This window comes from Bidens hawaiensis, unplaced genomic scaffold, assembly GCF_021521415.1.
Source record: "Bidens hawaiensis isolate Kalapana, Puna unplaced genomic scaffold, B.hawaiensis_p1.1 tig00002553_1, whole genome shotgun sequence".
Lineage (NCBI taxonomy): Eukaryota > Viridiplantae > Streptophyta > Magnoliopsida > Asterales > Asteraceae > Bidens > Bidens hawaiensis.
In genome coordinates this window covers 1,648,469-1,790,443 of record NW_027491139.1, presented here as the reverse complement: position 1 = coordinate 1,790,443, position 141,975 = coordinate 1,648,469, and the positions used below count along the sequence as shown (strand labels likewise).

At 33.8% G+C, this 141,975-nt stretch overlaps 12 protein-coding genes, 2 non-coding genes and 1 pseudogene across 17 annotated transcripts; 9 read left to right on the top strand and 6 right to left on the bottom strand.

The window, feature by feature from the left end:
* The first annotated feature begins 7,632 nt into the window (after window positions 1-7,632).
* On the top strand, window positions 7,633-22,720 carry LOC143620361 (protein NO VEIN-like; annotated as a pseudogene). Its single transcript, XR_013151324.1, has 14 exons — window positions 7,633-7,956; window positions 8,345-8,673; window positions 8,892-9,357; window positions 9,956-10,069; window positions 10,226-10,431; window positions 10,590-12,008; window positions 12,088-12,299; window positions 12,658-14,010; window positions 18,751-19,579; window positions 19,676-19,788; window positions 19,859-20,210; window positions 20,843-21,160; window positions 21,380-21,637; window positions 21,719-22,720. The product of XR_013151324.1 is annotated as a protein NO VEIN-like (transcript).
* A 5,601-nt stretch (window positions 22,721-28,321) lies between these two features.
* On the top strand, window positions 28,322-31,295 carry LOC143620190 (vacuolar protein sorting 38-like). Its single transcript, XM_077091929.1, has 6 exons — window positions 28,322-28,586; window positions 29,161-29,367; window positions 29,469-29,649; window positions 29,776-29,924; window positions 30,744-30,971; window positions 31,069-31,295. Exons 1-6 carry the CDS (start codon window positions 28,386-28,388, stop codon window positions 31,183-31,185), a joined length of 1,083 nt encoding a protein of 360 aa, XP_076948044.1. The 5' UTR covers window positions 28,322-28,385; the 3' UTR covers window positions 31,186-31,295.
* Window positions 31,296-32,213: 918 nt separating this feature from the next.
* Window positions 32,214-32,286, bottom strand: TRNAV-UAC (transfer RNA valine (anticodon UAC)). The gene has a single exon. It is a non-coding gene; the product is annotated as a tRNA-Val (tRNA).
* Window positions 32,287-35,668: 3,382 nt separating this feature from the next.
* Window positions 35,669-39,151, top strand: LOC143620264 (uncharacterized). The gene is made up of 4 exons (XM_077091979.1): window positions 35,669-35,684; window positions 36,038-36,187; window positions 37,443-37,873; window positions 38,539-39,151. The coding sequence occupies exons 1-4, from the start codon at window positions 35,669-35,671 to the stop codon at window positions 39,148-39,150; spliced, it is 1,209 nt and encodes a 402-aa protein (XP_076948094.1). The 3' UTR covers window position 39,151.
* Window positions 39,152-40,116: 965 nt separating this feature from the next.
* Window positions 40,117-40,189, bottom strand: TRNAV-UAC (transfer RNA valine (anticodon UAC)). The gene has a single exon. It is a non-coding gene; the product is annotated as a tRNA-Val (tRNA).
* A 14,017-nt stretch (window positions 40,190-54,206) lies between these two features.
* Window positions 54,207-56,033, top strand: LOC143620189 (uncharacterized). Its single transcript, XM_077091928.1, has 2 exons — window positions 54,207-54,837; window positions 55,848-56,033. Exons 1-2 carry the CDS (start codon window positions 54,318-54,320, stop codon window positions 55,997-55,999), a joined length of 672 nt encoding a protein of 223 aa, XP_076948043.1. The 5' UTR covers window positions 54,207-54,317; the 3' UTR covers window positions 56,000-56,033.
* A 6,191-nt stretch (window positions 56,034-62,224) lies between these two features.
* LOC143620263 (uncharacterized) lies at window positions 62,225-63,534 on the top strand. Its single transcript, XM_077091978.1, has 2 exons — window positions 62,225-62,578; window positions 62,868-63,534. Exons 1-2 carry the CDS (start codon window positions 62,225-62,227, stop codon window positions 63,318-63,320), a joined length of 807 nt encoding a protein of 268 aa, XP_076948093.1. The 3' UTR covers window positions 63,321-63,534.
* Window positions 63,535-64,919: 1,385 nt separating this feature from the next.
* LOC143620188 (putative serine/threonine-protein kinase PBL5) lies at window positions 64,920-68,747 on the top strand. Of its 3 annotated transcripts, none has more exons than XM_077091924.1 (4): window positions 64,920-65,600; window positions 67,022-67,338; window positions 67,420-67,609; window positions 68,489-68,747. In XM_077091924.1, the coding sequence occupies exons 3-4, from the start codon at window positions 67,486-67,488 to the stop codon at window positions 68,734-68,736; spliced, it is 372 nt and encodes a 123-aa protein (XP_076948039.1). In that variant the 5' UTR covers window positions 64,920-65,600; window positions 67,022-67,338; window positions 67,420-67,485; the 3' UTR covers window positions 68,737-68,747. The 3 variants fall into 3 exon arrangements, with proteins under 3 accessions (XP_076948039.1, XP_076948042.1, XP_076948040.1); XM_077091927.1 differs by having other exon boundaries at window positions 67,414-67,609; XM_077091925.1 differs by having other exon boundaries at window positions 67,022-67,609.
* Window positions 68,748-71,315: 2,568 nt separating this feature from the next.
* On the top strand, window positions 71,316-71,837 carry LOC143620262 (uncharacterized). The gene has a single exon (XM_077091977.1). The coding sequence runs from the start codon at window positions 71,316-71,318 to the stop codon at window positions 71,835-71,837; it is 522 nt and encodes a 173-aa protein (XP_076948092.1).
* A 2,414-nt stretch (window positions 71,838-74,251) lies between these two features.
* LOC143620187 (uncharacterized) lies at window positions 74,252-76,489 on the top strand. Its single transcript, XM_077091923.1, has 2 exons — window positions 74,252-74,645; window positions 75,735-76,489. Exons 1-2 carry the CDS (start codon window positions 74,598-74,600, stop codon window positions 76,071-76,073), a joined length of 387 nt encoding a protein of 128 aa, XP_076948038.1. The 5' UTR covers window positions 74,252-74,597; the 3' UTR covers window positions 76,074-76,489.
* LOC143620261 (uncharacterized) lies at window positions 76,144-92,307 on the top strand. Its single transcript, XM_077091976.1, has 3 exons — window positions 76,144-76,278; window positions 90,085-90,194; window positions 91,907-92,307. The coding sequence occupies exons 1-3, from the start codon at window positions 76,144-76,146 to the stop codon at window positions 92,004-92,006; spliced, it is 345 nt and encodes a 114-aa protein (XP_076948091.1). The 3' UTR covers window positions 92,007-92,307.
* Window positions 92,308-108,877: 16,570 nt separating this feature from the next.
* On the bottom strand, window positions 108,878-111,295 carry LOC143620185 (putative calcium-binding protein CML22). Its single transcript, XM_077091922.1, has 5 exons — window positions 111,170-111,295; window positions 110,677-110,919; window positions 110,367-110,566; window positions 109,152-109,326; window positions 108,878-109,060 (listed from the first exon to the last, which is right to left on the bottom strand). The coding sequence occupies exons 1-5, from the start codon at window positions 111,171-111,173 to the stop codon at window positions 108,969-108,971; spliced, it is 714 nt and encodes a 237-aa protein (XP_076948037.1). The 5' UTR covers window positions 111,174-111,295; the 3' UTR covers window positions 108,878-108,968.
* Window positions 111,296-111,536: 241 nt separating this feature from the next.
* Window positions 111,537-119,070, bottom strand: LOC143620184 (protein PHR1-LIKE 2-like). Its single transcript, XM_077091921.1, has 6 exons — window positions 118,822-119,070; window positions 117,151-117,227; window positions 116,995-117,049; window positions 116,813-116,891; window positions 116,639-116,708; window positions 111,537-112,061 (listed from the first exon to the last, which is right to left on the bottom strand). The coding sequence occupies exons 1-6, from the start codon at window positions 119,006-119,008 to the stop codon at window positions 111,675-111,677; spliced, it is 855 nt and encodes a 284-aa protein (XP_076948036.1). The 5' UTR covers window positions 119,009-119,070; the 3' UTR covers window positions 111,537-111,674.
* Window positions 119,071-127,324: 8,254 nt separating this feature from the next.
* On the bottom strand, window positions 127,325-130,519 carry LOC143620259 (putative pectinesterase 29). The gene is made up of 5 exons (XM_077091975.1): window positions 130,239-130,519; window positions 128,537-128,696; window positions 128,263-128,475; window positions 127,815-128,062; window positions 127,325-127,569 (listed from the first exon to the last, which is right to left on the bottom strand). The coding sequence occupies exons 1-5, from the start codon at window positions 130,490-130,492 to the stop codon at window positions 127,398-127,400; spliced, it is 1,047 nt and encodes a 348-aa protein (XP_076948090.1). The 5' UTR covers window positions 130,493-130,519; the 3' UTR covers window positions 127,325-127,397.
* Window positions 130,520-132,246: 1,727 nt separating this feature from the next.
* On the bottom strand, window positions 132,247-139,770 carry LOC143620360 (26S proteasome non-ATPase regulatory subunit 1 homolog B-like). Its single transcript, XM_077092067.1, has 13 exons — window positions 139,558-139,770; window positions 138,838-138,901; window positions 138,582-138,687; window positions 138,282-138,408; window positions 137,528-137,696; window positions 136,960-137,408; window positions 136,523-136,658; window positions 136,179-136,424; window positions 135,215-135,435; window positions 134,880-135,138; window positions 134,493-134,725; window positions 133,337-133,838; window positions 132,247-132,723 (listed from the first exon to the last, which is right to left on the bottom strand). Exons 1-13 carry the CDS (start codon window positions 139,707-139,709, stop codon window positions 132,397-132,399), a joined length of 2,991 nt encoding a protein of 996 aa, XP_076948182.1. The 5' UTR covers window positions 139,710-139,770; the 3' UTR covers window positions 132,247-132,396.
* Window positions 139,771-141,975: the final 2,205 nt, after the last annotated feature.

Genomic DNA, 141,975 nt, shown 5'->3' with positions numbered 1-141,975 from the left:
TAATTCACTAATTACCCAATACCTATACTAACACTTAAGCAATATAGATTTAACACTCACCATAACCATACCATACCATACCATACCATACCACCTATATCCCTACTCACTTGTTGCTTCTATAAATTTCATTTTGCTACTCAAAACACTCTCCAAGATCTGATCACAAGTGTTATAAGGACATTTTTGCTTGTTTTTAAAGTATTATAATAGCAAACAAGTATTCATATGATCCATTGTGATGAACACTCGTCATATGGTAGTGTATATCTTGTTTTCTTTAAGTTTTAGATCAAAAGGTGTTGTTAAAATGAAAGAAGATAATCTAGATAAACATCGCTAGCTTAGATCAAGTAGTGATCTTAGATGATAAACTTGAAGATCAAACCACCTAAAAACTCATTCATAAGTTGATAAAAAACTTATATAAGTACACATGTAAAGGTATGTTAAAGTGGTGACGAAAATGGTGTTTTAAGGGACCATGATTATAAACATGTTATGATCATAATATTTCAGATTTCATGTGGTTTACGAAACAAAAGTTTTATAAAAATGAAAGCTTCTTCAAAGTACAACTTTTTAAAGCTTGTTTTTATAAAAATTTAAACTTCTTCAAACATTGTGACACAGGATCCATGGCCAAACAAGAACTAGTAATTTACACGTTGGTTCTTCACCTAGTCTTTAACATAAACCATGTGACGCGATGATGTTGCAATATCAGTTTATCTTTTTTTTAGGAACCCCACCGGGGCGAACTTTATTACCTCCTTAGAGGTGGTACGCGTCGTATACTCGTATTACTAAGCCGCACATTGTTTTGCAAGTGACACGTCGATGTCACAACTTTGAATTTTAATCACCTTGCCAAGCCATGACTAATTATGACATTTGTTCTTGCATACTTCTATAGTTTTATCGGCAAGTGACTAGCATGACATGGATATACATATGCTTTTGACTTTGGTCAACTTGCTTAGGTAGCGTTTGTATGAATGAATGGAATGCGAAATGTAATAAGACATTCCAAAGGAATGAATAAATGCATGTTTGTTAGTTTGCATGAATGAAATGGACTCCTTTTATTTTTAGGATTTTCATTCTTTTGAATATGTGTGTTTTCTTTTAATTCTTTCAAGAAATGAAAAAGTCTCAAGAGTCAACAATTATTATTATTTTTACTATTATAATTATTATATTTTTTATTATTATATTATAATTATAATTATAATTATATTATTATTATTTTATAATTATAATTATTATATTATTATCATTATTGATTTGTAAATTATAATATAACTATTCTTATACTAGAACTATTACTACATTATCAATATTATTTTAATCTTGACGAGTTACATTTTACAACGCGCATATGTGATTCAACGTTGTTACCATTATTTATTTGCAGCGTGATGGTCCTAAAAATTAGTTATTATGAATATTCATATTATTATTAATATTATTTATTTTTATTATCATTGTTATTACTAATAAAAAATATTGATAATAATAATAATAAAGTGATTAATCATTAGATTCATACATGATAACCGAACATGACAATGAAATGGTAATGGTCGATTTCATTCAATCATTCCTTTGTCCATTCCAATACTATGTTCATCCCATTTCTACATTTATTCCATTACCTTATACCAAACATGCCCTATGCTTCAATGATTCAACCGACTTATTAGGTCTAAAAAATATTGTCATTTAATGACTCTCAAGGCTAAATAATGTGAATTTTATGTCAAAACATGTATGTTGATATCGACACACAATCATGAAACTTAAACACGACTATCTATCGTAACCATGTCCTTTCTTTCTTTTTTTTAAACAACAATTTCCAGATTTTATTTTATGATTGAGATTTTTATATATATCCCCTTACTAAGAGTCTTTATTATATATATCTCCAATCATTAAAATCAAATTACATATTTCCCCTTTTCTTATAAAATTACTCATTTACCCTTTTTAAATGTTTGACTTTGAATTCAACCATCTTCCCAAATTCATCTTAAAATTTCTACAAAACACAATACCCAATTAAATACTAATAATATACATAGAATTACATGATATGATACATCGTCTTTTTATTTTATCTATACAAACATATACCTCCAGTCCACCATTGTTACTCACCAACCAACCACCAATGTCATCTCTTAAAACCACCAGAAACACACCGCTTCCGTCACTATGAAGTTTGAACCCACCGGAAACCAATTTTCGCCGCCGCCCTTTTCTTTTTCCGGCTAGGTTTGTGTGTGCAATTTAAGGTCGAAATCAAGGGTTTGAGGCCGGTTTACGGTAAAGAGATGAGTGAGAGTTTTGAGTGTGCCTCCATGTTGGGTTTGAATGTATGAGTGAAGGACCTCTTAAATTTTAAGAGGTACAATCACTAATGCATAATAAACAATCACTAATGGATACAAATTTGAAATTTTAGGGGTAGTATAGTATTTTGAACATGTTGATGGTTAAAAATATTTGTTTTAGAAAATAGTTACAAATATAATCCTTCAACTTCAACAAAACTTTGTTAATTTATAAGGTACTTACACATAAAACCCTAATCTTTACCAATTTATTTGACAAATTAATTTAAAATTTTTATTTCTTCTATATCTTTTTGTATATTATGTTTAAAAAAAACCGGACTTACCATTGCAAAGTGTTTATTTTTCTTGACGTTTCAATGTAAATTTTATTTTATTTTGAGGCTTTTATCATAATGTACAAGTTAATTAAGCAAAAGAGTACAACTCAAATATGCAATTATAAACCTAAAATACATTTACAAATTTAACCCTTTAACTATGCTCAACTTTTGTAAATTTAATTAATAATTAATCTTTCATCCCCTTATGTTTACCCATATATTCAATTATGTTCTTTTTTCTTTGTTTTTCTTTTATATCTTTGAATATAATAACTTTTAATAAATTTCAAACATACAATCACGACGTGTTTATTTTTGTCGACATCTCGGTGTATAATTTACCGAATATTGATGTGCATATTATAAGCAAAATGATTTCGTGACATTTCAAAAAAGGTATCAATTTTGGTGAGTTTCGAACTTTTGATCATTTTTTAAAAATATTTTGTGTTGTTTTCGGGTCAACGATTGAGGACTTTGACAGGTCAAAAACGTGTTCGAGTTATAACGGGTTGTAGGCCAAATAGGTTTAGGTCATTATAAAAAAGTTTAAAATTTTGTTTAGGTCAAAATTGTCAATTTTGGTTATGGTTAAAACATGTTATGAGCATATCGAATTCGAGTCATCTTTAAAAATACTTTTGGTTAAAGTTTGCGTCAAAAGAATTATATGCGAAATGAATTTTGATCATTTAAAAAAAATATCAAATTTTGGCTCGTGGTGCACATTAAATCTTTGGTCATTTATGAAGGTTTCAAAAGGCTTTCCAAATAATTGTGACTACCATAGTAGTTTGTTGTTCATAGTGTCATTGTGTATTTGATATGGACATTAAATCTTCATAAACAACCAAAGATCATTGGTGCACAGGTACGTGTATTGTATGTTATAGATACTATGTTTTTTTAGGGTGTGTTTGGGATTCCTTATTTAAGTGAAAAAGGATTTCTTGTTAAAAGTCCTTATTAACTTAAGAATTTTTTAAAAGAAGTTTAAAAAAAAATGTTTGGATTAGCTTATGTGTTGGAGAAAAACAAAATGACTAAAAAGGACACTCTTTTTTAAAAGAAGTTTAATGGGTTTTGAGTGTTAGAAGGTTGTAATGGGTAAATCAAACTCATTAAGTTAATAAGTTAAAGATTTCTAACTTTTCAAAACCCATTTATTTTGCCTTGTCCATAAGTTAAAACCCATAAGGCCTTATAGTTTACCAAACACCTTATACACATTATTAACTTTTCAAAAAGTTTATAAGTTATAAGTTGATGAAAATAAGGAATCCCAAACACCCCCTTAATGTATACTTTTTATACTAATTAGTAGGTAACATGCAACTTTTATCAATCTCTGCGGCTATGATTCACACACTAGACAAACTTTTCGCAAACACGAGTCTTAGTAATGTTGATTTCAGGGGTTGACCTGGATCTACGGTGTAAGAAAGGGGGGGGGGGGGTGTCACGGGAACTCCCCCGAATAGTGAACTCCATGAAAAAAAATTTGGATCCGTCACTTGTTAATGTTTCATTTACACACACAACGAGTATAAACAATTTTTCTGAGTTTTGTTGTCTACTGTGTTCTTATGAGAGGTATATATTTTTTAACCATATAGTATTATTGTATTTTATGCATCTCATTTAAAAAGTTTTTGAGAGTTTAATTTATTTTTATATTTATTGCCAGATGTCGACACGATTAAAGCCTCACTTAATTGGTATAGAAAAAAAGTTTATACACATTATTTACTTTTCAAAAAGTTTATAAGTTATAAGTTGATGAAAATAAGGAATCCCAAACACCCCCTTAATGTATACTTTTTATACTAATTAGTAGGTAACATGCAACTTTTATCAATCTCTGCGGCTATGATTCACACACTAGACAAACTTTTCGCAAACACGAGTCTTAGTAAAGTTGATTTCAGGGGTTGACCTGGATCTACGGTGTAAGAAAGGGGGGGGGGGTGTCACGGGAACTCCCCCGAATAGTGAACTCCATGAAAAAAAATTTGGATCCGTCACTTGTTAATGTTTCATTTACACACACAACGAGTATAAACAATTTTTCTGAGTTTTGTTGTCTACTGTGTTCTTATGAGAGGTATATATTTTTTAACCATATAGTATTATTGTATTTTATGCATCTCATTTAAAAAGTTTTTGAGAGTTTAATTTATTTTTATATTTATTGCCAGATGTCGACACGATTAAAGCCTCACTTAATTGGTATAGAAAAAAAAGTACATTTGATTATTTGTTGAAAAAAAACATGTTTTTTAAAATCATTTTTAAATATTGGTTTGCTATTTGTTATCTTTAAGATCTAACATGGCATGGTTTTGGAGTGAAATGACAAATTTATTAAACCAATCGTGTAATGTTTGTTATCAACAAGAAATTTATAGTTAAAAAGGTAGATTTGTCGTTATGACGTTAAACTACCAGACCAAGGGTATAAAACTAAGTTTTTAGGATTCATATAATAATTGTAACGTACAAATAGCAACATTCACTTTTTTTGAAGAATCTATATCTCATCATATGTTTAAAAGGTTGTAAATACTAAAAATATTTTTAATCATATTGTCGTTTCCGCAGCATAGCGCGGGTTTACTACTAGTATGTATGTATATATATTCAATTAGTCATGTGTGTGCAGATACGTGTTCTGTATAACTGTATATATTTGATTTCAAGAAAAAAAAAAAATAAGAAATCATTAACATAAACTTGAAAATTTCATTAAGGATAGAATAGTAATTCTATACAAGAGGAAATATGTAATTTACATGAGGAAATATGTAATTTACATAGTTTAGAAAGGGTATATATGTAATTGCATTTTAAAGGTTGGGTAAATATGTAATAAATGATCTTAAGAAGGTGATATATATAAATGTCTCTTATTTTATACGATAAGCATATGGCATAATTTATACCCTGCAGGATCCGAACCCCCAACGTTTTGTTTGCTGGAGGTAAAACACTTAAATATTTATCTAAACTAGTCAAACTAAGTTAATATGTTATAATAAGTGGATTAAATGTGTCGTAACAGATTGACATCAACTATGAGAGACAAATTAAGTAATGCAATTGAAATTAGCATTTTACATGACAAACTAAAGTTAACGTTTAATTTATTAATTATAACATATAGATATTAAGATATTTAAACATCATGGATGTCCTAAACATTAATTTCTATAGAAGTTAGAATCTTAAAGTATTTAGTAGCATTATTAACGAAGAAAGTAGGTAAGTATTAATGTCAATCCTTCAGCTTGACCATGATTATAACCAATTAACTATTATTAACATGTTGGTACATGCACCCAAAGAGTGAGAAAAATAAAGATAAACGTTTAGGGTGGTTATGGGGAGCTAAATAAAGCAATAGGTTCACGCTTTTCACTTCTGTAAGACCCTCAAGTTCTTAAAAATATTTTGACTAGAAATAAATGTTATATATAATTAATACAATTAATACGGTTATAAAATTAATGTTATAGTTAATAAATTCAACATTACATGCTTAATTTTATTTTATTTTTAGATAATATTTTCAACGCTACTAATTTTATTTTAATTCAATATTTGAATACAACTATCAAACATGTCTATTGGTATTAAATAATAATGAGAAATTGATTTTTTTTAATATTATACGAATTGTATTACGTGAATACATAAATACATGTTCAATTATCATAAATACACATTTACACACACATGTACTATATGCATCGTGTATATATATGTATTTGTATCTATGCATATGCTTGTTCTTTAGAAATGTATTTCACAATGAGAAATCTTTATGTCTTGATTTCTGTATATGTGTTGTTGAATCTTGTTAATTATTCTACGGTTGATGGTTGTTTTGTAGTAAAGGGTTATAATGTACACATGTTAACCGGAATCCAATACGACAATGTGATGGTTCATTGTAGATCGAGAGAAGACGATCTCGGAGTTCATGTACTTAATTTTTCAAACCTGGAATATACTTTTTCATTTTGTGAGAATTTTTTAGAAAGCACCATGTTTCACTATGACTTTTGACGTAGAGAATCCATTGATCATCAATCATTTCAGGTGTTCAACCGCACCATGTTTAGGGCATGCAATCAAGGTTATCATGATGGAAATACGTGCCATTGGGGGATCAAGGCTGAGGGCTTTTATTTCTTTGATAATCACGCTCGAGTATGGATTAAACAATATGATTGGATACATTCTAAATCGCCTAAACAACTTGTAGATGAGCATTAGCCTACACTCAGTTATTCTTGATGTTCTTTATAAATTTGACTATGTTATAAACATGTGTACTACACGAGGTTGGGTACAAAAAAAGTTGAATTTAAGAAAATTTAATTATAAATGATACATATTATATTTGAATACTTATATTTGCAATTTATGCATTAGTATTACATTTACAGCTTACAAACATATAGTATTCTAAACTATCCTGAATCTCTTCTGATTTCTATTGAAACATGCTACTTAAAGAAAGTCACGCTATCAATTGCGATATCATCCTTGAACGTGAAAATACTCTCGCATCTTGTAAAAATCCACTTACACTTTTTTGATTTTTACCTCATCTCCATATAAAATCGAAACGCAGAGCATGCTTACGACCTTCAATCCTTCAAATAACACAAATATAACAGTGACCACCATATTAGGTGCGAATGTCTGAGATGACAATACTAACACAAAGTTTTGTAGTTTGGGTTTAGTCTAAAGGGGCTGGGTCAAACCATAAACAAGTTTAGCTAAGATGGTTGTGGTTTAATAGTTTATAGTCAAATAATCATCGTAATACCGAATCATGCGAAGGACGTTATGGATTCATGATTAAACGAGTAAACAAAATCGTATCTTCTTTCGATCAAAAGCCATAAAACATCTTTTCCAATTTCTCTTTTATATTATTAAAATCCAATTCGCACCTTTTTTTAAAATACGTAGTCGCCTGCTAACAGACGACCACGTTCTCCGGCGAACTTAGTTACAGAATGTACGGACATAACCGCCGGCAACGCTACGGCGAAAGCAGCCGCAACGCCGCAGTAACTCCGGTCGAGCGTGGCGTAGTGAAAGCTCACACGGATCTTCTGGCCACCGGCCAAACCGTATCTGCGTGGACCGTCTCACAGTCAGCGTTGGCGATGCTTAACGCTGTTTCGTTTGAATCGTTAGGGTTTCATATGCAAAACATTCCATCACTTAATCGTCTTATGCTCACTGAAGCAAAGGTAAGTATACTTTATGATGATGACTTATTTATTTTATTTATTTATTTAATCAATTTTTAGTGTGTTGATTTTTTATCAGCGTTGACTGGAATTTGTTAGGGTGTTGACTTTGAGTTAGTTAGATATTTGTTTTTTTCTAACTAATACACTTGTGTTAGCTCATTGATTGTTGAAAGTTAATACCGAAACGAGTTAAAAGAAAGTTGAGTAGGATTATTATTGTTTGTTTTAGTATAAATAGATAGGTTAGGGGTTATTGTAAGTGTGTTAACAAGTTAATAAATGGAATTGGTCTTGGTTGTGATCAAATTCTGTGTTCGTGGGCCCGATTGTCAACAGATTAATACAACTTTTTTCTCTCTACTCTCTCACTGTTTTGATGTTGTAGGTAAACTCTTTTGTACATTGCTTTATTGGAGTTCAAAAGATCACATCATTACATGACTTGGAGATGGCAATATGTGAAAGTGAGGGAGTTAGGAGCTTTCAAGAACTTGGATTGGGACCTATTTTGAAGCATCCACCGGTTGTGCATTATTTTTCTCTAGGGCCTGAGGTCACAGAAGTCTGCAAAATTACTACCGAACAAATTGTTGCTTACCTCAGCAAACTCCCCCGCAAAAAAGGAAAGACCACACCAGATGAGTTATTGGATTTTATAGCAAAGAAGAGGAATATAAGCCGAGAAAATCTATGCGTACGAATTCAAAGTCTGGGGTACGGTTTCTTAAATTCGATTATTACATGCTTACTGGTTTAGTTAAAAGAGACTTACATAACCGGTGAATGACAAAGTGATTGTGTTTAGTGAAAACACCCTATTAACAAAGATTCCTCTTCTGCTTCCTCTTCTGCGTGCTTGTTTTTTTTATTAAAAATTCTTATTATAGACTATTATAGAAACCTTGATTTTTTTTGCTGATGTACATTTACAGAATGCACATTGGGCATATCATACATGGAAGGCAATCTGGAAGCACTATTCTTAAGAAGTGTCTTGATGGATTAGATGCAAGGTCGATTCTTGATGACAATCAGGATGATGATGATGATGATGGTAATTCGCCAAAAGATGATGAAAATGATAAAAGTAATGATGTACAAGAGTCTAAACCTTTTCCATCTCAAAATACTACACAAACATCAAAAGTTTGTCTGGATACTGAAATGGATTGTGTTGCTTCGCTTGAAGTGAAACAAGGATCTGAAATTAAATTTTTCACAAAATGCGTCAGTCATAGGAAACCTAAATTATCGACGGCTGGGATCAAGTTTAAAGCGGTGCCTCAAAGTTTGGATGTGAAAACCGGATTTATAGATGATAAAGCAATCGATGGGCACACGTGGAGGTTCATTAAGACATGGAAAGACTCGTGTGACAAAGAAGAGAATGTAGTTGAGGTATGTAGAAGCTCTTTACTATATTAGATATTACATTGTATGTGAGTTCATCAAGATTTGGAAATAGAGTATCAAAATCTTTAGATATTTATAATTTTTAAAGTGTATATTTATTTCACCAATTTCTTTCTATGAGCTAGTTAAACAGGGTAAGAGAATATTGTAATGTTACTGTATTGATATTGTATGTAATCTCATAGATACAAAGGATACACACACACACACACACTCATCCTATATATATATATATGAAATACTCTTACAGTCTAGTCCTTCTAATATACCAAACTACATATAAATATATATTGTTTAATTTTTTTTGTCAAGTAGATTACTTCAATTTTTGTTTACTGATCAGTAGTCTTCTACGTTTAGTTGCTAACTAGTCCGTATCTGGCATTCCTGATGTATGAAGAGTTATTTTAGCAATGTAATTTTAATTATCACTTATCATTTATCATTTTATTTTTGCTGTAGCAAATTCTTTGCATTGGCATCTTGTAAATGTGAATTAATCAAGTTTAGCTTATATTTTCTAATTATTTGCATGTTACACTTATACTATTATTCTGTGCTAACTGGCATGCTTTGCTTGTAGGTATATGGCAAGATGATTGATTTTTATAATCCTCAAATGAAGCCAAAGAGGAAAAATAAAGTTACAAATACAGTGATTTCTTCGTATCCACATGTTGGATTGCTAAATGTTGCTGTAAGTTTACTATGTTCATTAGTATTGTTATTGTGTTATCATCATTTCATTATGGTTATTATTATTATTATTATTATTATTATTATTATTATTACTATCATTTCATTATGCCTTTATTTGCATTTTGTGAATACAAGTGTCTTTTCTTTGTTACAGCTTGCATCTATAAAGTTTGGTTTGTGGGACTGCATAAGTTCTACTTCGCAAGTGAACAGCAAAGAGATAGCTGTAAATACATGTGCTGCTGATGTTAACACAGAAGTCCAGCCAGCTGAAAAGAACACTTTAGTTGCCAATAAACATGCTTTGGAGGGTAGTGTTGGTAATTTACATCCTTTGTGTGCTATATCTTTCTAATTATTGTTATTTGCTATTTGTTCTATCTCTCTCGTTTTCTTTCTCTGTTTCAAAAGGGGTGCTTGGATTTGAGTATAAACTGATTGTAATCAGTTCTGAGTCTTTCTTGATAAGGATTATGGGCTTTTATTCTAGGGGGCACAATATTTTTAACTTGTCCAAGAAAGCAAATGATCTTTATAAGGGAGATCTGCAAGTTAGAATGTTCTCTAACTCAATATTTTTCTGTTAATGACTTTGAAACCCTTGGTTTGGGAGATATTTTCACATTTTTAGCAGACCATATTTCCGTACTACCTACTGCATGGCAAAAGTTATTCACATTAAATGAAAAACTCGAGAAGCCTTTGGTTAAAGTTTGCATGAGCCAACATTATCTGCTTGAGTTATTATCACAAGCTGCTAATAGCTTAGGGGAAAATGAAACTTTAAGTAAGTTAATGGTTTCTGAGCTGTTAAGAATGCAGTTTCCTTCTGCTGGTCTTACATTACTAGAAGATGATGTTACAGAAGATCTTTTTAATACCAGGAGCAATAATGGTGATAATGTGAACTCGAATATTGTGTTATTTTCTTCAACTCTAACTGATTTTCGGGCAGAAAAGAATCTCTTGGATGCTCATATTTGTGCAAATGATGCAGTTGCGCTGTTACTCAGGGCTCCAATGTTGGTAGATCTTATCTCATGGTCATGTTGGGACTATAAATTTGCACCTTCTTTAGGTCTTCTTGTAGGGTGGTTATTAAGTTATGTAACCACCAAGGAGTTGCTTTGTTTAGTAACAAAAGATGGAAAAGCTTTACGGATTGATCAATTAGCAACAGCTGATTCCTTTTTGGAAGCTTTTCTTCACGGGTCTTCTTTTGACACAGCTTTAAAGCTCGTTTCTTTGATTTCTTTATATGGTGGTGTACGAAACGTACGCTATTGCTTTTAAAATGCCATGCAAAACATGGTTTTGAAATAATGTTCAAGACTTCCTCACAAATTGCTTCAAGATTTGTTCTTGATTGTCTCGGATACTTACCCAAGGAGTTCAGAAGTTTTGCAGGAGAGTTATTGGTTTCTGCGTTTCGTTTGATTACTATAGATGCTTACCTGGTGATTTTGAGTGACTGCAAAAGTACAAAGGATCATATGATGATTCGTGAACTTGGATTCTCACTGGGCATAGTGGAATGGTTTGATAATCATTCTTTAGTTCTGTCCGAGTCCAAAGAATCAGTTGAAAATAAAATGTCATTTTCAGATAAATATCATTGTTTACTTCTATCTGAGTCCGAAAATTCAGCTTTAGAAAATGAAGTTACTCGGTCTGCTGAACTCAACGAACCAAGTGTTATTTGTCACAAAGTGTATGGTTTTGGTGACGGTTGTGTTCAGCCAATTTTAGACTCTGAGAGAGAGAAAAATGCAGCCAGTATTATTGAGTCTATTAGAGTTCAGGAATTCGGTTTGGACTCTAATATTTCAACCAATGAAAATAGCATTTTGAAAAAGCAACATGCTCGTTTAGGAAGAGCACTTTTTTGTCTTTCACAAGAATTATATTCTCAAGACTCACATTTTCTTCTTGAGCTTGTAAGTTTCTAGTTTTATTCTTTCATATGATCCGCTTTCTTCTTGTAACAATAACAAGTTTTGTATCTTCATTTTGTAGGTTCAAAATGCTGATGATAATTCGTATTCGGAAAATGTGGAGCCCACTTTGGCATTCATTCTTCAAGAGAAAAGTATTGTTGTTTGAATAATGAAAACGGTTTTTCTGCTGATAACATTAGAGCGATTTGTGATGTTGGGAATTCTACCAACAAATCATCTAGTGCCGGATACATAGGCAAGAAAGGGATTGGATTCAAATCAGTATTTCGGGTATATCTGTTAAATTGTTGGTCCAACTTTTTATTTTAGATAACCAACATATTTTTTGTCAGCATGAAAAATCTATCAAAGATTTGTAAAATCTAATTTAAGGCCAACTTTTAAAATTTTGATTAAGTGTTATCTGACACCGCAATCGCTTGATGACATGAAAACTGGTATGTTGGAAGTTTTGTGTAATCTCGATTCAACTTTGTAACTGAGAGAAGCTTATGTTTTAGCTTGCATGACGATTGGAACCAAATCTTTGATATAATCAACTAAGTTTCTTATCTTGCTATCATGCTATGTAATTTTTGTGAGTATTTGCTTCATATCCGCTGAAAACATCTCTTTGATGTATATGCAGGTTACCGATGCTCCAGAAGTACATTCTAATGGATTTCACATCAAGTTTGACTTAACCGAGGGTCAAATTGGTTTTGTTTTGCCAACAATTGTGCCTCCTTGTGACATGAATTTGTTCACAAACTTGGTCTCATCAAACACCGCTAATCAAATGAATACACACTACATACATGCCTTGTGCTTCCCTTGAAGTCAATGCCAAAGTCAAAGCCAGCAGAAACTTCCACTGTAGACAACATCACCTCTATGTTTTCAGATCTTCATCCATCTTTATTACTTTTTCTTCATCGTCTTCAGTGTATCAAATTCCGAAATATGCTTACTGATTCATTCATCATCATGAGGAAAGAAACAATTGGAAATGGTTTAACCAATGTTTCTGTTGGGAATGAAACGTTGACTTGGTTTGTTGACTCCCGGAAGTTGCAGGCTAATGGTATTCAAAAAGATGTAAACTTCACTGAAATTTCAATTGCTATGGCTCTTGAAGTTTTGGAAAATGGCAGTTACAATCCAAAGTTAGATCAACAATATGTTTTTGCATTTCTTCCTCTTAGAACATATGGTTTGAAGTTTATAATCCAAGGGGATTTTATTCTTCCTTCTTCAAGAGAAGAAGTTGACGGTGATAGTCCTTGGAACCAATGGTTGTTATCTGAGTTTCCCAATTTGTTTGTTAGTGCTGAACTATCATTCTGTCGCCTTCCTGGTTTTAACAATTGTCTTGGAAGGGCAGTTTCCGTCTTTTTAAGCTACATTCCTCTTATAGGTGAAGTGCATGGATTTTTTGCTCCACTTCCCAGAATGATCATATCAAAACTGTGCACTTCAAATTGTTTGCTTCTAGAAGGAGAAAACGACAAGTGGGTCCCACCGTGTCGGGTTTTAAGAAACTGGAATGAGCCGGCTCGGACCCTATTGCCTGATAGCTTGATTCACAAGCATCTTGGTCTCGGGTACTTGAATAAGGAAATATCTTTATCGGATACACTCGCACGGGCTCTAGGTATCAAGAATTACGGGCCTAAAGTTATGGTTGATATGTTATCTTCTTTATGCCATACAAAAGAAGGTTTAGCATCAATGGGCCTTAACTGGCTATCTTCTTGGCTTAATGAGTTATATTTATTGTCTCATCAGAATCCTGTTGATTTTAAAGTTGGCTCTGATGTTTTGAACACTTTGGCAAAGACACCCTTCATTCCTCTTCTAGATGGTAGTTACGATTCAATCAATGAGGGTATGATTTGGATGAATGTAGATGGTTCATGTAACAGCCTAGAAGCTTCTACAAGATTGTTTGCTAATCTTAGAATTGTTAATCCCGCACTTTTTGACGGTTCAGTCGCTGGTAATTTAAAGTTAAAACACGTAATGTGATTTTGGTTATTGATTTCTTGACTAATGCATTACAATAGATCCCTATATATAGGGTAGAATATTACATTCAACTACCATCTAAAATCAAGATTGTAAATATAAGATCTAACATAATATATTGTCTAACATTCCCCCGCAAGTTGAGGGCGGGGAACGACCTGCAACTTGGACCTTAGAAGTAGAAATCTTTGTGACGGTAGCGGTTTTGTGAACACGTCAGCGATTTGATCATTTGTAGATATGAATTGAACTTTAAGTTTGCCTCGAGCCACCTTTTCTCTGACAAAATGGAAATCAACTTCAACATGTTTTGTGCGAGCATGAAACACGGGATTAGCAGATAGATAGGTGGCACCTAGATTGTCACACCATAGCATAGGTGAAGACTTGGTGACAATACCGAGTTCATTCAAGAGAGCCTCCAACCAAGTTATTTTAGCAACCGTGTCAGCAAGAGCTTTATACTTGGATTCAGTTGAAGAACGAGAAACCGTACGTTGTTTACGAGCATTCCATGAGACAAGATTGGACCCTAAATAGACAGCAAACCCCCCTGTGGATCGACGGTCATCTGGACATCCTGCCCAGTCAGAATCAGAGTATGCTTTGAGAGTGTTGTGCCAATGAGCATCGGTAAAAGCATGAAGAGTAGATCCAGAGTCATGTCAAATGAACAACCCAAAATGAGATGTACCCTTCAAATAGCGCAGAATCCGTTTAACAGCTAACCAATGGTTATCAGTTGGGGCATGCATAAACTGACAAACTTTATTCACAGCAAAAGTGATATCCGGACGCGAGAGGGAGGCATATTGAAGACCCCCAACAATTTGACGATATTTGGTAGGATCAGTAAGTTGAGGGCTGTCACCGCGAGATAAAATTTGAGAACTACTCATAGGCGAAGAAACCGATTTACAATCAGTAAGCCCAGCACGCGTAATTAGTTCACGGATATACTTTTGTTGAGACAAAATAAGACTTTTTCCATGAGGAATGATCTCAATACCCAAGAAATAGTGAAGATTGCCCAAATCTTTTATCGCGAACGAGTTGCTTAACCTGGTAATAACACCATCAATAGCTTTCGGATTGTTCCCTGTGACAATAATGTCATCAACATAAACAAGCACATACACAAGAGTACCCTGAGACTTCATAATAAAGAGTGACGGGTCAGTTTTGGAACCCGAGAAACCGAGTTGGTGTAGAGCAGCAGATAAGCGTTCAAACCAGGCTCGTGGAGCCTGCTTCAGGCCGTATAAAGACTTATGAAGAAGACACACGTGATTTGGATGAGTCTTGTCAACAAAACCAGGTGGTTGACGAAGGTAGACGGTTTCTTTCAAGTCACCATGGAGAAAAGCATTTTGGACATCTAATTGGCGAAGTGACCATTGATTGGTGACCGCAAGTGATAGTACGACCCGAATGGTAGTAGCCTTGATAACGGGACTAAAAGTTTCTTGAAAATCAACACCCGGTTGTTGGCGAAAACCTTTAGCTACAAGTCGCGCTTTGTAACGAGTGACATTACCGTGCTGATCCCGCTTTAACCTGTAAACCCACTTGGAATCAATAACATTAGTATTTTTAGCATAAGGGACAAGAGACCATGTGCCATTCTTAATAAGAGCACCAAACTCTTCAGCCATGGCTTGACGCCACTCGTGAAATTTTTTAGCGACGGTAAACGAGGATGGCTCAAGAGAAGGAGTTAGATCAGTGGATGTATGATAGGAAGATGGATTATAGCGAGTGGTGGGTTTCGGATTGGGCCGAAGATTAGCTGGACGAGTGTGAGATGGTATGGTAGGTGTTTGAATGGGAATGGGCTGAAGGTCAGGTTGTGGAGTCGTGGGTTTGTTAGAAGTAGGGACTAGTGCAGGTGGTGTAGTAGAGGCTGTTTCGGTAACAAGGGCTGGTTCGGTCACAAGGGCTGGTTCGGTAGCAGGAGCTGGTTCGGTAACAGGGGCTGTTTCGGTAATGGGGGCTGGTTCGGGCTGGTTAGGAGTGGGCAGTGTAGTGTTAACATGTGTTGGAAAGGTGGAGAAATAAGGGGCTGGATTGGTGGTGGGCTCGGTTAAAGGAACTGGTGTAAATGGAAAAAGATGCTCGTTAAATCGAACATGACGTGCAATATACACACGATCGGTAGTCAAGTCCAAACATCGATACCCATGATGAATAGGACTATATCCGAAAAATACACAAGGTGTAGATCGGAAATCTAATTTATGTCGATTATACGGACGGAGATAGGGAAAACATTGACATCCAAAAACACGAAGAAAAGAGTAATCTGGTGTTCGTTTGAAGAGATGCTCAAAAGGGGATTTGTTTGAGTAGGTTTGGGAGGGTAGTCGGTTGATTAAGTAAACGGCTGTTTCAAATGCAAAATTCCAAAAACGTAGTGGAGTGTTAGAATGAGCAAGGAGAGAGAGGCCCGTTTCAACAACGTGTCGATTTCGACGTTCAACGATACCATTTTGCTCACTCGTGTGAGGACAAGAATGACGATGAATAATACCTAGTGAGGAGAAAAAATGTGTGAGATTGCGGAACTCTCCCCCCAGTCAGTTTGCACATTTTTAAGTTTGGTATTAAAATGTCGTTCGGCCATTGTCACAAATGATTTAAAAGTGGAATAAACGTCAGATTTTTGTGCTAATGGATATACCACATATATCTTGAATGGTGGTTAACACATAACATAAAGTATCTATATCCATCAAAAGAAAGTGATGAAGCAGGGCCCCAAACATCACAATAAACCAAATCCAAAATATTATTACTACGAAAATTTGAATTATTCAAAGATAACTTAGAAGATTTTCCCATTTGACAAGCAGAACATAAAGCTGGAAATAGTTTTGTAGAAACAGGTAAAGAACAACTAGAAACAATAGTTTGGAAAACACGAGCATGAGGATGTCCGAGACGTTGGTGCCAAATGGTTGAAGAAGCTCTAGTGGCGGTGAAGGAAAGACGTGGAAGAGACTTCAATTGGGGAAGACGGATCGAGTACAAACCAACATTACTTGGACCCGTGAGTAGGATGGACCGTGTAGATTCGTCCTTCACAACAAAAAAAGATGAGTGAAATTCAAAGAAAACATCATTATCAGTACAAAATTGTTGAACAGATAAGAGGTTCTTTGTAACATCGTGTACGTGAAGAATATTAGAAAGATTAAAAATTTTGTTTAGGGAATATATTTTGGAAGAGCCAATATGAAGAATGGGTAAAGGTTTACCGTCGCCGACATGAAGTTTGTCGTTACCAGAATATGCCTCGTGAGTTATCCAAACTTGTGAAGTCCGGTGTGACGTGACTGTTGGACCCTGTGTTGGGAATCCATGTAGAACCAGATTGTGACCCAAGCTCAGAAAAATTTGCATAGTATGCTTGAGGTGATGCACGGACAGCAGAGGAATTGGACTGATTAGGGCATTGGGAAGGCAGATGCTGGATGCCACAACGATTACAGTGGCCATAAACTGTGTTCTGAGTTGAAGCCCATGCAAATTGCTGTTGTCGGTTTTGGTTGCTGCCGTGTCCACGAGAGTCATCATGAGTTCTGTTGGAATAATTACCACGTGTATTGCCACGTGAATTGCCACGCCTGTTGCCACGATAATTGTTTGCATAGAATGCTTGAGGTTGAGGGTTTTGAGAGACGGTAGGATGAAGTTGATACCCTAGTTGGGATGCTAGCTGATGCAAAGCATTTAATTGATTTTGCGGGAATGTGTTTGGTTGCAGCAGGGGATTGGTAGTGGAGGCCATGAAAGCTTGTGGAGAGGGTTTTATGGATTTGTTTACCAGAAAGTCATAATCAGAAATAAGGCCATGCAATTCGTTAAATTTTACCGGTGGGTATCGGCCTAGAAGATTTGCCTTGAGGCCATTGTATTCATCACGAAGACCGGAGATGGCAAGCATAACCAAGTCTTTGTCTTTGGTTGGTTCGCCAATGTTGGCTAGGGCACTAGCATATTCTTGGGCGCGGCTGAGATAGGAGATTGGAGTTTCATCTCCTTTCATCTCAATCTTTAAGAGTTGAGTTTTGAGAGTGTATTCCCGGGAAGAATTATGTGGTGCATATGCCCTCTCAAGCGAAAGCCAGAGATCTCTAGATGTTATTCCTTGAACATGTTGAAAAGAAGCTTCAGATATAGTAGAGATGACAATCATTCTTACATGTGCATCATTGGAGATCCAATGATGATAGCTAGGATTATCAACTGATGCAGTATCAGTTGTGGCAACTGTTTTAGGCAGGGGGCATGGGATTGTCCCATCTATGTAGCCAAATAAATTGTTGGTGACTAAGAAGGGATGGATCATGGCTTTCCAATACCCATAATTGGTGGGTGATAGTTTGAAAGCGAATTTATGGGAGTTGTGTGCTGTTTTCTCCACAGTTGTAAAGGTAGTAATCATGGCCATGATGAATTAGGGTAGAGTTGTTGATCGACAGAGAAGAGAAAAAAAAATATATGATGTAGGCTGCAATTGGTTGTTGACGGAAGCTAGGGTTTGAATACCTTGGCTGTGATACCAAGTTAAAACACGTAATGTGATTTTGGTTATTGATTTCTTGACTAATGCATTACAATAGATCCCTATATATAGGGTAGAATATTACATTCAACTACCATCTAAAATCAAGATTGTAAATATAAGATCTAACATAATATATTGTCTAACATTTAACTCAAATGCTTTCTAAAGTTGGTGTTCAACGGTTATCTGCACATCAAGTAGTCAAAGCACATGTCTTGCCAGCTATTTGTGACAAAAAGAATATAGTCAGTAAAGATCTTATGATAGAGTATTTATCGTTTATAATGGTCCATCTACAATGTGGCTGCTCAGATTGTTTTACCGAAAGGGAGCACATAATCTCTGAGGTTTATAGTAAAGCCTTTATCTTGACAAATCATGGCTTTGTTATACCTTCTGAGGTTGCAATCCATTTCAATATTGATTTTGGGAATCATATTGATATCAGTAGGCTGATCAGTGGTGTTGATGTAAAATGGTATGAGGTTGATAAAACCTATTTGAAGTATAGCTCTCTGCAACACTGGAGGGAGTTTTTGAAGGAAGTTGGAGTCACTGACTTTGTGCAAATCGTTAGAGTTGAGAAAACTGTTTCATCTCAGACTTTTGTCACAAATATGATGTGGGATAAAGTGATTGTGCCACCTGGATCAACTGTTATCAATTGGGAGTCTCGAGAGTTGTTTGATTTATTAGCAAAAGTGTCATTAAGTGGCGATCGTGAAAAATGCAAGTATTTGTTGGAGGTTATTGATGAAATATGGGATGATTACTTTAGTGATAAAGTTGATGCTTTTTGTATTATAGATGGAGAAAATAAGCCTTTCAAGTCTTCACTAGTAAGTGTTCTCGGTGATGTTAAGTGGGTGGTTTCTAGCTTGGATGATGGGCTTTATTGTCCTAAAGGTTTGTTTTATAATTGTGAGGAGTTGTGCTTGATTTTTGGTGATAACACTCCTTTGCTGTTCCAAAGGTCAGTTTGTGTATTTATTTTTTCCTTATTAAGTGTTTATTTTAGTTTGTAAAACTTCAATATTGTCACATTGTGCCTTTTTTGTATATGCAACAGATTCGAAATGTGAAGTTGGTGACTAGCATCGGTTTCAAGACTAGTGTTACCCTTCACGATGCTTTATCTGTACTAGAAATATGGAGAAGGCCTGCTAAATCTTTCAAAGCTAGGTATGTGTTTATTGAATATGTATTTTTCTATCACTAATCTTTTCTGACAGTTTATGGCTTTCTACACCAGCATATCACAGATGTCAAGATTCTACTCGTTCATACGGGAAGAATTGGTTTCCTCAGATCAGGAAAGCATGGCTAACTTAAGCAGTGGGCCGCTTATATTTGTTCCATTGTCTTCAGTTTCTTCAAGTGAAGTTGTATCTGGTGAACTTTTATCTCCACAGGAAGTGTATAGGCATGATAATATGATCAATACAGAATGTGAGGAGAGCAAAATGTTAAGCCTTTTGTATCCTAGTTTTCATGATTTTTTTGTTAATGAATGTGGAGTAAAGGAGAACCCACCACTTCTAGATTACCTTGCGCTTTTACGCCATTTATCAACTATAAATACTCCATTGGAGGCCGCCAAAAAGGTAAGAGCCATTCACGTTAATGTCACATAGAGGTGCTTATTTGGTCAATATGGTTCGGTTGACCATAAACGTTTTCTGGAATATTTTATAAAGGGTTTTGATGATGACATCCTTAAGGGCTGTTTATATGCTTAAGCAAACTGGCCAAGACTCTTAACCACATGAAAACATCTATTGGCTGGCGTTGTAAAACCCGTCAACAAGTTATAGATTGTTCCTATCGTTTGGTAGAAGTTATAAATTGGTCTGTGAGTTTTGTATAATACTTTGGACGTTTGAGAATTTTATTTATTACTTGTGACGTTTGAATTTTTCTATTTTTATACTTTGGACGTTCGAGACAAAGTTTTGAAAATAGGAACATCCAATGTAAAAAACGAAGTTTAGGTACTGAGTCTGTAAGTTTTGCCAAATTACTGGGACGGTTACAGTAGTTTACTTTAAATAATCAATCAATCATACCCAGCGCAATCCCATCAATAGCAAAGTTATAAGTGTGCCAAAGCTATAAGTAGTTTACTTTAAATGATAAGTGTGCCAAAGCTATAAGTAGTTTACTTTAAATGATTAGTGTGCCAAATATTATTGCAGAAGTTTTATCAACGGCATTGTTTCATTTCTGATATTGACAGGTTTTTGATGTTTTTGTAATGTGGAGTGATGGACTCAAATCTGGGGCTTTGAGTTATGTGGATGTTGAAATGTTAAAAAGAAATCTTGAAGAAAAGAACACGAAGGTGCTTCCGACCGCACAAGATAAATGGGTTTCATTACATTCATCATTCAGGCTCGTGTGTTGGTGCGATGATGCAAAGCTTGCTGATGAATTCGAGGAGTTGAATAATATTAATTTTTTCCGTTTATGTGATCTAACTGATGAAGAAAAGAAGATGCTTGAAGTGAATGTTTCTTTTCTTATGAAAAATCTTGGAATTCCCGCTCTTTCAGAGGTAGTCACTTTTCTCATGTCATCTCTAGTTTAGGTTATCAACGAATCAATAGCGTTTATGTTTTATCTCTGTAAAATGGGTCAAAAGTATCCCAAAGAAATAACATGGGTTTGTTTTAAACAACCATTAGTAACAAGAAAACACGTGCACTCACCAGAGTTGATTTTACGTGGATATTGTAGATATTATGAGGTTTAAACGACTTTTGATCTATTGCAGGTTGTTACTCGTAAAGCAATATATTATGGGGCAATAGACAATGACTATGAAACTTCATTGGTGAACTAGGTTCTTCCTTATGCTCAGCGTTACATCTCTAACACGTATCCCGAAATTTATCATCAACTCAAGATGGCTGGATTTGAAAAAATAAATCGACTGCAGATTGTTGTAGTTGAAATGCTGTATTATAAGAATGTTATAAAGGCATCAAACTTGGTATCAAATAAGAGACATGAAAGTATCTGCCTTCTTCAGGTATCGTACTTTTTACATATGCATTTCAAATGTAAATTTCAAGTAATTTGACCTGATCTGTTTCTGTATTGATGCTTACAGGATGAGATCTTGTATGCAACGTGTGACTCAGATCCTCATTCTATATTCATGGAGCTTTCTCGTTTTCTAATCAACGGTGATCCTGAACTTCACTTGGCAAATTTTCTTCACTTAATTACAACTATGACCGAGTCAGGTTCCACAGAGGAACGGATAGAAGCTTTTGTCTTAAATAACCAAAAGGTGCCAAAACTATCAGATGAAGAACCAGTATGGTCAATTCAATCTATGGATGTCATGTCATTGGATACGATGACATCAGCAACAAAATGTGGCACTAAAAGAATCTTTAGGCCCAGTTCATCATCTGAAAGTACTAGAAACTGGCCACCGGCTAGTTGGCAAACCACTCCTAATGCGGTTGACTTGGTCAACGTTGAACCAGGCTTGGTTGACCAAGATGGTTCCTTGGGTCATGTGGGAACCAACACGGTTGACATGGCTAGTGTTGACCAAGATGGTTCGTCAGGCTTTAGTCAGAAGGACCAGCTTTCGCATGGCCTGGTCAATGTGGAACAAGCGTTACATACAGGAAAACGGGGTGAGGAGTTGGCGTTTAACTACTATAAAAATAAGGGTATGAGAGATGTGAAATGGGTAAATGAGGCCAGTGAATCTGGGTTACCATATGATATTGAAGTTTGTGATGATGAAAACCGAAAGGAATATATTGAGGTCAAACCAACCGATTCTGAAAGAAAGGACTGGTTTGAGATATCGGTTAATGAGTGGCAGTTTGCAGTTGAGAAAGGTGAATCTTTCAGCATAGCTCGTGTAGTTTTGTTGGGTGATAAACAGGCTCGAGTCACTGTATTTAAGAATCCGGCTAGGCTTTGCCGTCTCGGTCAACTGAAACTGGCTGTTTTGATGTCGGAGAAGCCGAAGGATGAGTTTGATCTGTGTTGACTTTGTGTATCAAATGTGTTATCTATGATGCTTGGAAGTCTTGTTTTGTACATAAGGATGTTTAACTAGTAGAATTGGTTTGAGACAATTTCTATGGCTTGGTCACTTGCTGTCCGCTGAACTATGTTTAAATATTCTGTTTGTTTATATCAAAAGTATTGTTGCAGTGGGACCGGTTTGAGTTAGTTTGATTCGTTCACTTGTCAAGAGACTGTTGGTCGGTTGGACCGTGCACCGATTGTGGTCCTTCTAATAAAAAGACAGTTATCTAACATGGATAGTCGATGGCAAGGAGGGACCGTGCATATACCCTGTCATATATGGAAAAATTAACTAAGCAAGCATCGTTAATCGGTCAAAACGAGTTTGATTAAAGTAGGTCAACCATCATTCATAAATTTCGTTATGGTACTAGACACTATTATAGCATTACAACTTTATTTGGATAGAATCTACCTTAATATCCTGATTATCAATCGTTTGGATGTCTAAAAAGACTGCAATAGCCGGTTGGTTTTTACTAGAGGTGTCAAAATGGTTGGGCTGGCAGCTGGCTAACCTGTTCAAATTAGTTTGAATTAAAATAGAGCAATTATTAGTACTAGTTGAAACGGGCCAGTTTAAATTGGGTTACCCGCAACATTTGTTTTAAACAAATAGAATGGGGCGATATTTGATTGTAAACATTATTTGCATAACCTCATATCAACCCGGTCCAATGGTTTGTTGTTCAATCGCAAAATAAAAAAATCGACTGCTTTACACATTGACGGTTTTCGGTATGACCAGCTTGGTGGGTCTAGATTGGTATGTTTTAAATCTTAAATCAGTAAACTAATCAATTAGATTTGTAATTACCTTGCCTTGATTATGTATATTTTGATTTGCAAGTTTTGTTGTGAGTACGATAACCTGTTCATTTTTTATAAACTTTAAGCTTATGGTACATATAAATGATGTGTACCATGTCACCTCACTTTGCTTTCATTGCATGTGTTTCAATTTTGAGGTATTTCACTGTTCTTAAAACATGTTTTAATGCATGATATACTACTTGGTGATACAGGACTTCATTTTTCCAATCGTGTCCCCACTAAAAACATTTTTTTTGGTCCAGTCACACAAAATTTTTTTTTTTTTGGTTTCTTGGTTATAACATTTACAATATGATATTTCACAAAACATTAAATATAGCATTGCCAGATATTTATTTTTATCTACGTGTTTTAATGCAAGTTTCATTCAAAACGGAAATGTGGATAATGTATGAGACTATGAGTCATTGATGTGCGAAACGCGGTCTATTAAAAATATAACCTAGCCTATACACTCTAGTTTTAAATTTATAAACCTAGACTCTCTTAATGCTAGACCACTAGACAGACAAGTGTATCTATCAACTGTAGTACAGCCTAATGAAGTCCGGATATCGAACCCAAAAGACACTAGCGACACCTAAACTAGACTCTGACTTAATTAAACTTAATTAATTGATTTTATTTTTTTTATAATTAAATATAAACTAAATAATACTTACTCTAAAACTAGACACGGACAAATCGGTTTAGAACTCTAATAGGGGGGAACAACTACCTAGGTAAGGAATCATACTAGTCAACTCGTAAACTCTCGTAATTGGATTTATGATCGGTACCGTATTTTAAAAATATGAAACTTAAGGAATAACTAAAGTACGCTAGATCTCCTCCCGGTCTCACCAACAATACTTAAGAACCTTAAATATCATGTAAGCTCAACGGTTTAATGGTTCGGATCACCTCCCGGTCTCATCTTACCTAACTATGCTAAGGTACCCAAAGACTAAATCACCTCCCGGTCTCTCTAATCACAAAACACCCTAAGGCCTAAAGGGGTATTTTTATTAAATTTGGTTATAACTCGGATCTGTAAGAATCTAAAGGAATTTAGGGTAACTCACTCCCGTGCAATCACTACTGAAACCCGCAAAAGACCAAAACAGACGACACTTAATTACCTCCCGGTCTCTCAAGTGACAGAATAAAAGGTATCTCTAAACTCTCAATTATCGTTCCTATGGAAAACGCTAACAATAAACCATAAACTAGTTGTAAACACACAGTAAACAACCTAATAAGCATCCATACATGAAAGACGTTCACAAAGACGCATATGGAACAATAAATTGATAATAAATTAATACCAAATACGCATATGCATCACAACCAAATAAAATAAAAACTTTACCAAAGCATCACTAATCAATAAATAATCCAAAACCAAAAATAAAACGAGTCTAACAAGTATTCATCCAAACCCAGGCAGTATAATAGTTTAGCCAACCATAATAATATTCAATGAAACAAGAATAAAAAATAAAGTGCGGTTCATCGAAAAAGAAATATAAATAGTTGAGCTACTAGCCTGCTTAAATTAATTGAGCTGTGTCCTAGCTTAAATTAATTCACTTTTGGCCGTGGAATACTTGACGTGCGTGCTTGCTTTGACTTTTCCTTCTTGTTCTTATTCGCAGCCACACACAGGGGCGCCCCCTCAAAACCCTCTCTGACGTATGCCTTCTGTCTTCCTTCTATTTATTTCCGAACCTCAATTCTTTGGACTCATGTGGGCTTGCTCATATACTAGATGGCCCATTTAAAGATCAATAACTCTTTCTTTTCTTTTTCCTGATGTCAACGTCCACTACAAACAATTCCAATATATTCAAAAGTTGACATGTAAATTTCTTTTTATCCTTTTCAACTTTTATTAATTAAAAACCATTCTTATATTATATAATACTAATAAACTATATTTAAATATTCACTCGCCAATCTCAAGTTTATTCGAAGTACTGAATTTTAGCTCGTTTAATTTTGAAACCTTTAAAATCCAAAAATGAGCCAAATAGAAATATATTTAATAAAAGCATGGCTTAAAAGTACTTAAAAAGTGTAAGAAATATGTATATTATAATGTGTATTTTAGACTACATCAGTCATCTATATTGCACATGTCATTAAAACTTTGTTGTTTTTTTTCTTTTTTAAGTGGGTTTTACCAACAGGCCATATTAGTTAATTATCTAATATATATATATATGATAAGTTTGGTATTGCTAAGTCGTCATTGGGCCATTTGGTGGCACCTTACTTGTCCGTGACAATTTTTTTTGTTTTTTGTTTTAGTACCATAACGAACATAACGGAAGCCGATCAAACGGCAGTTTCTTTTAATTCCGATAACCGACCCAATTTTTTTTGTTTTTCGTTTTAGTACCGTAACAAACATAACGGAAGTCGATCGAACAACAGTTTCTTTTATTTGTTTTAATTCCGATAACCGACCGAATTCGCATAGACTTACTTCCTTAATGCCCGGTACCATCATCGCTCGGCTTTTACCAACGTCCGAGTTTACCGAATAACGCCACCCTTTGCTCCACTCAATTTTTATATTTTTCCCTTTTGTAGCTCTAGTAGCATAACAAACGTAACCAAAACCAACCGAATTCGTGTCTAGTTACCGTCTCAATGTCCGGGAGTGACAACACTTGGGTTTACCAACGCCCGGGTTTACTGACCAAACAAACGTCGTTTTAAATATTTATTTTTTGGGTCATTATATTCAAACACCACCCCCATGGTGTGTTAACAACTCTGTACGGTTCGTATAGAGGCTATATTAGTCGTATAGCCCTCATATGACTAATTAATGTACGTATGACAAATTTTCTAGTCTATACGGGTCGTATAGCCCCTATATGAGCCGTATAGGCTTTATACACCTTACACTCTCCAACACAAAAAGACAAATTTTTGCACATATATGACTCGTATAGCCCCTATACGAGTCGTATAGATGCATATGGTGTTCAAATAACCTATACGGTGTGGGAAGAACCTACGCCTTATTTTTTTATACGTTAATTTGACGAATATATATTTTGGGTTTAACACTAAAGTTTTATCAGTGGTATCTATACCATAACGCATGTAAACGATACCGACTGAATCCGCGTCGACTCATCGACGTAATGCTCGGGCTTTACCAACGTTCGGTTTTACCAACACCTGATTTCAATATTGGGGTTTTACCAACTGCCACGGCACATTGCGCTGAGTACAATACTAGTTTTAAAACAGAGAAAATTCCAATTTGCCTCCTTGAAATATATCGTCGGGAGATGGAATAGCAACTGAAAACGAATTTGCGCATTTTGCACGTCTGTGATATTTTGGCGGGTCATTCTGTGCCCTTCCCGTCAGTTGACCGGCGTTGACTAACCCAAAAAAGTTGAAATGACCATTTTACCCCTATATCTTCATCATCTAACCCATAATCTTCATCATCTAACCCCGAATCTTCTTCATCTTCATCATCTTGTTCATCTCAAGAACCCTATTTTTTAAATTTGGGGCCTTTTCAAAATCTTGTCCAAAACTTCATCCATGGCTTCCTGAATTCTTAAGTTTGGTATAATAATAATAATAATAATCATCATCATCATCATCTTCTTATGTCACGCACCACTCACCGGAAACCCAATGTCCTCCTCCACCACCACCACCGTGGTCGTTCTGGACAACGCGACCCCCGCCCGAAACATACAATTTCACCCTCACTGTTTATCGCGTAAACTCTCGGTATTCGATTGATCCGTACAGTTCGAAACAACTGAATTACGACTCAAATTATCAGTGTGTTGACCGGGTTGTGATCGATTATTGCAATACATAGCATACCCTTCCACAAGTGGATGACCGAAATCCATGGCGGCGGTGGCTGCCGTGGCGGCGGCGTGGTGCCGGAGGTTAGGGGTTTTGATCGGAATGATTTATGGGTGCGGTGGTTGAATTATTGAAGCGATTGGTGGTGGGATTTGAGAGATTTGAGGGTTTGAGTGATGAAATCTAGGGTTTGAGGATCAAGTATGTTTGAGGTTGATGATGATGAAGATGAGTTGATGATGATGATGATGATCATCTGCTGTTAATGAAGATGAGCTGCTGCTCCTTTATCAAATTAATAAGAGAAAATTGTCAATTATTATTATTATTATTATTATTATTATTATTATTATTATTATTATTATTATGCTCCTCCTTTCGTTGATATGCTGCTGCTCCTTTGTTGTTGTTGTTATTATTATTATTATAATACTATTATTATTATATTTATTATTTATTAAAAGTTACTAAAATACCCTTAATATTTTGGTATTATTACAATAATACCAACATTCAACTGACGGAATGGCACAGACTGACCCGCCAAAATATCACAAACGTGCAAAATGCACAAAATTCGTTTTCAGTGGCTATTCCATCTCCCGACGATATATTTCAGGGAGTCAAATTGGAATTTTCTCTTTAAAACAACATATGATATAATAATAATAATAATAATAATAATAATAATAATAATAAACAAAGTGGTGCCTGCAAGTACCCCCAATTTCCCAAATAGGTCTCGTTTGGTTGCCCTAAATCCCCAAATCAATCAATCGACGAAAGTAAACTGAATTGAATTGAATTGAATTCAACCACCTAAATCCCCAAATCAATTACAGATACAAGACGTGCAAATCAATTCAAACAAACAACTATAAATATATAATCTTACAGAGAAGAGAAATCCATCAGTTTCTTTCAATGTTGTGTAACTCTCCCTAATCACTTGTTGACGACGATGGTGACGTGGCTCCACGGCGATCTACTACTGTTGATCACGCGCCTTCAGATCTTATTATCATCATCAATTATTAGTTGTTCAGTTTGTGATGGAATCCAAGAAGAAATCAATAGAAGAAAAGAACAATAATAATAATAATAATAATCGGTTGGAGGATGAGAAAGTGAAGATTATTAAATGGGAAGATTTTCAGCATGAGCTTGCTCGTCTTTCCAGTCTTTCATCTGCGATCAATGAAGCTAATAATAGCAAGTCTTCCATTCAACACAAATTGAACTCTCGGTTACAGGTTAGCTTTTCACTCTAATTCTGTTTATTGGTTATTATTATTATTATTATTATGTGAAATTGATTGCCTAGGATGTCCATTAACATTAAAGGAGTGATTTTTTGGGGATATAATAGTTGACTTTTCCATGCTTCGTGGTATTAAGTATTAACTATCACATCTACTGTCCTTAAGGATTTGCATATAATATGTTATATGCAGTGTTGTAAAAATCAGTTTTAGGTGACGATTAGTCGGTAATCCCATGCTATTTCAGCTAATTGGGCCTAAAAATTGGACCTTGGTTATTTTTATGGGAAGGCAATGGGGCGTTGGTTTTAACCCGTTAACCCAAGTTATTGTTTTTTCTCATTGATTTGTTTATGTCTGAACTATACTATGTGAACTTTGAAGTATTTATGTGAATATTTATATGTAAATTTTCAAAATTATGAGTTTGTGTCTGCGCACGTGCCTAATCCAATTGATCTTGATTAATCTCTATTAATTACTAGTCGGTACCCCCACTGCCCGACTAGCGTCTAGTGAGCTCTACAACACTGATAATATGAGGATTCACTGATTTTTATGCCAGTTAGAAGCAGAATCTTTAAGTTGGTCAAATGAATTAGATGAGATGCGGGAAAAACTGGAAGCTCGGAAACTGGTAATGGGAAACATGTCAATGAATTTAAAAGTTGTACAAGAAAAGGCTAAAAAGCAGGAGGAACAACTTAACTCTGAGATTAGATCTCTGCTTATGGCTGGAACTTCGCTTTCTGTTGCCAGTAGGAACTTGCAGGTAGTTAAACCTTAATATGCTCACATTTGCTTATTCAAACTGATTAAGCCTTTTGAAATAATGAGTATCAGATTCAGATAATCAACTTGAATAATTTGTAGGAAGAAAATAATTCTTTGGCTGGAGAAAAGGGGTATGTTCGTCTAAAGAATGCACAGAAGTTGCTAAGGATGAGACAGCAGTACATGGTTTTTCAAATTTCATTGCTTTATCCTGTGAAAGTTGTGACCGGACATACATATGATCAAGAACTTGAATCATTGTCCACCAGCAGTAAATCAGGTAATAGACTTAGTCCTAAAACATTCATATCTATTTGTTCTATAACAGAAAACAATTGGAAGATCAAGTTAATATCATATATATATAAATGTTCACAGTTGATATAATTTATACATGCTTATGCAGGGAATCCTTCTGGACAGAAGCCTGTTGATGCAGGATCTTTAACTATTTCAGGTCTTCATCTCACTGTACTCCCCTTTAAGAAAATAAGTTTTTTCACTGATAAGAAGGAAGTCCAGACTTCAGCAACTGCTCTCGGTTATGTTGCACATGTATGCTTTTTAACCTCCACTTACCATAGTTTTGTTGTTAGTTCATATTTTCTAATCGGTTGATTACATCAAAATATACCTTTCATCCTTTTGTTATTGCATGTTAGAAAACTTGTCTTTTCCGGTGTACGTAAGTCGTAACCTACTTTCAAACTTTTACCATTGTATGTAACCTTTTACAGCAGGTAAAATGGTAATGTAACATCATATTTTGATGACATGGTGGTGTGCTAGTCAGTCACTATTTTTTACCTTCTATAAAAAGGGGAATGGTAAGAAAAAAAATGCTGTTTTTTGGTACTGTATATCTTAACATACTTCCAGTTTTGTACTGTTGTCTGCAAGTAATCCTTTAAAGCATGTAAAATGGTGAGATATCACCAGTTTGTGGATGACATGGCAGTGTGCCAATAATCATTTCAATCATTTTTCTTTCCATAAAAAGTTACATAAGATGGTAAAAAAAGTGTTCATTTTTTTTGTATGCTAACATACTTTTAATTTTGTATCGTTGTATGCAAGTAACCTTTTAAAGCATGTAAAATGCTGATGTGTCGCCACTTTTTGGATGCCATTGTGGTGTGCAAATCATCATTTTTTTTCTATAGAAGGTTACATACAATGATAAGAAAATAATGTTCTTTTCTTCATTGTATGTTAATGTACTTTCAATTTTCTACTGCTGTATGCAAGTAACCCTGTTATGGCAATTAAAGTGGTGACCTGACACCGTTTTTTTACGACATGGTGATGGCCCATTTTTACTTGAAATTGGATAACACTTTAATCTTAATGGACTTAAAATCATGTGTTTTGCAGGCGGTTTCATTAATCGCTTTCTATTTAGAAATTCCTTTGCGGTACCCGTTACGATTAGGAGGTTCTCGTACATATATATGTGATTATGCTCCCTCAGTGGAGCCCACGTCATCTGATTTTACATCAATCTCATTACCTTCCTCAACCTCAAAGCCAATGGAGTTTCCCCTGTTCTTGGAGGGACAAGACACAACAAGATCAGCTTATGCTGTTTTTTTACTAAACAAGGTTTGTTTGTCTACTTCTTGAGCATTAACATTGCCCCTCGTTCTTTTCGGTTTGGATTTATTCTGTGTGTTTATGAATCCATCTCGCATGGCCTTAGGATTTGGAGCAGCTCTTGAATTTTATTGGTGTTGAAAGTTTAGGGCCGCGACATGTGCTGGCTAATCTGAAAGAGTTGTTAAATAATATCCTCTCTCCAGAATACATCAATTTATAACCAAAGTTTTCGTTTCTGTACATGTTTTGTTACACGGTGCTTGTTTTTTTCCTCATTAACGGAGCACCTTCAGATTGATTTATATTATGTAATAGAAAATGTGGAAAGCTTGTGTATGTCTTCATGTAAACCTTTTCTTTTTCCTTTTTTCATTTGAAGAACCCGGAAAAATCACATTTGAATGAAAGTTCTTTAGATTCTTAACAGCAAATATATATTACTGGTGTCCTAAGATGTATAATGATCTGTATGCCACTTCAATTTTATTTTTTTACAAAATAGGATCACTCCTACATATATGTAAATATATTTTACATACGTATCTGTAAAATAGTTACATATGCAAAAATGATTACTTTTAAAAATGATTAGGTTTTAACAGTGTAATTTTCTTTGAAGCTTTTGAACAAAAAGGAAAATGAAATTTGTAGAATATTACATATATGCAAAAGTTCACTTACACATTTGCATATATTAAACGGTCAACTCACTCGTATATAGAACACTACATAAATGAGATACTTAAGGTACACTACACACATATACCAATATTTATTATGTAAAACGAAAAATCATTATATGTGTATAAATAAAATGCTCGATTAGGCCTGCGACCCTAGTCAAGCTTGGTATGTGAAACTTAGGTCGACATTGTTTAGAGCTTGTAGCAAGACGATATAGAGTAGATCACTAGGGATATGAATGGAGTTGTTTGCACAAAACTACAACAAAAGCACGTGGCCATTTTTATTTTAGTGACTAGCTACAACGCTTTACAAGCTTTAAACTTGTTGGCTAACAAGTTCATAGCAACATCAATGTGATCAACTCAGCGTAGCACTTTGCGGCCTTCCAAAACTAGCAAAGCCGGCTTGAGAACTTGCTTAAGAAGTTGTTACAAAAGCGGCACCCAGGGACATGAATGACTGCCAGAGCGGCGAAATGTAAAATCAGTCCTTGTTCTGTTGTAAAATAATAAAAATATTTTAAACAAGAGCAAAAAAGACAAAAATATTTTAAACATATTTTGCTGCTGCCCGGGTTCGAACCGGAGACCTTTTGCGTGTAAAGCAAACGTGATAACCACTACACCACAGCAGCTCTTGTTCTATTCTAAAGATTTGTTTTTATTAAATATAATAACATGCTAACTTCAACCAGAATTTTCTGTCTTTTAATAACAAGTATTTTTGGTTTATGTTTTCAGGGGATGGTTCATGTACATTTCGATCTTAACATGAGTACGTAGAAAATAATGTCAATTTATTTAAAAATGTGAACGTAAGAAATAATACCAACTACAATACCAATCTAAATAAACATTGACTTATAATAACAAAGAAAAGAACCTAAAAATTACAACAAAAGAATCAAAATCAACAACAAAATAATAACAACATATACCACCAAATATTTATAATTGCAAAAGAAAACATCTAATAGTAACAACAAAATATAAATAAGAAAATACTTATAACGTCTCATAATCGAAAATTAGCAAATACAAACAAAAAATAGCAGCAAACACCTATAAAAATAAACATAATCATAACAACAAATTGGTTCTCACCGTTTTCATGTTAAGAATAAAATGTATTTGATCATGTTTCTATGTTTTCATATGCTGAATGAATTATTATAGTTAACACTTTAAAAAAGTGCGGTATGTGATTTTTTTATTTTCTTAAATAATTGAAATTAGTAGGCTAGACTCTATCATTTTATTTATTGATACACAAAACTTAAAACTTTCTTATAGTCATACCGTATAAAGTTGTTAAACGAGTCTTATTCATATTTGACATTTGTGTTATGTGACATTCGTCATTTTTAAAACCCGACCCATTTAAAATTTTCGACACCTTTCCGATCTTTATTTATTAATAAAATGGTGAATTGTTTTTGTATTTATGTTCATGATGTTGCTTATGTTTTTTTTTATGTTGTTTTGTTATTTATGATGTTACAAATTTAATCATAAGTATTATATCAACTTTATTATATAAATTGAGTCAAAGAAATTTAATTGGTCATAAAAGACATTCAACTAGTCAAAACCATGTTTCAAGTCTTATGACTAGCCTCTTGACTAGCCATCAAATTAACTTATTTTGACCTTGTTATTAACGATTTTGGAGCCTATATAAAGCTCACTCATTCTCTACATTCTTTGCACAACCAATTTACACTCAAATCATCCAAACTTTTCATTTTCTCTCAACTCTCAAGTTTAAACTTCAAAAGTCAATCGTTCAAGAAATATTATTTTCTTTTCTTTTGTGATTTAATCCTCGGGTAATGTTTATTTCTTTCGTTACGCATAATGATTGTTTCCATGATGATAACGCAAACGACATTCATGGAGACCTATCATTCTTCGTAATCGGCTCGCTTATGTTCGGTTTATGAATTTATGTTTAAAAGTCAACTTTTATTTTTACAAACTAATAATTAAGAACAAACATTTTTTTAACATACTACTTCATCTTTTTCAAATTATGTTACTCACAAACCCGACTCAATACCGGGTTCGTGTCCGACCAAAAAACGAACCACTCGTTAAACTAGTTTTCTTAATTAATTGTTCGGTTAGAACAAACCGGACTCATCTAAATTAATTAATATTTATTATAACCCATTTATTTTTCTAAGACTAAAATAAATTTACCTAATAAATCAAATAACCAATAACCTTTTTAATAAACCAAAAATACTTTTTCTTTATAAATCATTTTGTCATAAACCGAACGTACTCGCCAAATTATTTTCTTTACGCAACTTATTTTTTAAGCCTAGCTATTTATTTATCTAGGGCCATTTGTTGAACCGAACCTTTTCAGTTCACTCGCTTAAAGGCATTTTTCTCTCTCGACTCGCTTACTTAACAAGTGAGTTTTTCATAACCCCTTTTTAACTTTTTTAATATTTTTGGGGTGTAGCATGTCACAAGTTTTTATTTCGTTAGTTATGCACTTATTTAGAAAACGATTCACATTTATCGTACATGTTAATATTATTCTTGCATATTGTGTATGATTATAAGTGCACTTGCTTGCAACGTGTTTACTGTTTTTATGGTGGAAGTTACGCAAACGCATACACATAGTGGGAGGGTCCGACGGGACGTACCTGCGCCGTCTAACGTTACGACTTCGGTTGTTTACGTAAGGTGGTTCTCATTTCCCCGACTTCTGCTGCTTCGGCTAAATGAACGGGAGGACGACACTATTTGATTTCATTTACATTATGTTTGAATATTTATTGCATGACGATCGTTGAATCACACATTATATATATATATATATACATACGCAAAAACTTATGAAAACTCACCAACATGTGTTGTTGACAAAATATATTATTTTAAACGTGCTGCAGGTTGATACGATGAAGTGACAGGACAAGCAAATTAGTTATACCTTAGGATTATTTCAATGAATAATATTTGCTTCATTTAGATGTGATATTCTTTTTGTCTCATTATCAAACTATTTGTGTATTTGTGAAATTATGAAATAAAATATATATATTGTCACTATTAATAGTGTTACGAGCTTATGAGTGATATGTACGTTGCACCCGGGCGTATTCCGCTTAAAGCTCGGGTGGGGGTGTTACATGTTACACGCGTCGCTTCTTACTTGTTAAACCTGTTAAGACACGAATTGCCAGCCCTAGTTATTTTCCACAAAACACATCGGTTGTTGAGAAATCCGCCTAAGAAAGTGACGAGCGCTAGAGTTTATAGTGTAAAAATCTGATGGGAGGGTGAAACAGTCGGACCCGATGGAAGCATTCTCTGTCGGAGCATTCTCTGTTCCACCGGATCTTCCGCTCTCCCATATGGAACATTTGAACACGTGGCGAATTATTATTGGTTCAGCTAATATGTCGAAGGGGGTTGTGCTTCTGTCGGATTAGAATGAATATTTTGGGTAATTTATTAAAACCATGGCTGAAGTTGAAAAAGACTGGGATAAAATGACTATTTTGGGAATTTTACCATTTTTGGTCATTATATATTCCGAGTTGACTTCAAAGTCATCAAATTGCATATCATCATTACAATTATGTCCAAATGAAAGTTAAGGTTGCATATTAGCCATACGAAAATGATCCGGTGGGTTTTGAATTTCATTTGATGTCCACACAAGCAAAATAATATTCTTGGCGACTATATAATATTCGGAGTCGGCTTAGAGTATAGTTTCTGGCATTCAGGTGACAAATTCCATCATCAATCAGCATGCCTAATAACGATCATTTCGTCAGCGATTTACAAAGCTGCATTACATGACGACTGTAAGTGAAATCTTCGAGCTGATGACGAAAGGGATAACATTCTGGTCGGAGACACATCGCCGGATCGTTCCCACCGGAGAAGTTGTTTATCATGAATTCTAATCAAAACACCCTAAATTATTAAGAAGGTGCTAATTCGTACACCGGAGTTGCGGGTGGTGATCTCATTAATCTTACAATCATGGCTGGATTTTACGGTGAGACCAAAAGGCAATATTATTAAGATTAATTAACAGCATTGGTTATTCCCACACCATATAGGTTATTTGGACACCTATACGGCTCGTATAGGGGCTATACGAGCAGTATAGGTGCAAAATTTTGTCCTTTGTGTCGGAGTGTCAGGTGTTTGAAGTCTATACGGCTCGTATAGGGGCTATACGACCCAGTACATTAGTTAGTCATGTGAGGGTTATACGACCCGTATAGCCCCTATACGAACCGTATAGATTTGTTAACACACCATGGGAGTGGTGTTTGAATATAACATGCAGTATTGTTCATGTTTAATTTATTTATGAATTGAATCAAATGTTGGTGATACGTGCAGATGTGGCTTTAGATATAATCGCTATGTACCCAGAGATCGTGTTGGAAAAAGATAGGAACGACCAAACCGCTTTGCAAATATTAGCTCAAAAGCCCCAAGTGTTTCCCAGTGGAAGCAGCCTTGGATTTTGGGGACGATTTATCTATTCATGTAAATATTCTTTTCTTTTAACACTACGTACTTTTGTTTTACAGAAATTCGTTTATGGTCTCTTTGGGTTATACCTTTTAAGCCTAGTAATTAAACTGGGTGGGTTGGAGTGGCGTAGATTGAAATAAGTCGTTTAAAAAAATTATATAAAATCAGGTTCACCTGCTATATTTATTTTTTTGATGTCCAATGCTGTTACAAGCCAAACAGAAGAACTCAACCCAAAAGACTAGTCTGATATGTGAGGGAACCCATTTAGCTTATAAACCCCACATCAGTTACCCATACACCAATGTGAGACACGTCCCATACCTTACAATGATTTCAGTCCGTAACAAGTGCCAGAGAGTGAAGGTGGTGTCCACGGTTGTGGAGGAGGTGACAAGGTGGTGTATGCGGTTATGAATGGGGCAACGAAGGTGGTCTAGATGGAGGCGACATGGTAGGGATGAAGGCGATATACATGGAGACAATGAGGCAGTTGACGGTGGTGGTCATTGCTAATCTAATCGTTTCCATTTAAAACTAACCAATTTTATAACATAGCATTATTTATTTATTTATTATTCAATTAACCAAAAAGACTATATAATGTTAGTTGGGGTTTGGATCAAAATACAAATTAAATTAACGTGCTAGCTGTGAGAATCAAGTAGTGTAATTATATATACAACATACTGTAATTATAGTGTAGTGTAATTACACTTTATTGTATATATAATTACACTACTTGATTCTCACAGTTAGCACACTAATTTAATTTTTATGTTAACTTTCCCATGAGTTGATCAAAAAATATATGCAATTTTATTGTTTGAATCAATCTCATTCTTGTGCTTGTTTGGTGCAAGTGATACCTATTACAAAGAGTGAAGGGGCTACTCAAGTCAAAATCTTGTCAAGGACTTTTAACAAGGTATAAATCTCTATTTTATTATTTTTTTTTCATTTAAAGTATTTATGATTGTCACCCCAAATTCATTTTGTAAAAGGCATATAATGCCCTCAACCATACATATGTGACACTACATAGAAAGCATGAGTTAAAATGTCCAGTCACGGTGTCGAGTCTGATATAAATGAAGCCAAGATCAACAGTAGCTACTTAATATTTTGAACACTTTTTCCTTGACAGTTTATTTCTGGATTTGGACTGCACTTAAATACGTGGGTATGTGACTATAACTACAACCGTGTGTATAATTATGTATGAGTACCATCTAAGTTTTGACATATATACGTTTTGTACATGTAGCTCCATCAATCAAGAATATCCATGATATCAAAGTAAATAATAATCTGAGCATGTCACTAGTAGACCGTATTTGCAAAACTGTTATAGGAAAGGTCAGCCATGACAAAGCTTGGAACATTTTAGGATCCGCGATACCTATAGCTGTCAGATATGGGATTCATGAGCTTATTGAAGAATGCATATTAACCTACCCAGGGGTAATCTGGTACAATGCTAGTGGCTTTTCTTTGTTACTTGCAGCAATCCTGCAACGCCAAGAACGAGTGTACAATCTTGTGTACCAAATGTCCCGCCACAAAATACATATGGCAGTAGCACATAGGAATCAAGAAAATGTATTACATATAGCTGGAAAGTTAGCTCCGCCTCATCGTCTTAATGTTGTCACAGGTGCAGCTTTGCAAATGCAACGCGAGTTACAATGGTTTCAGGTGATCATGTTTCTTTTTCTTTTTAAGGTGACCGAACTTTCGGTTTAGTTTCGTTTTTTTTATGTAACTAAAACACTACCGAACGAAATTAACGGATTTTCATTTTTAGTTATGATTTTTAAGTAATTTATAAGAAGAATTAATAAATAGAGTTGCCCATATTTCAGCTCAAATGTAAAACAATCAATAAATTATTATTTAACAAAAAGATTCAGCCCCAAATGGTACAACCAAACCCCAACCAAGAAACCGAAACGGAACGGCTTGGCTTTCACAAATTTAAGAAACAAAATTTTCATTTTCGGTTCGTTTTGGTCCAAAATGACCCATGCACATCTCTACCAAACACAAACCATGGTAAAAAGGTTGATTTAGCATAAAGCAAGCATTTTCAAGTTTAATGTAACATTTTCCCGGGATCGCGTTAGATTTATTTTGTTGTAGTGAAATCTAACTAGATCAGTGGAGTGTTCATAGTTTTCATCATTTCGCAGTTAAAGTTCCATTAATAACAAAGTTATTGGTAGTGTTTGAGAAAAGTAAGATGTAAGCAAACATTACATATATCTTAAGGGACAGAAAAATTGCTTTTAAGAGAGACCCCGGACTCCAAACCACATATGTAATACTTAGTTTATTTTTGTTCTTCGTGCATTTTTGTGCAGGAAGTCCAAAAATTTGTACACCCTTCCTATGAAGAAGCTTTAAATAAAGAGAAGCAAACACCAAGAATGGTTTTCACTGATGCCCACAAAGGTTTACTTAGAGATGGACGGGAATGGATGAAAGACACATCATCTTCATGTACCGTGGTAGCAGCTCTCATAGTAACAATGGCATTTGCAGCCGCATTCACTCTCCCAGGCGGAAATGAAGACAATGGCAGTCCATTGTTCCTAAATCACAACTCATTTATGCTATTTATCATGGCAGATGCGGTTGCATTGTTTTCTTCATCAACCTCAGTGTTGATGTTTTTAGGGATTTTGACTTCTCGATACGCAGAAGATGACTTCCTCTACTCCTTACCAAAAAGATTGACGATTGGACTTCTTTCTTTATTCATGTCGATAGCAGCAACTATGATTGCATTCAGTTCAGCTCTTGTACTTGTGCTTAAAGATAAGGTTACATGGGTTGCGGCTCCACTTATTATAGTGACGAGCATTCCTGTGTGTTTATTTGGCCTGTTGCAGATTCCTTTACTTGTGGAGCTAGTTAACTCCACATATGGAAGAAGCATTTTTCACCAGCAGAATGATAGACTTATTCATTAGCTCGTCCGAACATCTAAGTACAAAGAACTGAAACTGAAATCAGTGGGATTCCAACTCTTGTGGAATGCTTAATTTGATTATTTCAATGCATTGTATATTTGTATCCAAAATATTTCTTTCTACTTTTCCTTTGAAATATAGAACCAAAGTTGGAACAATTTAACCATTTGGGGTTTGGCAAACTTTGATTGAAACTAATCTGTCTTTGGTGTAAATAATGTTTTAGCTGGACCAATTATTCAACCAGCTGTCTTATTGGTTTACTGGTTGAACTTGATGACCTTATAAGTTATAACTAATTTTAGAAAATATTTGTCTGTTAAATAAAATGCAAATACTATTTATAGATTAAACCGATATATGCAGTTTGATTAAAACAAAAATAATCATATGTAGATACTTAAAATGCTCGTCTAGGCTCGTGATAGTCAAACTCAATATATGAAACTCAACTTTAGTTTGTTATAGTCCGGCTTGTTTCAAACTTCTACCGAGACATAGAGTAGCTACAATAATCTTGGGCATAAGTTTTGACAAAAGCTCTTGGCAACTAGTGACTATTTTTTTTTTGAGAAAGGTTGTGATATCCATTGTGTATTAAAGTTAATTTTGTGTTTAGTGTTTATAAATCAACTACAATATATAGAAACATAGATATTACATCAATATAGCAGGTAGGCGGGCAACAAGCTGCGCCGCCACCCCTTTCTGAATTGCAAACCCTAACCTGCTAAAGACATACCCCTGCCTCTTTGGAGTCGACACATTGCTATGCACTTAAAAGCTTTTAAAGTTGTTGGCTAACCCAATTCCAAGCAACATATATATTTCGTGGCCTTATTAGTTCTGAAACTAGCATATACTTGACTAACAAGGCGGGTAACCAACAAGGAGAAAATAACTTATTTTATCAAATTATAATAATAATAATATAAAAGTAAACATAAAATCAAATAAAAATTAATTTGCTGCTGCCAGGGTTCGAACCGGAGACCTTTTGCGTGTAAAGCAAACGTGATAACCACTACACCACAGCCGCTTTGACGATAAAGCATTTGTACATACAATATGTAATAAACGTCGCGATGTACACCTCGCAGTTTCAAATGTTTTATAACCAGCATACGTAGGTTATGCTTTAGTTTACACTTCAAATTACATAAATCAAATCGTTAAAAAAGTTTAGTCCAAACTTATTCTTAAATAACATTCTAACTCATATCATTTAATATATATGGACATCTTCATTACACTTTTTCAATAGAAAAACACTAGAACCAAATAATATAATTGTATGTAATGTTTAGCGTATATAATGTAAGTTAGAGAGTCAATTAAGCAACCACCTTATGTATAACTTTTGAGGCAACTATAAAACTGTGCATATGGTTTTTGAACCATATTCAATGGCCGGGTTGGTTCGATAATATGTTCATATAAAAAAATTTGTAAATAAAGTTGTACGCAAATCATTCCAAACTCTAATCTATTACAACATGTACTGCATAATAATGGGTAACCAAAATTAATTTTTACTCGTTATTTTACAAATTATTTTACATTCCAATGTTTTCACACGTACATAAATAATCTGTGTGAGTATTCAAGAGCTTGCACGTATATACCATCAATTATAAAAAAATTACATCTTACAAAGCATCAGGGTTAATTTAGTTTCTTTTTTTCTTTTTTTTTTTGTTTTCATTTTTCTAATTTTTGTGGTCCAAAACTTTGTTTGGAAAATTTATAATAACAAAAACGCCCGTATCTTAAATGAACTACTTTTACTTTACTTTTTATAAGTTTAGTACGTTAATATATATAATGATTTAGGTGGTATTTCAACAAAGCCACTATATCTAATGCCTTTTATGCTTTTTACGAATAGATACATGATCATAGAACTTTAAAATCATACGAGTCTGTAACATAATTTAAGACCCGATCGATGAAAATAAATATAGTTTATATTATATATTTTGATTTGATCTATTTTGACTATTCACCTGGAAGTAATTCTTTCATCTAAATTCAACAAGTTAATTATGATATATAATAATTCTTGATATGATATAAAAAACATCTCTTTTTATGTTCTCCGAGGAATATTTTAAGACAACTGGTTTTCTTGAAACAAAATCAATATTCAGGTAAACTGTACAATTATTATTATTTATTCATTTTTATGTATTTTAAGCTGACTTCAGTTAATCAAATTGCAGGTCTTAATTACAAGATCCAGAACAACATTGACATTATTCAGCTAAGGTGATCAAACTCAATCAGAATGACTAAGTACGATTACGTAATCAGCGATCTACCGATCTACAAAGCTGCATTGCTAGACGACTGGGACTCGGTTAGCGAACTGTTCGAACAAGAACCAGACTTAATGACGAAACAGATAACATACTGGTGGGAGACGCCTTTAATAATCGCGGTTGGGACAAACCGCTCCCACCGGTTTGTCAAGAAGCTTATCGAACGCATTGTTGCCGTTGGTGCACAGGATAAGATCTTTGTGACGAGTTATGGAGGAAACAACCCGCTCCATTATGCTGCTAAGGTTGGGAATACGACTGCTGCAAGGCTTTTGGTGGAGCAGAACTCGAATATGACGTGAGTTCCGAATCCGTACCATAATACGCCGTTGAAGTTGGCTGCATGGCATGGACATAAGGAGACGTTGGAATACTTGTTGACGGTGACTCGTGATTTGCTTCCTGGAGAAGATGGTGTTAGTCCGTACACCGGAGTTGCCGGTGGTGATCTCATTACTCTCACAATTATGGCTGGGTTCTATGGTAAGCACGATTTTGATTTTGAACCATCTATATACACACACTATATGACATCTAATCTCACGTATTAAAAGGTCATCCGGTTACATGTGGTTAGTTAACCGTTTTAACCAAAATACTTCAATGTTTGACCATATTTCCAAGTTTGACCGTCATGCTGAGAACTGATTTTGGCTAAACGACCATTCTGAGTTCTGACTAATAATTTCAAAGTTTGGCCGATGGTCTGGAGTGTTTTGTGGACTGTCGTTTCAAGGTTTGACTATGAACGATTGTTTGAATATTGGCAAAACAATCGTTCTGATCAATAATTTTCAAAGTTTGAACATAATGGACTAAATGGTAATACAAATATGGTTCAAATGGCTGTTTTAACCAATATTTTTTTGAAGTACTTTAATCTTTTTGGTCAAAGCGCTCGTATGAGTGTTTTGTGGACGGCCGTTTGATGACCTTGTTAAGTGTTGAGCTGGAAATTGGAGTGTAATAGTGTCATGTTATATGACTTAATATAGTTAGTCAATGAAAGTCAACTGTTGTTGAAGGTTAAAGAGGTTAATAATGTTTTGGGCTATTATTGACAAGTCTTCAATAGTTCAGGGGTCTTTTTGGTAATTCTTAAAGATTAATCAGTTAACCGTTGTTAACAGATTAGGGCATATATAATTGGGGATTTCTCAATTAGAGTTAGTTCAGTTCATTCTTCTTTTCATTTTTGTAATTCATTTCTTTTCAATTCATCTTGTAAACATTTTAATCAGTTCTTGATAATAGTCAATTGAGAGTTCTTATATTGTATCTGTTTATATTATTCCGCAAGATTGTAACAATTGGTATCAGAGCTTTGGCTCTCGATTCCGAACAGACGAACTCTACAATTCGTTTGAAGATTCAAGAATGGTGACCGGAGCGAAGTTTGATATTGAAAAGTTTGACGGGAAGAACGATTTTAGCCTGTGGCGAGTAAAGATGCGTGCACTTCTTGTACATCAGGGCATCTCCGTTGCTCTGTTGGGTGAACCAAATATGCCGGAAGTTTTGACGGATAAAGAAAAGAAGGATATCCTGGAGAAGGCTCATAGTGCAATAATCTTGAGTCTGGGAGATCGTGTTCTAAGAGAGGTTTCCAAGGAGCTTACTGCAGCCGGAGTCTGGGCAAAGTTGGAATTGTTGTATATGACAAAGTCTTTGGTAAATCGTCTATACTTAAAGAAACGGTTGTATATGTTTCAAATGGCATCTGGTAAGTCCCTTGAAGATCATATTGATGAGTTTAACAAGATCATTCTTGATCTTGAAAACATTGAAGTGGAGATTGATGATGAAGATGAGCAATCATCTTCTTGGCATCATTACCTGTGTCATATGAACATTTTGTAGATACTTTAATGTTTGGAAGGGATAGTTTGTCTATGGAAGATGTAGTTTCTGCCATGAACTCAAAAGAGTTACACAAGAGGGGTGAAACAAAAGATGAAGGTGCTGATGGTTTGTTTGTCAGAGGTAGATCTGAAAATAGGAATTTAAAGAATAAGAATCCTATTGTTAGATCTAAGTCAAAGGGAAAGAAAAGATGTTTTGTGTGTAATTCAGACAGTCATTTCAAAAGGGACTGCCCTGAATGGAGGAAAAAGAAGGCTGAATTCAAAAGTAATAAAAAGAATCCTGGAACATCAGAAGAGTTCCAAGATGGTTATGATAGTGCAGAAGTCTATGTGGTTACAAATCAAGGTTCTAAAGATGATTGGGTATTATACAGTGGTTGTTTATATCATATGACTCCTAACAAGGAATGTTTCAAAGATTTAGTTGTTGAAAAACAAGGGATTGTTCAATTAGGGGATAATAGATCTTGCCAAATTCAAGGTATTGGTTCTGTCTCATTTAAGTTGAATAATGAGTCTGTAATAAATCTTGATGAGGTAAGATATATTCCTGATTTGAAAAGGAATTTAATATCTTTGGTAACTTTTGAGAAGAATGGTTGTCATGTTAGTCTAAAAGATGGTAGAGCCAAGATTATTAGAGGTTCCATGGTTGTCTTGAATGGTACTAGAAAGGATAACATATATGTGTTAGATGGTCAGTTTGTGACAGGTTCTGTGTCTATTGTAGAGGATAAGTCAGTCAAGGATGCTATGATGTGGCATAAAAGGCTTGGTCACATGAGTGACCAAGAGTTGACTGAATTAAGAAAACATGGTGTATTAAAAGATCTAGTGGGCTGTGATTATGGTGAATGTGAAAATTGTATGTTGGGAAAGGCAAAGAGGGTTAGATTCACTAAAGGAATTCACAGAACTAAGGGAATACTAGATTATGTACGTGCAGACATGTGGGGTCCTACCAAACATGTCTCTTTGGGGGGAGCCACATACTTCTTGTCTATAATTGATGACTATTCAAGAAGAGTATGGGTCTATATTCTGAAAATAAGTCTGATGCCTTTAATAAGTTTAAGGATTGGAAGGTATTAGTAGAAAATCAGACTGAAAGAAAGATAAAGAAGCTAAGGACAGATAATGGATTGGAATTCTGTAGTGGTGAATTTAACCATTATTGTAGACAATTTGGGATTGATAGACATCATTCTATACCAGGAACTCCCCAACAAACTGGACTGGTAGAGAGAATGAATAGAACTCTTTTAGAAAAGGTTAGATGCATGCTCTTTACAGCTGGCATGCCTAGATGCTTGGGCAGAAGCTTTAAAGACTACCGCATATATAGTTAATAGGTCTCCTTCTTCAGCAATTGATATGAAGGTACCTATGGAGATGTGGTCTAGTATGAAGACTAGTCATGATAACTATGATAACCTTAAAGTGTTTGGATGTTTGGTCTATTCTCATATTAGTCATGGTAAGTTGAATCCTAGGGCTCAGAAATGTATTATGCTAGGATATCCTGATGGTGTAAAGGGATATAGGTTGTGGAGATTAGAAGAAGGTAGTCCTAAGGTTATTGTGAGTAGAAATGTGGTGTTTAAAGAAGATATTATGTATAAGGATGTGAAGGGTAAATCAGTAATTAGTCAGGATGAGACTAATAAAGTTCAAGTTGAGGTGGAGTTATCTCATAAAGAAGCTGCTGGTTCATCTGCTCCAGGAGGTAATACTGAAACATCACAAGATGCAAATGATGATCAAAGCATTGCAGTGAATAGGCCCAGAAGAAATATAGTCCAGCCTCTCAGATATAGAGATGAGGATCTGTCTGCAATAGCTTTTCATGTTGCTGCAGAAGAATGTACAAATGAACCTTTGACATATCATGAAGCGGTTAATTCCAATAACAAAGAAAAGTGGTTGGATGCTATGCAAGATGAAATGTTATCTTTGCATAAGAATCAAACTTGGATTTTGGTTGAAAAACCAGAAGATCAAAAACTGGTAGATTGTAAATGGATATACAAGGTAAAAGAGGGTATGCCAGAAGAGGATCCAAGGTTTAAAGCCACGTTAGTGGCTAAAGGATTCACTCAAAGGGAGGGAATAGATTATAATGAGGTGTTTTCACCAGTTGTAAAACATTCTTCCATAAGGGCAATATTGTCAATTACTGCAGTTTTTAACTTAGGGCTAGAGCATCTGGATGTTAAAACTGCATTTTGCATGGTGATTTTAATGAAAAGATATATATGAGACAACCTCCAGGTTTTGAGGAAAAGGTTCAAGGTGATAAGGTATGCTTGTTACAAAAGTCTTTATATGGACTAAAGCAATCACCAAGACAATGGTATTTGAAGTTTGATGGCATATAGTGTCACATGGTTTCAAAAGAAGTTGTTATGATACCTGTGTATACTATAAGGAATATAGTGATAAGAATTTCATTTACTTGTTACTATATGTTGATGATATGCTAATAGCGTGCAAGGATCAAGGTCATATTGATGACATAAAGAAAATTCTAATGTCTGCCTTTGAGATGAAAGAGTTAGGGGAAGCAAAGAAGATTTTAGGTATGGAGATTCATAGAGACAGGGCTGCTGGAACAATTAAGTTGTCTCAAGAATCATATCTGAAGAAAGTTCTAAGTAACTATCATATGGATGACTGTAAGTCAGTACTTACTCCTTTAGCTATGCATTTTAAGTTGTCTGAATTAGATTGTCCTAAGAATGACGAAGAAAAGGGTAAAATGGTAAATGTGCCTTATGCAAATGTTGTGGGGAGTTTGATGTATCTGATGGTCTGCACTAGGCCTGATATTGGACATGTTGTTAGTATAGTTAGTAGATATCTTAGTAATCCTGGGAAGTTACATTGGGAAGGTGTAAAGTGGTAAGGTACTTGAGTGGCACCAAACAAATAGGGTTGGTTTTTGGTAATTGTTCTAGTCAAGATCAGATTGTTAAAGGGTATGTAGATTCAGATTTTGCTAAAGATCTTGACAAAGGTAGATCAATAACAGGCTATGTGTTCACGGTGTTTGGTGGTGCTGTAAGCTGGAAGTCAACTTTACAAAAGGTAGTAGCTTTGTCTACTACAGAAGCTGAATTTGTTGCTTTGACAGAAGCAGTTAGAGAGTGCATATGGCTTAAGGGTTTTATGTCTGAGTTGGGTTTGTCTGTGGCTGATGGATTGGTTCGTTGTGATAATATAGGTGCAATTCAGTTATCTAAACACCAAGTTTTTCATGACAGGTCTAAACATATAAGTGTAAAGTTGCATTGGGTGAGAGAAGTCCTAAGTTCAAAGGAAGTAAGGGTGGAATATGTGGACACTAGGGATAATGCAGCAGATACGTTGACTAAATGTGTTCCTGGTAATAAGTTTTTGCATTGTTTGAATTTACTGCAGATTACTTAGCATCAGGGGCATTATTGGAAATTTTCATTTTTCACTCAAAGGTGGAGATTGTTAAGTGTTGAGCTGGAAATTGGAGTGTAATAGTGTCATGTTATATGACTTAATATAGTTAGTCAATGAAAGTCAACTGTTGTTGAAGGTTAAAGAGGTTAATAATGTTTTGGGCTATTATTGACAAGTCTTCAATAGTTCAGGGGTCTTTTTGGTAATTCTTAAAGATTAATCAGTTAACCGTTGTTAACAGACTAGGGCATATATAATTGGGGATTTCTCAATTAGAGTTAGTTCAGTTCATTCTTCTTTTCATTTTTGTAATTCATTTCTTTTCAATTCATCTTGTAAACATTTTAATCAGTTCTTGATAATAGTCAATTGAGAGTTCTTATATTGTATCTGTTCATATTATTCCGCAAGATTGTAACAGACATGGAATCAGACCGGGGTGGTGCAGGTATAGCATGACTGCAACTAGAAGATTCACAGTTTCATTGACTATATCGGGTTGAATTTGTTGATGCAGATGTGGCGCTAGAGATAATCGATTTGCACCCGAACATCGTGTTGGAAAGCGATCGGAACAGCAAAACGGCTTTGCAAATATTGGCTCAAAAACCTAAAATATTTCCAAGTGGAAGCAGGCTTGGATTTTGGGGACGTATTATATATTCACGTGAGTTTTTCTTCTAAAATATAACTATATTACAATTTTACAATTTACAATGTGCAAATATTATAAAAACGTAACATGAAATTGTTTTTTTAAGTTCTTTTAGTAAAAATAGATTTTTACGATTTTTTATGTGTCTTGACATGAAAGCATGTGTAAATCACTATATAGCCTAAAACCCGCAGAGTTGTCACTTGTTAATTACTCCATGTGTCGCGTCCAAACGTGACAAGAACTTGGTTGGTATCACTTTGGTTTGTTAGGTAGCAAATAACGCGCGTAATGTATCTAGTTTTTTTTTTTTAAATTTCAACAATCGTATATTTAAAGTATTGTATTTTAAAAATAATTTACTTAAACAATAAAATAACTAAATAAGTGTGGTTAGTTCGCTATAGTGACCGATGTCGTAAACAAATGAAAATGACTTGAATAGTTTTTTGTCGACACCGAAAAAAATTATTCTAGGAATGCCCCATTTTGTTAAAACTAGTCAGCCACCCCATCATCATACCATGCACCCTAATTAGATGAGAGCACGTATTTTGGTTAGAAAACTTGTTTATGTTATTTATTTAACTTACTTGTACTTTTGGTTATGGTTTTTTGGTTTTGTTTTTCTTTTGTGAAAGTGATACCTTTATTTAACTTACTTGTCCTTTTGGTTATGGTTTTTTGTTTTGTTTTTCTTTTGTGAAAGTGATACCTGTGAAGAAGAGTAAAGCAACTACTCAAGTCAAAATCTTGCCGAGGATTTTTAACAAGGTATAAATTAATCTATGAGTTTCTTAAACCAAATCTATAAATATATTACAAAATGACACCTAAATTATGCAAAAAGTAATATGGACACTCGAAGATTTCGAAGTTGGAGAACTAAGACCATTACAACGTGTATAATGCTATTTAGGACGGCATATCGTGTGGTTATAACTTTTAAACCTTTGGTCATTTTCTCTTATACAGTTCAGTGCTGGATTTTGGAGCGCCCTTCATTACGTGGGTACGCAATGCCATTATATTTTCAACTATAAACAACTTATGGTACTTACATGTAACAGATTCATCTCTAATTGCGACATATTGTGTTTGTAGCTCCAACAATCAAGAACATCCATGATATCAAAGTAAATAATAAACTGAGCAGCTCACTCGTGGAGCGTATATGTAAAATCGTTATAGAAAAGGTTTGATCACGACATAACTTGGAGTATTTTGGGATCTGCAATAACTACAGCTGTCAAATACGGGACTCATGAGCTTATTGAAGAATGCATATTAACCTATCCAGGCATAATATGGTACGATGTTGGTGGGTTTTATTTGTTCCTTGCAGCCATCAAACGACGCCAAGAAAGAGTGTACAATCTTGTGCACCAAATGTCTGGCCACAAGGTATTTGCAGCAACACAACTTGATGGTGAAGAAAATGAGAATGCATTACATATAGCTGCAAAATTAGCTCCACCTCATTGACTTAACGTTGTCACGGGTGCAGCTTTGCATATGCAGCGTGAGCTTCAATGGTTTCAGGTATATGTTCCTCATCAGTTGGGGACAACAATGATGACCTATTCGTAAACGAACTGATTGAATTAAGTCGGTTTTTTTTTGCTTGAGTATGGGTTCAGTTGGGTCAACTCAAGTTATATAACAAGCCAATTTGACTCTACTTAAATTATACATGTCAAAACAGGCCACTATTATAAGTTATTAAAACTTGTTTATTTAACATTGTTCCAGACCAACGACATATGTTTGTCTCCACCACCTACTCGTCGTTGTTGACGCCACACCTTCACCAGTCGTCATGAAAAAATATAGCAGATGAACCCATTTTGATACTTTTTATCTAACATGACTCATTTCAATCCGAGCCCATTTTGGATAGAACTTGTGTGTTTTGACCTGAACAAAATTGATATGTAAAAAAAATCATGTTTGACCTAAACCTATTTTGCTAAAATCCCGATTTAGCACGTGTATCCGAAAACATTCGAGTAACCCTTTTTGTCAATCTTACACAAATATATACATTATTTTCTTCACTTTTCTTTTTAACAAATTAAATAGCATGCATTTTGTGCAGGAAGTCGAAAAATTTATAGAGCCTTCCTATAAAGAAGATTTAAACAAAAAAGGGCAAACACCAAGAATGGTTTTCACTGATGCGCATAAAGATTTACTTGCAGAAGGGCAGCAATGGATGAAAGAGACATCATCTTCATGTACTGTGGTAGCAGCTCTCTTAGTAACAATGGCATTTGCGGCCACATTCACTCTCCCAGGCGGAAATCAAGACAATGGCAACCCGATGTTCCTAACCTACGACACATTTATGATTTTTATTGTATCAGATGCCGTTGCATTGTTTTCTTCATCAACTTCAGTGTTGATGTTTTTAGGAATTCTGACTTCGCGATATGCAGAAGATGACTTCCTTTACGCGTTACCAAAAAGACTGACGATTGGACTTCTTTCGTTATTCATGTCAATAGCATCAACTATGATTGCATTTAGTTCAGCTCTTGCATTGGTGCTAAAAGATAAGGTTACATGGATTGCAGCTCCACTTATTATAGCGACAAGTATTCCTGTGTGTTTATTTGGCTTGTTACAATTTCCTTTGCTTGTGGAGCTAGTTAACTCAACATATGGAAGAAGTGTTTTTCGCCAACAAAATGCTCGAAGGATTCATTAGCTCGCTATATATTTTCCAAAGATCAAACTAGCACGTGTCTTGTATTGTAATATTTGCATAAAGATAAATTCTTTAAAGTTTTTGTTTGAAATGTCACAGGGGATGTTGGAAACGATTTAATCATTTGGGATTTGGCCAACAAAAAATGTAACAAATTTGGCTTTGTTCTTTTTGTAATGAGTAGAAGAGTTTAGAAATATGCTTCTTCAAGAAAAAAATAACTAAAAAAATAGTAACTGTTTTTATTGGAGCAGTTGGAGTTTGGTAGGCTTATTTTAGATCATTTTTATTGCTAAGTTGATTACCACATAGTGATTTAACTGATTATTGCAAATTGAAGAATCAAAATCAGAAAACCAGCCACTATCATAGTAATTTTTTTTAAACGTACATGTACACACACCTCTAATGGGTTATTAGGGTCCAAATCAATTGTATGTTTTAGTTCACCATCTGGCGAAGATGTACACGGGCAAATGTCCGCCATATAAAGTTCCCAACTCAGAAACACCGAAACATGCCGAAGGCTGCGTAAAAGCCGACAGAGGCTCCCCATATTAATGTTGTTATTATGGTCATATGTGAGGTTGGTACCGCCGCTCATATTCATGAATGTAGTTGTTAAAAGAATATGGTTTTGCTATTCTAAAAGGGCTAGCATATATAGCGGGATTTTTTTTAGTGGGTTCAGTAATATTCAATATTCGAATGAATAACTGGACTATCAAATTTTTGGTTCGGATAGGGTCACATGTTGTACAAAGTAGGAGTGAGCAACAGATCATACATCGACTAAACCAGACCGGGGGAGTGTTCTACACCAAACAAAGGTCTGGGCAGCGATTTAGGCGGCAGGGTACAAGGGGCAAAGCCCTTGGCTGGGTTAAAAAAATGGTTTTCAGTATCAATTAAAGCAACGGTTACGGAAACTACCATCAAGACAATTATTTCTACCAACAAACACAATGTTTCGGGAAAGATTTTGCTTTCACCTGTTAAAACACCTATTATAAGGGATTATGTTGTTCTCTTATATACAATAAATTCGCAGATTCATTTCTCATAAATCGCGTCTCGTACTTAAGAAATACTCTGGTTCTTATCATTTAGAAGATTTCGTACGAGCGAAATATATACTTTAATTTTAATATGAAAGTGATTAGCATAATGTTGAAAACTATGTAGTCATTGCAAAATCATAAAAACCTTACAAGAATTAGGATTTGGATCAAGATTAGTAAGTAGATTAAGATTTGGATTAGGATTAGGATTAGGATTAGGATTAGGATTAGAGGTAATGCTAGAGGTAGGTGCAGAAACAAGTTCTCAAGCAATAGCGCTAGCGTTAAGATGAAGATTAGCTTTAGGATTCTGATTCTGGTTCTAATTCTGATTCCTATTTCAATTCTAATTCCCATTTCAATTCCTATTCCTATTCACATTCCTTTAAGAATATTATTATTATTATTTGTTTGGGTGGGGTCAGGGGTTGAGGGGTAATCAAACACTGAAACACACAGTTAAATTAGTTTATAGACTATATAGTATTAAAAATTTTAAATTTATTAAACTTCATAATATTTATTTAATAGTATATAATTTTTTTTTACCGTTAGTTTAAATTCCCCACCAAACCGCTATATTTTCAAATTTTAAATATCATGTTAACCCTCTAAATCCATCATAAAGACATCCCTCAACTCCACTTTAATGTCCTGTTTTTTAGTTTTTTAAAGAAGAGAAAGGAAAGGAAAACTAAGGATAGTTAAAAAATGGGTGTTCTTAAGTTTTTTAAAAATGAAAAGGAAAATAGTAGAAGGATTTAGGAGGGATTAAATTAATGTATTTTCCTAAAAATTATTCTCCAAAAAATGAGATGATTATTAAGGCTATATTCCTGAGTTAAAATAACGGAGGGAAAGGAAAGGAAAGAACAGTTAGAGGAAATAAGATAAACGGGTGTTCCAGAGTATTTTTAAGGATGGAAAGCAAGAGAAGGGTGGGAATCAGAAGGAAAATTAACCTTTTTTCTCATCTTTCCAAATTAGAAAGAATCAAAAAGAAAAGAAAGCTAGAGAGATTTAATCAAACTCAAATTCCAAACTTACCCTCCTCAGTTCATCTTCTCTGGAACCCTAAACCAAATTTCCGTCAATCAACAACCATACTCCGACGTAGCGACGCTCAAGAACACCGCCACCTGCAACTTTCTTCTCACCTTCGTTCCTATTATCAGGTAACTTCAGGTGATTATAGTTTTAGGCTTTGTTTCTTGCTTTAAAAAGTTGTGTGAAATTTTTATATCATACTGGTCAATTACACTGTGCATTTTCTTCTTTTGTTAATGACCTATTTGATTCATTTATTTGATTATTTTTTAAGGTTGTTAGTTATGTATAGATAATTTATGTATTACATTATTATAGTTCAGAAGCTGTAAATGACCCAATTTTTAACTGCCATTTTTTGGCTCAAGTAGCTCAAATTTGAAATTATTTTGCCTGCCTAGATCCTAATTCAAGTTTTGTTGTTTGTGTTAAAGTGATTTGATCGATTTGTCATTCATTTGACCAAATTTTGTTAACGAGAAGAGCCAACGAATGTTATCCCGTGTTACTAAAAGGGTATGATAGTAAAATTGCAATTTTCTTTTCTTCTCCTAACTCGGGAACACACAAAATGTATAAGTTTCTTTCCTTTCCATTAAACTCGGGAACACGAAAAAAAACTACATATTTTCCATTCCTTTCATTTATTTTCTCTCCAAATTCATTTCCTTTCTTTTCCCTTGTTAAATGAAACTCAGGAACAGAGCGTAAGGATAACTATTTTTTACATAGTTATCCTTTCCTTTCCCTCTAATTTCCTTCCAACTCAAGAACACACCTAATTAAAAAAAATTTCCTTCCCTTTCTTATCCTTCCCTCTCATTTCCTTTTCTTTCCTTGATTAAAAAACTCAAGAACAAGACATAAGAGCTACCAGTCGCATCACTAACATTAGCTCATTATTTTGTTATTGGTAGCTCCTGTAAATGCAAAACAACCCCTCATAAATGCAAAGCAAGTTTGTGATATCTAAGACGGGACATCCTTATAAACCAAAAGTCTTTTTATCCATGACCGTTGTTACAAACAACCCCTCATACGGAACAGTATGTCCACCTCAACTGGGTTTGCCAACATCACACGTAGAGATGTGAGATTAGCCTAAGAGCCTCCTCTAAACACCCCCGGGACTTATCGTCTTTGAGGAAGTCTGACCCACATAACATTAGTGGTATGAATTTTAATAATCAATTCATCTAGAGATGATTTTTTGAGTAAATTATAGCTAGCAAAGATTGAGTTTCATTTATGCCGATTTTACTGATAAATATTGCAAAGAATTCCCCGGGTTTAAATACAGACATGATTAATTTGGTCAGAGATGTCCTTTGTGATGTGTTAAAACGGGCGGGAATCTCGGCAAGAAAAGAGGCTCCTGTGAATTTCTTGTCGGATCCACGTGAAGGAAGGTCTACTCTCCGACCAGCGGACATTCTTGTGTTTGGGTGGGCGGGGGAAAGCATGCTTGTGTGGACCTTACTGGGGTGTCCCCTCTTGTCGGGCTTAGGGACACCGGGTTTGTTGCTAGGCATGCCGTGCTAAAGGCAGAAGCAGGAAAAATCAACACGTCTTCATTCCTTTTGTTTTTGACACATTTGGGTCTCTTTCCCCCGATGCTGCTACGTTTCTAAAAAGAGTTCAGCGGGTCGTGTACAGTAACTCATCGACGCCGAAGAACGATAACTTTGTTTTTAGTAGGATCGGTTTTGCCATTCAAAAGGGGGTGGCGGCGCAGCTTGTTGCCCGCTTACCTGCCTCTTTATTGTAATTAGATCCTTTTATTTTTAATATGAATCTAAGTAAGTTTTCTAAAAAAAAAAAGCAAAAAATATTGTATAATTTCAATGATTTTGTAACGTTCTCTTTAAAGTCATAAAAATACCCATATGTCAAATATACTTTTACATTTCTTTTAAGATATGATTCTTTTGATTAAATTTGAATGTGCACTTTCACATTTCTTTTAGAGATGCAAATTCTTAGGATTACTGTACAGCCACTTAACTTCATCCAATAAGTCAAGGACTTACAACTAGCATTGACTCACATTTAGCTGATCATACAAATTTGATCAGAATGACTAATTTGGATGATCATATACTCCACGAGCTGCCAATTTACAAAGCGGCTATACATGATGATTGGAAGTCCGCTAGTCCATACTTCCAACAAGACCCTGACCTAATGACGAAACAGATAACACTTGCGTTGGAGACGCCCTTAATGATAGCTGTTGGGACGAATCGCTCCCACCGCTTTGTCCAGAAGCTTGTGGAAAGTATAGATGCCACTGGTGCAACGGACAAGATGTCCGTGGTGAATGTTGATGGATACACCCCGCTCCATTATGCTGCTAAGGTCGGAAACACGATTGATGCAAGGCTTTTGGTGAAGCACAAACCTGATATGACGCAAGTTCTAAACCTTTCCCATAATACGCCTTTAAAGTTGGCCGCATGGAACGGAAATAAGGAGACGTTGGAATACTTGTTGACGGTGACTCGCGATTTACTTCCGGGAGAGGAAGGGATTAGTCCATACACCGGAGTTGCCGGCGGAGATCTCATTACTCTCACTATCATGGCTGGATTCTACAGTAAGTGTTATCACTGCTAGAAAACTAACTAAAAAATGTTGGTAAACTCTCATCACCCCCCCCTTTTTTTTAAATTCTCAAACTAGCCATTTATGACCAAGGTTTTCCAATTCTAGCCCAAGACCTAAACAAATTCCCAAACTAGCCATATTATCCCGTCGGTTCCAACCAAAACACTAACTGATCCGATTGAATTTGTGGCCAATCACGACGCGCCACGTTTCCTGATGTTCCGTCGGATCCGACGTTTTAAGATTCTGGCCGACCGATTAGCTGGAAGAACCGTCGGAGGAGAAGCCAATCGGCTCCGACGGAAACAATGTCTGAAGGCCGGATTTGGCTGTTTAATTTGTCCAACGAATCCTAGATTTTTCAATTCGAGGGGTTTTGATTTTGTGTTATAGAGTGAAATTGAACAATATGATTATGTTCTTCTCGAAAAACTATGCGATTTGCACTATGTATTTGTTTGATTTTGTGAAGAAATAAGAAAGATAGAGATGGATGTTGGTTATGAAGGTTTAGAGTTTGAGAGGTTAATTAAAGATTAAGAATTTAGTCGGACCCACTAAAATTCAGTCGGAACCGACGGAATTTTTAAGAAATTCGGTCGGATCCATTAAAACTTTGACACGTGGCGCGATTTTAAAGGTCCAAAAATTCAGTCGGATCAGAAATGGTTTTAGTCGGATTTGACTGGGTTTTTTTTTTTGGCTAATTTGAATATTTTGTTTGGTCTTGGAGTATTTTTGAAAAATCATGGTAAAAATGGTTATTTTGAAAAATTTCCTTTTTTTCTTCTTCCTGTTTTGTGTGTCTAGTTCCTTACAAAATTTAAATAAATAATCAAATAAACTTTATATTCCATCTCATACAATAATCTCCTAAAAACAAATTAAACTCATTTTATGTTTTTTATCTTCAAACTCTTTATTCAGTTCACTAACTATTTGTATTTCTCGGTCATCAATTCTCATAATTCAGATCAAGGGTTAAATTTGGTGATGCAGATGTGGCGTTAGATATAATCCACAAGCACCCGAACATCGTGTTCGAAAGGGACAGGAATGGTGACACGGCTTTGCAAATATTAGCTCAAAAACCCGATGCTTTTCCAAGTAAGCAGGCTTGGATTTTGGGGACGTTTTATATATTATTGTAAGTTTTTCTCCTTAAGCACACACTATATATGCTACCATAGTGTACAAACTTTATAGAAAAGTGACGTGAAGAGTAGAATTAAAAAATATTAAGCTTTAAACTCTTTTTATGAAAAACAAATATAACGGTTTATAACATCATCCATGTTAGAATTCATATCTCCATCTTCATTTTAAAATCTCTCTCTTCATTAAATGCATTATGATTAGATTTCCTATCTTAGTCTCCATCTTTAAAACTAGGTTAGGTACACGTGTATAACACATGTTGAAAAAATTTAATTATTTTAATCTTAAATGTATAAATAGAAAATTAATAATTAAGGATGATAAGCAAATGTATCTACAAATATGAAAACAATGTCTACAGGCTAGACATGTATAATAATCGATAGCGTGAGATAGAAATTAACTTTGTTATACTACAACATGTGATGTAAATTGAAAATTTAACCAATATAAATTACAAACAAAGTCAAAACACATGTTGCCCCCCTTTACAAAAGGTTAGGTTAGTTGTGTTACAATATGCAATGATCATATATATCAGCATACATACATCATGAAGATAATTAGAACCTAATGTAACTTTACAAGTCTGTTAACAATAGGGAAGAAATAATCATATGAAAAAATACTTAAGGCCTAGACTACCCTTACTATCATTTGGAATTGATTCACCTTGAAATTTGTTTCATTTAACTCCTTTCAAAATTCAGTTGTTTGTCTGTTTCAACATAAATAATTTAGTAAAATATAATCACACAACAAAGCAAACATGAATATACACAATTTAATTTTACAAAATTTAACTTATTTTAAAAGAAATGCTATAAATTTAAGAAAAACCACAATGAAAGTGGCATGCACCTTCTCAATGGGAATACCTCCAACTCCCGGTGAACCTAGGACATGAGGCTTGACCTCTTCACCTACAAATCATCTAAATTTTGATGTCCTCGTGTGCAGAAAACATTAGAACGAACTTAAAGATAGACTCAATGAATATTTTTATATATAAATTTATGTCCGACTAAGGAGATCAAATTCTTCACAATTGATTAACCTTTCTTAATAAGAAAAACTACACCAGCCTCTAATCGTATAAAAAGTGAAAACAAAAAACCTGATGGAAACTAATATTCTTATATATTGAAACAAACTAAAATATGGAGTAAAAAATATAAACTACTTTAAATGTATACAGTTCTTTGATATATCAACCTTTAGCATAAGCACTGCACATGTAACTTGAAGCATATTTGACGAATTATATTTCAAACTGTTAATCTTAATCAATGCACAAAGATGCTCAGCAATACTTCAATTAAATCAAAAGAAAAATATGATAATATAGAAAAGAAAATTCAAAAAAATGTATCATTAAGGCAAGACATAGTTTTCCATATGAAATTGAAAATACAACTCCTAATCCAATGGCTACATTGATCAGTAGTGATTGATATTCTATTCTTGTGTGATATTCATCCTTGATAAGGAATAAAAATCTTACATATGAAGTTACAATATAAAAAAATATTGATTGGCCTTATATTAGAACCCAAATTAAAAAAGTGATCATGTTAGTAAGCAAAAACTAAAAATCATGTGTAACAACATACCTATCGGGAAGTTAACTGAAAGCATGACTAACATGAATTAAAATCTCACTGAGGCAATTCATCGAGCAACTTGTGTGCAGATTAAGACAAACCTTTTTTAGAACAAATTAAGATGTCATATCTTAGCAATCACTTAATTATTCAAAGCTGCACATTTGTATTTAGTGCATATGTGCATAAATACGTTTAAACATAACTTATTAAAAAACGTACATCGTAATCTAATTAGGGTTCATAATGTCATCAATAAAAAAATAGAATTAAGTACAACATGAATCAAATCAGTGATTATAGCTAACATGAAATCAAACTCAAATATCTAGAGTTCATAATCATAATATCCTATCTGAATATATTAGTGTTTATACATAACACCTTGGTGAAATCAAATTTTTAGGGTTAATAGAGATAGAGCTTAGTGTTGTTCAAAAGAATCCGAATCCGAATTCGTATCCGAATTATCCGAAAATCCGTATCTGAACTATCCGAAATTTCGGATATCCGAAATTTCGGATATCTCCCGGATATCCGAAAATTCGGATTCGGATTCGGATAGTGATTTTAGGATTTTCGGATAGTTCGGATATCTGAACTATCCGAATATTAAATTTAATAATTTTCATATATTTTTTATTTATTAGTATAAAAGAAAGAAACCCTAATTTCCCTAAACACTTTACATAAGCTCCCTCAGCCTCCAGCTCTTTACATAAGAGACCAAACCCTCAAAACCAGTCCTCCACCGTCATCTCTGCCGGCCGGCAGCCATGTCTAGCATCTCCGGCCACTGATCTATCATCTCCGTGTCTAGCATTTACACGGCTGCAAATCGGATATCTGGATATTTTGGCTATTTGTATCCATGAATCTGCCATCTATACTTTGATTTTGTATTGAGATATTTGACTATTGTTAGATTTGAAGATGTCATGAATGGTTAATCTAAGATGTTGCTTCAAGAATCAATTTAATTGTGTAACCACAGATGTTGAGTACCACAGATGTGGTTTGAAGATTCATATTCTTCTTTTGGCATATTTCTCTTTGAAAAACACTTTATTGAATACATGGTTGGATTATGGTTGAATACAAGTTGGATTATTATCAGATCCCAATCTTTTGTTGCAAACTTTTATAAAAAAAAAATGCAATACAAATTCGGATATCCGTTTCACTATCCGAACGGATATCCGAAATTTCGGATACGGATTCGGATAGTGAAATTCACTATCCGAAATGTTCGGATATCCGAAACTCCGGATATTCGGTTTTGAACACCCCTAGAGCTTACCGCATAAATAGAGAACTCATGATTGGATGGACAGTGATTGGAATTGTTAATCGTCACTTATGATTATAGACGAAACTACTATTTGCGATGAATTGATTGAATGGAATTGGTATGATAGAATTATTGTACATGAACCCAAAATGTTAAAAACCCGTATGCAGAGATAGGAACAATTAATGATAGGTATTTTTTTTCTATAAAAACCCTAAATAAGTGATGAGCGGGAAAATAAAAATCTGGGTGATTGTGGAGGGGACAACTGTCCCATATTGGTTTCATTTATTATATAGGTTATATATATATATATATATAGGTTTTGGATCATTTCAGAAGTTATTTTACAGCGAGAAGTGCGAGAAGTGAAGGTGTAACTCCATTATTCCTTAATTTCACTCCATTTCTTATGTGTAGGTGCGTATGTACGTGTGTAGGTACGTATGTTTGTATATGTGTATGTATGTTTGTATGTGTGTAGGTACGTAGGTTTCAATGTGGCTCGGTACATTTGTATGTGTATAGGTAGGTTTGAATGTGTATTAAGACATAATTACAATCAACATACATACATGTAGGTAACATCATAAGCAAGGGAGTGAAAAATTAGGGATTAATGGAGTTACACATTCACTTCTCACACTTCTCGTTGTAATATCACTTCTCGCAAGATTCATCCCCTATATATATAGGGTTGTTATCAATTAAGAACTCTAACTTCTGTTAAGAAGTTAAGGAACTCATAGATTACTCTAGCGAGCAAATAAGCAAGTTAAGCCGTTACCTGTTTAACATGAGTGGGTTCACCAACGACCTTCTCAAGTTTGTGCAGCTAAAAACACAAATGAAAGCAGTTAGGAAGTTCGTGTAACACACAAACTCATATTTACAAGTTAGATCCTTACAATTAAGGATACAATAACACAAAAAAAATCAAAAAATAATGATAATAAAAAAAACCATTGACCTGTTGGTACTCTTTTGAGTTTTCGTAGAAACTTAGTATATACAAAGACACAATCATGGTATCAAATTTCATATATATTATATAATATCAAAAGAATAAAAGTTTAGTAACAACAAAAAAAAACACATTAGAAACTCAAATAACTCAAACAATCTTACCACCACATGTACCTCATAAAGCTTACTTTCTGTTTCGGTAACTTTGTTTTACAAGTGGGAAAATATCAATCGTTAGAGGATAAATTATAAGAAACTTAGAAACAAAAAACTGAATTAAAGTACCTCCTCGTCAGGCAAGGATGTGTGATGATTTAACTCTTTATTCATGACGGAATCACTTAGCAACACAATTAAAAATGAACCTCATAACTACATTTATAAGCAAACAAATTCCAATTATATACAGTGGTATGCACTACAATTTGGCAACTGCAACACCACATCCCAACTTTATAGGAACTGCAATATATACATTAACTGTTGTGAACGAAAATAAATGTATGTAACTACCCACTACTACACCTATTCCCTTCCAACACATTTGATCCACCACACAAAATAACTACCCAATACATACATAATGTGGACATGGGTAGTGGGAATTTAAAACTAAGTTTGTTTACATGCACTTTTTTAGGTGGTAGAATTTAGTTTAATTATACTAATAGTCAAGTGAGAATAACTATGTCTAGTAGTGGGTGGTTACCCATGTAAATGAGTTAATGAGGTAGTTACATGCGATGAAAAGTAACCGCAATCTAATCCATCCTTATCAAACGGCCCATATTCAATCTTGGATCTTATCGGGCGACCAGAATTAAATCTCACTCTTCTGTACCCTATTATTATAATTGACATAGTTGTGTGGTCTTAACAATGATAACACATATATGTTAATATGCTTTATTTTTTGTAACACATATAGGCACCGACACTAACGGACTTAAAAACTTAATTGAGAAGTCCTCACATGTTAGCCATTTTTTAGATTAAAAAAAATAACCTTTTAATCACATCATCGTATTCATGTAACTATGTGTGTGAACATTACAAGGTCCGTATATGTGTTTATATATATATATATATAATATTGGAAAAATATAATATACATGAACATAATTACGCATGAAAAAAAAGGAATCACGTTTGAAGTAGAATAATTACGCATGAACATAATTACACACATTATACACACAACTCATATGAGTTTTTAAAGAAGTCGAATTTTATAAAGTTTAACAATAGGATATACTTAAGTTAAAGATATATAATAAAATGATTAGTTTATTGGTGTAGTTTTTTTCTAAGTAATGGTGTAAGTTATCAACGTTTTAAAAGTATGAGAACTTGAAAAAAAATCAATAATTATGTTTCATAATTACAATTTCTACACTTTGTATGATTGATTATTGTATTACATCATTTCTATCTTTATGCATTAATTGAGTAATTATAATTTGTAAGCCTAATTAGATGAGAACAAATGTTGGGTTGGAAACATTGATGATAATTTCTAAATAATATTGTCCTTTTGTATTTGTTTGTCTTGTGCAAGTGATGATTAAAGGAGCTACTCTAGTGACTAGTCAAAATCTTTCCGAAGAGTACTTTTAACAAGGTATAAATCTCTAGCCTTCCTAAACCCAAATGTATCACTATGTTACAAAAGGAGACAATGATTATACATAAAGGTACTTGGACCTCCTAAGATTTCGAAGTTAGAAAACTAAGCCCGTTTTACAATAAATAAAATGCCTTTAAGTGTCTTCTTTTTTTTTTTTACAAAATGCATTTTAGTAGATAAGTCTAGCCTTCAGGGATGGCTCGTGGGACAGCGAAAACAAGTTAGGGTGTTAGGCCGCCACTCAGTTAAGGCCTCCAAATCTTAAAAAAAAACATTATATATAGATATATTATAATGGGTATAGTAATGTATTGGTGTGGTGGTAATTAAGTTTGGTTGCTACTAAAGTATATGATATTAGTTCAAAACTTGTAATAATCAATTATTTTTTCTTAACAATTGTTATGAAAAGGCCTCAATATCTTGTTTTGATTTTGGCATCCTCATTCGTTGAGCCGGCCCTGCTAACCTTCTAGTCATAACTTATAAACCTTTTGGACATTTTCTCTTATACAGTTCACTTCTGGATTTCGGAGTGCCCTTCATTACGTGGGTACGTGATGCGATTATAATTCCAATCGTATAACTATTTATGGTTACATGTAACAGTTTAATCTCAAATTATGACATACTTCCTGTCATTGTAGCTCCAACAATCAAGGATATCCATGATACTAAAGTAAATAATAAACTGAGCAGCTTACTCGTAAATCGTATTAACAAAATCGTGATGGACACGTACGATCATGGCATTGTTTGGAAGATTTTGGGATCTGCAGTAGCGACTGCTGTCAAATATGGAACTCGTGAGCTTATTGAAGAATGCATAATAGCCTACCCATACATAATCTGGTACAATGTTGATGGGTATTATCTGATCCTTGAAGCTATCATACAACGTCAAGAACGAGTGTATAATCTTGTGCACCAAATGTCTTTCTACAAAGTGTTTGTAGCAACACAACTTTATAAAAAAGGAAACGATAATGCATTACATTTGGCTGCAAAGTTAGCTCCACCTCATCGGCTAACTGTCGTGATGGGTGCAGCTTTGCAAATGCAGCGCGAGCTTCAATGGTTTGGGGTATTCACTATCCTATCTTAAACACATAACCTAGGAGCGACAATCATCGCCTATTCATTATATATTACACTCTAATTATAATTAAGAAAACAAATGTTTGAGAAACACCCTGCTCCTCAACTCATTTTTTAGTGCGTTATTAAACACGCAGAATAATTAATCGTAACAATAATGATCACTTGGATCGAATTTCTATTCAAATTAGCTAAAGATTAACCGTGGTCTAACATAATTACATTTATATATACCTAACCAATATTCCAAAATTTAAACATTCAATTTTGTGCAGGAAATCAACAAATTTGTAAAACCTTCCTATAGAGAAGCTTTAAACGGAATGGAGAAGACACCAAGAATGGTTTTCATTGATGAACATACGGAGTTACTTAAAGACAGGCAGCAATGGATGAAGGACACGGCATCTTCTTGTACCGTGGTATCAGCACTCACAATAACGATGGCATTTGCAGCTATGTTCACGGTCCCAGGCGGAACTCAAGTTAATGGCAAACCGTTGTTCATAAACTATAACACATTTATGCTTTTCATCGTATCTGATGCAATTGCACTATTCTCTTCATCAACTGCAACGTTGATGTTTTTAGGGATATTGACATCGCGATTTGCAGAAGATGACTTCCTTTACAACTTACCAAAAAGATTGACGATTGGACTTATTGCATTATTCATGTCGATAGCAGCAACTATGATTGCATTCAGTGCATCTCGTACTACTGCTTAGAGATAAAGTTACCTGGATTGCAGCTCCACTTGTTATTGCAACCGGTATACCAGTATGTTTATTTGCCTTGTTGCAGTTTCCTTTACTTGTGGAGCTAGTTAACTCCACTTATGGAAGAAGCATATTTTACCACCAGAATGCTCGAAGGCTTCATTAGCTCGTGCAAACATCAAACTACATATAACGGAAACCGTTGGGAATCCAAGTCCTTTAACTAAATTGCTGGTTTTGTACAAATAGATCAATGTTGCTATGCCTTGTGTTATTTACATTCCAAGTATTCTATCTGTTAAAAAGCATATCTTAAAGTTGTATCAGTTCCATGTTGCTAATATATTTGGTATAGAAATAAGTTTATGTTAATTCTCAGTTGTGGTTAATATTTATGAAATGGTTTTTTTCTTCTAATGGCCCACTATTTGTACTAACACTTAGTTGACTCACTCCTAATCAAACTCTAATTCATAAAAACTAGATAAGTATACCATCTTTATCTTGGCCAAACTAGATAAACGAAACTGAAACGCACTGAGCCCAAAGTATCTCAGAGGTTGGGTTAATTTACACATGCTATCATTTCATAAGCAGGGGAATCGTAAAATCTTTGTACCCGGAGGTACTATATCCATACAAATTTAACACAACTAAAAAAATAGAAACTTCATTAGTCTTGGATGCTAGTCTTTAGCCGGATAACTTGCCTCGATGTCAACCTGATCTTTATTCCAACCTGTCAACCTATACAAGTCTTCAATCTGATCAATCTGATGTGCATACTAAAAGTCAGTGTTGCTGATTGAGTTATATCTTTAACTTACCATACTCAAACATACTAGTTATTATAAAACAATATAATTTTATAGTGCACATAATAGTTCATATTTTGTAGCTTATTTTGTTGAAATTGTAGGATTAAGAAGCTGCTATCTATAAGGGCTGTTCGTGTATATTTTAAACATATTTGAATCATGACAAAGAAACAACTTTTTTTATAAGTTAAGGCTCGTTTCAAAAAGATCAACCAAGAGAGTAGCAAATATGAAATGATATATTAGCGACAAACATTTTTAAACATATTTTTTTTAACTTAATGGTGTATATGAGTTATTTTATTAATCAAGTGACCTGGGGTTTTATTCTTAACGTTAAAGACAAAGGTTAAGGAAGTAAGAGTTTGTCGGATTCAAAGAATGATGACGTTCAACTTTTGTACAACAATTGAAAACGTTATTATAATGTGGTATGGAGTTGTTAAACATTATAATACAATACGTATAACTCTTCATCTCCCTAGACGCCGTTGAATTAAATAACACCTCCACCGCCGGTGTGCCTTATACCTTAAATCCTTCTCTCCGGTGAACGTTACAGATTACTCCTTCAATTGCTATATAAACATCGTTGCTTCATTAATTCTTGTATTCGTTCCAGTATCACTGTTCAATTACGTCTTATTACACCATTAATTCGTCCATTAACACAAATGAAACCCACGATTCCATTCAATACCTAAGGACAGAATTGGCGACATTTGATTTGCACTTATGTATTATAAATTTGGTTCCTGATTGCATTCAAAAACTCTCTCTGGCGTCAATTTCAATTTTGTTTCTTTTTTGTTGTCTTTTTGTAAATTAGTCGTTCAATTGAGTTCTTAGGGTTCAGCCGATGACATAATGATTGTTCTTTACCTTACTTCGACCTTCTAATAGACTATTAGCCTTTAATTGGTGATTTCCATAATTTCATTGGTTAATTGCATTATTTTTAGGGCTAATTATTTTGGTTTTACATCCATTAACCATGTTTTTGTCTGTTATATGTCAGATCTTGAAACTGAGGTATCAATTCGTTGGAAGTTTGATGTAACGGTGAGCCATATTTTCGGTTTTTGAATACATGCCAAATTAGGTCCAATTTTGTTTGTGTTTTTGGTAATTAGGGTCAAATTTTCAGTTTTAGAGATACACTGATGTCACTGGATGTTGATGGCAACCCTAAGAAGGTGAACAAAAGTGGGGAAAATTATCAAAAGGATGATGAAGATGATGTGAGAAATTTTAAAAATACACCAATGCCACTTGATGCTGATAATAACTCTAAGATGGCGAAGAAAATTGGGGGGAAATCTCAGAAGGAAGATGAAAAAGACATGAAAAGTTTTCAAAATACACCGACGTCTATTCATAAACATGGTGGGCTGTTTCAATTGCATTGGTGGAGGTTCAAAATCATCCAAGAACAAGCAAATTGATGAGTCGGATACTGAAACTGTAATTGGTATGTGTAATGGCTTTCATTTCTTCATTTTTTGTACTCTGTATATGTTATAATACTATTAGCATGATTGTTAGTTTCTTGATGATGTGAAACATGCATGCTGTTTGATTCTTTAATTGTGTTCTTGTTAATTTGCATTGATTCTTGTTGAATTTTGTAGTTTGTATACGTTGTGATCAGTTACGTCATTAGATGATTACGGGTTTTGGGTCGGATTTGGGCTCAAACCGAATCAAAACTGAAAATTCGGTTTCAGGATTTTGAAAACTGTTAGGTTCCGTGTTTTTTCGGGTTGGGTCGAATTTGGGCTGAAACCATATAAAAAACCCAAAATTCGGTTTTTGCATTTTGAAAACAGTTCGGTTCCGGTTTTTTGGTTTCGGTCGGTTTTGGGCTATAACGGAATTAAAAAACCAAAAATTCAGTATTTGAATTTTTTATAACTGTTTGGTTTCGGGTTTTTGGTCTGGGTTCGGTTTTAGTTTTTCTTGGTTTAGTCATTTGATATTGAAAATTTTGGGCAAAAAATAGAATCGAAAACTGAAACTTTGGTTAATGATTTTTTGAATACCGTTCGGTTTTATTGGTTTCGAGTTTTTGGTTTGGGTTCGGTTTTGGTATTTTTTGGTTTTGTCATTTGAGTACGAAAATTTTGGCCCGAAATTTTTTTTGCCCAAAATGTAAATAAAATGATTATTCCACATTTGGGTTGAAATATTTGACTTACATATTTTAATGTTTAGTTATAAATAACTTAAAATAAAAACAAAATGAAAGTTCAAAAAATTCGGTTCGGTTTTTATCACATGTAAAACTAAAACCGAACCGTAAGTTCAATTTTACATAAACATAAAATCAAACTATAGGTTTTGGTTTCTTTTGGTTTTTCTGGTTTTGGATCGGTTTGTAGTTCATATATTTGATTATTTGTCATCACCAGTGACCTCATCAAATGATTATAGGTTTAGTAACTTTTGATCCTAATTCAATCAATGAATATTCTTTTGTCATCAATCACAACTTTAAAACAGTTATTAATCTAACTGAATCAAGAACTCATGCTTCAAAAAATTTATAAATTTATAATCAGTTTGCTCTTGAAATTACTAATAATATTATAAGTATAAATATCTTGGCTTTCTTATATTATAGTAGGATCAATTTCCACTTGAAAATTACTTATAATATTTAAAATATAAAGTTCTTGATTTTTTTTGGGTTAGAATAGGATCATTGGATAGCTAGGGATGTTTTGATGTGTTAGTTCACTAAATTGAGTGATTATTTATTTATTTAAACAAAGTTTAATAATTGGCATGTTCTTTTTTTTTTATAAGATCATTTAATTTTTAACCTTAAGTAGTTTTAAGTGTCTTTTTAAGTAATTTTGATAGATACAAATTTATTGTTGTTTTTTAAAGATTTAGATTCAATAAAAGTTGAATAAGGTAATGAAGTGAAGAAAGGAAAAGCACCAATTGTTGAGCAAGCATGAGTTTCAAAGTGGCCTGATGAGAAGAATAAACTCCATGAAGAACAAATTGTCGATAAAGCATCGGCTTCAAACGAGTCTGATGACAAGAATATACTTCATGAAGAACAAAGGCGTGTGAACCAAGCACGAACATTCACATATGAACAGTTAGTGAACGCAACTGAAAATTTCAGATCTAGATAACTTTTGGGTCAAGGTGGATTCGGCAGAGTTTAAAGAGGAAGATTTGAAGATTCTGGTCAGGTTTGTGAAAACAATATTTCTTACAGTTTTGATTTATTTTTGTCACTATATGTTACCGCGTTATATTTTTATTAGATACAGATTGTGGCTATTAAGAAGTTAGATCCAAACGGAGAACAAGTGGTTAGGGAATTCGTCGTGGAGGTTATGACGTTAAACATGGTGGATCACCCAAATCTCGTGAAACTAATCGGTTATTGTGCTGAGAAAGAACATAAATTGCTGGTGTATGAGTATATGGCTCTAGGCTCGGTAGAGGATCATCAACACGGTATTTATTCACCCTCTAAAATATATTTATTTGCTTAATATTAATTCTTTTCGAGTAAAAGACACAAATGGTTTATTTTAGCATCTATAATTAGAAATGTTTGTCACTAAGTTTTAAACATGTAAAGGATCACAGTCTCTAAATGTGAGTTTGTTAAAAGTTTTGTTAATTTTTTAGGACGATTTTACCCTTTTTCATGGTCATCGGGTCCACTTCAAACGGCTCAGTTGGAACACTTAAGGTTGTCTCTTAAAAGTTTTGTTACATATTTTGAAATGCCAATTTTACCCTTTTGCCAGCTCATCAGGCCCACAGCAAACGACTCAAATGGAACACTAATGGATGCCCTGATATAAGTTTTGTTGAGTTTTTTAAAATGACAATTTTACCTTTTTACTGGGTCATCGGCCCACAGAAAGCGGCTCGATTGTTGAATGTTGTCACAAAATTTTTAAATTGAGAACTTTACCCTTTTGCCAGCTAACAAAGGTCACATAAAATGAATGCCTGTTAACAATTTTGTTAATTTATTTAAAATGACAACTTTACCCTTTTCTTAGGTCATCGGGCCCCAAAAAAAACGGCTCGATTGGAACACTAATGAATGTCTGTTAGCAGTTTTGTTAATTTATTTAAAATGACCGTTTTACCCTTTTGACTACTCATCGGGCTCACAGAAAACGGCTCGATTGGAAGAGTAATAAAATATATATACTTCTTTAATATTAGTTCTTATAGTGTAAAACACACAAATGGTTTATTCTAGGATCCAAATTTAAAAATGTTTACTAATTTTGAAACATGATAACGCTTGTGGTCTCTAAACGAGTGCTTGTTAAAAGTTTGGTTTAGTTTTAAAAATGTTTACTCTTTTGGCAGGTTATCGGGCCATCACAAAAGGGTTTGATTGGAGCACTAGGATTAATATTGCAGTTGGTGCAGCAAGAGGGTTGGAGTATTTACACGACAAAATGAAGCCAGCGGTTATATATCGAGATTTGAAAGCTTCAAATATTTTGTTAGGTGAGGATTATCATGCAAAGTTATCAGATTTCGGGTTGGCAAGGGTGGGCCCGCTTGGAGGCAAAACTCACGTTTCGACTCGAGTTATGGGGACTTATGGGTAACGTGCTCCTGAGTATGCAATGACGGGTAAACTAAACATTTTATTTTTAATGGATATGTTGTTTGAATTTTGTTAGTTTTGTTGAATATTTTTGTTTTGGAGGTTCAAGGAAAGTATTGTTAACTTTATTCTTAAATGTTGTCTACACTTGATTATTTGGTGGCTCACTTATGATTATAGGTCACTATATATATACTCAGCTTTTTTTTTTTCCTAAAATGAAACTAAAAAAAAAGATGCGAAACTTAAGTGATCTTTTTAGAGTTTATTAAATTTGATGACAATACAACTTATATAGCTGTATACTATATACACTTTTAAAAAAGGTTCATCTGATGTGCTTACAAAATATGTCAAGTAATTTGATAGATACAAATTTATTGTTGTTTTTTAAAGATTTAGATTCAACAAAAGTTGAACAAGGTAATGAAGTGAAGAAAGGAAAAGCACCAATTGTTGAGCAAGCATGAGTTTCAAAGTGGCCTGATGAGAAGAATAAACTCCATGAAGAACAAATTGTCGATAAAGCATCGGCTTCAAACGAGTCTGATGACAAGAATATACGCGCGTTGCGGCGGGGACTCAACGTGGATTATCTAGGTATGAGTAAGGTTCGTGGCGCAGACGCAACGAAAATTCGATATCGGTAGGGTGAGGGAGGGGGTGGCAACAAGTTGCCACACAATACTCGTTTATGTTATTTATTAATCATCTCATGATATATTATATACAACTTTTCTATTAGTTTCCTTATTAATATAATATTTTACAAATTACATAGTAGTAGCAAGTGTAGTATATCTATGTATTAATCCTTACACATGTGAAAGTGTAAAATAAGTGATACTTTAACATCAATATATATATATATGATTATATAGTAGAAAAGTTCGCGCGTTGCAGCGGGGACATAAATGAAATCGCTCGCCGGTGGTTCGATTCGTTACGCTATCGCATTTGTTATAGCAAAATTTGTAGTTGGTATAGTTTGCGATATAAAAAGTAAGAAATTTGTATTTTTAAAGTAAACTCGTCCTCTGATCTCATCTTGTCAAATTCATGTATACAGATAAGACCATGCCATATTACTTTCACGAATGACATATTTTGTAAGCACATCAGATGAACCTTTTTTTAAAAGTGTATATAGTATACAGCTATATGAGTTGTATTGTCATCAAATCTAATAAACTCTAAAAAGATCACTTAAGTTTTGCATCTTTTTTTTAGTTTCATTTTAGGAAAAAAAAAGCTGATTATATATATAGTGACCTATAATCATAATAGGGCATGGTCTTATCTGTATACATGAATTTGACAAGATGAGATCAGAGCACAAGTTTACTTTAAAAATACAAATTTCTTACTTTTTATATCGTAAACTATACCAACTACAAATTTTGCTATAACAAATGCGATAGCGTAACGAATCGAATCGAACCACCGGCGAGCGATTTCATTTATGTCCCCGCTGCAACGCGCGAGCTTTTCTACTATATAATCTAATATATATTGATGTTAAAGTATCACTTATTTTACACTTTCACATGTGTAAGGATTAATACATAGATATACTACACTTGCTACTATGTAATTTATAAAATATTATATTAATAAGGAAACTAATAGAAAAGTTGTATATAATATATCATGAGATGATTAATAAATAACATAAACGAGTATTGTGTGGCAACTTGTTGCCACCCCCTCCCTCACCCTACCGATATCGAATTTTCGTTGCGTCTGCGCCACGAACCTTACTCATACCTAGCTAATCCACGTTGAGTCTCCGCCGCAACGCGCGGGCACACCTACTAGTATATGATAGAAACATTTTGAAGTCATTTAATTTTTGACACGTCAAATAAAATATCATCGATATCAACAGTGCGTGACAATTATTATGAGTATGACACGTTGTTACAGGAGTAATACTACGTAGGGCCAAAACTTTATTTCCATTTAAAGATAGGTCCAAAACAATAATAATTTATATAAAGATAGGTTTCACGTTATTTGGATATTTTATTGTTATTCATATTTTTATTTGATTTATTATTAATCCAAATTTTCTTATCAATTCCATTTTAAACTTTTTTTAAAATAAACAAATCATTTAAAAAATATTTAGTGGTTAAAATGTATAAAATTACTAGGTATAATTAAAAACAATAATAGTAAATGTATTTATTTTGGAAGTTCATTTAAGTAAATTAATATACTAAAAACTTGTAGCTCTTTATAAACGCTACTATTAGAAGCTTTAAACTTTAAGTTTTTTCTTCTGACCTAAAAGCTTTAAACTCATTGAACCAAACAAGACTTTTAATTGAGTGAGTTTTTTCTTAAAAGTTTAAAAATTGAAGCTCTTAAAAGCTTCATGCCAAACATACTCATAAGCTTAAACACGTTTAAATGCCACCTAACTAAAATTAAGGGAAACTTAAAGTAGCCTTATTCATATGTTTGACCTTTAACTTTTGGTCAACAAATCCAAAAACGTGCCTTTTTAAATCTACAAAACTATATAATCACTCCACAATCTAAACACATATTTTGGCACATACAAACTAAACCAAAATGAACTACGACCATGTAATCACCCATCTCCCGATCCACAAAGCCGCATTGAGTGATGACTGGGAATCCGTAAGCCAAATCTTTGAAAAAGAACCCGAACTAATGACAAAACCGATCAGTTACTTGGGTGAGACTCCGTTAATGATGGCTGTGGGAACAAACAATTCCCATCAGTTCGTGAAACAACTGGTCAGCCGCATAGTTGCTGTCGGTGCGGCTGACCAGCTGTTTCTGGCAAGTACACGTGGGGATAATCCGCTCCACCGTGCTGCTATGGTCGGGAACACAGTTGATGCTAGGGTTTTGGTGGAGCAGAACCTGGATATGACACAAGTTCCGAATTCGGATGGTCATACCCCGTTGAATTTGGCTGTTTGGCATCGAAACAAGAGGACTCTTCGGTATTTGTTGGAGGTGACCGCGGGTTTAGTACCCGAAGAGGGTGGAAGTAGTCCGTATACCGGAGTTGACGGTGGCAATCTTATTACTCTCACAATTCATGCTGGATTCCTTGGTATGTAGAATCTTTACTTAAATAGTTATGGGGATATGATATTATATCGTAAGGGACAAAACAAATAATTTTTAATTTTGAAAAAAAATCAAAAAGTTTTGAAAGCTAAAATTAGTTGCTATATTGGTTTATTCATTTATTTACCGGTCGACATAAAGAAGGTCAAGACTCCATGTGTTTTGTTTCGGTTTTCACTTATTTTCACTAGTATGTTTTACTCAAGACCAATTAATTTACTTAAGTTTGGTTTGTTAGCTCATAAGCAAATCGATGACACTAATTATTCGTCGACTTGTCAGTGAGTTGACTGGATCTAGTTTTCAGGACATCAATCGATGACTAGATCAAAAAAAAAATAAAAATCGATGACCCTAACGATTCATTGACTTGCTAGCGAGTTGACCCAATTGAGTATTCAAAATACCAATTGATGACATTTATGATTCGTCGACTTGATACAATCCAATTTACAAACCACCAAAATAATTACAATAACATCTTAAGCAAACCCCACATCAACCTTGGATAGGAGAGATTTTTGGCTGATAACAAAATATCTCGTATCAGATATCACCAACGTATTTTTAACTTAATATTAGTGGATAAGAAGGCAACTCCATGATAAAACGTGCTTAAATAAGAGTATCACAAGGATATGTGAGCTAATAAAAAGTCCGCCGACACAACCAAAAATCAATTTGTAAGCTTCTTATGGAAAAAGCGGACTTTATTGTGGTATAAGGGGCTAAAGTAACTATCTCTCTTTTCTATTATACATGCTACTAATAGCATATATATCATCTCTCCTATGTATCTTATGCAAGTACTTTTTTAGTTGTAGCACTTTGATTTTTAATTAAATACATTCTATGTTTTTGTAACACATGTTGGGTTTTATTTTTTATCATATGTAGATGTAGCGTTGGAGATAATAGGTGAGCACCCGGACGTTGTGATAGAGGAAGATGTGAACTCTAAAACAGCTTTGGAAGTATTAGGTTCCAAACCAGAGTTATTTCCAAGCGGAAGCACACTTGGTTTTTGGAGCCGTCTCATCTGTTTGTGTAAATCTCTCTTCCTCGTTTTTAAAATATAGATAATTGGTATCATTAATATCAACTCTTTGAGATTTTGGGATCGGTACGGTACCTCATCCCTAGTTTTGAATTAAGATTTCAGATCTTTGTCTAATCTGTATTGTATTGTATGACTGTACTACTTAATTAGGGTCCATTTCTGTCCAATATTGGTGTTCAATTATTTATTTATAATAAATACAATCAGTTAAGACAAATATCTTTTCTTTATTAAATTAATGTTTGAAATAGACTAATAATGAGGGTCCCCTTTCTATTAACTTAAAGTCAGAAATATAGAAATTGGTCTTTGTTATAAAATTGAAGATAGAATAGACAACTAGCAAGTGGTGGCCTTCAAAACTGGTGCTATTTTTGTAGCAACAAAACGTTTTTTTTTCCTAAACCAAATTTAATTCAGTTTGGAACTTCTAGTTACATACTTACAATTATAAACTTGCTTTGTAATTATATTGTCTTAGTTTTTTTTCCTCTTCCGAGTATTTCTTTTTTCTTTTTGATATATGTTCCCTCAATTCCTCTGCTTAAAACCATGACTCCATTTATTACAAGTTGTTATAAGGTGCATATGATGACTGCTAATGATAGAATGGCTTATTCATTGCGTTTGTTTGCTTGATACAAGTTATACCTATCAACAAAAGGAGTCTAGAAGAAGCTCAACTCAACATTTTCACAAAGGTTTTCTACAAAGTATGATGCTCTTTTCATTTTAAAGGCTTCAACCATGTGTATATTACAAAACACCCACTTAGATTTCACTAATATACAAGTGTGTAACTACAGTAGTATTTGCAAAATATAACATAAGTAAATGAGTAAGCATACAAAAAATACGAGACGCTAGAAGTGTCACCAAAAGTACAGTTAGTCGCTGAAAGAGCGGCTCACAGAGAATATAGAACCTCTATTTTAACATCATGAGTAATACATTAAGTTAAATACCCTTTATTCACTCTTTCAAAAAGCATGTAAAAATTAGACACTTTAGTTTGTTACTAAACATTGCCAATAAGTTAGATTTAGTGACTCTTAACTATTTGTCACTAATGTATAATGGAACACTTTATGTGTTAAATCTTTACAATGCCTAGCAACCAAAGGGGTCTAGTTATAATTTTGTTTCATCTTTTTTGCACTTTCTATCCCATGAACAGTGCACTATTGGATTTTGGAGTATCTTTCACTACCTAGGTACGATTAATTCATTAATATTGTAGTTGCTTATGGCTATATATATATCATCTCTAACTTCGTATCATTTAATTATATTGATTACTATAGCTCCATCAATCAAGAATATCCATGACACCAAACTAACACTACCAAAGCAAGCTGCTCATAAAACACATATGCACAACCATCTTAAGAAAGCGCGATCACAATCTAACATGGAAGATATTAGGATCTGCGACATCTGCAGCGGTCGAACATGGGACTCCTGAGGTCATCGAGGAGTGCATTTCAACTTATCCTGACATAATTTGGTACAATGAAAAAGGGTTTCACTTGTCTCTTGAAGCCATTACACAACGTCAAGAACAAGTGTACAATATTTTATTTCAATCAGCTGTTAACAAGGCAGCACAAGCAGCGTTAATCGATAAAGAAGAGGACGAGAATTCGTTACACAAAGCTGCAAAGTTAGCCCCGACCCATCGGATTATTGTTATGACGGGTGCAGCTTTGCAAATGCAGCGAGAGCTTCAATGGTACAAGGTGATCAACTATTACTAGAAAACTGTTTTTTAATGACTGAAATGATTTAGTCACTATATCATATATTTTTCACCAAATTGTTTGCTTGGCCATTTATCTTATATAGTCACTGACGGTGGTCACTATATCATATTTTGTAGCTAAATGTCGGTCACTATATCATATTTCGTCACTAGTTGGTCAGTGTATCATATTTCGTCACTAGTCACATTTGGTCACTATTCATCTTTCTTCACTAGTGATATTCGTCACTAGTCATTTTTATATTTAAGGGCGAAGGTTGCTTAGGGCCCGGGTGGCCCCGGCCCATGTTTTTTTACGCATTAGTGTAAAATTACCTGTTTTCGTCCGAAATTTTTTATACGCGGTGTAAAATTTAGCCGTTTTCGGCCGAAATTTTTTATACGCGGTGTAAAATTTAGCCATTTTCGGCCGAAATTTTTTATACATAGTCCCGGCCTCCTTCGTTTGTGAAATTTTGTATACATTTTGAGTCCCCCCCTCCGGTGTCTTAGTCCAAACTTCGCCATTGTTATTATCGTTAGTCATATATCGTCACTAACCATATTTGTCATTTGTCACTAGTCATATTTCGTCGCTAATCATCATATTTCAGTCACTATTTATATTTTGTCACTCGTCATATTCGTCACTAATCATATTTGTCACTAGTCATATTTCATCACTAATCCTATCTCGTCACTTACCATTTTTGTCACTATATGTGTGTCACATATTTTGTCAATAAATGTCGATCACTATACCTTATTTCATCACTATGTCGGCCACTATAGCATTTTCCGTCACTGTATCAGGTTAATATCGTTCCAATTGCCATTACAAAAGTGATGGCAATTTTGGACATTAAAAGATATTTTTGGCTCGTAATTATTCCTAAAATGACCTATTTACATTTGGTCACTATATCATATTTCGTCAATATGTCGTCACAATATCACATTCTCCACTATAATATATTTTGGTCGCCATATCATATATGGGTTACATTGGCCAATGGCCACTATGTCATATTTCAGTCACTACATTTCGTATTTTGGTCACTACATTATCTGTAATCTATGTGCGCAGGAAGTCGAGAATTTTGTAGAGCCATCGTTTAAAAAAGCTCGAAACAAAAACAAGAAAACACCAAAAATGATATTCATGGAGGAACATAACGATTTACTTAACGACGCACAATCATGGATGAAAGACGTATCCGCTTCATCAACAGTAGTAGCCGCCCTCATAATCACAATGGCATTCACAGGAGCCTTCGGGTGGAAACGAAGACAACGGGAGTCCTTTGTTCTTAAACAAAGGGACATTCATGCTTTTCATAATATCAGACGCCATAGCATTATTTTCCTCAACCGCTTCGGTGGTTATGTTTCTTGGAATACTCACCGCGCGTTTTGCAGCCGATGATTTCCTATACGCGCTCCCAAAGAGGATGACTATAGGACTTGTTTTATTGTTCATGTCATTAGCGGCGACTATGATAGCATTCAGTGCGACTCTTGCACTAGTGTTGGAAGATAAAGTGACATGGATTGCAGCTCCATTAGTTGTAGTAATGTGTGTTCCTGTGGGCTTGTTTGTGTGGTTGCAATATCCGTTGCTAATAGAGTTGGTGTGGTCAACATATGGGCCAAGCATTTTTAGTAAGAAGAAAGATGGGTGATTGTTTGGATATAAGATTGCATTTGTTATTTGTGTATATGTGTGTATATACATGTGTGTATAAAAGGTGGAGGCACTAATTGGTTTGTTGAAATGTGTACAATTGCATGTGATTATTCTTTGGTGTTTTGATTCATTTGTAATAAGTGCGTGAGTTGAAATATGGGGAATGTGTCCAACTTTATAAGAACTTTCATTTTATAATTATTGCATGTTTTATAATTTGGTTGTACAACAATTTAAGAAAACAGTGACTACAAGGATATGCAATAAACTGACAGATAATACCTTATATAAATTGGAAAATCACATAGACATGATTCATATATTAGAATATATAAATGATTATTAGACATAGTAGTTTGGTTATGATGATTCACTTAATTTAATATAAAAAATTGACACAACTGAACACGGTCTACTTAATTACCAGTTCATTAATATGAAACTTAGCATCTATCAATAATTAATGGTAAACGGTTCAATGACGACAAAAACTTAATCCTAAGTGTTGATGAACACAAACCAAATAATTGATGATAAATGAAAGTCTCAAAAACACAACTGTTTAATCAATTCCAATAAGCATACAAATCCAATCAACCAAAAGATTAATCAAAACTAGATCCTAATACATGTAATGTTCAAAAAAAATATCAGTTTATATGCAAACCCTACACTTGAAGTGGTCACAAGTGGTTTAGGGGGTGTTTGGGATTCCTTATTTTACCTATTTATAACTTTTCATTAAGTTAATAAGTTACAACATTGTAACTTAAGAAACTTTTCCTCTCACAATATAAACAATCTCAAACACCTTATTACTTTTCAAAACGTTAACAAGTTATAAGTTGGTGAAAATAAGCAATCCCAAACACCCCCTTAGCCTTGCCTCTGCATCACGCTTGACTCGAATATGGACTGAAAGGATGAAACCATGGATGATTTGGTGATTGAGAGGTGTTAAGATGGTGAAGAATTGCTCCAGAGTCGTCCTTGGTGGCTAAGTATGAAGAATAATCAATTTTAGGGTTTTCTGGGCTTAAATATGGAAGAAAAATAATAAAATTCGCTTTTCCCGTCAGGCCAGACCGTAAGCTACGGGAAGGCCACCGTAGCCTACGGTTTGGCCATAGCCTACTATCTGGATTCTCTGCCTTACGGTGGCTACAGTACCAAAACACCATTTATTCATAAAATCTTCATTCCAACTCTGTTTTTCTCACTGTTTGCGGCCACGTCTTCGTATTTCAACTCTCTATCAAATCATATATTATTACTTTCATTTTCTCTTCATCCTAAATGCTCCAAATTAGTTTCTTTAAGATCCGATCACCTACAATCATATAACCAATCAAAGTACTTGTGTTCGATACATACAAATTTATAATGTGAAAAAGAGAGATGTGATGCTTTTATTATTTACATCAAATGATCCTTTCTTGGAGAAAATGAGTATTCCCATGTATGAAAAGTTTGAGAAGTATTGGGGTGCTTATGTTCATGCTTCCATTTTAGATCCACGTTATAAGATGTTGTTAGTCGATTGAACTTTTAAAGTGTTGTATCTAGAAGATGAATGTAAGAGTCAGATTGAAAATGTGATGGCTAAGTTAAAATATCTTTTTGAAACGTATTTTCATGCATTTATGACATCCAAGGACTGCCATTGGTTGCTCAAAAATCCCAACATCTAACGACCATACTCTAGATGAAGATGATTTTCTTCTTTCCTCAAACTATGACATGTTGAAGCCAGACAAAAAATTGAACTTGAAATGTATTTGGAAAAGCAAAAAAAATGTGGAGTCACTGTGTGATGTGCTGAAATGGTGGAGTCACCATTGTAGCAAGGTTTCACGTTTTAAGCAAGATGGCTAAAGAGATTTTTTGCATTCCGATCACAGCTGCTGCTTTGGAATCAACCTTTAGTGTCGCGGGACGCATATTGGATGACTATCATAGCTCTCTCTTCAAACGATATGGTGGAACTTGTTTGTGTAAGTGATTGGTTAAAGGTTGGCTCAAAAGCTACTATAAAAACATTGGAATTAGTAAGTTTTTATTACATTATATAGGTCTACTAGTTTTTATCCCCCGTATTACGATGGTTGTTTTATATTGTTTGTTCTAATATTTATTTATTTTTTGAATTTATTTTTATTGTATGAAAGTTAATAATGTACTTATGGTTTGATAATAAATTGTTTCACAAATAAATGAGATATTATGAAGCGGTTTAAAAGCTATATGGTTTTGATGAGACCCAAGACCCGTTTATTTTTTTTACTATAAAATTGGTTTTTTAATTATAAATAATATTTATGAAAGTTAATAATATACTTATGGTTTGATGAGACCCAAGACTCGTTTATTTTTTTTACTATCAAATTGGTTTTCTAATTTAAATAATATATATATATATATATATATATATCTTTTTTAAAATAAATAAGATATTAATTTTTATTATATCTTATTTTATAGGATTTTTAAATCAATAATTTGGTGAGAATAATTTTTAATTTAATGAGATGTTATAACCCGTTTAAGGAATATCTGGGTTTGGTAAGACCCATACCCATGAATTCGGGTCAAATGCATGAGAAGACTCCATTTAAAAATCAAGCAAATCTGGTGACTCCAAAAAAAGGAGGAGCGACCACGTCGCGACACATAGGATTTTTATGTTTTCGTTTATATATATTATAGATTTTATTTTTATATACCATACATTAACAGTTTTAATTACTTTTAATGTTTAGCAATCTGCAACGGAAGAAGAAGAAAAATTGGAGATTGATATATCGATTCCAAACGGGTGTGGTACAAACAATTGATAAGAAAGATATTCTTTTGACATGTTTTGCCATGTATATTTGCCATGTTTTTTAATTTTATTTGATTATTGTGGTACAAGCCTTTCTTATAACATATATTGTTCATTTTCATTACTTGACTCGTTTAACATGTTGTAATTAGTTATGTTTAATTAAGGTTATATATGTCGGTCTGAAGAGGGATTTTATTGACGAAGATGTCGATAGGCCGCTTGAACTTTAAGATGTTTTTTTAACGAAACAATTTTACATTTGTATTTGATGAACATGTTATGTATGTTGACTGAATGATAATTAACAATGGTAACATTTAAAATTGAAAATTGAAACTAAGCGAATACGGGCAAAACCAAGCCGCTCGGTTGTAAACCAAACGAGCTCAAGCAAGGTTTTTCCACTCGTTTCTTTATATTCGAAACAAGCCTAGCTGCTCGGTTTCAATTCGAGTCGAGTTTGAGCATACACTTCCTCGGTTCGACTCGATTCGTGAACAGCTCTAGCAAATATATGTGTAAATTTTAAACCACAAATATGAAATCCAAATTTTAGGCTGAAACACAGGGACCATCCCTTCTGTGTAACTTATTCTGTGCTGAAAGTACTTCTTTAAAGTATTTCGAAGTAAACAAAAGATAAAAGCTAAACTATTCTAATTTGAGAAAAAAAATATTACGTTGATTGTGTATTATGTTTAGGTCATTGTGTAATATGTATTTACCATTGTGTTTTACGTTTCATATCATTGTGTAATATGTATTCGTCAATGTGTTTTACGTTTCAGGTTAATGTGTAATATGTATTCATCATTGTATATTATGTATCAGACAATTTGTTGTTATTTTATTATTATATTTACATATTATGATTGCACAATGGTGTTATTAGTATGATAAAAAAACACAATGATGAGCATAAAGATACAATGATAAGTGAAGAGACACACTGACAAACAAAAGACGCAATGACAAACAAAAAGACATAAGGACGTAAATTTTGTTCCAATTTTTATAAAACAAAGTAATACTCGTATTAATGATAAAAAACATTTGTTATTGTGGTGAATTTAAAAAAAATGTCGCATGATAAAAATTATAAGCGTTATAAAATAAATAAGGAATTAACATGTGTGTTGTATGTGAAGAGAAAAATTGTGAGTCATTACTTTTATGTCTTTCCCACCTTGGTATCCATTTGACAAATAACAATCAATTATAGCTTCTCATAACTTTTAATTTTGTAACATTTTGTAAAATAACTCAACTGCGTTATAGTCTCACTAGTAACTACACCAGAAAAAAGCTTACATTTTTGCGAGTCTCACTAATAACTACGCCAAAAGTGTGGCTTACCACATCAATTAAATGTAATTCACAATTAGGTCACGTAGCACCATGGTGTAATACAATTTACGTTTTCACTTTTCAACTTCTATAGAATAATCATACGGCCCCTGGACTTTTATCGATCTTTTATTTTATTATTTTTTTACCTCTGAACTACAATACAATTATCATACGACCCCTGAACTTTAATATAGTTTCCAGACGCCCCCTAAACTTTAATAACAATTTTCTTTAAATGAGTTTGTTTTTATCCATGAACTTTAATAAAATTATCGGTTTAGTTAAAGTTAACTTTTTAGTTTAGACATGGTTAGCTAGCTGTGTAGCTTGCTTATTTTTGCAGTCATTTATATTTAATTATAAATACAAATACATACTCGCCAGCAGTCTCCTACATCCTCGGATCCAATAATTGTTGAAAACATTTAAAAATTATGCCAAGTTTTTTAAATTGGACACTCAACCAACCATAAAGATAACTATATCCTTGTAGAATAAGTGTGGTAGTAATGGGCCATTATTTGATCTTTGAGGCTAGAATGGAGATAACCGGATCGGTCAGTGACATGCAATTTATCCGAATTGACTAGGGCTGGCATATCGTGTATATTGTACACGATAAGACACAAACACGAAATGTGTATACATGTACACGACACAAAAATTTATCGTGTACTTGTATCCCAAACGCGAGCCTGTTACTACATGATATACACGATAAAACATGATAATACACGATAAGAGCTATTTAGAAAAACATATTTGACAACTGGTTTAGTGAAACAAAAGCCAAAGATGGAATGTTCGTGAGTGGTGAGTGGTGACGACAGAAAAACAAAGAGTAAGGATATTTTAGGAATTTAGGATTTAGAATAAATTATAATTATATATATCTATAATATATAAACGAAGACATAATAATCCTACGTGTCGCGATATGGTCGCTCCCCCTTTTTTTGGAGTCGCCAGATTTGCTTAATTTTTAAATGGAGGCTTCTCATGCATTTGACCCGAAATCATGGGTATGGGTCTTACCAAACCCAGATATTCCTTAAACGGGTTATAGCATCTCATTAAATTAAAAGTTATTCTCACCAAATTATTTATGTAAAAATCCTATAACATAGGATATAATAAAAAATAATATCTTATTTATTTTAAAAGATATATATATATATATATATATATATATATATATATTATTTAAATTAAAAAACCAATTTGATAGTAAAAAAAATAAACGGGTATTGGGTCTCATCAAATCATAAGTATATTATTAACTTTCATAAATATTATTTATAATTAAAAAACCAAATTTCATAGTAAAAAATTTCATAGTAAAAACCAAATTTCATAAATATTAAAAAACCAATTTGATTATAAATATTATTTATAATCAAAACCATATAGCTTTTAAACCGAGTTATAACATCTCGTTTATTTGTGAAACAATTTATCATCAAACCATAAGTATATTATTAACTTTCATACAATAAAAAAATATAAATTAAAAAAATAAATAAATATTAGAATAAACAATATAAAACAACCCCCGTAATACGGGGGATAAAAACTAATATATATATATATATATATATATTTATATATATGATTCATTTCTTTTAAGAACCACTTTGAGCTTTAAGAACTCGAAAGAACTCAACGTAACAAAAAAAATTTTTGAATTTTTTTTACACATGTGTAATACGTAAGTGTAAGTAATGTACAAAAAAATACAGTATTTTTTTACACACCGAATCGACTTATTACACAAGTGTAACTAACATTTAAACTTGTGTAATTATCAAAAATACTTATTCTCTCTCCTGATTCATTTTTTAATCAAATTTAATCTCAGCCACATATTCAAACTCATTTAATTAAACGTGTGGTCCAAAATTAAGTTTTTAAAGTTCTTACAACTCGTCAAGTTCTCAAAATATTTCTCCCCTGTATATATATATAATAAAAGAGTGAAATTTTAACGGTGTTCATCAAATGACTCTAAAATGCCACATGGCATTCACAAACAACTCATTTGTCCACATGGCAATTTAGAAGTTCATCCTTTGTTTTGACATTTGAGAGCTGGATTGCACACGGGATCCGTTTTTCACAATATGGATTATAATAGTTGATTTGAACCCTAAACAATTAAATAGATCCTTTATATTCAATTCTTTCGTACGCTTCACTGGAACCCTAGAAATCTCACCATTTTAATCAACCGCATAATTTCACACAAACCCTCGATCACGAATCCTCTTATTCGTGGGCGTCTCTTCTCAAATCATCAATTTCAATTGAACGATTATACAAGGTATATTGTATGATTTCTATATTATTTTATACCTTTCTAAAATAAACTTCAAATCTCAACTAGCAAAACATACTTTTTATTAACGGATTCGTTTCTAACCATTCATCTGGTATTTTTCTTGAATATATTAACCTAATTTTTGGATCGAATTTGGTTATTTGGGCTTTTATTTAGGGTTATAAACGATTTGTTATACTGAAACTGGTGCTTTTGTATGATATAATTAGTTCAATGCTATAAGGCTATAATAGATGACAAATAGTTTGGAGAGTCAGAGAAAGAGTAAATGTGATATGGGCAAAAAGGTTGTCACAAGATGCTTTAGATGCAATGCATAAGGTTTTTTTTTTCTTTTAAACCATCAGTTGAGTTAAGAGTAAAGGTGTTTCATTGGTAATGCATCTGAATTTGTTTGTTTTTTTCAATCTTGGCATTTTAAGGTGTGTTTTGAATCCATTGAGCTCGTTTATTTCAGTTACCTTAGTTTTAGCCGGATATTGGTATCACATTTTTTCCATACTAGAACCTAGGATTAGTGTTTTTTTATAAAACAAAATTATATGTTTCGCTTCTTATCCTTCTTCATACATAATTTTTTATCCATACGGTAGGAATCGAAGCAAAACCTGGAAAGCCCTATACGCGTTTAAATAATATAAAGGTAGCGCATGCCTACGATTTTACAGGCAGGTGCTTGAAAACAATAGGAAAATTGTGTTTTAATGAAATAAATATGACATTTTTATTGGAAAATGTGAAGGGATGCATGACTGTTTGCACTAAAGTATATTTTACAGGCTAATTTGCTTTTGTTTGATTGTGATTTTTTGAAATTTGGAATGCATATTTGAAGTATATAAATGGAATGTATATCGTATTTGCTTATGATCTCTGCAATTTTATTGAAAACCATACATATTTGATTCACTAAGTAGTCATTAAATGAATCACAGGTACCAAAATGTCTCTTTATTTCATTTGGTCTGTTATAATACATGTCATTTGGAACATTTGACTCATTGTTTTGTAAATTTTTATGGGGTTGAATAATCTCTTAATATGTTTTTTAATATAAAATGTGTTTTGTTGAACAGATTTGGAGGACGAGACAATCACAAGCTATGCATTGATAACCGTAGGTTTTACTTCACTTATTTAAATTATTCAAATGATTCAAATTCATAGGTTGATGTGTAATATACGAGAATTTGAAAGCCTAAAACATTAAATATCGAATTAATATAACGCATCGGTAATTATTAAAAGCTGATCGAATATCAATGATAACTAACCGAATGTGATATATTAATTAATGTTACTCAATCGATATAATATAACAATAAGTTTAGGGTGTTTAAAAAAAAAAAAAAAAAAAAAAAAACTATTCTAGACTAGAAGGGCTATTCTAGACTAGAAGGACACATGATCAGAGACTGCCCTCAGCGGGACCCTAGAGCTAATAATGGAGAAAACGCTTGACCTGCGCAAAAAGATTAGTTCTGGGGAAATTGAAGCCATGAACCGTTTTGATTATCCGTATTTGTTTTCGTTTTAGTACCCCGTATTTCAGTTTATTTGGGTTTGATTTCGTGCGAATTTGGATTTTGTTAAGTTTCACACTCTGTTTATCTGTCATGTTAGAAGACTCTTATGTTTGGTATGTTTGAAGTTTAGCATATTTGGGTCGTGTTTCGTATCATTTATGTCAAGATTTTGACATCATTTTTTTTAGTATATCAACACGTCATTTTTTTTTTATAAGTTTAGTCTTTAAGATGTGTAATGGAAGGACCGTTAGGACACACTCGTAAGGTAAATTGATGATTATGGTCGCGAACGTAACCATGAATTTACAGGTATGTATGTGGGCTACTAAAATCCATTTTGCAGCTTAATGTTCCTCTAATATTTAGATACGACATTGTCTTAAGTTTTCGCTATTATCTGCTAATGTTACGTGTCTTTTATTATATATTTATTTATTTTTATATCAGTGTAGAAATGCATGTTAATATTCAAAATATGTTTTTGAAAATTTATGTTTTAAGTCTTGATCTTTTTTTTAGTATTCCATTAGTTATCACTTTTTTATTTCCACTTATAAGTCACATGTTTCAGTTATCTGTCTTTCGTTTTGGTTATTAGTTACACAATTTAGTCATAGGCTTTAGCTCATCAAAATTTATTTATTTTAGTTATTAGTTATCCACTATGTTATATGTAATTCTGTGTTCAAATGAAATTTTTGATTTCCGTTTATAAGAACTAGTATTATCCGATACAAGTTTTAGGTTACCCATAGTTTCGTTCAATATCATCATGGCAACGAGTCAGCTATTTCAGTTTGGATGGTTTTGATTTCATATGAATTCTGTTTTATATGTCCTAATATTTGTTTCCAAGACTTTGCAATTGTCATGTCTGAATTTATGAAAGTTTTAAGTTTGTTTCGTTTCCGTGATATCCGAAAGTATGTGTCACCGTCTTACAATTTCGAGGCTGAAATTTTTGAAGTATAACGTTAATTTCGAGGACGAAATTTCTTTTAAGGGAGGTAGAATTGTAATATACGAGAATTTGAAAGCCTAAAACATTAAATATCGAATTAATATAACGCATCGGTAATTATTAAAAACTGATCGAATATCAATGATAACTAACCGAATGTGATATATTAATTAATGTTACTCAATCGATATAATATAACAATAAGTTTAGGGTGTTTAAAAAAAAAAAAACTATTCTAGACTAGAAGGGCTATTCTTGCCAATTAACTAAAGTAAGATTTGAAAAACCAGGCTTATCTTCTTCTTCCCGACCTTTCCGACGAGAGAACGTGGTAGACTCAAAAACAAACTGTTGTTGATTTCGCGAATTCAGGGGGGGTCGACTATCATAAATACAAGGAACGATTATTGTTTTCTTTGATCAAAACCTTAAACCTTAATCTCTCTCTGCCGAATGCCCATCACCGCCGCCGCCCTAAAACTCGCCGGAAACAACCGTCAACGCCATTGGTTGTTAGAAGGAAGGCCGCGCTATTCGCTGGAGCCTAAACTAGTCACCGCCGCTCTGCAACTCACCAGAGAAGCCGCGGGCACCGCAACCACCTCTACGCAAATTCTCGCTGACAACGCCGGTAGTCACACACCGCCGCTGCCTCAGTCCTCCGATCCGTTTTGCTAGCCGATTGAGGTGCTAACACGAATTGAGTACTACCCGACTTTGTTTACATTTGATTTGTTAAGGTACGGTTTCCGTCTTTGTTTCCTCTTAGTATTATTTATATTCCGTTACTTCGTAGTACGGATTCTGTTTTTCTTCACTCATAGTATTCGATTTAGTCCATTTTATATTCGATGTCTGTCACTTCGTAGTGCGGATTTTTGTTATCTAGTTCGGCTTATTCGTATGATATGGTTATATTAATTTATAGCATGCAATAGGTTATATATATTTTGAATTCATTATTGCATGTTCCTGTTTAAATATCTTTTAGTTATACGACTTTAGTTCAGTACTCTGTTACCCGAGCATTTCTGACTTGTCGTTGGGGCGTCAACGACATGGCACTTATCGTGACAGTGCGTAATCAAAGTTCACGGCGTCTCTAACTAGTACTTTTGAAGTATTAGGGCCACTTGGAGGCGTATAGATCGATCTTAGCTCCGACTCCTGACTCCTGACTCCTGACATGGCACTTATCGTGACAGTGCGTAATCAAAGTTCACGGCGTCTCTGAAAGTACTCATGTAGTACCTTGGCCACTTAGAGGCGTATAGATCGATCTTAGCTCCGACTCCTGACTCCTGACTCCTGTTTGAGATGGAACAATGTGTGCACGCCACCCACACCGTCTCTTTGGTGCATGGACTAGCTAGCTGTGTACCCCTCTGTTTAGGCTCTTGTTTAGGCTCTGGGTGCTTCCGTATTACACGACCTATTTATTTTAACATCATCGTCGTGTATTTTAGTAATTATATTTTGTTTCGCTATATTTCTGGTCCGTTTTGATATGTGTATACGCATTTGGTTAAATTTGAGTATATTCAGATTACGTCCCGATCGTGTATCGGATTATGTTTCGCATTTAATTATAGTTCAGTTAAATGTTACACGTTATATGTTACACGTCACACATTATATGTTACAAGTTATATGTTTCTGGCTCTGGGTGTTTTTGTTATAGTTCTGATATATTTCCGCATGCGTTTGACCATGTTCTGGCCAAGTGTCGGATCATACATCCGAATTTTATTAAGTATATGTTTAGGTAAAAAGGGTTGGTTTCGAGTTTGAATTGAAGTTCGTATATTTATTCTCTTACGTCTGTCCTTACCTATACTATTGTTCTTTCCGTTACTGGACAATTTTTGGCTCAGCCGTGTTTTCTTGTTTTGTTTTTCTTATTTTGTTTTCAGGTAATCCGGGATTCTGGGAATTTAGTGATGAGAGATAAAAAAATGAAGTTCAAGCTTCTAAAAGTTAATTCATTTTGTTTAATAATATGACGTAGGTTGCATTAATTTTTGTTGTTTTTTTGGATTGTGGCGTTGATTTGATATCTGTAATAGTAACACGTTAGCCTGTTCCGGGTTGGGGTGTTACATGATGTCTTACTTATTGTAGTTTTTTATGCATGATCTTCAGAGTCACATAGTAGTTGGACCAAGTTGAACATCATGTCATGGTAGAAATCAAAGTCTGTTGAGTTTGATCGCCAAAAAGATGATGTTATTATCTATTCAAATGTGAAGTATTTGTCTTTAGTTCATATGGCTTAAGCTAAATACCATTTGTATACATGATTTAGGGTAAATGAGAAGATAGGTTTACATTTTTTGTTCGGGGTCAAAGTTGACCAACACGTTAGATATTAATTTTCGACAATAATGTCAAGTTTGTGTTTCATAATATTTATTGTTTTTATGTTTTTATACATGGAATGAATTGAAATGACATGATGTTATTATATATTTTACATTTGAATCTTTTGTTAAGTTCATGTCTAAGTCATCTGTTAAGCATTTTTTTTTCGGTATGAATCCATTATGTTTACAATATTTATATTATTAAATTTAATTATTTTAGTTGTTTTTATTTTATTAACAACCCGTGTATCACACGGGTTCTAACCTAGTATATATATATATATATATAGAGAGAGAGAGAGAGATGAGAGTTTAAATAAAAACAATTGTTTTATGAGAAGTGTGAGAAGACTTTAAAATAAAGTACACCACTTAAATAAGACACTATAACATGTAAATAGGAAACTATACAACTTTTGGAAACTACCAATTTCAACCGGTAGATCATAGATCCAAGGGTGTACATATATTCTTATGATTCTCACAAAACTATTGTTTTTTACATTAACACTACCCTATATGTGTGTGTGTAATTATAACTTATTTTAACGCCCTGCTTGCGGTGCACGCATATAATGTATATATGTGTGAACCCTCGGGTGGGCAAAAGTAAAATTGCACTAATTTTGACGTTATTTTACTAATCTCGTGAAAATAACGTTAAAAGTGGCGGAAGGTTAATCAGGCATCATGTGGTGGCGTTGATAGCCGAAAGACAAGGGCACATGCACCAATCAGCCGGTGTCCCGATGATTGAGTGCTATGTGCCTTATGTCCAAGGCTTGATGCAAAACTACTATCGAGCCGGGGGTCTCACCGGAAGCAGCCTCTCTATCCCTATGGGATAGAGGTAAGGCTGTATACATCTTATCCTCCACAGACGATACCATAGCATTGCTATTGGTGGGATATACTGAGTACGATGATGATGATGATGATGTATAATTATAACTTATTTTAAATCTTAAATTCCTAAAACATCCTTACTATATATAATTATAAAAATCTAACCATGTACTTAGCATGTACTTAACAGGTAAACCTATTTAGAAACGAAAATTAACAGGTAAATTCGTGTCTACCTATTTAGTGCACGAATCATGTTAAGGTCTTACCTGTTATCTACTAAAGTCGTGTAAATACTTATCATGTATTCATGTCTCGTGTATAAATTGCGAGCCCTAGAATTAACAATTCAAAAAGAATTAATGGGTCAGTATTTGAACTTTGAAATAAAGTGTAACAATAATGGGCCATTTATTTAGGCTATGAAACCAATTGTAACAATAATGGGCCATAATTTATTTAATAATATCTAACACGACCTAACACGTAATTAATTGGATCGAAGTCAAACCCATAACATTATATTCTGTGGAAGGTTTATGTACATTTTGATCTTAACATGAGTACGTAAAAAATAATGTAAATTTATTTAAAAAATGCAAACATAAGAAACAATACCAACTACAATACCAATACATAAACAATGACTTATAATAACAAAGAAAAGAACCTAAAAATTACAACAAAAGAATCAAAATCAAAAACAAAATAATAACAGCATATACCAACAAATACTTATAACAGCAAAAGAAAACATCTAATAATAACAACAAAATATAAATAAGCAAATTTTTATAACGTCTTATAATCGAAAATTAGCAAATACGAACAAAAAATAGCAGCAAATACCTATAAAAATAAACATAATCATAACAACAAATTGGTTCTCACCATTTTCATGTTAAGAATAAAATGTACTTGATCCTGTTTCATTATATTATAAAACAAAACAAAACAAAGTTGGTTATGGCTCAATGGTAGAGCATTCACTTTATAAGTGAGAGGTAGGGGGATCAAACCTCACTACCACCAACTTATATGGGAGATATGAGGGATGACCCTGACTTTTCAGGGTTCGAGTCCTGATCTCACCCGGTTTTATCGGCTCCTTGCTGTCGTGCCGTTTGGCGGCCACGGGGGTCAGGTTTTATCCGGTGAATCCCTCAACAGATGGACCGTTAGGGGCCCCGTCCGTCCGGACTAGTGGCCGGCTCGGGCTACCTTTAGCCATTGGGAGCCGCGTACGGGGTACCCGGCTTTACTTAGTTTGCCGTTCGTAAAAAAAAAACAAAACATACTTAATTTCGATTGGCTACAACTTGTTGTTTCGATAGAAGTATATATAGTTTGGGGTTATACATATATTATTCAACCCTATTCCGTCGGCTCAACTTAACGCAAAACAGATTCTTGGATTTCTTCTTCAAACGAACGATGACTCATATCCTTTTGTGGGTTTTAATTATTATTATTATTTGTAGTGTTTTGATGCTTTTGTGAACAATTGGATCTGGGTTTGTGTATCTTTAACCGTAGATCGAACGTGGTAATCAAAGGGAGAAAGATCGTGAAAGAGCTCAAGCTCGTAACGGTGGTAAAGCCAAGGGTAAAGACGATGGTTTGACTCCTGAACAACGCCGTGAAAGGTTTATTTTTTCCCTAATTTTATTTGTTTTCTAGGGTTTTATGCAATGGATCTACCGATTACTCTTGCTGTTGCTTTAATTTGATTTATTTGTAAACACTTGTTGAATTCATAGTAATTAATTGTAGCAGGAAACTTGAATTAAGCACAAGTTTAGTTTCTCATAGTAATAATAATCTTTTAATTATTTATTTTTTTAAATTTATTTAAGTCAAATTTTTTAGCTTTATTATGGGATTTGTTCAAAGTTTCATACTTTAATAAAAAGAATTGTTTTTTATCAAGTTCTTGTTTTTCATTACAAGATTTGATAAACTCTTAAGCTTTGTTTTAGTTATTTAGTTATATTTTTAAAGTTTTGGTTTTGATTGTTTAATGGGCTTCTAACTCGGAAGCTTGAAAAGGACCTTAGTCTGAATTAGAACTGACTACCCGAATAAAAGTTAGGTTCAACCAAAATCTGGATTACTCGATGTCTGATTACACCCGTACATGTAGATGTCAAACAAAATAAAGAAATCAAATCTCAATCTTATCTAACATCACCTAATGCGTAGATGGATCAAAAGTCAAAACTGTATGTGGTCTTTCAATTATATATAAAGTGTGTTTATTTTGATTGGTTAGGACCGATTGTGTCAGTAAGGGTATTTACTTGGGATTACATAGCTTTTGATATAACCTTATTTTGTCGGCTCAGTTTTAAAATATCGGAAACATATTCTTGGATTTCTTTCTTATTCGACGATGACTTTAACTTTTTGATAATTTTGATTATTACAATAATTTGTAGTTGTTATTATAGAGTTTGATTCTATCGTATCACTCGGTAATTTTGATGAAAAAGTATTGAAAAATAGTTGTTAAATATCACTAACAAATACAAAAGGATATGAGTCATCATCATCGAAGAAGAAATTCACAAATTTGTTTACGTAATCTTAGCGTTGGGCTTACAGAATATGGTTGAATCAGGAGTTGTATGACCCCAAGTAGATGCTTTTACCGAACAACCACTCTTGTCCAATCAAAATAAGCATATATTATATGATTTAAAGGTCATATACGGTTTTGACTTTTGGTCCAACTAGATAATAGATATTAGGTTGTGACGAATAACACATATATAATCTTAAAAGTTTTATAAAAGGTGTTTTTTATACATATACAAAGGGGATTCATAGTAATTACTAATTAGTTGCACAAGCAGTTATAATCATAGGAAACAAGAATTAAGCACGATATTTTCATGAAAATGCTTATGAACCCTAGTAATGTGCTGAAACACAAAGCAAAACAGCACAAATATCTTACGTCTTATGTGATGAAGTTTATGAAATCCCATTATACAAAGGTCCTTTTCGAGAAATTTGAAAGCTTTTGATGAATTGGTTGCTGCTATATTATTTTAATTTTTTGTTAGTTAATTGTTTGATTGATTGTTACTCTCACACCTTTGGTATATATTTCTTAAGAGTTTAATCAAATTGTCCCTCTTTATCTCATGATGTGACCAAATTTTTGAACTTTGTATTGAAATTTGGCCAAAGTTTTATACTTTATTAAAAGATTTGGTTTCTTTACAAGTTCTTGCACTTCATCACAAGATTTGAGATATTCTTCGGCTCTGTTTTTAATTATTTAATAATTTTGTTTAGCGTATTTGAGAGTTTAAAAATGTTGTCTAAATATTAATCTACATTTGATATGCAGGGATGGAAAAGCCCTCCAAGAGAAAGCGGCCAAGAAAGCAGAAAAGGCGGCGGCAGGTAGTGGTGGCGATGCTGGAGGGAAAAAAAGCACCAAGAAATAACATAAGTTCTTGATATATTTCTTTTGAGTGATTTGAGTTTTATGGGTAAGTTCAAGTTTCACATTACTTAAGATTATCAAAAGATTTACAAGATATTATAAATTTGGTCTGTATTTTATTGTACTCTATCTAATCAAGAAACTCTTTTGGGTTGTGTGTCATGCATTATGTTTTCATATAAGCTTTATTATTGTTCTTGTGCAATGTAGTACGCCATACATTTGCAGATACTATGTTTTATTTGCTGCTTGTATTTGTATAACTATCATAGTTTCAGTTCGTGGATAGGTGTAATACAGAGGAGCATAAAATAGAGTAGACCCGTAGGCCGCCTGGTAGTAATGTGCTCACACCTGTGTTCCCTTTCTAGCTCTTGGTTTTTTGCTATGTAGTAAACGTGAGGGGCATAAAATAGGTTAGGTGCAACTCGATATTGAAAAAAAAAACAGTTAAAGCTTGGGCTCCCGACTTTTTTAGAGCTTAACTGCATTCGATTGTGATTTTATTCGATTAGAACTCTCCCAACTCTTAGTCTCTCAAATTCTGTTTTTGTAATTGATATTATTAATCTTTGTGATTTTTATGCGTGTCAAATGTGGATATGTTGTTTTGGGGGTTTCGCTTCGCTTATTTTTTAGGTTTCTATAAGGAGATCAAAGATTTAGTATTACTTAAGGGTTTTTCTCTTTCACTAAAACTGTATTTTTAGAGTCATACAAGAAACAAAAAATCTTGTATTTTTAGGGACCCACCCTAACACATTAAACAAGCTGAGGTATTGTGACGTATTGTCAAATCTTGGCTTCATGTGGTTTAACTTCTCTCTTATTTTGGTTATGAGATCTCTTGAATGAATATAAAGTAATTACTATAAATCTGGCCTAAATTGGTGTTTATTTTACGACATAGAATTTATAAATACAATCACAATTTATGTTAAGTTTAATTTATTTTGATACTTTATATAGGTTAGAAACCTATGTATTAAACGTTTCATAGAGAAATTATTACATTAAATATCAAATGGTGAGTAATAAAAATTTAGAGATTAGAAAACAGAAGCCTAAAACAAACTTATTTATTAGTTGAAGAAAGAAATATGAAAAATAGTGATAGTAATACAAATTTAGAATTAAGAAAAACAAATAAAAAACAATGCAATATATTAAGGGCGCGTTCGTTTCAAAGAGTTCGTGGGAATTCAAAGAAGTTGGAATTAAAATCTTATTAGATGGTGTGTTCGTTTCGTTGGAATTGGAATCTCAATTCCATTTTGGTGTGTTCGTTGTCAAAGAATTGAATTGGAACTGGAATTCAATTCCTTCAAATTACTTTAAATAAAGGGATTTCAAATCCTTCAAAATATAGAGGAATTCAGATAAATTCATCGAAATCTTTTCTCGAGTTTTGTACACATATTGCAGGTTATCGTATGGTGTGAAGCAAATGTAAAGATCATTTAGAAAAGGCCTTAGGCTATAAAATCAAAAGACAAAGTGTTTTGGTTTATTTTGGATTGTTTTGTAATTTTTCAAACATTATGTACTTGGTTTGAATTTTAAATAAATAAATTAGATATTGTCATATTAAATTGCATGTTAGTGTCTTGTGAGCTGTGAACAAACGGTTCATATCCACATTCCGCCGTAGGTTGAGGTGTGACAATTATTATATTATCTAATCTTTGCTTGCAGGTTACATTCGGTTGTAACTAAGATGACTAATAGACCAAGTCTTATTTAAATATCAGATGAATAGGCAATATGAAGATGAGAAAATGGTTGGAGTCTTATAATGATCACAAGAGGAGAGGCTCCGGGTTTATCTCCTTTTTTGTTCTCTCTTTTTATTATAAAAGGAGGCTAATGTGAATGGTATTATGCACCTGAATACTCACTCGCTTACACTCATATTGTATTCTGGCAACCGTTACAACTAACTCTCGATCTGTAATCATCTTTTTCATCAATAAATTTGAGGCAGGCTGACAATTTTTCAACCCGAGGTTTTTTCTAGAGATCCTAACAAGGATCAAGGGTTTCTTCGCCATATCTCGTTTCAACATTTTACTTTATTGCATTAATTTTGTTATCATTTGCAAAGAACCCACTGCCCCACATTCTAAGTTGATCACTACATTGCTTAGGTTTTTTTAACCAAAACAGACCCTATGAAAGTTCGAGACCAACCCTGACAAAAATTAAACTTACAATTTTACAAATATAATTATATAAATGAAATATAAATAACTTATCCACGGTATGTACGAGTCCATTTTACTAATTACTACCATTCCGGATAGTACGGGATAAGGTAGTCAAAAAAACCTTGACAAATATACATTATGGTTTGTACTGTTTGTATTAGCGGAAATCATTAATCATAATTGATTAGGATTGATTGAATGTAATTTTGTTAAATATTAAGTGTATTTCCTTAATCTACTCGTTGTAACAATATAAATATTCTATAATGAATGAAAGCAAATCAATTCAGCCAATTATTTCTCCTAACATGGTATCAGCCTAACAAACTGATCGTACCTAAACCCTAACTGTTGCCGCCGACGACGACTTCCCCCTTGTCAATTTCCACTGCAATCTCCCTTCTAATAGTCTGTCATCATGACTTATTAATCCTAACATGGTATCAGCCTAACAACCCCTCTCAGGTTGCCTTTTTAACTCGTCAACAAGGCTACACGAATCATGGATCCTCCTCTCGTGGACGTAATCGATTTTCAAATCTGGGTTCTTATACTCTTCGTGGTCATGGTAGAAGACCACCACCATGTCAGTTATACCACACTCAAAGTATTTCAATCTGATGGTGGAACTGAGTTTGTAAACAATCGTGTTACACAACTTTTCCTTGAGAATGGGACTCATCATCAGGTTTCATGTCCTTATACTCAGGAACAAAACGGCCGAGCTGAAAGGAAACATGGCCATATTACCGTAACTGGGTTAGCTATGTTGTTTGAAGCAAGTGCTCCGGCTTCCTTTTGGGTAGACGCTTTCACTTCTGCAACACGTGTAATCAATCGATTACCGACTCCTCTATTGGGAAATGTGTCTCCCTTTGAACTTCTATTTCATCATAAGCCTCACTATGATAACCTAAAGGTTTTTGGTTGTCGTGTCTACCCGTATTTGCGTGATTACGCAGCTCAAAAGCTTGCACCACGGAGTCTCCCGTGTATATTCTTGGGGTATAGCACTCGTTATAAAGGATATAAATGTCTTGACCCAACATCCTCTCGCATATACGTCACCCGTCATGCACCCTTTTGCTTTCCACTTACCTAGATGAAACCCCACCTAAAAGCACACCCCTTATCACCTTCACCATTAACTTTATCCCATGCACACAACACCCCATGCACATTCTGTGAAGAAGCTTCTTCCACTCCCCAATACTCATCCACCACAACCTCTTCAACACATATAACACAAAATCCCATGTCACCTAATGCCCCTGTCACACCACCATCTCCCTTACATCCTACTGACCAAACTACTTCTACAGACACCATAACAACCCAAAATCAACCACCACTTCATCATATGCAAACCCGGTCAAAAACTGGTCACAGTCGTCCGAAGCATCGTCTCGATCTAGCTTCTCTTTTTCCTTCGGGACTACACCATGCTCTTTTAGTCTCCAAGGTACCTAAAGGGTTCAAAACCGCTGCCAAAGACTCACGTTGGATGGCTGCAATGATAGATGAACTCACTGCTTTACACAAAAATCACACTTGGGATCTTGTTCCACGTCCGTCAACTTCTAATATAGTTGGTCGATATGAGCTAAATTATATATAAATTTATTATATATTTCTTACACTTTTGAGTTGTTTTGAGTTAGTTTTTATTGAATATATTTCTATCTGGCTCGTATTTGGATTTTAAAGGTATCAATAAACAACAAGCCAGAGTAGAGTACTTTTACTAAACTTGAGACCAACGAGTAAAACTCTAACAAATTTGATATATATACTTTGGTTTTCTTCAGAGTTAATATTGTTTAACGAATTAAAATTTTGTATATGATTCGTAACATATAAAATCATCACTAAATGTAATACTCTAATAAAAAATTATTGATTTCATGTTTCTGTTGTGTGATGTAGGTGATGCAATAATGAAAGATTTCACCATCCAACTTCACTCGGTGTACAACACATGAGAATTAAAAGGAAACAAATTATAAGGCCCACAATTAAGAGGAGTTGGCATCTGTTTGGATGGAGCCCAACACTTGGCTGCAACGTTGGGTAAAAATAATAAAAAGGGCTTCTTGAACTTGGGGAGAAAGTCATACGAAAAAGAAAATAATATATACAATATTAATAGAGAGTATTTTTTTTGGATACCCTACAGTGACACGAAGTCAAGGGGTCTGCCCCCTTGATTTGGCCATTGATAATTCAAAAAGCACAAGCAACCACACTGGCGTAATATTCCACGACAATTCGAATATTAATGAAGCAACCAGGCACACAACTCAATAATTTAAGCTCACAGGCTAGTAGCTCAATAATTTAAGCTCACAGGCTAGTAGCTCAATCATATTTATTTCTTTTTACGATAAACTGCAATATATATCTTATATTTGTTTCATCAATTATTATGTTTGGCTAAACCTGTTATACTGCCTGGGTTTGGATGATTACTTTTTAGACTCGTTTTATTTTCGATCTTGGATATTTATTGATTGGTTCATGTTTTGGTAAAGTTTTTATTTTATTTGGTTGTGATGCATATGCGCATTTGGTATTAATTTATGATCAATTTATTGTTCCATATGCTCTTTGTGAATGTCTTTCATGTATGGATGCGTATTAGGTTACTTACTGTGTGTTTGTAACTAGTTTATGGTTTTTTGTTAACGTATTCCATATGAGCGGTATTTGAGAGTTTAAAGATACCTTATATTCTGTCACTTGAGAGGTGATTGAGTGTCGTTTGTTTTGGTCTTTTGTGGGTTTGAATAGTGATTGCACGGGAGTGAGTTACCCTAGATTCCCTTAGATTCTTACATGTGACACTCGTCAATTTCAGGTTAACTCCGTTAATTCAAACTCCGTCAATTCAAACTTAAGATCACTTGATCTATAACGCACATCTCATTACATTTAAACTAGGGTTTTAAATGACGCTTGACAATCACTACACATGTAGTCTTTTGGGATTGCACCGAAACGCAAACGAGTTGACGCAAACCATTGGTGAATAAACGACAAACATCCAAACAATAAGTATTTGAGAATTATGTGTTAGGTTTATGTGTTATTTGATATTCATATGTAAAACATTAACTCAAGATGCAAAAGTCTATGTTGCTAGAAATTGATTAATTAGAAGCTTAAGGGGGTTAAGTGTAACATAATTATATATATAAACAACATATTAATAACCTAAACCCTAATCCCCTCTCTCCCTCCCCTCTCACCTGGCGGCAGCCCCCCTCCCCTCTCCTCTCTCGTCGACCGTGCCACAAGGCACACACACACACACGTATACAAGTCGGTTTCAAGCTTGATCGAAGGATTAAGAAGCTAACTAGGTAAAACAAACACCTTATCTAATCCATTCCATCAATTAATTGCATGATTAAACCTGTAATTGTAAACCCTAAGTGCTACATATGTTGTTTCTTGATGAATTAGGGTTACATGCATGATTGTTAGTTCATAGGTTAATTGTTTATTGAGTTTTGATGAAAACTGATGCTGGACAGATTATTGAATTCGTGTTTGGACGACTGTAACTCGATGTTAATGTTATGTTTTGATGCGATTGTTGATTCTACAGTATACTAGGTCGAGTCAAGTTTCTGAAAAGTCCGAGTTTTTAATTTTTGGACGTATAAAAGTCTGTTTTTATTATTTTACAAAACTGTTGTGCAAGGCTGATTTGGGAGACCTGCTGTTAGGCTGTTTTGCGACTAATATATCTCATTAACTACAAGAGCAAATTGGTTGGTTCCACTTCTGGAAGAAAATACATTGAGTTAGGAACTTAACCCAATTGGTCTTGCATTAATTGGATTTTTCATTTAACGGGAATAACAAATAACATTCTGTTGCGCATGATTCTGACTGCTGTGAGTTTACTGTAATGTTTTGACCATTGTGAGAAATCTATGTGGAATAAAAATACAATAAAAATAGTTCTGGAAACTTAACTCATGTGTGCTTTTGTGACGATTTTTGGTGAATTATTTGATATGTTATGATCTGTTGAATAGAGTAATCTTTCAAGTAGAAATCTGTCCTGATAGAACTAGCTGCTGAACTATATGAAAATACATGAAACGTGCTTGTTGCTAGATAATTGCCATGTTTTTGACTAAATTGCCCTTGTAGGGAATGATTGCTAGTAATGTACAATATTAATACTTGACACGTAAGTAGTTGTTCACACATGTAACGTATCACCAATGTGTTTGTTGAGTCACACACAATTCACAAACGAAACACGAAACGTATCTTATGCATAGGTATTATGTGCCGAGTCTAGAGACTCAGTAATAGTTCCAACACTTAGAAAATCTCATTCTTGTTTTAGAACGCTAGTGAGGATTTTCTGTTACGCGCATCTCTTGGTTGACTTGTTTTTGAATTCTTCGCAAACAGTGAGTTTCACGTTCCCCTTTTACTTTTTTAAACGCTTTTACTTGAGGGAGAATACATACTCCGAAACGCTTTAGATTTTGTTATTAGATTATATATCACTTGTAAAGGCTAAGTGGCAAATGAAACAACTAAAGTCCTTCATAACATCGAACCGTTTAATATTGGATAATAGCGAGTCACTGTTGAGTAGTACTACTGGGTTTGACAAACCCCACCCAACGCTAAACTCGACTGGAGGTCGAGTGGGTGTAATCTTGGCTAACACATTTTCCATGGTCGGGATAGACATGGTGGCAAGGCAATTGATAAACAGTCAGCTTCGGTGTCGAACACTTAGTAATACTTGTTGTATAGGCTAGCTACCTATCGATATATAATTGATTTAACATTATCTGGTAACGCAAAACGCAAACGCAAGCGCAAACGCAAAACGTGAACGCAATCGCAAACGCTTTATTTATATAAACTTGTGAACTCACCAACCCCGTGTTGACACTTTTAGTATGTTATTCTCAGGTAGCCGAGGCGGGCGCGCGGTATAGGAACATGCATTACATTGAACTCTATCGTTTTTGCAAACTTGTTTTTAAACTGTCATTAATTGGGTTTTAAGTCGTCCTGCGTGACGCAACACTTGGTTTATGATTTTACGTTTCCGCACTTATTTACACTTAAATGTTTCGTGGTTTGAAAACTTTACTTATGGTTTGATTATAACTAATGATTCCGATCCTGTTAGTTCACACCCTCTGACGGTAAAACTCCGTTAGTGGATTTTGAGAGTGTGACATTACAGATCCGAATTATAACCGAATTCAATAAAAATACCCCTTTACGCCTTAGGGTGTTTTGTGATTAGTGAGACCGGGAGGTGATTTAATCTTTGGGTACCTTAGCATATTTAGGTAAGGTGAGACCGGGAGGTGATCCAAACCATTTAACCGTTGAGCTTAAATGATATTTAGGGTTCTTAGGTATTGTTGGTGAGACCGTGAGGTGATCTAGCATACTTTAGTTATTCATTAAGTTTCATATTTTTAGAATACGGTACCATTCATTAATCCATTACCGAGAGTTTACGAGTTGACTAGTAGGATTCCTTGCCTAGGTAGTTGTTCCTCATATTTGAGTTTCAGTCCGATTTGTCAGTGTCTAGTTTAGGTGTCGCTAGTGTCCTGTGGGTTCGATATCCGAACTTCATTAGGCTTTACTACAGTTGATAGGTACACTTGCCTGTCTAGTGGTCTAGCATTAGGATAGTCTAGATTTATAAATTTAAAACTAAAGTGTCTAGCTTAGGTTATATTTTTAATAGACCGTTTCGCACATCATTGGTTCCAAGTGGATCTTTCGTACTAAGTTCAAGGCGGATGGCTCCATTGATCGTTTCAAGGCCCGCCTTGTAGCTCAAGGTTTTAGCCCAATTCCGGGTTTTGACTATTCTCATACGTTTAGCCTTGTTGTTAAAGCTTCTACAGTCCGCGTTGTGTTGTCTATAGCAGTCTCTCGAGGATGGCGTCTACGTCAACTTGATGTTAAAAACGCCTTCCTAAATGGTAACCTTAATGAGATCGTCTTTATGGAGCAACCGCCCAGCTTCGTTGACAAACGCTTTCCGCATCATGTTTGTCGTCTCAAGAAAGCCCTTTATGGGCTTAAGCAAGCCCCTCGTGCATGGTTTCAACGGTTAAGTGCCTTTTTAATTCAACAAGGGTTCACGTGTAGTCAAGCTGACACGTCTCTGTTTAATTTTCTTAAAGGATCTTGCATTATTTATCTTTTGGTTTATGTTGATGACATTATTCTCACCGGCAATGATGAACTTTCCATCGGTCGTTTTAGTGAGGCTCTTCTCAAAGAATTTGCAACAAAAGATCTGGGTGATCTAAGTTATTTTCTAGGACTTGAGGTAACACATACTACAAATGGGTTGTTTCTTCCTCAAACCAAATATGCATCAGATATCCTTACTCGTGCAGGATTATTTGATTCAAAGCCCGTCTCGACCCCCCTTCGTACCACAGACGTGTTCACCTCTCAAGGGGATGTTTTTTCAGATCCTACATACAATCGCTCTTTGGTGGGAGCTCTTCAATACTTAACAATAACTAGACCTGATCTTTCTTATGCTGTTAATCAGGCTAGTCAATTTTTACATGCTCCTACCACATCTCATTTTCAGATGGTTAAGCGAATTTTAAGATACATAAAGGGTACTTTATCCAATGGTTTAGTCTTCACACGTCCGGTTAAACATGCAATTATTGGCTACTCTGATGCGGACTGGGCTCGATGCATAGAAACTCACAGGTCGACATATGGTTATTCAATTTTTCTTAGTGGGAATCTCGTTTCATGGAGCGCCAAAAAACAACCCACCGTTTCTCGGTCTAGTTGTGAATCTGAATACCGTGCTATGGCAAACACGGCTTCTGAGATCATATGGATTACTCACCTTTTGCGTGACCTCAACGCCCTACCTCCCGGTCGGCCGACACTTTTGTGTGACAACCTTAGTGCCATCTTTCTCAGTCAGAATCCGGTTGCTCACAAACGAGCCAAACACATCGATATTGATTATCATTTTATTCGTGAGTTAGTTTCCTCTGGAAAATTACGTACAAAATTTGTTCCTACCAAGCTTCAAGTGGCGGATATATTTACCAAACCATTACCGCAACCTTTGTTTGAGTTCTTTCGAGACCAGCTGGGTATTCGGCCGCCACCCGTTCGCTTGAGGGGGGGTATTAGCGGAAATCATTAATCATAATTGATTAGGATTGATTGAATGTAATTTTGTTAAATATAAATATTCTATAATGAATGAAAGCAATATAAATATTCTATAATGAATGAAAGCAAATCAATTCAGCCAATTATTTCTCCTACCAGTTTGTCAGCCATAATTCATGAACTTGGTTTCTATAGGAACATATTCAATTATATTTGAATTTAATATCCAATATTACCCAACTCAGTCAATCTCTATCCAATTTTTAAGCCTAATACAATACCCAATTAAATTTTAATTTAACACATAATTTAAATGATAGTTGTATGTGTTTCATTTAGAAAGACTTGCTTAGATATATTAAAGTAGATGATGTTGTAGTTAGATTTAGAAAACTGAAAACCCGTAGAGACCAAGTTTAGATTTATTGTATTTTAAATTTTTAATTATGCAATTTAATGACGTTTCACGTACTTTTTTTGTTATATGATATTTTGTTTGATTATATTTTTTTATATATATTACCTGACCTGATTTATAACCTGACCCGAGCAGCTAAATTGGACCGAAAATAAATTGATATACTTATTTGACCCGACCCAAACTGGACCAAAAGAAATGTATATGCCAATAGGTAATTAAAAACTGACCCCAAAATTTTCGACCTCTTCTTAAGCCTGTCACTGTATAGATGTCAAGCCTTAACCGTCATCTTCATCTTATTGAACCAGAAGGTTAACTTATGATTTACTTGTAAAAGTTCGGAACTTATGTATATACATAGTAAAAAGTGTGGTCGGTTAGACGATGACCACTATTTTACCCCCCAACCCCAATTAAATCATAAGTTGTAGGTTGTTGAGTTACTATTGTACAAGCCTCATAGATTATGAAACTTACAATTTGACCCTCTCTAAATTTACCCTTTACACGTAGACTTTGCAAAAAAAAAAAAAAAAAGGTTATAACAACTATATTCGGTCATTCGGAATGACCGACTTCACTCGTTTCAAGTCTGATTTGTTTTGAGCTTTTATACAATCAACAAGTTACAAGCCGATCTCAATTAACTTACAAACGACTTCACTCGTTTACACCTCTCCCTCTCTCTCTCTCTCTATATATGTATATACTAGTTTTTATCCTCCGTATTACGGGGGTTGTTTTATATTGTTTGTTCTAATATTTATTTATTTTTTTAATTTATAATTTTTCTATTGTATGAAAGTTAATAATATACTTTTGGTTTGATAATAAATTGTTTACAAATAAATGAGATGTTATAACCCGGTTTAAAAGTTGTATAGTTTTGATGAGACCCAAGACCCGTTTATTTTTTTACTATGAAATTGGTTTTCTATTATAAATAATATTTATGAAAGTTAATAATATACTTATGGTTTAATGAGACCCAAGACCCGTTTATTTTTTTTACTATCAAATTGGTTTTTTAATTTAAATAATATATATATATATATCTTTTTTAAAATAAATAAGATATTATTTTTTATTATATCCTATTTTATAGGATTTTTACATAAATAATTTGGTGAGAATAATTTTTAATTTAATGAGATGTTATAACCCGTTTAAGGAATATCTGGGTTTGGTAAGACCCATACCCATGAATTCGGGTCAAATGCATGAGAAGCCTCCATTTAAAAATCAAGCAAATCTGGTGACTCCAAAAAAAGAGGGAGCGACCACATCGCGACACGTAGGATTTTTATGTCTTCGTTTATATATATATATATATATATATATATATATATATATTATCATAAAAACAAGTAGTTTTCTAAGAAAACTAAGAATAAATTATAGCCATTTGATCATATCAATTAATGGTTGAGATTTAAAATTACCAAAAACCGTCATAGTTTCCTATAATTACTCTTTCATCATTATAACCGACATAGTTTCCTATAATTATTCTTTCACAATAGGTTTCAATGCCAAATGTCAAAATTTTATTGGTTCTTACCTTTCCTAATAAACTACTTCTTTTTATTTGAACCCTTTTATATATATATATATATATATATATATATATATATATATATATATATATATAATTGTATACCATGAAATCATACGTGTCGCTCTCGGGTTGTCCCCCCATTCTCTATAGCCACCAGATTGCTTGATTTCTAAATGGAGGCTTCTCATGCATTTGACCCGAAATCACGGGTATGGGTGTTACCAAACCCAGATAGTCTTTAAATGGTTTATAACATCTTATTTATTTGTGAAACTCTTTCATAATCAAACAATAATTTATGCGGGTCATGGTTCTCACTAAACCCGAATAACTTTTAAACGGGTTATGACATCTCATTTATTTGTGAAATAACCCCTTAATCATCAAAGAATAATTTTCACGGGTTATGGGTCTTACCAAACCCTAATAGCTCTCAAATGGGTTATAAGGTCTTATTTATTGATAAATATTTTCATCCTAAAACCATAATTTAATTTATCTTCTTTACATGTTCTCCATTGTTGGTCTATCATCTCCATCACCAGTTAACTTCCGATACTACCCGCCATCGTCAACTACATCAACGTCCACTTTTTCATTAGACAAATATTTGTGTTCATGTTTATTCATTTAAAAAAATCAACATGTTCGTGTTAGTGTATTTTTGTTCGTTAAAAATCTAAAAAACCTACACATCTCAATTGAAAATACCTAAATGTAAAAAAATATAATAACAAACTAATATATATGTATTAAATTAAAATAAACTACGTTAAAAAATAAAATAAATCATTATAAAATAGCAAAAACATTAAATTAAATATGATCATTTAAGTAAGAAAAGGTAAATTAACAACGACAATGTGCTGAAAATAATGGAGTATATTTAATAGCAAAATTGTTGAAGTTGTTATGCATTTTCTTAATCTTATTGTCAACTAAACAAGATTATCTCTACAACTCATATATAATATATTAGTATTCAAACATCAACCAAAAAGACAATATTTAAGAAAACAATCCAACTTATTAAGTAAGTTATCTTCATATAATTAATTAGAAAACTGTAAGTCCACTACACAAAGGCTTCAACTACCATTTTTGTACTCCTTTTAGTTTTAGAAAAAAAAATAAAACATTTTCAAATTTTTGGTATTAGTAATTCAGTATTATAATCAAAACAGAAAATTAAGTAGATAACAACAAGAAGCATAACTTTATGTTTATAGTAGTTTAAGTATAAATAAAATGGTTATTCAACTTTGTTATTGATACACTCTTCTTCTCTTATTTATCTTTACTGCGTATGTACAAATATATTTTTTTTACGGTTCTTTACTTGATTCTACAATGATCATGGTCACGTAATTTAAACAACTTCTAATCTTCTTCACGCATATATAATATATTCATTGCTATTTTTCGGTTTTTCAATTTAAGTAATTGCAATAAAATATTCTCATACTCCAAAGCTTTGGGCTGCCTTAAAACTTATGAGCCGCAAACGATTTGACACGTAGCAATAGAGCATTTATCGGGAGTTCTAATATTTTAGGGTCACTTTTGCTTTTGTATACCTAATCCTCGTGGTTTTGGGCCACAAAATTTAACTTATGTATTAAAAATAACTTAATTTTTTTAATAATACTTAATTAGAGGATAATGTGCTTAAATAATTAAAAAGCGCACTTACTACTATTTTAAGTCACGTTTAGTGGACCCAACATGATGTCAATGATGGTTAGGTATAATGTAGTATTCATCTAAGTCATGCTAGCTTAAATAATTAAAAAGCGCACTTACTACTATTTTAAGTCACGTTTAGTGGACACAACATGATGTCAATGATGGTTAGGTATAATGTAGTATTCATCTAAGTCATGCTAGCTTAAAATTATGTCGTAATTCACATACATAATGTATTTTAAAATATCATGTCCATATACATATACATTATACATAACATATGTAAGCGAGAAATGATATATGTTATTTAGTTGAATGCTTTATCGGATCATGGTTCAGGTTAATTCTAAAAATTGGATATAATCATGATCGGTTTCTAAAAACTTAGAATATATAGTAAAAAAATTAAGAAACAGTAGAATTTCAAACATTGATCGTCAAAATGTAACTAAATGTAAACGTTAATCATTCAAAAACTAAAACGAGTTTAGATTGAAATGTTTGGCGATAATGATATAACCAAAAGAACAAAAGATGATGTTTCAGGTTCTTGATGCACGTGGCATGCATATAATTTCAGGTTCGGTTTGGTTTTAGAAATGATACCCCCCCCCCCCCCCCAACTAGTTTACATTTTGTACATGTGTAATATTTTGACACATGGGGGGGCATGTTGAAGAATATGGGCATGGTCGAGTTAGCTTCAAAAAGAAAAACAAAGAAGATTCATTGCAAGGAAAATTATTATACTGTATGCAATTATATGTTGATTGAGTTTATAGTTGGTAAAGGTTGACATAAAGTTGGTCTACATAAGTTTGTGAAACGTACAAGTGCAATTTCCTTTTTTCATGTTTTTCCGTGTTGGTAATTTGCACATCTATTGGTGGTGTATAGATAGACTGTTTTATAAAGTTGAATGGTTGTTGAATTGACAGCTAAAATGACTTCTCAGTTTAAACCATGTATCTCAATCTATTATCAAAAGATGAGTCAAGTATTGATGTTTTTCGTCAGTTTAGCTTTGGTTTTCAACGATTTTTCTAGTTTGTATAAAACCGATTGATTCATTAGCTTGCAATTAAATAGGCGACATTGATATTTTGCAGTCTGATAGCAATATCACTGATAATGGATAGAAATTGAAATCGAAACTAAAACGGATAGTTCAACGGCTCGTTTTCGGATACAGACACACCACCGAATTAAACCGAAGGGCGTCTAACACGCGTTTAGGATACAGATATCACCACCTAAACTTGTGATTAGATTCCAAAGATCACCATTCAAGTTGCCACACTTGAACTAGCATTGGAGAATCAATTTTACTCAAAATCCATTGAGATAAAATTAACACCAAATATTTTTAATCAATCGTAAACTTCTTTTTTCTCATTTCTAAAATAGGGGCAAACAATGTTCCCCAAATTTACAAAAAATCACTACATTTCTCTCTCCACCCTATAATTTACACTCACAACCCCACCCCATAATTTACAAACTCCCCACACATAATTATAAGGGATGGGATGTGAATGCTCTTACACAACCAAACTTTGTCTCTATAACAAAAATTTCTGTATTTACCTCTTTACGCGATATGTTACTTCATAGTTGATTCGTATAGAAATAATTGGTCAGGAGATGGCATGATTCTAGGAAAAGACCTACCCTTAATTTCTTGGTTTATTAACCAAAAAAGAGATCATTAATTAAATATGTTGGCGCGCATATCGAGAGCATGACCGGCCCAAAGGGATCATGGCAAGGAAGGCGACCAACACAAGTCTAGTTTTCCGAGAGGCTCATAACTATTAAAAAAATTATATATAATTTTGCTTTAAACAAAAGCTTACAAAATGACTTTTTGGTGTGATAGAAAGAGTGTTAGTCCATGAAAGGTTATGAGTTCAATTTCGAAGAGTGGTGTCTTTGTTTATTTTAAAGAAAAACCTTTATTTATATTTTAAATAGACTATTTTAGTAACTTGTTAACTTTTTTTGCTTTGATCCACATCGGGCTATGCAAAAGTGATAAAATTGTCAAATTATTTATTACCTAAATAAAATGTGATTTTTGGGGTCCTTTATTTCATTCGTCCGAAGCCCTGAAATTTTAAATGATTTTTCGAGTCGGTCTGATTGAGAGTAAAGCGGAAAGTTTATGCAATTTGTTTAGGATTGAAATATTGGTTCTCCAAATGTTCATATAAATATTATATTGCTAATTACAAGGCTGATGGAATATTACAATGTGAGTGATATTCATTGATTTGTTGGTCTCCATGTGCACCTCAAATTATTAACTTAAATGATACTAAAAGCTATTGGAAATTATTTCATGTGGCTGATTTGCTTACACTTGATGAGTGTTTTTATCTTACTATAAGTAGCATTTAAATTGGTTGAGAGAAAGACAAGTTTGGACACAAATCATGGTTCGGGTGCCACTCATTTCGGTGCATTATTCATTGTATTGAAAAGCTTATATGATCATATGATCTTATTTGCTACTAGTCTCCTCTAATACTAATAAGGTGTTTTGTAATTGTCAAAAGCTTAAAAAATTAAGCTTATTATATTGTATGAAACATTTTGGTAAAACAGTTTTATAACAATAAAGTTAATATATCGAATTTTATGACTTTTAGGTTTTGTGGCTCTAATGAAAAGCATGCGTAGAGACAGCTAAAAAGATACTCTTCTAAGGCCTCTAAATAATAATAATAAAAATACTATATGTAGATAATCTGGGCTTTTGGGTTCATTAGCGGACTAGCAGTGGAATTATGGTCTATAATTATGCATACATATAAATTAGAAGTGTCCAAAACCGGTTTCTGGGTCAAACCGGTTCTGTTTATCAACCGGTTTAGAAGTAAACTTGTTTGAACTGATCAGATCGGTTAGGTTTATAAGTCGGTTAACTATTAAAAAACCTGGTTGAAGTAAAAAACCGGTTTTTATTCGAAATGGGTAGGTTTGGAAACCCATTTGTCCCAAACCGGTTTTAGGTTGGTACCGAGTTGGGTTCTAAACTAGTAAACGGGCTTGGAACCAGTTTTTTTTTCATCTCTTACATAGATGATATAAGTAGAGGTGCAAAAATCGGGTTTTTCAAATACCCAGGTCGGGATCGGGTCTGGGCATTGTCTCTAAAAACCATACCCTATGTATCTGGTTCGGGTATAAAACCAGGTATTTTAAAACCGGGTATTTGAATACCCTATTTCCGGGTATTGAAAAAACCCTATTTTCGGGGTTTTCGGGTTTTTTCCGGGTATTGATTGGGTTTTTAAGAAGTTGCACTTTTTAGGGGTATTTTTGGATATTTTTCAAGTTTTTTTTCGGGTATAAATCGGGTATTTGAAAAACCCGGTTCCGATTTTCGGGTATTACCAGGTACAAAGCGGGTCCGATTCGGGTACGGGTTTTGGTACTGAAATGCATACCCTATGAGTAGGGTCGAGTATGGGTTCGGGTATTAAAAACCTTGGTATAAAAACACCTCCGAGTTTTTTTTTTCAGGTCCGGTTCCGGGTTCGGGTTCTAGATATAAGAATCATATGGTCGAATGCAAAATATTTTTCTTTTTGGGCCCCAATCTTATTACCTGCTTTGGGCCTCCGACCCTGGACTTCGCATGTGAATGTGAACTATGAAGAAATACATTAGCGAAGGAAAAGACTTAATGAAAATATGTAAAAAGTTTCATGTACACACATTACACATTCATATATACACTAAAAAGTAAAAAACCATCACTTGATTCATGAAAATATGCAAACAAATCTTTGTTACATAGCAAACTTCACAAATATACACAAAGATACCAACTTTAAAACAAATGAATTCACAAAGCTAAACTTTGCATATATTACATACTGACATTAATCTCACTCATTATCACAAGTGCTTATATAGTTATATATCATGATCAATTCCAACCCAATCAATCAAAGAGAACAAGAACTCTCTAAAGCTCACCTTACCATCCTTATTCCAATCCATTTCTTCTGCATTTACAAAACAAATACATCAAAAGCTTGTAACTTTTCGGTTCTTTTCATTCAAGAAAATATTTAATATTAAAATCAAGAAAATTACTGAATCGGGTCTTGGTGATATGCGTAGGTGATTTCTCCGTTGGGAAGTCCTCGTTCATAGCCTTGATCACGTCCGTCTTGTTTAGCTTTCCATCACCATTTTTATCAAGAAATAAGAAAGCTTCGATTATGGTATCAAATGTTGCTTTGAGCTCCGGAGATCCCACTGTTGGTGTCTGTAACAAGATTTCGTTTACATTGGATTTTGTTTACAAATTTTGTTAACTGAGTTGAAAAAATGGTCAAAAGGTGGTGTGTCAAAATGCGTAATTTTGTTATGAGTCAGGTTGACCCATAGCGCGTTCGTTAATCTTTTAATATACAATTAGCATGTCAAATATGATTACAAAAACTATACTATTTCAATAACTATATGTTCGATATGTTTTCCTTTTAGCTAAAGTGTTTCCTTTACCCGTTAGAGATAACCATTCGAAAGCAAGGATGCTAAACGGGTCGTGATCGTGACTTGGCGGGTTCCCAACATGAAACTGAAAATCAAGTCGGACATATGAACCCAAACACGCATGGATATTCGCGGGTTGAAACGAACATGACTTGTTCACCTCTTTTTTTTTGCATATTAATACTTTTAAATTGCAATTTTATAAAAAAACATGCAAATGTATATAAAACAATGATACTTTAAATATAAAACATTGTGTCAATTTCTCTTACTTTGCCATAAAATACTAATCAATTTTTACACGTAATACATTTTTTTTTAATTAAACAGGTCAACCACGAATCCGGCCTGTTTAGTTAAACGTTGGTGGCTCAACCCAAAACTGACCTGAACCCGTCTATGCAAAGCCACAATTCCGTGTTAGGTGCGTGCCATGACTCGTGTAAAATCACAGGTAAATAGGAATAGGGTAAGTTTTTAAACAGGTTAGATTGACCCAAAACATATTTTGTTAATTATAATTTTTTTTGTTTAATAAACGGCTAGTGTCGCTTATAACTATAACTCGGAACAATTCCGAGTAATTTCAATAGTAATATAGTATCTTAAATGAATTGATCTAGAAAATTATATGCATTACAAACTCGGAACAACTTTCTGCCCATGTTCCTTTTATTTATATTTTACACGACTAACCCGTTGCAGGTACCAACCAACCCGAACCAACCGATTCATAGATAAATAAGTCGAAATTGCCACCTCTAATTATCAAGAAATCGAAGATACTATATATGAAAAATGATAATTTACCGCATGAGATGAGGAAGGACCGGCCAAAAGATAAATAAGGCACAACAGAACAATGAACTCGTTAAATTGTATCCCATTGCTACCATCTATGTCACAAGACACAAAAAGGTCTCTAATTTCCTCCGTGGTACAATCAAACTGCAATTTTTGTAAGCGTTTCTTTAACTCCTCATTATCAATGGTTCCATTTGAATCTTCATCTACAAGTGTGTCAACTTTTAGCAGTCAAGAAACTTTATAACACATTAACACATGAAAGAAAGCAATAGAAGGTAGTAAAGTAATAAATTAAAAATCCTGTTAAACGTACCGTATAATTCAAACACACTTTGAATTTCCTTTAATCCTTCTTTAAACTGAGGAAACCTCAATATTATGCTGTTCATAGACCTGAAAGTGTTGTGTGTTTGTATGCTGTTGTTCTTGGCCTCCACCATTTTTCTTTGAAGCCTGTTGTCTAACCGTTCGTACCGATTTTGTGAATTGCAACAACATAGTATTCCCCCAACTTTGTTGGATAATGACTTGAGTGAAGAGCATGTGTTTGATGTACCTTTAAAAGACAAAATTCATAAATCATGATTTCAGATTGCACAAATATGCAAAATCTTGAAAAATATACAAACTTGAATAGTAGCACATGTTCATTTGAATGGTAGCTATGAATCCAGCATATGATTCAATGAACTCAAGCAGAGATCTTTGAGCCACAAATGATCAAATTTGTTGATTTTAACATATGTAGTTTCAGTAGGTTCATGAAACTTTAAGATCAAACAATTAATCTTGAAATAAAAACTTACCCATTGAAGCTTTGATGATTTCAGAAGAGGATGTATTAGTTTTGGGCCAAGAAATGCATACTTATCAGTTAAAAACTAAAAAGAAGAAAAGGGGAGAAAGATGAGTGGAATCTGGTTCTAGAAAAGTGAAATGACTTTTAAGACTTTTGAATTAAAAGATTGTTCCTTTTAATATTCTTGAAGGTGGATGGCTAAATGATAAGCAGATATAAAAAGGACCCACCAATAAAACTTCATCATTCTTCCAAGGAAAAAAGTTTGCATTTTTAGGTTGAAATTATACACCTATTTAGCTTTACATTGAAATTTAGATCTTACAAAGTGAAAAGAAAAAAAAAAGTTAAACAAGTAAACAACAGCCCAAATTGATAAAAGATAATCAGTTGTTTTGCAATTCGTATTTCACAAAACTAAAAGGCTACAACAGTTGGTTGAGAATGATCAATGATCACAGATTAACAATAAATTTTTTAAAAAAATGACATCTTTACGACACGATTTTGCATCAAGATATCCAAACATCATCCATTCGGCTAGTCTGGCCCGTTGGGCTACTGAACACAGCCCGTTGCCTTTTCTTAAGACCAGCTGCTTGTGGGCTCATGCCTGCAGGTGAATTCACCGGACTATTGTTTGATGTTAAGCAACTGTCAACGCTGGGTGCGAACCCGTTTTCAAAATAAGATGCAACTTCAGGAAGTGAAGGGATGGGAATGCCAGATGGAGGACAGTCATTGGCTACCTTGATTGCGAGCTCTGAAAGCTCTTCCCTAGCTGCCTCTAACCCTGCAGTTGCAACTGCTTGATCATTTAGAGCTTTACATGCTTTTTCCAAGATTGATTGAAGATATTTGCCTTGTGCTTCTATTCGAAGCTGGAGACGACGTTGAACCTGAAAACCGGTTGGTTATTAATAAACAATAACTCTCTTTATGAAAATGCAAAATCTTGAACCAAAAAATGTCATTTTTTTAACAAATAATTAGAGTCAAATATGATTATACAGATATATTTTCTCAATTATAATTATTATTTTGTAAAAGCTGTTAATAAAAAGGTAACATTTTTCTATGGAAATGTAAGATCTTGAACCCAAGAATGTCAACATTTTGCAAATAATGAGAGTCAAATTTGATTATACATAGTATTTGACCGATAATAATAATCTTTTTGTAAAAATCATTAATGAAAGATCACTTTATGGAAATGTAAAACCTTGAACCAAAAATTGTCAATATTTTGCCATAAGTAGTCAACTTTTTTTTCAAAAGTAAAAAAAAAAATTAGAGTCAAGTATGATTATACAGATATATTTTGTCAATAAGAATTAATATTTTTTGAATATTTTACAAATTATCTATTAGTATATATAATAGAGATAAGAGAGAGAAATGATAGATGTTGAATTTTTAAGAGTTTTACAATTGATTATGCATACGGTACACGTGGCTATAACATAAAGTCTTTTCTTTTAAATAATACTCCGTACTTAATTAATATCGGATGAAGTGGGGTTTGTGTGATTCAAATTTCAAATCCAATTCTCTTTTGTTGAACATCAAAGGTTTCTCCTCACTTCCGTCTCCCTCTCCCTGGATTTATTCTTTATCGGGCACATGAAGCAAACCACTAATCTTTCACGGTTCTTTTAAGATTTCATTTTATCATTCTGAGATTTGTGCTTGGAATAGTCTGTTGTTGGTGGCTACAGGCGGTGGAGATTTAGTCAGGGTTAAGTTTTTGTATGATTTGGTCTTCAAGCATGCGCTTAGGGTCCTTCCCTCATTGTTGAGTGGCCCGGTCCATGATGAGCTCACCGGAAAAGACTAATCTGTTCAGAAAGCCCAGGTTCAGTAACAACCTGAATATTCTGATTACAATTACAGTCACTCCAATTTTGTGAGAATTAGTTGCTCCAATGGCAAGGTTTGTGCTTTATGCTGCATTGTGTATTCATTGTTAATTGTTAACTGAAGATTCTGAAACCATTTAATTGTGATTTGAAATGTATTACTTTGATAATTTTGGGGAAATAGGTTTAGGGTTTTTGATTGTGTTTATCTGATTGACTAATGAACTGTGAATTGAAAACCACAATTAACTGTGTTTCTTGGAGTTTAGGCGGCCAACAAGAACTCGCATTAGAGACGGTTTATGGATTTGATTTGAACTGTGTTTTTGGTTAAAGAATCATTACAATTAGGTTTTTATACTAAGTTCTGCTCACCTGCGACATCAATTCCTGGCTCCGGCTTCTTCGTTTACTGGTATTATAGTTTTGTACTTCTCTTAGTCAATTGATTATATATATGATTGAGTCTCAATTTTAATTTATTTTTACATATATGCAATTTAGGCTTGAATTAAGGAAATAATGCAGGATGAAACAAACACAACAACATGTAATCAAAACAGAATGGTGAAAGTGAGGAGAGCAGACCACGTTGTAGCTTTGCATGCAACTGTTTGCGAGGAATTGTATGTATTTTTGTTTCCTTTCTCTATCATTAATCATATTTGCATGTTGTTTTAAACCAACTGCTAATACCTATTTAATCTTTCGAATTTGGGGATTCCTATACTATTTAATTTGGTTTAGGGACGTCAATCGGTATGAGTAATGGTGTCGAAATATATGCCACCAATATGACAGGTTAATTTTAGCAGAGGGTAGTTTGGATGCCATTTTTGACTATGAACTTGTTGAAGGTTGTAGAGGGTGAGGCATGCTTGAATTACTTTCAGTTAAGGAAATTCACCAACAGGTTTTCCAGATTTCAAAATTGCAACTTTATTAAGCAGTAGTTGCTTGATCAGACTGTAATTAACTTGCTATTTATTCTGATGTACTTCTTAAACTTTATTATTTATTTTGATGTACTTCTTAAACTTTTATATAGTGGAGAGTACTAGATGAAGTTGTTTATTAATTCTAAATTGGGTGAAGAATGTATAGTTAATTCTGACATTAGTAAATTTATGGTCAACCTTGACTTCTCTGTGGTCAACCTAACTAAGCCTACAAATATGGTTGGTTAGAAAATAATGCAGTCGACGATAAATGATGCTAGAAGAATGTGAAATGCTTTTTCCTGTGCATTTTCTGCTTATTTGGTAAGGTATCGTACCTAGAAATATATCTTTAAGAAATTGTTAATTTTTTCCAACACTTTAAATTTTACAATTTCTATTTGTGCATAACGCCTTAATATACTACAGGTTGATGGAAGAATCCGCTGCTTAGGGGAATATAGGACAAGAAAAACTTCTGGAATTAAGAGAAGAATGTTTGCGGGTATTTAACTTATTTAACAATAGTATTATTTATATCTTTTTTTCATTTTCTTTAAACCCTTATGAAAGTTCAATTTTATAGAAACTTAATTTTAATTATTTGGCAGAGATAACGAGAAATTACTTGCTTTCTAGCATGATCTTTTAATGGAGCTTGATAATATTGGTTAGGTATTAATTACTTCCAAAATTATTGACTTTATGGAAAGATTGTATTTTTTTCGTCACCTGCAAATTGAAAATTATTTGAATTTTTTATTTTGAAAATTGGGGTCTGAAAAAGAAAGACGCCTGTATCTTCATATAAATTGCAAATTTACGAATCAAGTTATCCGAGACCTTTTAAAACGGTCATTTTAAAAAGGTTCATGGATTTGGTTCGAGGAAAAATGGGTTATTTTACATTTATTCTTTATTCTTTCGATCATGTTATTAATCATGAGTTTTATTGCAGTTAACACTTAACTTTTCAAAAGTTTCATTAAGAAATCAAAAAACTTTTTAAACAATTGACGGAGTTAAAGGCCTCTTCAGTCAGAAGCCAACATGCTATTGCTTCTATTATTAATTTGACAAGATGTTTTCACTTATAATTTTTTTTTGAATTTCGTTCATATTTTCATTGGCATTATTTTGACAAGTCCCTGGCCTTTGGAAGGTGAAATATTATATTAGTTTGTACCGAGCCGAGTATGAGCTCGACTAGGCTGATCTCGGCTCGTTTAACTTATAAAGAGCTCGTGCTTGTTCGAGCTCTACTTTTATTGTGCGAGCTCGGCTTATGAGTAGTTGTTCAACTTTTGTTGAACTAAAATTATTAGTGATGAATGCAAGAGCTGGCCCTATTGATTTGGTTTATCTTCTATACATAGTGTTATCAATGGTATTGGTGATACGGTCATCTGCTTATTTTTAGGTTATGGTATTGCTCGAGCAGCATGTGAGCATGGTTCACAATGGTGTCCGAGGTATGCTAAATGAAAAATAACCCATCATGCTTTTGCAAAGTTGTATTTTCTTTTTTAATGTCACACTTGGCAAATATTGAAGGTGGTTGCAGGATTAATGATGATTGAATCTTTGAAAGATGAAAGGTTGATGCTCATCAAGTTGGATCGACTTTAATAAGGTCAAAGAGATCAGGTTTTGTTTGACATTATGTTGTTCCTAACCAGGTTCTATCCAAATATACACCATGTTCACTTTATTTGTTTTGTTTTTTTAGAACCAAGTGAACCCCTTTTCTTTTCTTTTTTTCAAATAGCACTTTGATCATTTGTAGAAGTACCTCAAAATGTGCGAGTTGAAATTCATTTATTTTTAACGACATCTTGATATAAGTTGTATAACAAATTAAAAGTAACGAATATACTATATATATTTTTTTAATGTAGAATGCTTCATTTATTGAACATGACTCTTGATTACTTCTCGCTCTAAAAGGATTGATGTTGTAACGAGTTATTCACTTCCGTATTTCGCTTAACCTTAAGAAATGGTCGCCGACCCGAAATACTTATCATCCTGTCTTATTCTTTATGAATAATTAATGTCAAATGCGATAAAGAAAAATATTGTTACAATAACAATATACTTATTTCAATAACACGATTTAGCATGTCCTATGTCATCAAAAATACATTCTTGGTGACTTTCAACTTATTTAAGCCGTTCAGACATCCAGCTCGCTTGACCTTTTTTCCTTTTTAGCCTAACTGGCTAACCCTTTAATTTAGTCCGTTTGACCCATTAGAAACTAAACATAACCCGTACCAAAGAATTCTATGGGTCAAGAAATGCCATCTTTCATGAAAATCTTGTAATTTTTAAAACCTTTGGGAGACACGAGAAGCGGGCCACATTAATGTTAAACGATATAAAGAAAAAATAGTATTACCATAATAATATACTTCCTTATAATAACACGATTTAGCACTCCGTGTGCATTTAATATACATTTTAGATGACTTTCAACTTGTTTGTCCCGTTCAAACGTTCAGCCCATTTGGCATGTTTCCTTTTTAACCCAAACCTTTTGATTTAGCCCGTTTGATCCATTAGAAACTAAACATAACCAGAATCAAACAACTCATAAAATGGGTCAAAGTTGCCACCTTTGATGAAAATTTTTGAACTTTTGGTGAACACAAGAAACGGGCCGGTTAATAAACTAACCTCTAACTGCTCATGCAATCTTCTTTGGACTTCCATTTGCACCCTCAAAGCTTCTGTAACTTGGAACCCACTGTTGGAAGTAACAATTAAAACAGGATTAATAAACATAATCTCATATAACACGTTTCTAGAATTTTTATATTAACATTTTAAGAACTCTAGAATTGAACATACTCGTTTGAATCTTGTGGCATCATTCTTGTTGATGACGTTGTGGATGAACCCGTGTCTTGGCTTTCAGCAATACAAGATGCTAAAAATTGGAACAAGAATTAGTAATAAAATTAACAAAATTTGTAATAAAATTAGTAAATGTCAAATTAATGCATCATTCTCATATGTTGTAAGATGATTACCATCTTTGGAATTCTCGGTTAACTCTTTGCAAGATTGTTTCCCCAACCGATATTTCTGCAAGAACATATACGCATATAAAATTACAAACAAGAATTGTCAAACAGTGGTGGAATACTGTAATTACATACATACCCTTATTTATGAAAATGACTAACCTGAAGATGTGACTTCAAATGATAAAGTGTGAGACCTTTTACTCCCATAGTCCTCATAATTGTCTTTGGAGTTGCTTCTGAAATACCATAAAAATATATTTATTATCAAATAATAATCATCAACAACTATCACAAAATATCATCACTTGACAATCAAACATAAGATATTAAACGTCACGCATCATTTAAATAAGCGTAGTGATGTAAGAGTTTTAATAGAGCACCCAACTATCTGATTAATAATTACAATTTATCTATTTTGGGATTCTTCTTTTTTCTAGTCACAATAATCACTTTAAAAACTAGCATCCAAAGTCCAAACACAAAATGACTACGTCTCTGACATTTGATTCGGCTATTCGAGGCGGCAACTTCCAACACGACATGGACATAATCAAGTTTTTGGTTGGAATATCTAACCCGCGTAAAAAACACGTCGTCTTTGGTTGACCTATTTATTTTAACATGTCATGTTCAAGTTGACACGTACAACTTGCCAACCTGTTTAGTTAAACAAGTCAACCCACTAGCCCATTTATGACCCGTTTAACCCATTTTTTACAGCCCGCTCAAACTCGTTTGACACATTTATATAAATTGGTTAAACAGGCCCTGTTCGGGTTACATCATTTTTAAGTGTTTGTGGGTTAGAATTAAAAATCAATGTTTTTGACCCGTATATAAACACGTGTCGTGTCCGGGTTGAAAAATTCAACCCGCCAACCCAACACGATTAATATTAGGGGTGAGCATAAATCCGAAAAAACCAAATTGGAACCGAAAAAAACAAACCGAATTATAAACTGGCGGTTCGGTTTTGGTTCGGATTTGTATTTTGTTAAGAACCGAAAAAACCAAACCGAATTAGAAACTGGACGTTCGGTTTTGAACTTTAGCAAAAACCGAAATATTGGTTTTGGTTCGGATTTGTATTTTGTTAAGAACCGAAAAAACCAAACCGAATTAGAAACTGGCGGTTCGGTTTTGAACTTTAGCGAAAACCGAAATATTGGTTTTGGTTCGGTTTTGTATTTTGTTAAAAACTGAAAAAACTGAACCGAAATAACCAGAAACCGAAACTGAACGGTTTTAAAAAATCATAAAACTGAAAGCTTGGTTTTCGGTTCAGTTTTAGGCAAAAACCGCACCGAACCGCACCCCGGAACACCCCTAATTAATATCCCCCATTCTGATGCCACCCCTACTGCTTTAATTGCTTTCCAAAATAAAAACTTGAATAAAGATCAATTTACCATACATGTATCAAACATAATAACTAGATATTTATAACCCACAATCAGTTTCCCAAAAAGGTACCATCTTGATCCCAAATTAACTAATTTATTACCACACCTTAAACCATTTAAACTTACAATTAAAACCCAAAATCATAAAAAAAAAAAATTTGAACGGCCAACTAAGTAACGTCGGTACCCGTACGCGGCCCCCATTGGCTAAAGTAGCCCGAGCCGGCCACTAGTCCGGACGGACGGAGCCCCTAGCGGTCCACCTGTTGAGGGATTCACCGGATAAAACCCGACCCCTTCGCCCGCCAAACGGCACGACAGCGAGGAGCCGGTAAAACCGGGTGAGATCAGGACTCGAACCCTGGCCAGGCTCATCCCTCGTATCTCCCAAAATCATAAATAATAATAATAAAAAGAAACTAACTGTCAGGTCCACCGAGCTGAGTAACCGCATCGACAAATCTCTCATGGAGCTCCGACGTCCACCGGAGTCGGGGCTTCGGATCCGTGGTCAAGACGAGACACGGATCCCCAACGAAAGTGGTAGCATCTAACTGACCCGAGAAGTCACCGTGGGTCAAATTAGTTATGGAGTGGATCCCAGAATACATTTCAAAAGTTAAAGAAGATGAAGAGTTGACGTGTTTAAATTAGGGTTTGATTTTGAATGGTTTACAGTGTTTAATGAAAGAGAAAGAGAGAGAGATGTCGTGTTCTTGAGTTGTCAAAATCAGGCTGTCGCTTTTGTTGCTAATAATAATAATATTATTATTATTATTATTATTATTATTATTATTATTATTATTTATTTTAGTGAAAATGGAAGAAAGAAAGACACAACATGCTATGAGGAGTCCTGTCACTTTCTATACCTATTACCTAGGAGTAGTAAAACAATATTATTATTATTATTATTAACTACTTTTTCTACCTTAAACACATTATCGACGTATTACAATACGGGGGTTTTTATATTATTTGTTTTTAATATTTATTTTCTTTTAAATTTTTATTTTTTTACTATATGAAAGTTAATATAAATTGTTTCACAAATAAATGGGAGTTATAACCCGATTTAAAATCTATATAGGTTTATTGAGACCCAAGACTCGTTTATTCTTTTAAAAAATTAGTTTTTTAATTATAAATAATATATATATTTTTTTTAAATAAATCAGATATTAATTTTTAGTATATCCCTACTTTATAGGATTTTTATATCAAATATTTGGTGAGATTATTTTTAAATTTAATAAGATGTTATAACCTGTTTAACAAAATATCTGGGTTTGATGAGACCCATAATCGTGAATTCGGGTCAAATGCATGAGAAGCCTCCATTTAAAAATCAAGCAAACCTGGTGACTCCAAAAATAGAGGGAGTGACCACATCATGACACATATGATTTTTGGGTCTTTGTTTATATATATTAGAGATTATTATTATTATTATTAACTACTTTTTCTACCTTAAATACATTTTAATTTAATTACAATGATAATGATATAAATAATATAAATATTTATTTATTTAGGAGTAATGGAGTATAGGTGACAAAAGGGACGGGGGTCGAAGGGGGTAACGAGTCAGAACGGATTCGAATCAGAATGGTTGTTTTAGTTAAGTCAGAACGTGTTTTTGACAATAATGGATAAGGGTCAAGTTCCCGATCTATAAACAGCATATTCAGGTTAATTGTTTATAATTAGGTTAATTGTTAAGGCAGACAAATGGCAATTCTCATACTCATACTCATACTCATACTCATACTCATACACATACTCATACTCATGCAAAGCTAATGATAGTGTTTCTGGAGATATGCTAAAAAGAAACATTACTACCTACTAAATTAAGGGCCATACAAACACTTATTAATATGAAGAAAGAATAAACATCATCAAACCATATATATGTAGCGATTTAGTAGGTCCGGTCATACATTGCAAAATCAAATATATACTCATCTAGTTTTAATGTTGACACAATTTATGTAAAACCACATCAATTTTCTCATGTTTAACTATGGTACGGTAAATTCATTCAAACAATCACACAAGAATAAATATGATTAGTGTGATGCAACACAATAACATTCAATTGTACAAATATAAAACATCAATTGCAAAATTTGAACAATCAAAATTTAACTTAAATGTTTAAAAATCCTTTTTTAAGCATAAAAAGAGAATAAACATGAAAATATGACTAAGTCACTAAATATAAGAAGGTGTGTCTTGACAACCAACATTTATTTATACCTTTTGTTTTTGACACTTTTAATTTCTTCACATCTGAATATTTTTTTATTTTATTTTATTTTTTTTTGTATTCAAGTTCATCCTGTGTTATAGAAATATCCAAACGATTTACAATGAAGTGGCAGGTAAGCGGGCAACAAGCTGCGCCGCAAGCCCCTTTTGGATAGCAAACCCAATCCGACTAAAAACAAAGTTTTGATTCTTATGGGCTGATACGTTACTATACACAACTTTCTGAACCCTATTCAAAAGGTCCACGACATCCGGAGCTAAGAAACCAAATGTGTCAAAGGCGAAGGGGATAAACACGTGTTGATTCTCCAAACAAGCTCTCTCGTGTTTAGCAACCTTGCCCGATGCCGCCTTGAATGTTGCCTGGCCTGCTACAAATCCAGTGTCCCTAATCCCAACAAGAGGGGACACTCCTATGAGGTCGACACAAGCGTGTTTTCCCCCTACCCATCCAAAAACAAGTATATCGGGCAGTCGTAATGTAGATCTTCCTTCTTGAGGATCCGTAAAAAAGTTTACGGGGGCTTCCTTTTTAGCCGAAATTCCGGCTCGTTTAAGAACATCGCATAGAACATCCCTCACCAAATCATGTTTGTACTTAAACCCAGGCAACTCTTTGCAGTGAACCGCATGCTCGCCAAAAGAATCCAAACAAACCTTACGGCAAACCGGGCACGGCTCATCTGAATATGTGAAGTTACTTAGCTAAGTTCAACAGATTATGCGTATGTTATGATTTCAATATCTGTCAATGTGATTTTTTTAAAAAGTAGGTTTTGTAATTCAGAAAGGGATAGTGACACTGACACAGTTTGTTGTCCGTTTGTTTATATTTCGATGTAATCACTATGTTTAGTTAATAAATCGTATGAACAATATTTGTCGTTTAAATCTCCATAATTAAATGTAAAATAAATCCTCTTTTTTCATTTTTTTCTTTTTTTAACCTAGTTCTCTTTTGAGTACAATCGTTGTCTTTTTTTAGTCCCGAGCCAACCTCTTTATTCCTTTTTTTTTCTCCTAGAAAACTGTTGGGCCAAAACAATCATTAATAGTGATGCTAGTTATTTATTTTTTTATTATATATAAACAACCAACACTCTTAATTTTGTAACACGTATCGGTAAAATTGCTCTTTCAAAACTTTACCCATAACCTTCTCGTGAAGAAAACCCTTTGGGAAAATCTCCATGACCACCACACCAAAATAGTAATAGCTATTTATAATTGAATCTTCTACATATTAACATAATACTATTAGAAAGAACAGAAGAAGAAACAAGATGATACAGAATATAAATTTTATCAACGATTTATAGTAAAATGTGATACAAAATTTTAACTAAATTAAAATGATAGGTTGTTATATTTATATGCATTTTTAATGGTGTTATATTTATATAAAAAACATGATAATTTGACAATATTATAATTAAAGCCGTCTTTGGTAAATGTCCAAACGTTGATTCAAACGGTGGGTGGACTTGATGATTGCAGTCCAAATATTTTATGAGATGCATACTACAAATTAATCCAGGTGGGAGTGGAAATGCTTTTTAATTGTGATGTTACATCTTTTAAATATTAAAATTATAGGGTTTCAAAAGCTTATACAACCTTGTATTTCTTCATGTGATAATGACTTAAGGATATTATCAATTACACAATTTTTTTATTTTTTTTTTTGGATAAACAAAGTGATTATGATATAGCGAAAAATACTTTTTAAGGGACATTAACCGTTATGCATTGCCTTAAAGTGTTGGGTATCGAGAAGGTGTGTTCATTCACAAAAAGTGCTTATTTTTTATGGCTTCATTGTAATTAATCAAAATTTACTTAATATCAAAGTATAAACATTAATACGAGTTAGATTGTTCGAACTACACACCCATTCAGTACTACATTGATTTAACTACTATTCTATAACATTTTTCCTTTTTAATTTTCAATGGTCGAACCTCATATACCAAAGGGTAGCGTGGTAAGTGACTTATGATACTAGTGATAACTTTGATCAATGGCATGTATGCCTAATTGTGATAGTTATGAACATAAGTTACTGTCGATGGAGTTCGTGTTGACTGATCTTTCTATTGATGTAGTTGCAAAAATGTTGATAGTTATAACCATCAACTGAAAGTTTTGATGGCTCGCCACCTGCTTATAACAAGATCTTTTGTTACGGATACATGTTTTCATAACATAACTTGTATGTTCGTTCTTGTATTTATCTTTAAATTGGCCGATTGATTTTTAAGAGTACCATTAAAATATTTTAATTTAAAAGTTATCTTAATACGACTGAAAGAGATAATTATGATATTTACGAATTAATGACATAATAACACTATGACAGGGTATGGCATGTCCTTGATATAAAGGCATGTCATGTAGACTTGCAAAGTATTTCGTGTCACCCCTTTTATCTTTTTGTATGTCACCTTAATTTATATTAAGTTGAATCTCTTTATGTGCTCAACATGTGAAGCTAAAAGAACTCTCTTATGACTCTTCCTTTATGAATACCAGACCTTTTTTTTTAAATACAGCACCTTTTACACATATAATCATCATGTTCGTATATGTCCCATACTTATAACACCTCTTACCAAAATTTTAAATAGTTTCATTAAGCTTTTGTCTAATGACATAATCATAGTGTCTATGCATCCGGCTTATAACTTGATTGCTTGAGTATTTTGTACGTCTTTAATTAATGCAATGAAACAACTCGAACTCAATTTACTCAAACACCACAAACAAACTGAAACAAAATGTTACTACATCTAACACAATCACCTCCGTTTCTAACACGATAACTACCATGTGCTAGGATTTTCTAGAAACCATGACTAAAGACTGGGGTATGCCGGTATTTGTAGTTAAAAAGAACCTTAGGTATTATTAACATTATCTAATCATGTTGACCTCGATTCAACGATTATAGTGGATGACGTATGACCCACCAAACGTGCCTTGGTAAGACGATGTGTCGATGATGAAAACAATATACAAAATAACATGATTGGATTAGGGATGAGCATTTTGTCCCAAATACTTGTACTTGTACTCGTATCGTACCCGTACATGTACCTGTACCCGTACCGATTTAGCCTATTCGATACGGGTATTGGTACTCATTTTTGTTGAATTTTGGTCCGGGTACAGGTACGGGTACATTTAGTATTTTGTACCTGTTTGGATTATATAGGGGTTTAATTGAGATGCTTCATATTTAATATATAAAATAAATTCTTCAACCATGTTATTATTGAACACATACCAAACGTTTATTCAAAATTAAATTGTATATCCAAGACACGAACCAACAAACAAATCACTTAAAATCGGCGACTGAGGTAGGGTTCTTCAATACTATCTTATTATTAAATCGACAACCAATTTGGTACATGTACTAATTTGGTACCCGTCACGTACCTGTCAAGTACTGATACCCGGACTAATTCAAGTTGTTTGTTACTTGTACCACTACCAGTTTCAAAATCGTCGAAAATTTGGAAATAAAAAAGCAAAGTGGTACAAAAACGGGTATTGTACCAAAATACTCGTACCCGTACTCGTACCATACCGAAAAATTTGGTACGAGTATTGGTACGTGTTTTTATTGATTCTTGATACGAATATAAACGGGTACAAGTACAGATACAGATACGAGCACGCTCATCCCTAGATTGGATTATGAGTACAACCATTGAAGAGATACAAATTGTGTAGCATCGGTTTTAAGAGGAGGATTGTTTGGTATAAATCAAGATAAGTAAAATATGGATTTAAACACATGAACCTAAGTTTTATGGATTATTATGTTATTACCGATTAAGAATTTAATAGTGGAATAATGTGTGGCGGCTATTAATCTATTATCTAAACTTTTTATTTCTCAAAGAAAGATTTGAAATTATAAAATGAAATATCTTTTGCGATAATTCATGAATAAAATATATTGGTTGGTTTAATAAGTATAGGAAAACATCAACATGTCAACTACCCCTATGTGATTTCTCTAGGGCCTAGAGTCTCTTTTGTGATATATTTTTCTTAAATCTAAAATCTATGAATAAAAACTCCCAACGGATATTTGGATCCTTTATTTATATTCTTCACCTATCATTTTAATTCAAAAGATGATAATTATAGAGGGTTAAGTTATTCTACAAAGGGTAACAAAAATAAGAAGTGTGAGAAGTCATAAATAATTGACATGTGTCAAGTAGGGACTAAAAGAAAAAGGGTATATGGGTAATTGTACACATTTTCTCTCTCCACATGCAAGGCACATGTTAATACCCCCAACATTTTAGAACGTTTATAACTTTTTCATATGATATTTTTTTTTTTTTTAAAATCATCATAATAACAAGCGTTTTTATCTTTAATATAAGTATGATTTTTGTTATATAAAAATTAAAACAAAAATCACGTCATTGTGTCTTTTCGCAAACCATTGTGTCTTTTCGCTTATCATTGTGTCTTTTTTTCGCACACCATTGTGTCTTTTTGCACACCATTGTGTCTTTTTTCGTCATTGTGTTTTTTCGCACACCATTGTGTATTTTCGCTTTTCATTGTGTCTAGGTATAACACAATGACTTGTAATGTAAAACACAATGGAAACAACATATTACACAATGACACAATGAACAACAAAAAAACACTATTAAAAAAACCCATTAATATTTTTTTTATTTTTATATAACAATATGATACTCATATTAAAGATAAAAAAAACACTTATTATTATGGTGAATTTTTTTTTTAAATATAATGTCGTATAAAAAAGTTATGGACATTTTAAAATGATTAGGGAATTGACATATGTCTTGCATGTGGAGAGAGAAAGTCAACAAATATGGGTTATTACCTTAATGCCTTTTTCATCAGTTTTTATTTATTAAATTAATCTCCATTCAAATCTAAGATTAATGGACTGGATTCCTTCTCACTCTTCTCATTTTTATTGTCCTTCGTATTTTAATTTTACCCTAGTTATAGATATCTCATGTAATCATTATTCAATTAACAATCTTGTTCTTATATATGTGCAAAATACATGTTTTCTCTTAAGACGAAGTCTTTATTTGATCAATTAGAGATAACAATACACATGTTTTTCAAATGATGATTTAAAGATCACACTTAAATCATAATTAATATTTTTTTAACATCTACTCATTATTCAGTTAACCATCTTGTCATTATCCATATCCATGTTTTTCAAAATGAGTAAGTTGACATACAAATACAACCTATGGAAACTAATTGATTATTTACCACATCATCATTTAAATGGACACAACCAATGAACCAATTAATTATTTTGACCTAAAAAACCATTAAGAGAAACATAAATAACCTGGAAAACATTTTTTTTTTGGAGAAAGAGAACAGAAATAAAAAATAAAAAATAAAAAATAAAAAATAAAAAAATAAAATCTAAATTGGGTCTTGCAATATGGATTCTTAAGCCCAAACTATCCAATACCACTTTTTCAAATCTAGCCCATAAATGGCCCAATATTAACTTGTCACAAAAGGTCATCTAAGTATCCAAATAAGGTTAGTTCTTAACAAGGACGATGTATTATCAGGTCAATAAAGGTCATTTTAAAACGAGCCAGATATTTAATGCGTTAATTATGGACAAAAATAATATTACTAAATACTCTTTTGACAACAAAAGAGTTAGAATATTGCATTCATTAAAACAGATTCTCGACAATTTTCAACCTTTTTAGCTACATATTTATTTTACTACGTGAGTAAATTAAAATCGTTCAAGGAATTTTTCGTATCACAAGTTGGTGTATCTGTAAAGAGAGAAACAAGGTGTTCGAAGGCATTACCACTCCTCCAAACAACATCCTGAAGACAAGATCGAAGAAAATCACTTTAGATTGAATCGATTGGTGTAATTTTATATCTTTTCATTTATAGGATGTTGATGATTTTTTTTCTTGTTTTGGGTTGTATGAAACTTGTCATCAAATAATATATATAAATAAACTGGTAATAGAAGTCACGGGCGGACCTTTCATTGTAAAACAGGGGTCGCCGCCTGTGAAATTTTTTTATTAAAACTCTTATAATGTAAAATTTTTAACCAACCCCTAATAATATATGGAAATGGTCACCTGAAAAAAATTCAGACTTTTAAAAAAAGTGAAAAGTATAACCCTACATAAGGTTGAATAGATGGCAGTTAAACATACTCCTATTTTAGGTGACACCTTTCAACTAGAAATTCGTCAAATCATAGCATTCATAGCATTTAAGTTCAAAGTTCGAATACCATTTACAACCGAAATCATTGTGTTAACAAACCGATGACCGAAGACAAGGATCGATACCATCTAACAATCCTTTTAAAGTTACAATCAAAATTACAAATGTGTCAAAAATTGGGTTCCAATATGTAGAAACATAGATATTACATAAATATAGCAGGTAGGCGGGCAACAAGTTGCGCCGCCACCCCTTTCTGAATTGCAAACCCTAACCTGCTAAAGACATACCCCTGCCCCTTTGGAGTCGACACATTGCTATGCACAACCTGTTGGACCCTGGTTAGAAAACGGATAGCTTCCGGTGCCAAGGAGCCAAATGTATCAAAAGCCAGAGGGACAAATCTAACTACAAATCTAACAATTTCCAAAAAGACATTTCAAAGTAAAAGAAAAACCAATTAAAACAGTTAAAAAGAGTTCAAGGTAACATATTGAAAGCTTGCTTTTTCATCCAACCTTCGTCATCGATGTACGACATGCTCGTTAACCGCCGTATCTCCTCCTTGCTTAGCTTGCTTTCCCAATATACTCTTTGTGATGTCCCCGATCCATCGCCCCTACATTCTTCCTCAGCAAACACCAAATCTTCCCTGTTTCAAACCAACCCAAAATCGTTTTTAAAAAACACATACATGTGATCAATGATTACATGGCTAGACTAGTTTTGTGTCACGGTGTCAGGTCAAAACAGGTCATTTTATTATACAAGACACGTCATGTGGGGCTCACCACGTCTACAATAACTCAAATGAAATCTTTATACTAAAAGTAAAAAGAAAAAATATATATATGGTTTTGGATTAAACCGGATATATAAGAGAGAATGAGATCATACATTGAGGTACCAATGAAGTCACCATCAAGCCATCCTTGAGGAACCACAACATCTGATAAACTCGAGTTATAGAATAGAACCTTAGCATACCCACGCCACGGTCTTCCCAAATAAGTTGTCCTGTTTCCAACCACATTGCAATCCTTAAACACGAAACCATTGTTGTCACTAGCGCCCTCCCTCGATTGGGCAGTGATAAAACCTGGTTGGGGACTCAAGAATCCCGCGATCACAGAAATAGTACACCTCTAAAAAAATATAAAATAAATTAAAAACCAATTATACAATTAAAATCACATATTACAAAACAAAACACTTTGAAATGTAACGATGTGCTTGTGACAGTTGTATATAAAAAAGGTTAAGCTAAACATACCATATGCAATATTTGATAATAATATTAATTAATAATAATAATAATAATGTTGGTACATTATTTAATAATCACCTCATATATAGATCGACCACACCCCATGATGAAATCAACCGCACCTCGTATCGAACACAACTTAAAGTAATGTCTACCCGAGTCATCCCACACCGTGTCTTGAACACCCATGAAGCCACATCTATAAAATGCCGATTTATCACCGGAGATCTTGGCCGCCACCGCGGGCATGATGGGATTGCCGTTACGTCCCAAAGGGTAGTTGTAATTATTCTAATTAAACAACATTAAATAGTTAATTAATGAAATTAATTATAAAGTAACAATAACGTACAACAAAAGTGATACTCTTGACGACCACCTCGTCAGCTTCAGAAATAAATGTAGCATCGGTTTCAATGGATTTATGAGAACCCCAAACAACATATGTGTTTCTTTTACCACCTCCTTTTAGATATATCATAGGCTTATTATGTGGGATTTTAACTTGTTCACTGCACAAATAATTAGTAAATCATAAAGAATATATATAAAAAAACAAAATATTTAAGAGAAATACATAAAAATAACATATTGAAAATGAATCTAAAGTTATATAAAACATCAAACATTGAAGAAACACTAGATGACCCCGGCAGATTACGGATAATCTGGGGGTTAAGTAGATGTTTCCCACGAGGATTAGGTCCGGCAAAGATGGTTATTCTTCTGATGACCTGCAAAACAGACACCGTGAGCTCGTCACTGAGAAGGGGGGGGGGGGTACCTCCTTGTGACCACCCTCCGGCGTGAGAATCAGACTAGATTGCTCTGAATACAAGTGTATATTAATAGAAATAGCTAGAGCAGATAAGATATAAGATAATGATACCGTTCCAAGGTGTTGGAGTATTTATAGCCGAAGGTAGGTTTCCAAGCAGGTACAGCCAGCTGTATAATATTCCTTTTCTACCAACTGTGGGCTACGCACGTGCCATGCTGGTGGTTGGTGGGTAGGCAGCGGCTGATAGTGACATGGCCGGCTGTGTACTATTCCTTTTCCATCAACTGCAGGCTATGTACGTGCCACGACAAGGGTTGGTGAGTAGGCAGCGGCTGATAGTGACATTAAGTACTAGAGCGTGCTGCTCGTCGTACTGTTGTCAGTGAGCTGTCGCTGCTTTGGTCAGATCTTGTACTATACCTTGGCAGGTATAGTACAAAAGATCCTCCAGAAGCGTACGGACTGGCTCATTTGGGCGGGAGTATTCCCGGCTTTGGGCGGGAGTATTCCCGGCTTGCTCATTCCTTCTTCAGGTGACATTACTGAATTATTTGAGAGTTAGTGCATTGTGCGTGTAGCCTTGCTATTAGTGCGGGTAGCCTTCCCTGATGGATAGTATCCGCAGCTGCGGGAACAGGCGGGGTACGTCACCATTGGGAGGCTTTTCCTGCGGGAACAGCTTGCGTACTGCGCGTAAGGTCGTCATCTCTCTGAGCATGGTGGGTCCTGCGGATCCAGTTGGTCTTTGCGCAGACGTCCCTCTTTAAGGTGAGTCTTGCGGGTCCAACTGCGCAGACGTCCCTCTTCAAGATGAGTCTTGCGGGTCCAACTGGGCTCTGCTGGGACCTACCTCTTCATTATGATAATATCATAAATCAAAAGTAACACACAAGAAATAATTATGATAATGATGAATCAAAATTGTCACAACTTTATACAACAATAATGAACAGTCAAACATTATGATAATATCATAAATCAAAAGTAACACACAAGAAATAATTTTGTAAAATTTATGAACTTAATATTTTAAAGAACTAATTATATTATAAGAATTTGAGAAAAAATGTTTGTGAAACTTATGAAAACTTAAATGTTAATCCATAAAATAAAATAAACAACTCAATAAAATTAATATGATCAAACAATTTTGTAAAACCTTTATAAACTTAAATATAATCCAAACAAAGACAAAAAAAAATGATAACTAAATCAACAAATTTTAAATGAATCCATAAAATAATATTAAAGATGAAGAATAAGAGAAGTATACTTGTAAACGCCAGTTTTGACATAAACACATATCCATTGCATATTATCAAAAGGTATGACATCAATAGCTGACTGAATGGTGGTAAAGTTTCCCTGGCCAAATTGATCAACAACAATTGTTTGATACTTTGCCGCCGTCGATGCCGCCGCTGCTTCGACACTAACCCAAGACGGCTGTCTTCTCCCACCACCTTCTGATCTTCTCAAACAGATCAACAAAACAATAACAACTAGAAATCTTTCAAGAACTCCCATTTTTTTGGAGTGTAAATTTTTGATAAAAAAAAACTCCAAGGAGATTTGTTTGGAGAAGAATAATAAGATTGATGTTGTGGGAATGTATGAATGTTAAGAAACTTGAAAGGTTTTTATAAATGTTAAGTGAATAAAAACAATTACTTACTTGTTTTAAAATGATTTAATGAATATTTTTTTACGCCAGGACATTTTATATTCCTGTAAATAATTTTTTTCTTAAAATGGAGAATTTTTATTTTTATTATCATTCCCATTCATAGCTTTAATTAACTCTGAATATCTATTTTTGCATCACTAATTAATACTTCTAGTATTTATTTATTGCTATTATATATAACTGTTTGATGTTTCAATGTATGTTAGATGAGTTTCACTAACCGATGAATTCGTTGGTTATTCACTTATCCCTCGGGTGAAGATATGGTTCGTCAATAATCTTTTGATAAAGGTTCGTACGGAAACAAACCATGTGTGGATGATCAGTTCTTTTGCTAGTGACAATTTTGTTGGTAAAGTTTTCCTAAAAGCGTTTATTTTAGCATAAAAATTAAATACTTTGTGTACAACAAAAGACAATCGCACAAAGTAACATTTAAATTTACGTCAATTTAACTTCATTATTTTTTTGTAACTTCAAAAGTATAATCCGAACATAAAATTATAATTTTCGTTGGATACTTCTACAAATATGGTAAATGTAAATTTCAGAGGAATTATTATTTTCAGTTACCTTACAAAAAAAGAAAAAGAATAATTTCTAAAAATGGAGGGTCTTTTAGTTTTGATTGTCAGTGCGTATTTCTAGTTTTAGGTAAATAAGGAAAAAACGAGATTATAATAATCACCAAGAATAACTATTTGTGCATATTTGTAATTTAGTTTACCTATCTAATTAGAATTTTTCCTCTATAATCATCAAAACATAAATATATCTTACGTATTTATTTCATTTCACGTATTTGCTTTATTATGTGATAATTTTATGAGTTAAAACTATTAGTTTCACGTATCTATTTTATCCAAGGAAGATGGTAAATGTAAATTTTGTGGTTATGTTTGGACTGCATGAAGTAATATATTATATGACATGGACTTGACGAATAAATATTAAAAAAGAAGAAAAGTAATGGTTTTCGTGATTTTATAAATCATAGCTTATTTTACACCATAAAAGAAGCAAGAAAACTTAATCATAGCTTATTTTATACCATAAAAGAAGTAATCGTAAATAGTGTGATTTAGGAATAAATTATGGAGATATAAATGGTACCGTAAAAAGAATGATCATTAACATTTTCTACATGAAATGAAATCAAATAAATATTATAACTTGAAAAATCAGTTTACTCGATATTGATTTATGATTTACGTTTCAGTTAAGAGAAAAAAAAACAAAATATCTTCCTCTTGACTAAATCTACAAGTGTCAAATGAGATTTGTTTACCAATATTTAAATTAAATTTACCGACATAAATTTTTTAAAACTAAAACTTATATGCTAACTTTAATTTTTTAAACAATCTTTTCAATTATTTTAACATCAAACTCATCTTTTTCAGTTAACTGGTTGCTCACACAACTTTATAAATAATATGATACAACGATACATTTTATTTGAGTTTTGAAGACGTTTCAATATATAACGTTGATTTCAAAAAACACGAATCTTAAATACAAAACATGCATAATAAGAAACACACTCACATCGTAGCCAAAAAAGTGATTATAGTTAAGGCTTAACATGAAATGTAAAGAGTTAAACTAAACAAACACATATATGATCAGTCATGAAAAAACCATCAATGCGAAAATAACTACACTTGATTCAGTTCTAATATTTTCCAACTCACCAGACGCAACTGAGTCAACTCGGATCATATCAAACTGACTAGAACAGTGATCATGAGGTGTATTCAAAGGGCTGGGGCAGTTGAGGCTCATCATCCACAGCCATGGCTGCAGTAGACCCTGTTTGTGCAGGAGCGGCTGCACCTGTGGTGGTTGATGTGGGTGCATCTGTTAGAGCCAACACCTCTGGTTCGGTTGGGCGAAGGTCTTTCAAGAGAACAAAACCAGATGCAGCTGGTTTTACTGGTGCGTATCTGCTGTCTTCTAGAAACTTGATGAACTTCTCTTGTGCGGGAACCACTCTTGCGGGGTTGGTTAGAATCTCGAATGTTGGTTCGGGTTCAGCCTTTTTCTCCTTCTCGGTCACAGCGCCATCCACCTGTCAGATGCATTGCAAAAGATTTTACATGTAGTTCAGGAACAGAATTTTGACCACAGTTTACTTGGAATCGGTTGACTGGTCAAATGGAATGAGCAAGATTTTGACCAAGTCGAATGCATCAAGCTAATCAACCTCCTAGACCGATTTAATCATATGAATAAAACATTACTTCTATAATATAGTTTTTGTAGAAATTTTAAAAACAACAATTAATTGCAAAGTTCATAAAAAACTATTTGGCCCATTCAACCTAATATTGTTACTCTCCTAGACAAATACTAAAGTTCTTGTATTAATTATGAGCGTGCATGAAACTGTATTGTATCATCACTTCCCAACCTCCTAGACGAATTTAATTAAACATTAAATAATATTTTAATAATACAGTTTTGTAATTGCATTAATAACACTATATTTCTATATATGTAAAAAAAACAGTTAAAAACCAAACATAAAAAAATGGTGAGATCAACCTAACCCAACCTGTTTTCAGCCTACTGAAAAATACCTTTTGATCAAACCAGTTACCCTTTTGACCCTTGCTAAATGCTAAAATAAAATTAATTTTTTGGCCCAACCCATTTCGACCCTTGGACCCGAAAATCCATACCTGCATTGAGTCAGCATCCTTTTCTTTCCCTTTGGCAGAACTTGATGAGTCAGCAGCAGCAGACAACTTTTCAGCATTGGCTTTTTCAGCTTCCTTCTTGGTAGCCCTAGCTTTGGCTCTTGCTGACGTGGACAAAACAGCTGTAGGGAGTTTCACAGCTGATGCAGCAGTGGGGACGGTTGTTGGTCGAGGGTACTCAAACAAAGACGGTTTCGCATGTGATAAAAATTCAAATTTTGGTACTTTCAAGTCATAGTTGAGTCCAATTAAAGCTGTGGGAGAGAAAGCTAAACTAATAAAGTATATGAGTGGGTACCAGTACCAAAACTGACTGAAAACCGCAAGTCCGATAACTGCAGTCATTTTGTCATGTTTGGTTTTAGAAAGTAATTTGATTGAAACATTCCTTCCCCCAGCATCGAGAATTCCAGACGCCAAAATAGCTCCCATCTTGCTCATAGTGTCTTCATGTTTATCGAGAATAATCTTTTCCAACTGTCGTCTGTTGAAAATTTAGAGCATGCGACAAAAAGAAACAAGAAAAAGGTTGCTCAAAGTGTATAAATTATGCATAAAACCTCAAAACCATTTTAATATATCATTTAGATTATTATTAAACAACTTTTCTGCAATCATACTTTGCAAATTATAAGATTGAAAATTTACAGGTTGACCTATTTTGGCAAGTACCAAAAGATAACTTGGTTACCAAAGTGTATTTCATTATGCATAAAACCTACTATATTATTTCAAATCGAACACTATATTATTAAACTGATGATTTCTGTAATCATAATGAACTAAACGTTAACTCAAATCTATTTATGTAACATCCTTATGCGTTTCAAAATGTTTTAACTAAGTTTCATTTCCATCCACAAATACTAACTACAAAATATACTTTTGTACTGGTCTTAGTTAAGATTTTAAAAAGCTTTGTTTCGTTTAATTTTATTATTATTAGCTTTTGATCAAAATAATGTTTAAAGTAGCGACTACAATATTCATTTTCTTCATACATATTGTGTAATCCAAAAGATTTATAATACAAAAGAATTATATGAAATAAGTTTTAGGCAAACCCCACCTGTTTTGAAAGCCCATTTGACACCTCTAATAAATAACAATGCAGACTTGTATGTTGAGAAAAGAATACCTGAAGGTGCCAACACGAGAGTCACTAGCTTCACTGGTTTGGATCATGACCATGGCCATTGCAATTAAGGCACCTTGACGAACAAAATCAGTTACATCGGACGTCAGAGGTTCTAACAAAGATATGGCTTCACTTAGCCCAGTACCAGCACATGAAATGCCTACAGCCATGGCGGCACCATACCGCACATGCGGGTTGTACGACTCAGACAATAGGGCCACTGTTTTTGGTGTCTGCGGTAAACATGAAATAATTATCATATTTAGTCAACCCAACCCATACTTAAAACTTACCCATTTTTCCACCTCTACTACAGATGCTTGAACCACTATTAACAAAAAGAAATAACAATAAAAATAACTAGAAACTGAAGAAAACAGTTCAAACCTGTTCTGGGTCATTGTAGAGAACAAATCCAAGGGCCAAAACAGCAGTCCGTCTGACATCATCGCTGACATCAGACACAGCAAAGTGAAGTAATTGGCGAATAGCCTTGTTATTTCCAGTTCCTCTGTATGCCATTGCTAATGCATACATCCCCCCATAACGTAGTATGGCATCTTGATCCAAAGTCATCTGTTCAATTAGAGTGTCTGCTTCTTCTTCTCTTCCATAAACCGTGAGTGCAATACCTAATGCTACCCCCCTACAAAACAAAATTTTGAATCATTAACAATTAAAAAAGCATAACAAAAAGGTTTAAGGATGTTTATTTAACTTACCTTATGATTTTTTCATGTTGTGTTTCGTGAGCATACTGCAGCATATCTCCGGCATTCTGACTTCCGGTCCCCACCATTAATAAGCCGATGCTAATGCCTGCAGCTTCACCTGCAACAGCACTATCAGTGAAGAGGACACTTTTTAGCTCTTCATAGATATCATTATCAGCAGTCCCTAAAGCTGCCAAGCCAAGACCTAAGCAAGCACCGTGTTGAACCACCTGAACCAACCAATATAGAGAATAAACATAAAGGATGTAAATACGGGATCATTTGATAATCTGAATGTAAATAAGAAACATGAAAATCAAACAGATCTATTATCTTTTTAACACTGATTCACAATGTCCTGTTATGAATGAGATCAAACACGCAAAACTTTCAATCGAAGTTACAAAATTAGTAAAACAGTTAGTTTCTCACACACACGTAGTCATTCAGTACAGAATAAATTTTAGGTAAGAGAACTGGATGAACCACATACTCTACTCTCTCACTCATTTTATATCAGGCCATCCGTATGTACAAGTGTTTATTCAGTTCGTATAGTACTCTACTTAAAAACTGGTTTATCTACAAACATATACCTACATGCATGTAGATGTACATAGTATTATATATGCACATATATACAAACATGGATATATAATACATGTGTGTGCATGCGCGTGTATGTATTGTCTTATGAGAAGCTAAATATTCATGAGATGATGAGAAGCAAATTGATACATATTAAAGCGCATTAACAAAATTATGAACAAAGTTCAAAATTTATGGATTGCTTTTCTTCTCGTGAGCATTAAGTCCACATTTAATCCTACTTTATACATATATACTCATACACACATATTGATGAGATCTGGTGAACATAAACAGATTCTAATACAAGAAAGTAGATTTTTGTGCCTGAATATACATGTGTGTGTGTGAAGTTTATGAGTTAAAAAGATTATTAAACAATTACCTCCACATTGGTATTGCGTAAGCTCTCACTTAAGAACTGTTTGATGCCTTCTCCATGGTTTGCATGAACTAAACCCAAAGCATAGAGGGCCCCGCCTTCAGAATAAGGACTACCACCACCGGACCCACTTTGAGGAAGGTAAGGAGCCATGAGTGATCTTCCTTGCTGAAGATGGCCTCCATGAATAACACCTAGCCCAGCTGTTGCACTAAATTTAGCCCAGTTTGTGGCTCTGCTCAGCCAATCCTAAAAGCATATGTAAAGTACAAGATGATGATAAGATTTAGAGTTGGTAAAATTAACTTGATAATAAGAGAGAACAATATAACAAAAAACATATATACCAGATTCTCCCTTAAAAATATGTCCACAGTTGTTCCAGCATGCATAAGGGCGTTGGCATATATGGTTGCACTGTGGCAAACACTGTTTCTCATCTCGATTGATTGCTTTATCGTCTTGAGAATAAGTAGATCCGACCTATATAAGACAGAATATAATAAGAATATTTCAGCAGCTAGCAATAAAGACCAAACAAAAGAGAGAAGAAAACAGTTCCAAAGTCCATTATTATGACTGCGGTTTTGAAATAACATGATCTTAGTGATCATATACACTAGTTAATTAAAAGAAGGAACTGGACAAAAAAGTATTTCAGGGTCAAGTGGTAAAAAAAACCCATACTGAAAAATAATCCCATATGCCATGTTATTCGGCCCGCCCATTTTGCCACCTCTAGAAAAAAAAACGTCTAGATAAACACAATGAAAAGTTTGCTCACTTGTTATGGCTGTATAAAAACTGGAGCTTCAACTGAATAGGAGTTTCACCCGACAAAATACCCTTCATTTTAGTCAACCTCTCAGCATAGGTCACTTCAGCCGGGTCAGATTCAGGCCCTAGAGCAATAAGTGGTTGGGTTTCATCAGCCATTTGAGTGTCCTCTGACGCAGAAGGATTTGGCTCCGTGGCAGCTGGCACTTCAGGTTTCAACTTGGGACTTGACAACTGATCTCTGACTTTCGATAGAAAAGCTTGGTGCTCGTTTTCAATCAAGTCAAAAGCAATTTGGAATGCCATCAATGCATCATCTTTGTTTTCAGATCTTAAAAGTTTCTCTAATATGCTTGCAACACCGTTAGGTTGATCAAGAAACATAAGACATTGGCAAATGTTTAAGTAATCTGGGGATGCCAAATCTTGATATACCTTGACAAGAAGAATAAGTACCTACCCATTTTCCACACGAGTCAATAAAGCAAAATCTTGAACTTATTCATCAAATGTAAAAGAAATTATACAATAGGCGTTAGGCACATATGGTAAGTATAAGATCATAATCATATTACCTCGCGGCGATATTCTCTCCTATTGACAAAAGCATTGGATACATTCATGCAATACGCCAGAGTTGCATGAACATTATCACTGTTTATAATTGCTTCTCTGAGTTTATCCAACCTTCGGCATTCAATTGACGTTCCAATTGCTTGTTGATACTTTCCATCGGTTATACACCTTTGTAATTATAAAGAAAAGAGAAAACAACAAGAGTATGTTAAACACATGTGTAGATTCAGCCCATTTCCCTAATTAGGGTATATAGTTTGAAATTTCATTTAACATCCCTCCAAATTTCAAGTATCATAATTGCCCCTTAAAACACTAAAACTCTCGCTTTCTAGAATTCCAGAGTAAAACAAAATCAGTTACTTATAACAGTGTCTAATTAAATAAACAAAGAGAGCATTATGCGTTGAGTTGATTCATAGTTGGTTGGTTCTATTTTATTTATTTTAAATTGACTCAAAAGAGTGAAAATAACAAACCTTCAAAAAGGATAAACAAAAACTCAAAACTTTTAGAAGGGTATATATGAAATGAATCATTAGTACTAAGAAGAAATTTATTCCCAACACATAAAAAGATAATTTTTTTGGTGAGATTGTTACTGATATCTAGGGGTTTTAAGAAAAACGATTGACCAAACGAAAATTGATCAACCACTTTCTTTGGTTAATTATTTTAGTTCAACAAACTTGCTTTGTTGTATCGGAGACCATGCAATCCTCTGAATAAAACAAAAGGTGAAAGCATACGTACTTATCAAGCATTCTCTCCACGATTGCTTCCAACCTAGGGTCCACATTATCAAGCGCTTTCTTTAATTCTGATTCCTTTAATTCTGCTTTCTTTGATTTCAGAGCTGCATACTCATCAATAGCTTTGCCTGACAAAAAAAAACACAACATATGAAAAGATCATGGGTGAGGGTCCAAAATCAGAACATATATGTTTGGTAACTAACACCAATATAAAGTAGCAAGCAAATATGAATAATATATGATGAAGTAAATGCAATCAAGAGCATTTAACACAAAACTTCATTTGAGAAGGACTAACCAAGAAGAGTATGAACATAATCAGAATCCTCAGAAACCTCAAATAAATGGCCAGCTCCAAGGGCATAAGATAATGAGTCGTTAAGCTCACTCAAGTAATAGAAAACCTGCAATGAAGAGAGAATGAGCCATTTTCACATGTTATAAACATAGGTAAAACACATGATCAATTCTGTTAATTGGTCTAGAGTTTCCAAATAACCTTTTAAACACAATCACCAAAAACCAATGAATCAAACTTGTTTAGAAACATATACCTTTGAAACAAGTAAAGCAGCCAACTGTCTTTGATCAAACTCTTCGTCTTCATATAAACTCTCGCTGGATTGAAAAAAAAACCCAAAATATATCAGTAAATAGACTGGAGAATACTTCATTGACCTCAAAAGCTCAACAAAACTATAAAAACATAAAACAGTAATACAGAGAAGGCTAAAAAAGATGAGTTAAACATGAAAAGTACATCATATGAACAGAAGACCAATCAAGTTTGAGTTTCAGGTTCTTTTCCCGCACTTGTTTTAATTCTAACTAGTTTTAAAAAGAAAAAGTGTTTTAGACTCCTTAATTCTTAACAGAACAGTAAATATAACCAGGGAGGGTTCATGTACAACAAGAGAATCAGAATCATCAACAAAATAATAAAAGCAAAAACAACAACAACAAAGTATAAATCAACAAATACTTATAACGTGTCTCGTAATCAGAAATCAGCAAACACTTATAAAAACAAATCAAATAACACTATTTTCATGTTAAGAAGTAATTGTATCCTGAAATAAAAATAACAATAACTTTCTACTCAAGCCATACCGATTACACTACTAACACGTTTTCAAACAAAGGTACTTGCAGAATTAAGCTCATGTAGTACAACAACACATAATAAACCTAACTAACTACGGGATCTAATAATAACTTAACCTAACACCTAGGGCTAAAACAATAATAAGATAATGAAAAGTATTATTAATTACATAGTAGTGACATTGGTAGAGATCTCAGGCCAGAAGTAGTCGACGAAGGCGTTGAGATTGACGAGAGCGTGAAGCTTCAGAGATGGATTCGTCTCGTTAAGCATGGCCAGTAGACCGGCCGCCGAGCTCACCATAGTCGCTGCTGCAGCCATACTTCAATGCCGATTCAATTCGATTCGATTCGATTACTGGATCAAATCACGGTTAGGGTTTGGTTTGGATTGAATTTGAGTTTTTTGAGTTTGGAAGGCCTGATGTGATATTTATTTATTTTATTAGTATTCTTTAGCTTTCTTTGGGGAGGGGTAAGCTGTGTGTATATTTATTATTATTCCCCTTCTACTTTTGTTTTTATGAAGTTTTACCCATAACGAATACGGTATAAATGAGTCGAGGCGAGCTTGTTTCTACAACTAAAAAATCTTATATGTTCTTGTGTTGTGTAAGTATTCGTGAAATATCATATATCACTAGTGTGATCTGGTGACTAGATGTCGTTTGGTTTGGTGATTTTGAGAGAAGAGTGATCCTTAAGATTAGTGAAACGAAGAAGGTGATTATTACATTGGATTATTGAAACGTCTGTACGAGAGGATCATTGTAGTTACAACTGGTTAAACGCTTGGTGTATCGGTTTAAGAAAACATATTTACACCCTCTTCTCCCTTTCTAGTTTTCTACAATTCTCATCCCGTTGCTTTTGGGTTATAAGCGTTGCGTAGTTCTCGCTGCTCGATTAATGTCGAGTAGTTGCAACACTACCATGTATCAAAATGACAGTTTCAGTTGTTCATTTAAATCCAAATTTTAATACAATTAAATTTTTTCAGTACGAGAATAATGTACACTTTTTTCTTTCCATTTGTGCGAGACTGTGAGAAAAAGGACAACACATGTAACATGAATCTTTTAGTAGAAGATTGTCGCGCATTTTCGGTTTCAATCTGAAATGATGGGGAAAGGATAACACACATACTTTTGTGTTTGTCAATTTTTACCCATTTGGCTTTTTATTTGCCACTTTAAACTTTTATATCATATACCAAAGTAGAGACGAGTAAGTTTGTACAACTAGAAACATTATTTGTTTTTGTGTTGTATTTGTAAAATATTCACTAGTGTGATCGGGTGACTAGATTGTGAGGGGTTCGTCATTCTGTGTTTGGTGATTTAAGAGAGGGGGTAATCATTATCTCTTGAGATTAGTGAAACGGAGTGGGTGATAATTGTTTGTTAACTACAGATTTACAGAAACACTTAGGTGTATCGGTGACCTCTTTTGGTTAAGAGAAACGTTAATGGAGCAACACCTGACTTTGAGAATCGGGGTGAAAACATAGAGTCAATTAGTTAACATCCACTTGAATTAATGTAAACAGGTTTGTTATCTGTCACCTTTTTAACTCTTTACTTATTGCATATCCTACGTATATAATTCTAAAAAGAGTTTAACAAACAAGATTAGCATGCTATAATCAATGAAAGGTTTCAGAAAACCTACTCATCACCTGTCACCATTTCTAGTTTTATACGGTCCTCATCCCACTACTTTTAGGTTATAAACGTTGCATAGTTTCCACTGCTCGATTTATGTCAGGTAGTTACAACACTACCATGATTAATGTGTGTTTTTGGTTTCCATTAGTGCTAGTGTAAAAGTGGACTATGTGTTCACTTTAAGATGACGAGAAAAAAAGAACAACACGCGAGCATGTTTGGGATTGAGTTTTAAAACACCTTATTGACTTTCTTAAAAAGCCACTAAGTTAAAAGGTGTTTGACAATCACAAAAATCATTTTTATTTAGATTTTTAAAATGGTTAAAAGACATTTTTCCAAAAGCCTCAAATTCTTAACCTAACAATAACATTTTTCCAAAAGTTGATTTGTACAGAAATAAAGAGAAGGCTAAATCATATGAGCAGAATAAGACGAATAAAGTTTGAGCATCAGGTTCTTTTGATGCACTTGTTAATGTGTTTAAGCTCCTTAATTCTTAACCTAACAATAACTTTCAATTCAAGCCAGAATTGAGCTCATGTTTTACTTTTAACAAACTACAAACATTCAATTCAACAAAGAATACATACGCCTAACTAAGGGATATAAGTCATTCCACTCCATAACTTAAATGTTTTTTCCACAAACACTAAAGCACCAAAAGGCATAGCGTTTTCTTGAGTGTGTGATCCATCTCCTGCTAAACACAATGTCTTGTTAGGTGTACGCAAATGAGATAAGCGTGCTTGTCTAAGAAGAGACACACAGTTTGTTTTAAGAGATCAGTGTCGAACATGAAGCCTCAACCGTCGCCGGCAGATTAATTCGTTTATATTCTAGTCGAGGACATCGTTGAAGACATTGGTTTTATTTTATTTTTTTGTTTATGTAACATTTTAATTATATCATATGCAATTG

Excerpts from the sequence above, each read along its gene's own strand:
- LOC143620190 (XM_077091929.1), top strand. The coding sequence starts at position 28,386 with ATGGAATCCAAGAAGAAATCAATAGAAGAAAAGAACAATAATAATAAT. Across the intron at positions 29,650-29,775 it reads GTCCACCAGCAGTAAATCAG|GGAATCCTTCTGGACAGAAG; the intron begins GTAATAGACTTA and ends ATGCTTATGCAG. Across the intron at positions 29,925-30,743 it reads CTCTCGGTTATGTTGCACAT|GCGGTTTCATTAATCGCTTT; the intron begins GTATGCTTTTTA and ends TGTGTTTTGCAG.
- LOC143620264 (XM_077091979.1), top strand. Across the intron at positions 36,188-37,442 it reads GGGACGATTTATCTATTCAT|CTCCATCAATCAAGAATATC; the intron begins GTAAATATTCTT and ends TTGTACATGTAG. Across the intron at positions 37,874-38,538 it reads GCGAGTTACAATGGTTTCAG|GAAGTCCAAAAATTTGTACA; the intron begins GTGATCATGTTT and ends ATTTTTGTGCAG.
- LOC143620189 (XM_077091928.1), top strand. The coding sequence starts at position 54,318 with ATGACTAATTTGGATGATCATATACTCCACGAGCTGCCAATTTACAAA. Across the intron at positions 54,838-55,847 it reads TATCATGGCTGGATTCTACA|ATGTGGCGTTAGATATAATC; the intron begins GTAAGTGTTATC and ends TTGGTGATGCAG.
- LOC143620263 (XM_077091978.1), top strand. The coding sequence starts at position 62,225 with ATGGACACGTACGATCATGGCATTGTTTGGAAGATTTTGGGATCTGCA. Across the intron at positions 62,579-62,867 it reads GCGAGCTTCAATGGTTTGGG|GAAATCAACAAATTTGTAAA; the intron begins GTATTCACTATC and ends AATTTTGTGCAG.
- LOC143620188 (XM_077091924.1), top strand. The coding sequence starts at position 67,486 with ATGACGTTAAACATGGTGGATCACCCAAATCTCGTGAAACTAATCGGT. Across the intron at positions 67,610-68,488 it reads GGTAGAGGATCATCAACACG|GTTATCGGGCCATCACAAAA; the intron begins GTATTTATTCAC and ends CTCTTTTGGCAG.
- LOC143620262 (XM_077091977.1), top strand. The coding sequence starts at position 71,316 with ATGAACTACGACCATGTAATCACCCATCTCCCGATCCACAAAGCCGCA.
- LOC143620187 (XM_077091923.1), top strand. The coding sequence starts at position 74,598 with ATGACGGGTGCAGCTTTGCAAATGCAGCGAGAGCTTCAATGGTACAAG. Across the intron at positions 74,646-75,734 it reads GAGAGCTTCAATGGTACAAG|GAAGTCGAGAATTTTGTAGA; the intron begins GTGATCAACTAT and ends CTATGTGCGCAG.
- LOC143620261 (XM_077091976.1), top strand. The coding sequence starts at position 76,144 with ATGATAGCATTCAGTGCGACTCTTGCACTAGTGTTGGAAGATAAAGTG. Across the intron at positions 76,279-90,084 it reads ATCCGTTGCTAATAGAGTTG|ATCGAACGTGGTAATCAAAG; the intron begins GTGTGGTCAACA and ends CTTTAACCGTAG. Across the intron at positions 90,195-91,906 it reads CCTGAACAACGCCGTGAAAG|GGATGGAAAAGCCCTCCAAG; the intron begins GTTTATTTTTTC and ends TTTGATATGCAG.
- LOC143620185 (XM_077091922.1), bottom strand. Across the intron at positions 109,327-110,366 it reads GTCCTTCCTCATCTCATGCG|ACACCAACAGTGGGATCTCC; the intron begins GTAAATTATCAT and ends ATCTTGTTACAG. Across the intron at positions 109,061-109,151 it reads TATCACCAAGACCCGATTCA|AAGAAATGGATTGGAATAAG; the intron begins GTAATTTTCTTG and ends TTGTAAATGCAG.
- LOC143620184 (XM_077091921.1), bottom strand. The coding sequence starts at position 119,008 with ATGTATTCTGGGATCCACTCCATAACTAATTTGACCCACGGTGACTTC. Across the intron at positions 116,892-116,994 it reads AACCGAGAATTCCAAAGATG|CATCTTGTATTGCTGAAAGC; the intron begins GTAATCATCTTA and ends TCCAATTTTTAG. Across the intron at positions 116,709-116,812 it reads ATGCCACAAGATTCAAACGA|TGGGTTCCAAGTTACAGAAG; the intron begins GTATGTTCAATT and ends TACTTCCAACAG.
- LOC143620259 (XM_077091975.1), bottom strand. The coding sequence starts at position 130,492 with ATGGGAGTTCTTGAAAGATTTCTAGTTGTTATTGTTTTGTTGATCTGT. Across the intron at positions 128,697-130,238 it reads GTCAAAACTGGCGTTTACAA|TGAACAAGTTAAAATCCCAC; the intron begins GTATACTTCTCT and ends TTATTTGTGCAG. Across the intron at positions 127,570-127,814 it reads GACTTCATTGGTACCTCAAT|GGAAGATTTGGTGTTTGCTG; the intron begins GTATGATCTCAT and ends GGTTTGAAACAG.
- LOC143620360 (XM_077092067.1), bottom strand. The coding sequence starts at position 139,709 with ATGGCTGCAGCAGCGACTATGGTGAGCTCGGCGGCCGGTCTACTGGCC. Across the intron at positions 136,659-136,959 it reads TTTTTATACAGCCATAACAA|GTCGGATCTACTTATTCTCA; the intron begins GTGAGCAAACTT and ends TGTCTTATATAG. Across the intron at positions 135,139-135,214 it reads CAACATGAAAAAATCATAAG|GGGGGTAGCATTAGGTATTG; the intron begins GTAAGTTAAATA and ends TTTGTTTTGTAG.